This window comes from Geotrypetes seraphini, chromosome 13 (genome assembly GCF_902459505.1).
Source record: "Geotrypetes seraphini chromosome 13, aGeoSer1.1, whole genome shotgun sequence".
Lineage (NCBI taxonomy): Eukaryota > Metazoa > Chordata > Amphibia > Gymnophiona > Dermophiidae > Geotrypetes > Geotrypetes seraphini.
Window position 1 is genome coordinate 7,285,767 of NC_047096.1, and position 115,552 is coordinate 7,401,318.

At 42.5% G+C, this 115,552-nt stretch overlaps 2 protein-coding genes across 5 annotated transcripts; one reads left to right on the forward strand and one right to left on the reverse strand.

Annotated features, from left to right (window-relative positions):
- Positions 1-9,091: 9,091 nt before the first annotated feature.
- Positions 9,092-92,693, reverse strand: ST7L (suppression of tumorigenicity 7 like). Of its 4 annotated transcripts, none has more exons than XM_033917537.1 (15): positions 92,312-92,693; positions 75,760-75,842; positions 71,993-72,155; positions 64,605-64,662; positions 57,117-57,232; positions 54,580-54,658; positions 51,889-52,043; positions 48,838-48,935; positions 48,175-48,289; positions 46,870-46,942; positions 44,274-44,376; positions 34,351-34,501; positions 31,004-31,096; positions 29,006-29,145; positions 9,092-9,472 (listed from the first exon to the last, which is right to left on the reverse strand). In XM_033917537.1, exons 1-15 carry the CDS (start codon positions 92,394-92,396, stop codon positions 9,377-9,379), a joined length of 1,608 nt encoding a protein of 535 aa, XP_033773428.1. In that variant the 5' UTR covers positions 92,397-92,693; the 3' UTR covers positions 9,092-9,376. The 4 variants fall into 4 exon arrangements, with proteins under 4 accessions (XP_033773428.1, XP_033773429.1, XP_033773427.1 ...); XM_033917538.1 differs by lacking the exon at positions 92,312-92,693 and adding an exon at positions 80,994-81,036; XM_033917536.1 differs by lacking the exon at positions 92,312-92,693 and adding an exon at positions 80,562-80,834 and having other exon boundaries at positions 64,605-64,659.
- Positions 81,157-110,026, forward strand: CAPZA1 (capping actin protein of muscle Z-line subunit alpha 1). The gene is made up of 10 exons (XM_033917539.1): positions 81,157-81,283; positions 90,289-90,352; positions 93,556-93,607; positions 93,906-93,969; positions 94,982-95,188; positions 98,044-98,123; positions 100,003-100,081; positions 102,704-102,775; positions 106,470-106,532; positions 109,022-110,026. Exons 1-10 carry the CDS (start codon positions 81,182-81,184, stop codon positions 109,160-109,162), a joined length of 924 nt encoding a protein of 307 aa, XP_033773430.1. The 5' UTR covers positions 81,157-81,181; the 3' UTR covers positions 109,163-110,026.
- Positions 110,027-115,552: the final 5,526 nt, after the last annotated feature.

Here is a 115,552-nt window from a genome sequence, read left to right on the forward strand (position 1 = left end):
TACTCTTTGAAATTCCGCCTGGAATCTTGATACCCTTTGGGGTTCTAGAATCTTTTGTTACTCTTTGGGATTCTGGAATGTTGCTAGTCCTTGGGTTTTGGCCAGGTACTAGTGACCTGGATTGGCCACCATGAAAACAGGCTACTGGGCTTGATGGACCTTTGGTCTGACCCAGTAAGGCTATTCTTATGTTCGTCCCTATGTATTGTCCTATCATGTCATGACCTAAAATGTAGTGTTATGTTCTACATTACTATGCCCTGTTATGCTTTATTCATGTATGTAAACTTGTAACCTGTTCTGATCTCTTCTAGGACGATGGGATATAAATCCAAATAAATCAATAAATCAAATAAACATAAGTAGAAGTAAAACATGAATAAAGCAAGATGAGAATTTGAGAAGTTTGTCACAAAGACAAAAGGCTCCTTTTATCATGCCGAGCTAGCGGGGTTAACGCGTGCGACGTTTCATCACGCGTTAACCCCTGTGCTGGCCTAAAAACTATTGCCTGCTCAAGGGACGCGGTAGCGGCTAGCACGGCCGGTGGTTTAGCGTGGAGTATTACGCCCGTTAAACCGCTAGCGCGGTTTGATAGAAGGAGGCCAAAGAGTTAATAAAAATTTGTTTTCAAGTACATCAAAATGAAGAAGTTGGTGAGAGAGTTGACTGGACCAGTAGGGGGTGCTCACAGGAGACAGATTATAGCAAAAGAGCTCCTTTTACAAAGCTGCAGAAGAGCTTTCTAGCGTGGTCTGGTGAGGTAAATGCTCCGACGCTCTGCGGCTTTGTAACAGTCAGCGTAAATGAGTTCTTTGCTTTGGTTTGAGAATTAGGGAACAATTTCTGAAGTCAAAGGAATTTGAAGGCAACAGAACTTGACCAGCTTTATTTTAATGGGTGCAACTGTTATGTGTGCACAGCACACACACAAAAGCTGTGCCTATATACATATATGTATCCTGGGATGCACCAGGGAGGGACCTAAGGCTCTGACTGGCTCAGTGCATCCCAGGGTGCACCGGGACGGGGCCTAAAGCCCTGATTGGCTCAGGCACTTAAGGCCCCTCCCATAGGGGCACCAGTAAGGGGAAGGTCCGCCATTTTGAAGAGGCAGGTTTTTCAGCGGGAGGGAATGACATCCCTCCTGCCAGTCTTCTAAAAATGGTAGGAAGGTGGATTCGGGGGGAGATGGCCCACTACACCACCAGGCTTGTGTAGTGGGGGGGCTGTCAGGAGAGGGGTTTATAAGTGCAGCTCATGTGTGTGCTGTACACACAGGACAGCTTCACCCATAAAAAAGCAGTCCCTGCTCTCCCTGCTTGCGGGTTCAGGCAGGGAGAGCAGGAAGCTGCTTTTTTTTTTTTTTTGGGGGGGGGGGGGGAGAAAGACAGGCAGGAGGAGCTGTACTAGAGATTTTTCTTCTGAGCACAGCTCCCCCTTTACCAGCGATTTTCTGGACACATAGCATGCATGTAATTTGCATGTTATTGTGCTGAGAATCGCCAGTAAAACAAACATCGCTCCCACCATGGTTTTGGAGCTTAGAGAATCTGGCCCTGTGTGTTAAGACATTCAGCTCATTGTGTAGCAGAGGGGCAGACTGGATGGACCATTCGGGTCTTTATCTGCCGTCATCTACTATGTTACTATGTTACTATTCAGAAAGATTCCTTTGAGTTCTGAGGGCTGCTCTGGCTGCAGAACTGGAGAAAGGTACAGAGCAGGGCAAATCAAGACCGATAAAGAGAGAGAACAGCTGGTTTTATGGTTACAACAGGTTAGGGCTCTTCAGAGGAAACAACTGATAGCTGTGCTTTTGAGACATTATGAACCTATCAATTTGTTCAGCCCTATAAAACCTGCATACCATTGTATTTTTATGGCAGATTAGCGACTGAAATTCCTTTCAATTACAGAATTTAACAGTACATATTTTCAACAGAGTAGGGAAAAAAAAAGTATTCAGGGGGAGGTTGAAAACCTTTTACCTGTGCAAAAGCCAAATCTCTAGTTATATTTAACAAGATTAATCCTACCCCTGCACTGGTATTCACTTATCTAGACATCCATTTATAAGAAATTTGGGCTGGCTGAGAATAACTGAATAAACGCAACATCCAAGGACAGCATAAGCTTCACTTCAATTACTCAGTAAAAGACTGTACACATTTTTCTTATACAACTATTATAAATCAAGTGGTTACTCTAGTGTGCATCAAATCTGTGAATATTCAGCAGAAGTCCTTGAAGACCAAACTGGTTTTATGCATTCATAAGATAGGTCTGCAAGTATTTGACTTTTGTTGATCTACACCAGGGGTGCCCAATAGGTCGATCGCGATCGACCGGTAGATCGCAAAGGAAAAGTGAGCCATCCCGGGCTCCGTGATAGATTCACTTTGTCTTGGCGATCTACCGGGCTGATCAGCCTTCCTCTCCCCGAAGTCAATTCTGCTGTCGAAGAGGAAGTTCTGGCCAGCCAATCACTGCCTGGCTGGGCCGGAACTTCCTCTCCGACGGCAGAAATGACGTCGGGGAGAGGAATGCTGGTCAGCCGGAAGCAGGGAGAGCTTGGGGCGGTGGCTTTGGGGCCTGTTATTGGATGGAGGCAGTGGCTTGGGGGCCTGTTCCCCGATGGCAGCGGCAGTGGCTTGGGGGTGGGCAGGGAGAAAGAAAGAGGGCAGGCAGGGAGACAGAAGGGGTGACTAAAACTACATCAGGTGTACACCTGACTGGGCCTCCGCGTGTGCGGATCGCCGGACTCGATGGACCATGGGTCTGATCCGGAAATGGCAGTTATGGAGGCATGAAGAGAGAAAGAAAGAGCTGGGAGAGAGGAAGAAAAAGTTAGGGGAGGGAATGAGGTCTGGAGGAGAGGAAGCATACAGGCTGAAAGAAGGGAAGAAAGATTGGATGCACAGTCAGAAGAAGAAAGTGCAACCAGAGACTCATGAAATCACCAAACAAGGTAAGAAAAATGATTTTATTTTAAATTTAGTGATCAAAATGTGTCTGAATTTATATCTGCTGTCTATATTTTGCACTATGGCTCCCTTTTACTAAACCGCAATAGAGGTTTTTAGTGCAGGGAGCCTATGAGCGTCGAGAGCAGCGCTGGGCATTCAGCACAGCTCCCTGCACTAAAAACTGCTATCGTGGTTTAGTAAAAAGGGAGGGGGGTATTTGTCTATTTTTGTATGGTTGTTACTGAGGTGATAGTGCATAGAGTCATCTGCTTTGTCCTCTTTGAAAAAATCCTGGAATAGGAATGATAATTAACATTTTCTATGCGTACAGTGTGCTTTGTGTTTTTTTTTTTAATTTTATTGTTGGTAGATCATTTTGACTTGGTCATTTTAAAAGTAGCTCACAAGCCCAAAAAGTGTGGGCACCCCTGATCTACACTGCTTAGGATAAAATCTTGAAATACATTGTGGCCAAGATTGTAATTCCCCTGTAAGCAAATTATTTTCTGACGCACAAAAGGTTTGTACCAGGGAAGAGTCTCAAAACTTTAAGGAGCAGTATGGGTTTGAACACACAACCTCAAGGTGCTGAGGCTGTAGCTTTAACCACTGCACCACAAGCAGCTCAAGTGGTCACCATATGGTTATTTCACCATCTGAGACTGGTGAAATGCCATGAAAGGAGCTGTCTATCCATTAGCACTCCAGCAGCAGGAAGTACCCTATCGACTCCTTGGAGTTACCCTGAGAAAGGCAGCAGCACTGTGCAGGCCTCAGTACCAGAGCTGGAAAGGCAACTGGGAGAACTCAACCACAATTTCTTTCCATCCAAAAAGCTGTGCTGTTACTGTACTCTTGTCAGGGAAGACAGTGAAAGAAGCCAGCAGTCTGAATAATGCATGGGAGGAAGCCCTTCCATTACAACCCCACATGAACACTGGAACAAATTCAACTTTAAAAAGCATTACAACAGATCACTTACCACATGGGCCTCCAGTGGATGGTGAAGTTAAAGTGTGTGAGCATCATATCTATTAATCATCAGAGTGATTTTTATCATGCAAAGCAGGTTAAGAGTTTATTAGTATGTAGCAGAGGTTTTGGACCCAGTCCTCAAGACCAAACCCAGCCAGTCAGATTTTCAAGATATCCACAAAGATCATCTTGAAGCTGGTACATTGGATCATTTATTGGTTTTTTTTGTCCTCTAATACATAGCTTTTGGAAATCTATTTGGAGTCAAGTTAATAATTTACCTGAGAATCCGGTAGTGCTTTCATATGATGCAATATTATTTGGTACATCAATGAAGGCGAAGAGCCAAATATCCTCTAAAAACAATAAACTTTTTACTCATAATGACAGGAGTTGCCGTCCAACATATTACAAAAAAATTGGAAAACCTATAATAGATTAAGTTATAATTTCGGGTAGAATTTATTGTGCCATATTTTTAAAATGGAAAGAATATTAGCTATTCAGCAGAGACGTTATAAAAAGTTTAATCATGTTTGGGAGCCATTAACAAATTGTTGTAAAGATTTATTATAACTAATCATTTATCTCTTCCCCTTTTAATTATTGAAGTATAGGGTGGGAGGAGGGTGGGTTTAATTTTAAGGTATATGAAACTGGGATGTTTATATGGGGGGAGGGAGGAAGGAATTATTTTATGATTCAATATGTTTGATTAACAAGTTATATTAAAGTGTATATGATTGTATTATAAATCACTTGTTGAAAGTTTAAAAATGAATAAAGAATTAAAAAAAATATATATATCCACAAAGAATACATGAGAAATCTGCATAAACTACCTCCATTGTATGCAAATCTCTCATGCATATTTATTGCAGGTATCCTGAAAACCTGACAGGTTAAGGTCCTAAGGGCTGGGTTCAAAACCCGATAGGTTATTATGTATTTATTCACTCAATTTTCTATACCGTTCTCCCAGGGGTGCCTAGAACGGTTTACATTAATTTATTCAGTTATTCAAGCATTTTTTTCCATCATTCAAGGAATATTAGTCCATACCTGGAAGGTAAATAGGGCAGTGGTTTCACGACCTCTATTATATACAAGACTCTCATGAATATTCATTGTGAATATACTGAAAACTTGCCTGCGGTGCCTCCGGGACCAGGTTTGGAGGAAACCACTGACACAGGGAGTGGTGAAAGTAAAAACGCAACTGGGGGGGGGGGGGGGGCGGTGTGCACTAACCTTTCAAAGTTCTGTGCGCTTCCTAGAAGGGCAGAGATGATTAATGTTGTTTTATGGATAGAGAACTCATTTGCACTAGTCACTGGAAGGTCACTTTTCAAACCAGAAAACCCACACAAAAATGGTTCGTGAAAAAAATGCCACCCTCTAATGAGAAGACATTGCAGAAGACATTGAGGGATACGAGTGACATTGTATTCGCCAGGGTGTGCCTGGCTGGGCCTCCGCGTGTGCGGAACGCCGGACTAGATGGACCCCGGGTCTGATCCGGTGCAGGCATTTCTTATGTTCTTATGTAATAAAATCATGCAGGGAAAACAGGATGCGATTAAACCACAGAAGGAAAAGCATGCCCATGGGTTCCGAAATCCTTGTGCAGACTTTCAGGCATGTACCCTCCAAAGCAGACATGAGTCCAAGGGTATTTCAAATATCTGGAGCCAGCAGAATGTTGCAAAGACAAGAATGCAGATCCACAGGTCTTTTGCAAGCAGACAGAGCTTCAGGCAATCGTCTGTGAATCAGTTAAAATCTACCATCCCTGAATATGGTAATACTGTGAGTCCAGGTACCTGCTGCTTCAACGTGTTGTGTATCTCAGCTCAACCTCAAAGAAGATATCGAGGTGTCTCATTGGCTGTATGTCCAATAGCCGTAATGCCACTCCAAATATTAGATCGGCATTGTCTGTGCTTATCTCTAGTGGACAGTGATCACTAGAGCACCTGCTTAATGGGGTTTTTCAGGACAGAAAACTTCAGGGATCTTTTATTAAAATGCAGTAAATTTTTGCAGTTACCATGGTGTAATTACCCATAGTGCTCCGGGACAACTGCGAAGGCTCTGTATTAATTTGGTGGCATTCTTAGAAGCTGCCCATATACGGTAGTTAAAACAGACAAAATATTTTTGGTGCACCTTTACTGAACCATAGCTATCAGATGCATTTATCATCACCTAAGGAGATTGTGTTAAATGTGCATCTAAAAATATTTGTATCTCACTCTCCCAGATGTACAAAAGGTTTTCTTGCAAGTAAAAGTGGTTTTAACCAGTCTCTCTTACAAGGAAACTCTCCTGCCACTGCTCTAAAGGGCTCTTAGCTGCTACTGGCAGCCACCAAGAATCCTATGCTAATGAATTACAATGATCTCATTAGTATTCTAATGCACAGCTGGGAAATGCATTGTTGCCCATGAAAAGTTTAATGGGCTTTAACGACAGGGGCCCAGATGCACTAAACAGGATCAATAAGACCGCATGGATCCGCTCCGAATTTTGGCTGATTCTAAAAGAGCTATTGATGCACTAAAAAATTTGCATGCAAATGATTTGCACTTAAGTTTATCATAATCCCCGTCTCTCCCGTCCGATTGATTGGTGAGAACAACTCTCGCACATGCGCAGAACTGGCAGGGGAAGTCTCAAAGCACTCCTGCCGCTCAGCTGTTTGGGGAAGGAAACTTTTTTTTTCTTTTTAATGGGTACAGATCCTGTGTGTGTATTATACATGCACAATATCTGCCCCATAAAAAAAAAGAGTCCCCCTCCTATCTGCCTGACAAACAGGAGGGATGCCCACTCCCTCTTACTTTGCTGACTCCCTCCCCTCGCATGAGAAAAAATTGGCAGGAGGGATGCCCACTCCCTTTTGCCAATGGAGACCCCCCCCCCCCCGACAATTCCATCCCCTCCCCAAAGGCAGAAGGGATATCCACTCGCTCCTGCCACCGGATGCTCCCCCAAACCCACCCAGTACCTTTTTCACAAGTTGGGAGCAGGAAGGATGCAGTCGCACCTGCTCCAAAGGCCTGCCAGTCCAAAATGGCCCAAGGGGAGGGCCTTATGCATCTGAGCCAAACAATCCTGGGATACAAAGGGAGGCACCTAAAGCCGATTGGCTCTGTGCTCATTTAAAAAAAAAAAGGGGGCTGAACTATCGGTGACAGGTAAGCGACTGGTCTTGACCAGTTGCTTTTTTTGGATCGCTAAAATCCCTGAATTTTTTTTGTGCATAGCCAAGCAGTTAGTGCATCAATCGCTTGGCTAGTTTGCTTAGCTAATTTGTATGGGCGGATTGGAAAATGGGTGATCAAGGGAAAAATGCGGTGAGCCACTCTGTGCATCGGGTCAGCAAATGTGATTTGTCACTAAAGCAATTAAAACTGGTTTAGCGACGATCGCTGACTTTCGTGCATCTGAACTAGAGTCTGAGCTGTTGCATACTTCCTTTCCTGTCAGTGCCCGAGTGCTGATTGGCTCAGGCACTGACAGGAAAGTAAGACTGAAAGCAGACCCTGCCGTTTTTGGCCACATCAAAAAATATATATATCCCTGCCTTCCTCCCGATCCCACCATCCATGGCCCCAACCCAAAAAAGACCCTCTCCCCAGGAACTCTGAAACCCCACACACCGAAAAAAACCCTGATGGTCTGAGGGGGGGGGGGGTTCATACTACCCAGTTCAAAGGCTCTCCCCTGTACCTTTTAGTAGAAAAAAAAACGGCAGAAGGAACACCCACTCCCTCCTGCTGGCAGGCTCGTCTCTTCAAAATAGTGGGCTTTAGGCGTCTGAGCCAATAAGGGCCTTAGGCCCCATCTATTGCATCCCAGAATGCACCGGGAAGGGGAAGGCCTGCCATTTTGATGATGCAGGACTACCAGCAGGAGGAAGTAAACATTGCTTCTGCTGAGTCTTCTAAAAGAGGTATGGAGAAAGATTTTTTTTTTGGGGGGGGTGGCGACCCCTGAGGCAGAAGGAAGTGGACAGCCTTCCTGCCAATTCAATTTAAAGGTGGGGGAGTTTGTCAGGGGGGGGTCCTTGAGGCAGGACAGAGTGGGCATCCCTCCTGACCATTCAATTTAAAGGTGGAAGGCTGTTGGGCTGTTGGCACCCACTATATACACAGCACAAAGGTTGCGAGCAGCTTCTGCGGCCTTAGAACCTTGATTAAAAGCAAAAAGAAGGTGGTGTCGAAAATGCTCATTTCTTTCAACTTGACATTCCATTTTAACGATCTGAAAATTAACCAGTGCTGTGGAGTCGGAGTCGAGGAGTCGGAGGAAATTTCAGGTACCTGGAGTCGGAGTTGGAGTCAGAAGTACAAAAAACTGAGGAGTCGGAGTCAGAACATTTATCTACCGACTCCACAGCCCTGGTAGTGAGATAGCGTAAAAAAAGATGTACTGAAAACTGATGACATAATAAAGAGGGTGTGGAAAAAAAAGTACATCTTTTTTAACACTATCTCACTACATCATCTTACTTTACAATATCCTTTCATATACTCATACGTTTACACATTCTCATAGGACCCCAGAAGGCCACAGGAGGGGCCCTTAAACAACCTAGGCCATTCAGAGAGCCTTAGGCCCCTCCCTGGCACATCCCGGAGGGGAAGGCCCACCATTTTGAAAAGGCGGGCCTGCTAGCCGGAGGGAGTAGGCACTCCTCCATCCAGCCATCATAAACAAGGTAAGGGGGGTTCAGCAGAGGAAGGGGGAGATGTTGCTTGGCAGTAGGAGGGAGTGGGTTATCGCTCCTGTCAATTTTCAATTTGGGTTTATTGTATGCCGATCGCTATCACCAGCAATGGGCACATGCAAAGTCAGCAAACCTTCACTACTCTCTGCCAACCTCACTTGCATGTACGGTTTTTGGAGAATGACTCGCTACAATGACAGCTGCGACAGCGGCCCCTCTGAAGCAGCATGTTAACCGTTAGGATATGCTAATTTCTACATTACTCATCCTCAGCACCAGATCAACAATCACAGAAACTGCATGCAACTGTCCTACAATGGACATGTGGAAATATTGCAAGTACTTAAAAAATGCCATTTCAAAAGAATTCATTGCATGTCTGTCAAAAGAATGAAATTCTTAAAATTCTGAGAATAGCTTAACCTGATTTATTAACGTCTTACGGTTTAGCTGCTCTTAAAATAAACAGAGTAGCCTTGACTGGTACAATGCATCCCTCCTCTGTAACCCACAAAACATTCCTGTGTTTTGTTATGATGAAACAATAAGTAAGCTGTTCCTGGAAGCACCATCGGAGTACGAGAATGTATGAATGGATGAGGTTTTGCTTCGACTCCGATTACAGACTGTTCCATAAGTCCTATAAAGAACAGATTGAGCCAGGGTAAAGTGTGTAGGTCCTTAGCCCCTGGTCGGGTCAGATTTGAGCCAGTTGATGCCACAAGCCAGAAGACATAAAGCTCTCAATCTTTTCCACCACAAAGCCGAAGGGTGCAAAGAGTGTGCCGAAAAACTGAAAGGAAAAAAAAAAGAATCCAAAAGTGTATTTTCAAGCAGGGCATGTACACACACAGTAATCAAAGCCTGCAATTATTACAAGGAGCAGCAGTGACAAAAATAAAGCGACAAATTCTCCACCTCAGACTGGCACATAGAAGTCTTCACTTTTCAGCACAATAATTACTGTGAGGGGTGCGACACTTTGGAATGCTCTGCCAGGATCCTTGCGTTTGTGCTCAGCTAGATTGGGTTTTAAGAAACTGTTGAAGTCACAACTATTTGTCACTGCTTTTATATAATGCCATATAACTAAAGAATGAAGAAATGCTAGAAGATAGGATGGAAGGCTGTGATGATTTAGTGATTGAGGTGTAATTTTATTGTTGATGCTAGAGAATGACACGGTAGCTCTTACCCGCAGCTAGTCGCGGGTAACCTGCCGAAAGGGTGAGGGGGGGAAAAGTGCTCACTGCGGGTACGGGGACAAGGCCATCCACTGTCCCATGGAGCGGTGAATGGCCTTGTCCCCGCAGTTAAGGGAAGGAACGAGCATGGTCACCAATCGTGCATGGCCTCCTCCCTCCTTACCTGAATCTATCTCCCTCCCTCCCCCCTTACCTTCAGGGCACGTTTTGAGTAACTTTCACAAAGCCGTCGGAGCCTGCAAGCAGTAGCGTGCGTGTGTGGGCGGAAGCTTCTCCTTTGACGCAACTTTCGGTTTTGTAAGAAGAGAAGTTTCCTCCCACACATGCACGCTGTTTGCAGGATCTGATGGCTTTGTGAAAGTTACTCAAAATGCGCCATGCAAGGGGTGCTGAAGGGAGGTGAGGTGGTGAGAGGAAAGGGTGGTGGAGGAAAGGAACAGATGCTGAAAGGACATGGGGAAGACAGAGTGGGGAGAAGACGCTGCAGGGAATGGGGAAGAGAGAGTGGGGAGAAGGGAAGAAGACAGAGATGCCAGACTATGGGGGGAGCAGAGGGAAGAAGATGGGTGCCAGACCAATTTTGGGGGGGGGGGGGGGTGAAGGGAGAGGCACAGTAACAGAGCAAATGGAAGATGCAGAGAGAAGACAGACAGTGGATGGAAGGAATTGAATGAGAAGATGAGGGAAGCAGAAACCAGACAACAAATGTAGAAAAAAAAATTTCTATTTATTTATTTTTTGCTTTAGGATAAAGTAGTATATTAGTTGTGTTTATAAAAATTTATAAACAAAGTCCTGCCAGCTGAACATCTCTTTCTCTAGTTCAGTAGCCAGAACTTTGATTTATAAGGAAGGAATAAGCTAAATATTGCAGTACTGAGGCTTGTATGGATTCTGAGGGGATGGGGCGAGGACAGTGGTCGCAGGGACGGGGACAAATTTTTTCCCCGTGTCATTCTCTAGTTCAGGGGTAGGGAACTCCAGTCCTCGAGAGCCGTATTCCAGTCGGGTTTTCAGGATTTCCCCAATGAACATGCATGAGATCTATTTGCATGCATTGCTTTCAATGCATATTTATTGGGGAAATCCTGAAAACCCGACTGAAATACTCTGCTCTAGTTGATGCCTAGAAATGACATGTGGGATTAGGCTTTATCGATGAATATATATGTATTGCCAGATTTTTATGTATGTTTTATGTGGTATAGAAATTTTTAAATAAAGAAAGAACATTAATAATGCAAATAAATACATTTTACATATCCAGGATACTTATATTTCTCTGTTCTGATGCGTGTCCGATGTGCCTCTCTGGTTTACTTCTTTAAAGACCAGAAAGCAGGGGTTCTTTTTGGCTTCTTCTTTTTTTTGTAACTATTAGAGAGATTGCCTTTCTCCCTAGTTCCTTATGTGTCTGCATTCATTACTTCTTCAAAGAACATTTTTACACTCTATTACTTACTACATTGAAAATGGGAATAGGAAGGTCAGATGCATTTTACAAGCAAGACACCAATGATTCATATTTAGTCAAAAAAGGTGATCTAAAAATCTTATATACATTTCTAAATGCATAATTTAAGCAAACTTCAGCTATTTGAATCAAAATAAAATGTCACACCGCACTTTGCATATCTAACTGCCAAAACTCACTGGTGACCTCACTCTATTAAGCAAAAGTGACATCAGGGTGATGTCATGATGTACAATAACTGTGAAAATGGGGTTTACTTAAAAACAACTTATTGCTGAATTTCCAACAAAATATTGGACACGGGGAGTCCTTAACCTTCTGAAAATTACTGATGAAACTTGTTCAACGGAAAGGCCAGGGACTAACGTATGATCAACGCTGCAGTAAGAACAGCGCACACCTCTCTGCGCCCGAGTCTGCTGAAGGAGGACATTTTGAACAAATTCTGTAACAGAAATTAACCTCATCATTTACTTTGCTTGTCACTAATAATAACTATTATTTTTTTAAGTCCTAACTTTTTGCTAAATGTACACTGGACAATTTATGTTTTCTTTAATCTTTCGAGTCATATTTTACATGATATGTGACAACAGCATTAAGATGTGGAAACATCTATTGTAAACATTTCTGGGAGGTGGAGGGCAAGGGTAGCATTTGCCCCCACCCCTTGAATGCCATAACTATTCACTGCTGCCTACTACTGTGCATGCATATCGTACAAGCACAAGATCCATTATCCGAAATTCAGAAAACCAAAAAGTTCCAAAATCCGAAATTTGACGCAAACCAGTAGTCCATTTCCCCCAACAAGACACACGCAGGGGGCATGCTTTTCTCCTGGCCTCTGTGCAATTCAGGTCAGAGGGCTGGAAAGTGGCTAAGAGAACTGCCGATTCCACTCAGGGTGGCAGCGAGAAGCAGAAAAGGTTGGAGGGCTGACTTAACATTATCATTCCGGGGATTTTGAATAAAGGATCTTGTATCTGCATATGTAAACCACTGACTGTATTCATAGAAGTTTCGTGGAGACGTTAGGAAGTACTTCTTCACGGAGAGAGTGATCGAGCATTGGAACAAGCTTCCAGTGCAGGTGGTCGAGGCACGCAGCATCCCAGACTTCAAGAACAAATGGGATACCCATGTGGGATCCCTACGAGGTCATGCCAAGGGATAGGGTCACTAGGACTTGAATGAGCGGGTCAGTAGAGTGACAGTATAATTACAATTATACTTAAGAGGTCAGAAGACCTAAGAGGGTGGGTAAATAGTGTGGGCAGACTTGATGGGCTATATGGCCCTTATCTGCCGTCATTTTTCTATGTTTTCTAGAAAGGCAATATATCAATTTCTTGACACTTTATCGCTGCTATTCACCTCCACTGGAGCATTCTGTTGGGTAATGCAAAAAAAAAAAAAGGCTTTGCCTTCCTCTTGGAGAAATTATCCCCTACACTATAGTTTTTACTCAAAATTTGACTTAAATAGGTACACGATAACTCTTACAATATAAAATATGCAGGTTCCCACTATTCACCATTTATCTCCTTCTGTTTGGTCACAATCACTATTATGGAGCGATGTCAATCACGGTGCTGCTGTGCTGTTCGTCAGCTCTGTACCAGTAATCCTTTCTCCAGGAAATATATGTATTGAATTGACGCAGATTATTACTGCAGAATCAACTGAATCAAAGGAGAATCCGAGCCACATGAAGTCGTGATATTTTAACTGTGAAGGTGACAAGAATATGCGCCTTACCTTGATGCATGGGCTCTTGGTTTGACATATGAAATACTTACTTGGCTCTTTGGAAAAATGAGCCTAGTCAATAATTAAGAAAGAAAGTAAAACTCTACTCTTCAAAAAATACATAAAACCTATATAACAAGACCAATTCCTTCCCATACTCCACCACCTCCTCTCTTACCCCTTTCAAATCTAAAAGGTTTTAAACTACCCAACATATATCACCTCAAATTCCTGACAATTTCTTGGTAATTCATATGTAATCCCTATGACAATTTTCATGTAAAGCTACAATTCTTGTAACCTATGACAATTCTCATGTAAAAAGGCGAAAAAACAGTGTGACAAGGCAGTGGCTGCTGCCAGAAGGATGATGGACTGTATAAAGAGAGGCGTAGCCAGTAGAAGGAAGAAGGTGTTGATGCCCCTGTACAGGTCATTGGTGAGGCCTCACTTGGAGTATTGTGTTCAGTTTTGGAAACCGTATCTGGCGAAGGACATAAGGAGACTTGAAGCAGTCCAGAGGAGGGCGACGAAAATGCCAGAAGACGTATGAGGAGAGACTGGAAGCCCTGAATATGTATACCCTAGAGGAAAGGAGGGACAGGGGAGATATGATTCAGACGTTCAAATACTTGAAGGGTATTAACGTAGAACAAAATCTTTTTCAGGGAAAGGAAAATGGTAAAACCAGAGGACATAATTTGAGGTTGAGGGGTGGTAGATTCAAGAGCAATGTTAGGAAATTCTACTTTACGAAGAGGGTGGTGGATGCCTGGAATGTGCTCCCGAGAGAGGTGGTGGAGAGTAAAACGGTGACTGAGTTCAAAGATGCTTGGGATGAACTCAGAGGATCTAGAATCAGAAAATAATATTAAATATTGAACTAAGGCCAGTACTGGGCAGACTTGCTCGGTCTGTGTCTGTCCGTTTGGGGAGGATGGATTGGAGAGGGTTTCAGTGGCTGGGAGGGTGTAGATGGGCTGGAGTAGGTTTTGACGGAGATTTCGGCAGTTGGAACCCAAGCACAGTACCGGGTAAAGCTTTGGATTCTTACCCAGAAATGGCTAAGAAGAAAAAAATTAAAAAATTTAAATTGAATCAGGTTGGGCAGACTGGATGGACCATTCGGGTCTTTATCTGCTGTCATCTACTATGTAACCTCCTGGTAAATCTTATGTAATCTGCCTTGAACCACAAGGTAATGACGGAATAGAAATCACTAATGTAATGTAATTAAGCTTTCAGCTTGAAGACAAACAAGCTTTTATTGCACTCCTCCTTGAATCCAGCTAAGCTTCACAGGTAGTTCAACATTTTTAATTTACCTACGTTCTCCCCCACTCCCCCCCCCCCCATAAAAAAAATTGTCCTTTACATTTCAGGCTCAATGTTTTAGAGCAGTGTCTCGCAAACTTTCTCGAGCTGCGGCATACTAAATGTAATGACCGCAGCTCGAGGCATCTGGAAGTGTACGAACGTTGCCGTGATGATGTACGCGCACGCACAAAGGCCCTCCAGACAGGCCCTGAGGTGCCAGAATGGGGTGCCAGCAGGGAAGAGGGCTGGAGAGAAGGAGAGGCACGGCTGATTGTTTACAGGACGTGCCTCTCACCATGAGACGTGTCCTGTAGCCAATCAGCTGGCACCTGGGCCTCTCCTTCTCCCCAGAGTACCGCGTCACACATGAAATCTCAGGAGGCACACAGTTTGAGATACACTGTTTTAAGAGCCCTGGTTACGGCATAGAAAAGTGGAAGGCAGAGATGCGGATGCGATTTCACATTCATCCCCATAACAAGCCAAGGCAGCTTTACTCCGATTACAACCTGACATTGACATTAGATACGGAGGACGGAGCAAGTGCAGCTTACAGCCTGGTAAAATTAAGTCCCTCATCCTTGTTTGCAGTTGCGGCATATAATGCCTGCCAAAGTTAATTCGATACTGGTATACAACTGCACATATTCAAAGTCCTCAAATTGACTTTATGATAAACAAAATCCTGCAGTGTTTATAAAGACAGAGAGTTCAGCAGGGGGTAAAAATGATAATTCTCACTCTTGATTTAATAAGTGCAGTAGTAAAGGGCATGGATTTGTTTAACATGTGGTAGCCAAAATTAAACCAAAACACGCTTGTTCCCCCCAGAAAGGAAAATTACTATCACTTTCAGCTTCTTTTCTACAGTGTTAAATTCTTGACATCATCTTCAATTTGGCTACAGTTTAACCACACACTTCTCCTTAAAGCAGTCTGGGATTTGGGAAATATCTTGATGAAGGACCCCCCCCCAAAAAAAAAAAAAAAAAAAAAAAAAAGTTTTGGGGTGGTTCAGTCTTCAATATGAATCGCATTAAAATTGTAGTAGGTGAGAGTCCCTGAGGCAGGAAGTGCATTATCGAGCACTAGTGACTCATAGTGGTCAGACTGCATGCTTTTACAAGGAACCCTGGTGCATAGCCTCCTACCCTCACCTCCCTGGTGTCAGGTCAAAAGCACGCCGGGACAAAGGCGCACGCCGAAGAAAATGACTGTTTTAAAGGGCTCCGACAGGGGGGGTGGGGGAGACCCCCCCACACTTTAATTTATACAGATCGCGCCGTGTTGTGAGGGGTTTGGAGGGTTGTAACCCCCCCACATTTTACTGAAAACTTCACTTTTTCCCTAAAAAAACAGGGAAACAGTTAAGTTTCCAGTATAATGAGGGCGGTTACAACCCCCCAAAACGCCGCCATGATCTGTATTAAGTAAAGTGGGGGGGGGGGACTTCCCCAACAAAACCCCCCGTCGGAGCCCATAAAAACACTCTTTTTCTTCGGCGCGCGCTTCCGTCTTGTGCTCAGTTGTCGGCGCGCGCCTTTGTCTTCGGCGGTTTTGTCTATGAACCCACCTCCCTCCATCCTTGAGAGCTGGAATAAAGTTAGTAGGAGAGTAACAAACAGGAGATGACATGATGTGAAAGATTAGAGAAAATGGGCCTTTTTCTCCCTCAAACAGAGGAGATTGAGAGGGGACATGATTGAAACATTCAAGATAATGAAGGGAATAGACTTAGTAGATAAAGACAGTTTGTTCACCCTCTCCAAGGTAGAGAGAACGAGAGGGCACTCTCTAAAGTTAAAAGGGGACAGATTCTGTACAAACGTAAGGAAATTGTTCTTCACCCAGAGAGTGGTGGAGAGCTGGAACGCTCTTCCAGAGTCTGTCGTAGGGGAAAACACTCTCCGAGGATTCAAGACAAAGTTAGACAAGTTCCTGCTAAACCGGAACGTACGCAGGTAAGGCTAGACTCAGTCAGGGCACTGGTCTTTGACTTAAGGGCTGCCACAGGAGCGGACTGCTGGGCACGATGGACCACTGGTCTGGCCCAGCAGCGACGATTCTTATGTTCAATTCCTGACTAGCTATGAAAGAATGTTCATGACAATTTCCAGCCCTAGTTCCGAATTGCTTGGTTAAAAAGTATTCATGGCTAAAAGATGTATCTACCTGTAACTTTTCCAAGCACGTGATGGTCTGACAGGACCTACATGATTTTAGGGTACTAATCTTTCAAAGTGTTCCTCCTGCTCTCAGCCTATGCTTAGTGACACTCAAGCAATTCCACTAGATTTTTGTTTTGGATTCTGGATTTATCTCTAAGCTGTCAAATGTTTGATTGAATCAACATGAAAAGCATCCAAAATACTCATGAAGTCGGACCTGATGCTTTCGCGTTCACACAGTCTCTTTCTTCAGATTGACACTCTGCCTTTGGGCGGATTTTAGCACATCATATGAAGAGAGCAGTGTAATCCATTCTAATAAGCAGTTGAGCAAGCTCTAAAGGCCCTTACACTTTCTGATAGCACTGGAACAACAATTTGAAGGCTATTCTGTAAAACCAAATGCCCTCTGTGTTAGAATACGGTCTAGACAGCCATGAAAACATAGGAGCAGGAAGCATCAAAGGCAAAATACATCAAACGTCTTTAAGAAAGCATATATTGTCCTCTCTAGAAGGTGGAAAGAAGCAATACAGGTGACGAGACAATCAAGAGGCTTCATTCATCTGAAGAATCTGAGCATCAAAGACATGCTAGTCAGGATACTCACCATGAACAATCACTCTCCCCAAGCCCATAATAAAGTTCCTGTGTTTCTGCTTTGCTAGTCTACATTTATAAAGGTCCAGTGGTTAATTAAAGCCAGGAGTTTTGAGTAACAATGTGAATAAAAGCAGGATGAAGACCGAGTTGTTCGTAAGTCATATCAATTGTTCCATGCATCTACTTTCTGGGACCAACGCAGAGGACTTCCGTTTTCCTTTCTGCCATGACTTTTGCTTTTCACAAAACCCAAGGAGTCTTTCATTGAAGCCCTTCCCTCACCTGGGCACTTCCCCGCTCGGTATTCGCAGTTTCGTTAACCATGGTTTCGATTGTTCGCGGTTTTTCATTCTCTGGCTCCGCCCCCCAATTTACATCACAGGAAATCGCTGCTCCTGGCGTTGAACAGAGGAAATCGCTGCTCCCGGAGTAAATCAGGTTAGGTTATTTGCGGTTTTTAATCTTTTTTAGGGGTTTGTTACCAAAAATCCGTGAATAATATACGAATAGTTATTCACGGCTATGCTTTTCCCCTATCACCGCGAACGCAGAGGGGGAAGTGTAATTGAAATTTCCCAATGTTCCCCAGAGCTGTCCTCACTGCTCCCCACAATGAGCAACAAGCCAGTTCAACATCTCTTTTGCAATTTCCAAAACCTTTTCCATTCTGTCATATCTTTCACTGGATCTAAACTAAACTAAACCTTAGGTTTTTATACCGCGCCATCTCCATGGTCGTGGAGCTCGGCACGGTTTACAGGGATTGTAATAGGAAAGGAACTCCAGGGAAAGGGTTAGATGAAGATCGGAGGGAAGAAGAATGTTAGAGAACTAGGATGTCAGAGAGGAGGGAGAAGTTAGATTTTAGAGAAAAGCCAGGTTTTCAGATGTTTGTGGAAGGGTTGAAGAGCACTCAGGTTCCGAAGGGGTGAGGTTATTCCAGAGCTCGGTGAATCTGAAGAGGAGGGAAGTCCCCAGTTTTCCTGGGTGGGAAATGCCTTTTAGTGAGGGGAAGGATAGTTTTGATTTTTGGGTAGGTCTGGAGGTACTAAGATTTGAGGAATTCCAGGAAAGTGGAATTAATGGAGGAAGGATGCCGTGGAGGATCTTGAAGGTTAGGCTGATGCATTCGAAGTGGACTCTGGAAGTTATCGGAAGCCAGTGAAGCTTGGAAAGGAGTGGAGAGATGTGATGTACACACCTTTTCTTTAGCATTGCATGTTGGGAAGCAGGATACTGGGCTAGATGGACCATTGGTTGGCCCCAGTATGGACAGAGGGAGAGCAAGAGCCTCATATGTAGCAAGCAGGAAAGAAAAAGCAAGGTTCAAAAGGTTAAAAAAAACACACTTCTATTTATTAAGATTGTAAAAAATGACAAGGTCAGTATTTGCAGCTGCAGAAGCACAATTCAACACAGAGTTGACTGCGTCAGGAGTCCAATGTACTAAAACGTTATAGTCTATCAAGCATTGGAAGATGACGAGTGTGGTATTAATTACCCTGGGACCCCATGGTCCTCACTTTTTCTTTTGCTATTCCCAAAATGCACACGTGTTTACACTGTAGGCAGGCCTACATTTACGAATTGTATATCCCAATCCATTTTCCTAGGAATAATTAAGAAGGGGTTCACGAACAGATAGAAGGTTATTATGCTGCTGTACTGGGCTATGGTGCACCCTCACCTGGAGTACTGCATCCAGCATTGGTCACCGTACATGAAGGACACGGTACTACTCAAAAGGGTCCAGAGAAGAGCGACTAAAATGGTTAAGGGGCTGGAGGAGTTGCCGTACAGTGAGAGATTAGAGAAACTGGGCCTCTTCTCCCTTGAAAAGAGGAGACTGAGAGGGGACATGATCGAAACATTCAAGATAATGACTTAGTAGATAAGGACAGTTTGTTCACCCTCTCCAAGGTAGGGAGAACGAGAAGGCACTCTCTAAAGTTAAAAGGGGATAGATTCCGTACAAACGTAAGGAAGTTCTTCTTCACTCGGAGAGTGGTAGAAAACTGGAACGGTCTTCCGGAATCTGTCATAGGGGAAAACACCCTCCAAGGATTCAAGACAAAGTTGGACAAGTTCCTGCTAAACTGGGATGTACGCAGGTGAGGCTGGACTCATTTAGAGCACTGGTCTTTGACCTGGGGGCCGCCGCATGAGTGGACTGCTGGACACAATGGACCACTGGTCTGACCCAGCAGCGGCAATTCTTATGTTCTAATACTATGCCAGAGTTAGACGAAAATATTGCCTTGTGCTCCCACAATGAGCATATGGGTCCTACCTTGCCTTGACCCCAACTCCAGCTATATCATCATTGAAGAGTCACATCCTATCTAGCTGTACCCCAGATCAGGGCTCTCTCCTCCCAACACCGATGATTTAAAACTCAAAACACAGGCTGGTGAGGAAGGAGAGAGCAGCGTATTGTAACCTTAAAAGTCACATTAGATGAGGACAGTTCTCAAGAATGTCAAAAAAACTGCAACTAGTCAAAGTGAGGGAACAGGTGGATTATTCAGGAGAGTGTGCTATGCTGTTCAAAGGCAGGCGAGGGCAAAGTAAGTACAAAAAAATAATTACAGAATAGCCAATCCCCAAGTTCTGACTCATTTTGTTTAGCTTCCAATATGCCGGATCTGGAAAGAGACAATGTGCGAAAGCTTCTCAACTCTTGGACAATAAATTCCTAAGGAAGCAGAGTATCAAAGTGTGGGCAGGAATACCAGATGCATACCAGGCTGGGGATAGAGCTGATAAAAAGCATGCTTTAAATCATACTATCTGACACCTGTTTATTGAGTATAAACAGGATTTTTTTTTTAAACCTAAAAAAAGAAATTTAACACAGGGAAGGTAGTTGCTGAGCCTATAAGCCATCAAGTCTTGGGAAGGGCTATAGTATGGGTCATTTAATGTTTTTAGAAAGCGGCAAATGCTGTGGCTTAAAAACAAGCCCACCTTCAATATATATATTTTTTAAACTCTTTCAAGTTGCCTGCAAGTAGCAGCTCTCTGACTTCTGGCTCAAACCTAGTTTTTTGCATGCCTACTTTCTACACTTCCCCCTCCGTATTCACGAATTCTTTATCTACGGATTCGGTTATTTGTGATTTTTGACCAGAATTTTTTTTTTTTCATTTTTTGGGCAATTTTTAGCCCTGTAAGCCCCCCCCCTTAAACCTTACCTGGTGGTCTAGCAGATTTTCAGGCAGGAGCAATCTTTCCACGCTCCTGCCCCGTGCAGATCGCTCACAGGAAATCACTGCCTTGAGCTCCCGTAGCCTCTCGAGCGATCTGCACGGGGCAGGAGCATGGGAAGATCGCTCCTGCCTGAAAACCTGCTAGACCACCAGGTAAGACTTAAGGGGGGACTTACAGGGCTAAAAATAGCCAGGGGAAGTGGGGGGGATAAGGGCAGAACCGGCCTGAATATTATTTGCGGATTTTCCATAGTCGCAGGCAGGCTCTGCCCCTAACCCCCGCGAATACGGAGGGGGAAGTGTATATACTGGAAGCAGATGACAAAGCTCAGGATGACAGAGTTCACCAGGCATTTAGTGAATAACAACTTTGAATAAAGTGAATTTGCTTACCTGTAATGGGGGAAATGTCTACACACTGTAGACTTTTTGATGATTGGGGGAGGCTGAGAAGCTGGTAGTTAAGCAAAGGAATTTCACAGGACAGGCTGTCTTAATATTCTATCAAGATGACATGATGAATTTAAGCAATAGTGTTTGGTTAAGGTACAGATAAAAGACCAAGTAGCCGCTCTTTACTGATGCAAAATGGAGGCTGGTTAGAGAACGTGGTCTGACCTTGCAGCTGTTAGCTGAATGTTAAATGTACAGCGTTGTGAATGTCTTTCAGTGCTATTGAAATGATAAATAGTAGTAGTTAGATGCCAGTTCAGTCCAAGAACTAGATACCTTTGCTCCCTGGTGATAAAAGTTGTAGAAACAAATAAAGACCAAATGGCCCATCCAGAGCATCCACTATCTCCTCCTCTCCCTATTGGCTAAGGCTCTTAACATTTGCATCTCCTTTTCCTATAGGCTAAGGCTCTTTACACCTGCATTGTGAGGTCATAGAGCTTTATGGTTATAGAAATATGACGGCAGATAAAGGCCAAATGGCCCATCCAGAGCATCCACTATCTCCTCCTCTCCCTATTGGCCAAGGTTCTTAACATTTGCATCTCCTTTTCCTATAGGCTAAGGCTCTATACAACTGCATTGTGAGGTCATAGAGATTTATGGTTATAGAAACATGATGGTAGATAAAGGCCAAACGGCCCATCCAATCTTCCCATCCGCAGCATCCACTATCTCCTCCTCTCCCTATTGGTTAAGGCTCTTAACATTTGCATCTCCTTTTCCTATAGGCTAAGGCTCTATACAACTGCATTGTGAGGTCATAGAGCTGCCCATCCGCAGTAACCATTATCTCTTTCTCTCTCTGAGACATCCCATGTGCCTATCCCAGGCCCTTTTGAATTCAGACACAGTCTCTGTCTCCACCACCTTTTCCGGAGACTGTTCCATGCATCTACCACCCTTTCCATAAAAAAGTATCCTTAGATTACTCCGGAGCCTATCACCACTTAACTTCATCCTATGCCCCCTCATTGCAGAGCTTCCTTTCAAATGAAAGAGACTCAACTCATACGCATTTACATTACGTAGGTATTTAAACGACTCTATCATATCTCCCCTCTCCCGCCTTTCCTCCAAAGTATACAAATTGAGATCTTTTAATCTGTCCCCATACGCCTTATCAGGAAGACCACACACCATTTTAGTAGCCTTCCTCTGCCCCCCCAACATAGAGCCCAAAGCGGTCCAACCCCCTGCCCCTCCCCAGGCCTCTCCTAACTTCGCCACTGACAAGATCACAAGGCGTGTCAGGATGATATTGCATAAATCTGGAGATGAACAGATGCAAATCTTCTATCTGCCTTTCATGATAAACTGAAACTGCTGTCAGATGACAGTGTTAAAGAAATCTTTAATCCAGATTGTGAGACATGGAAATTGACTATTCTAGAACACCGAAAGGGCTCCTGGTTGTCGGCCATGCAGAAATGTGTACAGCAGGTATACTTAAGATGGAAAGACTTTTTGGCTGTAGATTATCAGACCACTGGTCTGACCCAGCAGCGGCAATTCTTATGTTCTCTGAAAGGCTATCTTCTTCCCCAATGGAATGCACTCCAGGATGGTGTATATAAAGGTTGAGGATCCCCTTGGACTCGTCAGTATCGGAGAAAACCCACTTCTATTTATCTACATCAGGGGTGTCAAAGTCCCTCCTTGAGGGCCGCAATCCAGTCGGGTTTGCAGGATTTCCCCAATGAATATGCACGAGATCTATTAGCATGCACTGCTTTCATTGTATGCTAATAGATCTCATGCATATTCATTGGGGAAATCCTGAAAACCCGACTGGATTGCGGCCCTCAAGGAGGGACTTTGACACTCTTGATCTACATGGAGAGATGTAGGTCCAGGAGCAGGTAGTATTGAGCAGGAAAAATAAGCATAAGACTCAGCATGTCATGCTGGCATAGGTCCACTATATTTTCACATTACCTGGGCATTTATTTTGGGAGGGGGGAGCAGCAGGAAACACAGCCATCTGCCCGACTCAACGTTTATGCTTATTATAAGTTTTAAACGTACTTCGGTGTACAAAATATATTTTTTAAAAAACAAGAAAAGAAAGGAACGCCATGTAAAATAGGAAAGAAAAAAAAAAAAGACAAGAAAAAAAGCACAATAGTAAAATAAAAACAATTAATTAAATCTAAATAAACTAAAAAGGCAAATCATTTTGTTTAAATAGTTGTCCAAAACTATAGGATCTCAATACACCAATCTTTCTCATAAGAATGCTAAACCAAAAAGATGCGTCTTCACCATTGATCTGAATTTTACAAAGGATAACTCTGAACGAATCAAAACTGGCAGAGAATTCCACAGGCGAGGAACTGCTGCAAAAAAAGGCAGCAAATCAAGAGCAGGCAGAGCCAGCTGGTGGGCAGTCGATGAACGTCGAGTACGAGAAGGCCAATTATATCTCTTGGGTGTATAGGGCAAAGGTGTCTTTGAGCAGAACCATAATTAGAGCAGCAGTGCATTCGGACGGATCCCTTTTTATTTCGGCAGTGCAGAGTGCAAGTGCAGAGCATGAATCAGATAGCAGTGATGCGCCCCCACTGTGGGGACGGGTTCCAGGAGGCTGCATTCCATGCTTTTCTTGTGGCTTGCAGTGCCAATTCACCTCCTTTTGTTGCACTGCTTGCAAATCTGTTTTATTTCATGTTTACTGTTTTATCCTGCTGGGCCAGGGAGTGGAGCTCTGTGGGGGAAGGAGCAGCCATGACGGTATTCCACCGGGGTCATTGCATTTATGCTATTTTATTAAACAGTTTTGTTTCTTTAATTTTTCAGGGACAGGGAACTAAAGCGAAAATGTTCGGACAAACAGAAAAGTTACTCTTGAGCTGGGGGAGATGCACGCCACCATCGCCGCTAGCGTGAATTCCCACACATGCCTGGGAGCTTCCCAAGGTTCCCTGAAAATAAAGAGAATGACTGTCTGTCAATAGAGAATGATTATTCAGTTAAGCAGGAACACATCCCGAACATCGTGCAGTGGCAAAGTATGCGAAAACTGATTTTAGGTCCGAAAAATGAGGGAAGGCACATACTACCAATTGTAACCTAAATTAGAAGCAGGCAACCTTCCCACTCCTCGATTTGCTAGAGGTGGCACACAGCTCAGGCTCCTCCTCTTCCCTGCTAATAGGCTCCAAAAGTGGGCTTATAAGAAGTCATAAATCATGGCGAATATAATGTTTAAATAAGGAAAATATTTTCTCTTGGAGTTGTATAACTTTGAATTTCAGTGCAAGTTGCCAAGCAGCAATTAAAAATTAGCTGATCTTTTATTCTTGAGGATCAAGTCAAGACGTTCAATTTACATGTTCCAATGCAATGCAGAAGGAGAGCTCTTTAGACGTGAGAGAGTTCTAGCACTAGCGAACCCCGTTTTCATGTTATGCTTGAAGGACAGACAGCTTCCCAAAGGTGAAAGAATTCTATCTTTTTTCAGAAGCTAACAGATTGCTTACAGAGCTAACAAAAGTGAAAATTCAGAAATACTGGAGGGCTTTTAGAGGAATTTGGGGTGGGAGAGCAATCAGAAGCAGTTCTTGGGATCTCGTACAGAAAGCTGCCATGAGCCTAAATGCATGGTTACCAAGGGGTTTTTACAAGCAAGTTCATGGCCACACAAAGCAGGAAAGGGTTAAGCATGGGTGCCAGCTTATGCAGAAGGCATGGCTGCACACCCCATTACAACGTATGATAACGAGCGCGTTGAAGAATTCCATGCAGTAAAGAGAAGGAAACACTGACTTTTGGCACGTGCAGAGCACAATAAAGTTTTTTTGCCATGTGCTGGGCAGAGTAGAAGGATTAGCAGACAGGATTTATACCAGTTTTTGAAATGTAACCACCAGTTTTGTCTTCATTTGCAATTAAAATATTATACAATGTACAATATTATATTAAAATGAAAAATAAAGAACTCCATGTAAAGAAGAAAAAAGCACAAACAAACATTCAAACACACTCAAAGTCCTTTCATGCAAAATTTAAAAAACAAACAAACAGATACTGATATAACTATTTCTCCAGACATAAACAAAAGCACCAATGACTTCCTCTGCAATGGTGGATCCTTGAAACCCCACCGGAGTGCAAAATTAAAAGGCCAGCTCAAAGAAATAGGTTTTCAATAAAACCTTACATTTCCTTAAGCTCCTTTCCCCACGAACAGTCTCAGGCAAATTATTCCACAACTAGTCTTTAAGCCCGTTACATTAACGGGCGCTAGAGCAGATGTCTGTCTGGGTTTTTTTCTTTGCCTCTCTCTCTCCTTGGATGCTGTCTGTCTGTCATTCATTCTGTCTGTGTCTCTTCCTGGCCCCCCTGCCTACCTGTATTTCTCTGTTGTACCATGCCTGTCTCTCCGTGGCCCCCTTCTGTCTCCCCCCTTCCCAGAACAAAGCATGATTGTTTTCTGCCCCCCAGCACACCCCTTTCCCTCTCCCCCTGTTGTGTCATGCCTGCGTGCTCCGTGGCCCCCTTCTGTTCCCCCCTGATGATTGCTGTCTGCCCCCCTCCCCCCAAAGCAGCCCCCTTTCCCTCTCTTCCTGGTCCCCTGTTATGCAATGCCTGCCTGCCTGCCCCATGGCCCCCTTCGGTTTCCACACCCCCTCCCATTCTTACCCTCCCTCCATTCCTTGAACTGGAGCTGCGGCTGCATCGTTCACCTCTCAGCCCAGATCTCCTCCTTCATGGCGGTGGGCGGGGCTGCAGGAAGACCGAGAGTGGCGGCAGCGGCAACCCCGACTCCTTCATCACCATGTCGGGAAGGTGGAGAACGGCCTGCGAGGTTTGCTACAGCGGCTGGCGAACCTCAGCAGGCCACTTTGAAGAGCAGCGGCAGCGGGAGGGAGGAGTCCCTGGGACACGCGCCTCCAGCTAGCGCAGGCGCCGTGAGGAGCGACACAGAAGCACACCTCACGCTACTAGGACTCACGAATGTTCAACAGCGCATGCGCGCGCGCTAGGGTTTTATTATTATAGATAGTGGGGCTATGTAGGTAAATACGGCATGACTAATTTCTGCAGATAGAGATCCTGTGCGCATGTCGGAAAAAATGGTGCGAGTACACTAACTCCTATTCTTCTGTGCATATCAGCCTTGCAAAAATTTTATGAGCAAGACGCATTTGTGAGGCTAATAGTTCTCAGCAGAAAAAGAGGCGCCGTGTGTCTGCACTTTCGTTTTTTTGGGGAGACGTTCACAAGAAGCTGCACTTAGCCAATCTTTTTGTGCGCAGACGACTAACCAGTTTCCCTGATTAACATGCAAGTTCTGCGCATTTTAAGTTTGCACATCATTAGGTTCCTGCAAGACATGGAATTAAGCCTTTCTGGACTTACCTCGGCTTAGCAAAGCGCACTTTTGCGGTACGTACTGGCCTCTAAAAATATTATTTGGAAGGTTCTGTATATTATAAATCCCAGGGACTGAACTGAGAAAAAAAACACACTCTTCTTTCTACTCCACTCGGCTTTCTTTTTCCTGCCAACTCAGCCTCCCCTTGTAGCCAGGCTCTTTGCCCCTCACCCAGTTTAATGTATAACCCACATGCCATTCTCCTAGTCTAAAGAGAACCCAGAAGACGTGAAATATAGTTTATGCTTTGGAAGCTCCGGTGTGCACACAGTAATTGACAGCAGAAAAAGACCCTCATGGTCCATTCAGTCAACAAGGTGGCCAGGGCTGTGCCCACCACTCAGTATGGGCCCCAGTCACTCATCTTCAAGTGCCCTAAAGGGGTCTTGTTTTTGGGAGCTTGAGCTTTTTTCCGGTGACTTGGTAGGGCAAAGGTCAACATAAACATCTGTGTAGAGCTGGCAGTAGCAGGCTAGCCTTTCCATCTGGAGTTCTGTACATGGAGTCAACGGGCAAATCCATGTCATCTAGGACAGCGTTTCTCAACTCAGTCCTGGAGAACCCCCCTTGCCAGTCAGGTTTTCAAAATATCCACAATGTATATGCATGAAAGACATTTGCATATAATGGAGGCCGTGTATGCAAATCAAGTTTATGCAAATTCAATCCTGAAAACCTGACTGGCAAGGGGGTACTCCAGGACCGAGTTGAGAAACACTGATCCAGGACCCGCTGAGCCCACTACACACATGGACTCATAATACTCTCTTACGAAAGCCCATGTAGCCTAGCCTAAGGTAACTGGGAATCACCTGGGAGCCTTGCATGGACACACCTGCAGTGAAGCATGTTCAGGAGACCAGCGGCTAGATCAGCTCTACCCTATGCTCTTGTAAGGCAAGGAGCCCACTTAAGATTCAACATGCAAAGCAGCATATCCTTGATTGAAACCACCAAGTAACAAAGTCTCCAGCCCAAGATTCTTCCCCATTAACATAACATTTAATCCACTTTATCTCTTTCTGGAAATCATACAATTCTGTTACCACAGTCCTCACAGAATCAATCAAGCAGATAGTTAAGAGTCCCGGTTACTCTGCAGTCAGCCAATTATGCGCTGCACAGAAATTTATCATTGGCATGTCCAAACTGCATTTTTCCACAAAAAGATTAGCAGCACCGAGAGGACAGGGGGGCCCACTTTCAGGCCTGCCACAGCTAGATTCACTGGCAAAAATAAAGGTCTATTTATATTCATGTATTTTGGGGACTGTTACCTGACTTCCTAAATATGTGTATTTTTATATTGCATTTTTCTTCTCTGGTTGACACAGAGGCTGGAAACTGAAAAGCCCTGGGTGGATTTCTCCTAAAGCCTATTCTCTCCAGATGACATGGCAGCTTGTGCAAGAAGGACGATGCAGACATCGTGATTATATCCCAAACACTGAACAATGCAAAACAGGTCTACAGTGAGCCATAACAGAAAACATCCAACATCAGTAACCAAATTATAGATGCTTCTTCCTAATACACCCGAATGTTACTTGCTTTGAGCTCCGTTTCTCAGATAAGCTGCCTTTACCCTTCTCCTCCACTGCCAATTCCAGACTTCATAACTTTCAACTAGCTGCCCCCTATGTCTGGAATAAATTACCCGAATTTGTCCGTCAAGCCCCTTCCCTTGGTTAAAAGCAGACTGAAAAGCCACCTTTTTGATATAGACGTCATTCCTTAACCTTATTTCTCTGCCCTCCAACCCAGCCAGCTGATTAACCGTTCCCCTTAACTGTATCCATGACATCCTGTTTATCTGTCTTGGCTGTTTAGAGCAGGGACTGTCTTCTTTGTAACTCTGTACAGCGCTGCGTGCGTCTGGTAGCGCTATAGAAATAATTCATAGTAGTAGTGTGAAGAGTTTCAGTCTTTAGGAAGCAGAGTTGAGGTTGTGATGTCATAATGCCTTATTCCACCAATAAGAGCCAGCCTAATCAGTGATGTCACAATGGCATGATTGTCCTGTACTCCCCTCTGCCCTCCAACCCACCTTTTTGATACAGACGTCAATCCTTAACCTTATTTCTCTGCCCTCCAACCCAGCCAGCTGATTAACCCTTCCCCTTAACTGTATCCATGACATCCTGTTTGTCTGTCTTGGCTGTTTGGATTGTAAGCTCTTTTGAGCAGGGACTGTCTTCTTTGTGACTCTGAACAGCGCTGCGTGCGTCTGGTAGCACTATAGAAATAATTCATAGTAGTAGTGTGAAGAGTTTCAGTCTTTGAGAAGTAGAGCTGAGATTGTGATATCATAATATGCCTCATTTCACCAATAAGAGCCAGCCTCATCAGTGATGTCACAATGGCATGATTGTCCCGTACTCCCCTCTTCCCTCCAACCCAGCCAGCAGATTAACCCTTCCCCTTAACTGTATCCATGGCATCCTGTTTGTCTGACTTGGCTGTTTGTATTGTAAGCTCTTTTGAGCAGGGACTGTTTTATTCTTCTTTGTGACTCTGTACAGCGCTGCGTGCTTCTGGTTGCGCCATAGAAGTAATTAATAGTAGTAATAGTAAATAGAAAAAAGTTGTGAGCTAAATCCCAAATCCATTTTGTTCCTTATAGTACAGCATGGATTTGAATTTATTTGGCTCAACGGGGTATAAAAACACAACAGTAATTGGCTATGACTTGATCCTGAAGCTCTTTGGCTTACATACTCGGCTGGTGCTCTGTATTCCGAGAGGCTCCTTGGGGCTATACTTACAGCTTTCACAAAGACGCCCATGAGTTCTGGGAACTGGTGTGTGAGGAGAGCCAGCATTGCTGTAAAGGAACACAACCCAGCCGTGAAGTGGATGAAAAATGGTAGTTCCTTCTTGGGGTATACTGAGACCTCATGGAATGCTGTAAAGAAAAAAAATCCCAAAACAGAAAGCTATTAACTTTTCATTCTTCATTAAGTAACTCAGTCTACAAGTAACAAGAGAAATGTGCAACCAAAGGAACAAATGTGCATTACCGGGGCAACCACTGAAGCTCCTTTTGAATAGCTGTCTAAGCCACCCCAAGTTTTTCTATGAACTTGCTATCATTTAATTTGTACACAGTACTTTTAAATTGGTTTGTTAGTTGGCATAAGAACAGCCAAACTGGGTCAGACCAATGGCCCCCTAGCCCATTTTCAACAGTGCCCAATCCAGGTCATAAGTACCTGGCAAAAACCAACATTCCAGGGCAAGCAGTGGCTTCCACCATGTCTGTCTCAAAAGCCAACTATGGACTTTTCCTCCAGGAATTTGTCCAAACCTTTTTTTAAACCCAGTCACGCTAACCTCTGGTTACCATATCCTTCCTCCATATGTGTTACGACTTTTGCCAGGACACAAATTTTCAAGGCAGTGGGCCCTTCCTTGTGAAATACCCTTCCCCCATGTTTGCATTCAGAACAATCTTTGGAGAAATTTAAAACTGGCCTGAAAGCTTTTCTTTTTAACGATGCTTTTCACTAACTGTTTCTTTTCTTTTCCAGAAAATCTACATGCTGGGGGGATGCCTCAGGGGCACGGCAGGCGAGTCTGCTCTGTAGTAACCGACTTTCCCCTTGTCACGTCTACAAATGTAGTTTCCATTTAAATTCTAATTTTTCTTTTTAATTCTATGCTATAATTATAAACCACTCTGAAAGGTTCCTCAAGGGTGGTATATCAAACATGGAACCCAAGCACAGTACCGGGTAGAGCTTTGGATTCTTGCCCAGATATAGCTAAGAAGAAAAAATTTAAATTGAATCAGGTTGGGCAGACTGGATGGACCGTTCGGGTCTTTATCTGCCATCATCACTATGTTAATAAAACTGGAACTTGGATTCTTTACTCTAATTTTCTTAACAGGAATTTCTGCCATCTCACCAGCTCCTTCCTCCCCACTTGCCATGCCAAAGGAGTTCAACTAACTTACTGGCACCTTTGGCATTAGTTATTAGGTAACATAAGCTGTCCCTCCCGGGCTCCAGCCCAACAAACTGGGGGGGAGAGAGAGAGATGGGGAGATTTAATGTAGCCATTTTAACCTCTTCTGATGTGACTGGTAAGATGAAAATAAAACCAAACTGCTTAAATCATTATACAATGGGACCCATCCCTCCCCCCTCCGACACAACACTGCACCTTTTTATCTGGTTTCTAATTTGCATCCCATCTAGAAACGAGGGATTTTTGAGATGCCCTAATACTTTTTCTTGCTTGCTCTAGTGGAGCTTATGTTAAAAGAGTTGATGCATTTCTGCTGTGTTAAGCCCCCTTCTTTCAATTCCAAACTCCTACCCCCCTGCTGAGCACCAATATCTGTCTTATCATTCCCTCTGTCATTTCCCCCACCTGAGCACCTTCCTGTTCAGTTTGTCTGTCTTGACTAGATTGTAAGCTCTTTGGAGCAGGGACGCTCTCTTCTATGTTTCGATGTACAGTGCTGCGTATGCCTATTAGCACTATAGAAATGAGTAGTAGAAGTAGGCATAGCTAATCTTCCCAAAGAAAGTCTTCCAGACTAAGGTACCTGGTGATGCCCCTATAGCAGCTGATTTAGAGACCGTATGGCCTTGAAAAATTATCAGGCTGGGGGGAGAGAGGGAGGTGAAGTTCCCTGGCAGACTACTGAAGATTTACCCTCTTTAAAAATCTTCCCCCTGTATTTTAGGAGTCCCTTTTCCCAAAAATGGGAAGAAGCAGGCGAGTGGCATTTTGACTTAAGAAAATGTGCTTACCAGGCAAAAGCTCTCTGTCTGCAGTCTCTGTACAACTGGGATAGGGGTAAAAGAGATGACCCTTCTCTAATGGATAGGGAATTATTCTGAATGCTAAAGTAAAAAAAAAAAAAGAGAGAGAGAGAAAAAGCTCAAATTAAACATTTCTATTTCATTCTTCCTACAATCAATCTGAAAGCCAAATAGGAATGCAATCTGCAGCTAAAAGAAAGGTTTTGCATTTGACAAAGATGGGTGAAGGCCACAGCACTCCATATGCAAACATCTTGTTTAAAGAGTAAAAATGCAGCTAAGTAGTCAGCATGCTGAATCCTAATCTAGTCCAGTAACGAGAAGAAAATAAGTGGTCTTTCAAGGGAGGTTGTCATCTGCTCCTTCCTCATTCCCACCAGCTGGCAGTCTCAAGAAAGCAAGTGAGGAAGGGACTGAACACATCAGCCTTAGAACCAACGAGATTTATTAAATACTGTACATTAAAACATATCACATGTATAAATATAAAAGTCCATTTTCTTTGCTGCTGGACCCCACACAGTCCATGTTTCGGCTTCAAATAAAAAGCCTTCCTCAGGGTTGAGGGTGTCAATCCAGTAGATGGTGCTGAAACATCTAAAAGAAATGCTCCGGGCTCCTATTGGAATGCACAAGAGCTAGGAGCAGCGCTTAAAAACAAGCCAGCAGCAGTGGTAAGGGAGTCCCCAGCACTATCGGCGGTAAGGAAAACCTCCTTTCCCTGACTGTCGGCGGCTGGGGAAATCCCTATGTGGGCGATAGGGGAAGCCCGGGCTTCCTCACTGCCTTCTACCGACTTGCGGTGCACGTGCAAAGGGGAACCCTGCTCACCGGCATCCGAAGCCGGCGAGGATTCTCACTTCGAGCACAGGCTCCATTGCAAAAACCGTTACAAGAAAAAAGATAAGTGCCGTTTAGCAATTAAAATCAATTTACCTCAATTGAAGGTTTCCCTTCAGACCGGCACTGCCTCAGGACTTTTTTTTTTGCAATGAAACTAACTTACAAGTGAACAGACCCCATTGGTTCTCAAAGCTATATGCCTTGCTGGTATCGGTGGCAAGGCTTACAGCTAAGGCACCTCTACGGTAAACATTTGGGAGAGGAATATGACCCGTCAAGTGTGGCACCCCCAAGGTTGGACGGACCCCTGAAAGAGTCCTCCAAGCTCAATCCGGCACCACAAATGGAGACAAGAAGGGCAATTTAGACAAAATCCAACAGCCCTACAGTAAACCAGGGAAGACTGCACAGGCTTATCACCTCCACCTGCTGGAGACTGAGCACAGATTGTAGTTGGGACTGCACAGCCAAAAGTTTGTGTCTCAGTCTCCACCTTCTGGTCATGGTGAGCTATTACCCATCAGTTTCTGTGCTGGTCTGGAGAGACGATAAAGAATAATGAGCAGCTTGAAAAGTATAGTTTGAATGCTGCCTTATGCTGTTGTTGAAAGTTATTTCGTGAGACTTTTTCTCCACCACATTTTCTTGCAAATACTGTTCTCCACAGGATTATTTGTTACTATCTTAATCAGTCTCCCACACACAGTAATTCCACACTCTGCCCACTCGAGTCTGTTTCTCAGACTCCAACAGCGACCATAGTACAATAGGATAATGTATTTTCACTTTAATGAGATCTAACTTTCTTCTCCCCATCAAGCTGACACCAACTCAGTGTTGTGTGCTTTTTAAATAATGAGGCTCCTTCCTCTTTTCTTCAGTATTTTGGTTTCCGGCCTTTATATGCGTTATAGCCATGCAGTTCCACTTCTCACCCAAACTGGTAGGTGGAAAAAGGTCTAATTTATTTTATTCATGAGTTTAACTTTACTTACCTTTCTCTAATTATTTTCAAACAATCAAGTGCGGTTGCTTGTTCGGTTTCAGCCACCCTCCACTTTTACCTTTCTTCCTTTGGCCTTGTGCTCATTATTTATTTATTTTAAATATGATAAAAAGTGCAAAATCTCAGCCTGGTTCCCTTATACTGCTCCTTTATGAGTGCCCCTGTTCTGGTGAAGCATTTGGCCGAGAATATTTTCTATAACCCTTTTGGACAGTGCCATTTCTATCTCTTACAGAACCATCATTTTGTGCTCCTCGAACCCAGGTTTCTCGATCCCATCAAAATTCTCTAAAAGTTCTGACACTATGATGGCTCTGGCTATCCATTATCTTGCCTGCAATTGGAAGGATAATTCTAATCTCAATTTTTACAAATGGTGGAATCACTCGTGTATAATTAGGAAATATGAAGAAATTAGTTTCAGTATGAAATGGACTCAGCTAGATGACTTAGGAACTTACTATAAAACTCTAGACTCTGTAACTTTTTTCTGTTCTAGATTCGTGTTTTAATTCTTTATTATTAATTTTTGAGTTATAATATGTTTTTCCCTTTATTTTGGATGATTGCATGGCTACATAGTATATTTTGTATTGCATTAGATATAATATTATATATGTTGGCTTCTGTTATATATGTATAAGATGTATGTTTATGAAAATGCTAATAAAATTTTATTTTAAAAAAAAAGTACAAGGATGGAGCTAATGGAAGATATTCCTTGCATTGAAGCAAATGGTAAAAGTCTCCAGGTCAGTGATGTAGCAGAAAAATCCCCATGCCTCCCCCCACCTGGTACTTTTTGGTCCTAACTTTAAAGTAATCTATAATAGTACAAGAGGATGTAAGCTGTTTGTTGCGTGAATCCCACCCCAGGCATTAGTTTAGGGCCATACTGGAGAAGCCAGGGAGGAATATAGCCTGTCTTCACCAGCATCAGAATCAGACTCGTGGGTATCTGAGTGGGGGAGGGAGGGAGCACAGAGAGAGTGAGTGTGTGTGTGTGTGCTGTGAACAGGGAGGGACTGAGGGGAAAGATATGGTGGTTCGAGAGAGAACACAAGTGTTGGGCTGTGTGTGGGCTGAGGCTGTGATGGGAAACGTGTTCAGGGAAGACTGGGAGAGGTGACAAAGCAGAAATAAGAGGAGTTCACGGGCTCTTCTGGTAAAACTCTACCATATGTCAGCTAATTTGTATTTAAATTTATGACAAAGAAAAAGCAATGTAGTTTGTGTTTCAGTTCTGCTAAATTGCACAGACAAAAGGAAACACAACATGAGACCTGATGAAGGAAACGCGAGTCTCAAGAGACAATTGAGCAATATATTAAGTTAATTCAGTAAAAAGGTCCATTTTCATTTGGTTCAGGAAAAGTAAACATTTTAAATAAAATATTCAAACAAAAGTTCAAGGAACTGAAAAATAAGTAGCACTAACAGGCAGAGCATTTTCATAAGATGAATTTCTATAAAGGAAAGTACTTACTGCCTTCCCAGGTACAATATAAAAGATTCAGGGCTCCTTCCACTCTCTTCCAGTGCTGCAAATGGAAGAAGGCATAGGCCACTGCCTCACTGTCCCCACGCTTCAGGATGTGCTCTGGCGGAAGGATCAAACTTTTCATTTCTAGTAAATACTGCACAAAGAAGATGGGAATTAAAAAGAAGAGAAAATTAAGAAACATATACAGTAGAATCTCAGTTAACCGGGTCTAGGTTACCTGGAACTCTCACCCAGCCGGCAGTCCTGAGCCACAAACCCCGATGAACTACAAGCAGCAGTAATCCTGAGCCATGAACCCCACCCAAAATACCAGCGCAGCAGCATCCTGAGCTGCAAATCCCCCCTCCCTCCCTCAAGCCCCCAAGCAGCTGAGAGTTGAACCCCCCATCCGCCCCCAAAGCACCAGCGCGGCAGCGGTCATGAGCCATAAAGCTCTCCTCCCGTCCTCAAGCTCCTTAGTGGCAGAAGCAGGCGGCAATCCAGAGCCAAGAATCCCATCGCTCCCTCCCTCTCTCCCTTCCTTACCCGAAGCGCAGCCTGTCGGAAGGAGGCAGAGCTCAGAACAGGCTGCTCACGGCCAACCCCGGCAGGACCTTCCTACTGATGCATCACCTCCGACGCATCAGAAGAAAGGCCTTGCCAGGGCTGGCCGCGAGCAGCCTGTTTTGAGACTGCCTCCTGCTGACTGGCTACGTTTCGGGTAAGGAAGGGAGAGAAGGAGGGAGCAAAGAGGTTCGAAGCTCAGGACACCGCCTGCTTCTGCCACTTTGGGGCTTGAGGGAGGGTTTTACGGCCCAGGACCACTGCCATGCTGGTGCTTCGGGGCGGGAGGGGGGGAGTGGAAATTGAGACTGTGTTAGACAAGGTTTTTAACACACTCTCAATTAACCAGAAAAGCAGTTATCCAGTATCCACCAATCCCTGTGGGTGCCAGATAGCTGAGATTCTACTATATAAGGGGTACATTTCTAACTGTTTCATACAATCACGGTGTATAGCTATGAAAAGTTTACAGTCAGATCCAATTTAAAACCTCTGAAACCATTAACTTGCCCAAGCAGCTGGGATAAGTATGCTGGGAAGAGCTGGATTTAACGTATTTCGGCTTTCAACATGCACAAGAACTCCATCCACGCAGGCAATATATAGTTTGGAAAGACTTCAATGAGCACCTCCCAAAAAACCTCCTCTAAATTAACTAATTATTATCAGATCCTACATAAAATGAAATGTTGAACAGAAAGCAAAAGCAGAGAAATGGTACATGAGTGCCATATTCCCACTAGCAGCTCCATTACCACCACTACGGAGTGAAACAGATTCCCATCAGGAGAGATCTAGGCCTTTTCTCCATCTGGTTAGGACAGGAAAGGGTGAAGACACATCTAAAGCAAGATAAGGGAAAAATCTTTTGATTTTACTTACTAATTTTCTTTCCTCAAGTCCTATTAGGCCAGTCCAGAATGAAGAAATGAGTTATACCCCCCATCCAGCAGACGGAGAAGGAAAATAAAGACTTGTAAGACCTGCCCTATATAAAGGTACTATGCAGCCATTTATGTTTTGATATCTCCAATAAAGCACATGGAGGAAAACATCTCAAACACTCGTCTTAAAAGTTAAAAAAGGTAGGAGGGGACCTAGGGTGCAAACATAATAGAACCACTTATCCGAGAGACCCCCCCCAAAACAGCCACTCTCCTTTTACAAACATGCGCACAAGCTCTCTTAAACAAACAAACAAAAACCCGAAGGCAGCACTCTGGACTGATCCAGTTGGATAGATCAAAATTTTCATCTCCTAGACCAGGGGTAGACAATTCCGGTCCTCGAGAGCCGGAGCCGGGTCAGGTTTTCAGGATATCCACAATAAATATGCATGAGATAGATTTGCATCTCAAGGAGGCAGTCATGCAAATCCATCTCATACATACTCATTGTGGTTATCCTGGAAACCTGACCTGGCTCTCGAGGACCGGAACTGCCTACCCCTGTGACCTAGACCAATCCAGAAGTGGGACGTTAACAAAGCACACCTTCTGAACTGCTCTGCCTCCCACTCCAGAGGCTAACACATCCCATCTATAGTGCTTAGAGAAGGAATCTTAATGAAGACTAAGTGACAGCCCTATAAATCTCTTCAAGAGATATCATAGAAAGCACCTCCACCTACGAAGTTGCCAGGCATCTATACCAGCGGTCTCAAACTCAAACCCTTTACAGGGCCACATTTCAGATTTGTAGGTACTTAGAGGGCTGTAGAAAAAATATTTAAGGGTCCTTTTAGTAAAGCGTGCAATAAATGCTAACGCATCCATATTCATGGTTTCCCTATTTGCGAATTCGATTATTCACGATTTTTTTTTTCTTCTATTTGCAGGCTGCCCGATCCTCCGTGGACCTTACCTGGTGATCTAGCGGTGACGCAAGGCAGGAGCGATCTTTCTATGCGCCTGCCCCGTGCACAGCCGTCATCAAAATGGCTGCCGTGAGTTCCCGTTGTAGTCTCGAGACTCATGGCAGCCATTTTGATGACGGCTGTGCACGGGGCAGGAGCATAGGAAGTTCGCTCCTGCCCTGCGTTACCGCTAGACCACCAGGTAAGATCCGGGGATGCAGGAAGGAGGCGGGTCAGAGCCGGCCCAAAAACTTATTCGCGATTTGTCCCTATTCGCGGGACGGCTCTGCACCTAAACCCCGCGAATACGGAGGGAGAGCTGTACAGTGCTGCCAACGTAAGCGCACAGTGGCAAGTTCATGAACTTAATTGTCAGACCTCGCATGTGATAAGTAAGTAAAATGAAATTTAAAAAATTAGGGGAAGGATCTGGACTCCTCCAGGTATCACCTGAGAAAGGAGCTGGCTCTGCAGTGCCCTGGATGTCCTCAAACCAACCTGGCTCAACTGAGTGACTAGTTCTCCAACTGGGCTTGTCGCCATCTGATGGACACGGAATACCGAAGAGCAAATAGTTGAATGCCCTATATAGCGCAGGACTCAAGTTTTTGCCCTCTTGTCTCCATCAGCTGGCTGAGAGGCATAACCCACTCATTTCTTCTGGACTGACTGGGAGAACAAAAGGGAATATTTTATGTTCGGGAATGGCAAGGGGGCCTGCCTAAATTGCTCCCCAATCAGCTGTGATGTTTCCCATTACAAAGGAAAGATCCTTCTTTTCTTGTACTCTTTAGAACAGTAGCATCGCAAAATGGTTCATTCTTATGATTTAACTCAATAAAACAGAAGATAAACATACCCCCCCATCACTACAACTCTCATTTACAAGGCTAAAATCTAAAACACTTTTTTGCCAATAATCATTAGGTGTCAGAAATTGGAATTTATTTTCCCCCTTAAATAAATCTAACCTCCCCCCCCAAAAAAAAACAACCCTTCCCAAACCGTTCCTCAAAAAGTCCTCCAACCTTCTCTGCGGTAAAGTTCAGAAACATCCCCCTCTCCCACCCCAAATCCTACCTGTAACATTGACTTCAGAATATATTACAATAATATGTCCCATTCAATACCCTCTCTAATCTGTTTTTTTTTTTATTTCACTTTTTTTTTTTTTTTAATTCTTTATTCATTTTCAAATCAAAAAAACAAGTGCACAAAAATACACCATACAATTAATTCCAATATAGCACTATAACATCTAACACATAAAATCTAATAGTGTAATAACCCCACCCACCCACCCTTCATCACATTTTCAACTAAAATAAAATATACACGTTATATACCATAATATAACATATCTTGCAAAATTATCCCCCAACTCCACCCTCCCCCTCGAGTGTGCTAAATACAGTTAAGAAAGAAAAGAAAAGGAAAAGAAAAGAACTGATGACTATTCATCGCAATACTTTGCCAATGGCCCCCATATCTTTACAAAGTCTCTTTTTGTATCGCTATTGCTCTTTCCATCTTATAAATATGGCATAATGAATACCACCAAAATGTGTGATTAAGATTCTTGTAATTTTTCCAATTATTGTAATATGTTGAATGGCAACCCCTGTCGTGACTAATAAAAGTTTGTTATTATGACGATATTTGACTTTTCTTCCTCATAGCCATTCCGAATAAAACAGTATCATAGGAAAGCGCAATATTGTTTTCCAACAAAGAGTTTACTTGAGACCAGATTTAGGATGTTCCATTTCACTTTTAGTTTAGCGCGTGCTCTGCTTCCTTCCTGCCTCCCAAAGCACAGGAACAAAACCATTTGCAGGTTTTATTTTAGCAGATGTCACAATCTGCGAGATTATTTATTAATTCAGTTTAGGGACTTAACTTTTCCCATTCAGATTCTTCAAGGAATGCAGCCGAGGCTATGCCCCGAGTCTAGTAAAGACACATTTGCTGCCTGGCTGAGTTCTAAGCTCAGTACTTAAAGCCTGCACACTGAAGGATAATATGCTCACTAATCCTTTTTAATCTTCCCTTGCGGTATTCGATTAGCTCTTTTTTAAAACACAGCAGAGATCACCCACACATGAATCCGCTGTGGGAAAATGGTCTCCAATATCTGACCTCTGAGATGACTTCAGCTATTCGGCAGCTGAAAATGAGAGTTTAGACCAGCAGGGAAGAAGGACCTTCCTTACAGGTGAATTAGGAACGGCTCAGTTAAGAACCTGCATGGACTTTGACAGTGAAAGTACCTCTGTGAACGGAGGACCTTAAAGTTGGTTGCTTAATCATCATGTATATGGCTCAAAATATTGCTTTTGTTCATAATTTACCCACTCGCTCGCTGAAGACAGCAAAGGAATACACGGCCCAAGATGTGTTTTACTTTGATTCAAAATCCTTGGATTTTCACTGTCAAATCATGTCAGCACAAGGACACAAAAATCAGTAAAACGCAGAATCTTGAGCGCACTACAGCACAGGAACCAAGGGCAAACAAGGTCATTTCAATAGGTAAGCCGAGATTACTGGCATTCCTGGTCTATCTCATGCACATAAAATTCATTTCCAGAAAAAAAAACCAAAACCAAAAAAAACACAACCCACAGAGTGAAGAAAACACTCTCTGTAGCCCTTTCAGGACCAAGGGACATATTTGTCCCATAACTTTAAAATCCTATAAATTTTGATTGGGATAGTCTACAGTTCTAAATTTGATATGTACGGATTCCATATGATACTACCTTTATGTAAACAAACTGGTTCCGACATTCATTCATTAGCGTCGTTGCTAGATTGACGAGAAGATTCACTTGCCACACTGTCCATAAGCCAGAAGTGTGATTTTTTTAAATAAAAATAATGATATTTCACAAAAAAAATCAATTTTTTGGCATCTGCAAGCCCTTTTTACCATAAAAATGTCGTCAAAACCACAAAAATTGGCCTACGATCCTTATGGTCCTGAAAGGGTTAAAAACATTCAAAGGACATTTCCAATTAGTTTTTCTGGAATTAGTTGGATAAATTTTGATGACTGAAATTTCAACCTCTGCTAAGCAGATACATTTTGTCCAGAGAACCTGTTGCCCAGATATAATTTATCTGGCAAAGGCAGCACTGCCGGTGGTTTTCCTCTGGCTAGCCAAAAGCAACGTGTAGCTCCAGGAAGCTCAGGCTGAAGCAGGCATTTGCCAAACCACATCCCAGGTCAGGCCTCCTAATAAAGATTACTCTTCACACCGATTCCTGCTTTCTCTTTGTGTCGTGTCCTCAGATTAATTGGACAACTCTGTCTGGTCAACTTTAGATTGGATATTCAGCTAACATCAGCACAAATTTAACCAAAGTTATGCAGTTAGCTCTACAAGGACATGGCTGGCTACATACGAGCTTCAATGATTTGAAAAGCAATTTCTTCCTACACAGCGGTAAACGCATAACTAAAACCTCGAACTGCCCAGTGCTTCTCCAACTTACAAGCCTACTTTGTATGCAATGTTCATGTAACGCAGAATAGAAATTTCTCAGCAGCGGAGCCCTCAAGAATAAGCAAATATTCAGCCAGCCGGGGAGGGAGGGGGGGTCAACATCTTAATGAACAATGAGCTCTCCTTGAAACTGGAGCACAGAGGTCTCCTTTAAAGGTATCAAATAATAACAGTCATTTTGCAATCTTCTTAACCCCACCCAAAGCCAAGAGCTAAACAAAATCTGTCTGCAACATATGACATTCAGATGCCCTGCTTTTGATCGGTCATGCAGGAAGGCAGAAATTCTTCCCAGCAAATAGCAATTGACACTTGACAGGCAGGAAGGGTGCCCGACAGACAAACAGACTAGAGAGTTGCACGGGGACAGAAATCCCACCTATCCCCGTCAGGATCCTCTCCGTCCCCACCCATCCCCGCCAGGATCCTCTCCATCCCCACCCGTCCCCGCCAGGATCCTCTCCATCCCCACCCATCCCCGTAAGGAATTGCCTCCATCCCCGCCCGTCCCCATAAAAAGCAACAATTACTTCTGACAGGATCATCAATTCCACAGTTTCTTTTGTGTTTGCGCTGCTGTTTTCCTTGTGGAATCTCTTTGGTGGAACCCTTTTTTTTGTTTTCTGTTTAGGTAATTAACTTATAAACCCCCCCCTTTTACTAAGGCTGACGTGTCCATTATATTATATGGGCGAACCCTGCTTCCAAAGCCTTCCATCCCCGTGGGAGTCCCGTTGGCTAGAGGGGGATCCCCGTGGGAGTCCTGTGGGCCAGAGGGGGTCCCCATGGGAGTCCTATGGGTTAGGGGGGATTCCTGCAGGACCCGTGGGATTCCCACGATCCCCGTTCCCGTGCAGACCTCTAAAACAGACCACGTTCTGTTATTGTCTTGCTTGAGGCTGCTCAATCTCAAAGAATATGAAAGGTAACTCACCAGTCCTCCAAATTTTTTTGGGGGGGACTCTGAGCTGGACTGGGGTAGCAACACATTCCTCCCCCATGTGTTTATGTTTATTCAAATTTGATATACCGCTGAATCTTACTCAGAGTTCTCAGCGGTTCACATAAACCCTAAGGGCTTCTTTTACTAAGGTGCGCTAGTGTTTTTAGTGCATGCACGAAATTACCGTGCGCTAAGCCGCGCGGTACGCTTCAAGAACGCCGCCAGCTCAATGCTGGCGTTAAGGTCTAACGCACGCGGCAATTTAGCGCGCGCTATTCCACGCATTAAGGCCCCAACACACCTTAGCAAACGGAGCCCTAAATATGTGAGTTAAGGAAAGCACATAGAAAAGAAAAAAAATAAAATAATACAACAAATTCCAAATTAAAAATTTTACATATACATTTGCTGGCGAGGATGCCAAAGCCCTGCCAGCCCCCCAAAAAAATGCAGTGCCTGAGCTGCTCCCCGTCTCTTGGTGCTGTTTCTGTAATGCAGACGTCATCAATGTGCCTCCAGCCGCCAAATCCAGGACTCCCTCCGCAGGGGAGAGAAGTTCCAGCATTGGAGGCAGACAGCGGACGTCTGCGTTAATTAAGCAACACAGGGAGGCAGGGCACAGCTCGAGTACTGCCAGGTTTTGGCGTCCCTGGCAGCTGTCTGACGGGGTGCCACAGGTTTGGGGAAGGCACCCCTCCCCATGGCTACACCACCGCAACCCACCAATATTTTATTAGAGCAATCTTGGAAGCCAGCATTAATATTTCACAAAGAAATGTTCATATTTTCTTGGTTTGTTTGGTGTTAGAATGGAATTTCAAATCTGTAGCTAGTGGTTGGGCTGGCATAAACAGCACTGATGTTTTTTTCACAAGAAAATTCAATTTTGCATAAAATCTAATCTAATCTAATCCTTAGGTTTATATACCGCATCATCTTCACGTTCGTAGAGCTCGACGCGGTTTACAGTAGGAGAAATAGGAAGGAACTACAACAGAGGGTTAGAGGTAGAAGTGTGAAGAAAATTTAGAGGACTTGGGATGATTTCCTTTTTGCATAAAATTTCCACATTTCCAATGTTGCATTAAATGGTTCCTTTTTACCCCCCCCCCCAATTAAACACTATATATAAATGCATATTTTATTGCATGATGTCACTCTATTTTCTCAAATCATCTTTACACAGATCAATCTAACCAAGCGCAAGAAATTTGTGTTTTCAGGCAACGTCAAGAAGTTTGCTCTAGTGCATGTCATCAAGTGAGATCAGGAGATGGAAAACCAGGAAATTGGCCTGCAGATAGAAACAATTTTACCAGATTCTTTATAACCACATGCTTAAGCACTTCACCTTCAAGCAAAAATGTTGCATACTTGAAACCTACAGATCTTGCAAATGCCCTTGAGAAAATCCAGTAATTCTACTCCTACAGATGGCATTCAGGTCTACAGTACTTTTAGATCATTATTCATCCCACATAATCACGAGAAACTCAGACACAATCAATATTAACCGAATATCTACAAGGGCAACTCAGAGCATAAAGATTTATTTGATCTTGCTCCTATGCACCTCTAATAGGTTCCAGCTTCACCAGACTGCAAGGCCGTGCCTCTGTGTCCAACCTTTTTAAAGTGAAACAAGAAAAAAGCCAGGATTTCTACCACTCCCTCAGTTAAACAAATCCACTCTGGCAATTTAGTCCCAGAGTAACATGCCTTTGACTAATCTGTACAAAAATTAGCTTGAGAAACAGAACACACACAGTTTCTGTTTTGACGAAACAGGATGCTCAGGGAAGAGAATCTGGCACTCACTGTGATGTTTGATTCATAGACATTCATAAGGATTTGTGCAGGACAACTGGGGGAGGGAGTGAAAGGCCAACACATTTTGAGTTCTGACAGGTCAAAAATCAGTATAGCATGAGTTGGCAAAATATATTCTTCAACAGGCAGGAGGGGCCAGCACAGATGCTCATTAAATGCCATCTGCTCTACTCACCGACCTAATGACACCTGAAGACATATTGGTCTTTCTTTTTGGCTGTAGAAGCCCTTACAACTGACTATATTTACACCTCCTAGAGCAGGGGTGTCAAAGTTCCTCCTCGAGGGCCGCAATCCAGTCAGGCTTTTAGGATTTCCCCAATGAATATGCAAGAGATCTATTTGCATGCACTGCTTTCATTGTATGCTAATAGATCTCATGCATATTCATTGGGGAAATCCTGAAAACCCAACTGGATTGCGGCCCTCGCGGGGGGACTTTGACACCCCTGTCTTAGAGGCTTGCATAAGTCCAGGCAAGGATCCTACCGTTTCAAATGGGAGCCATTTTAACCCTTCTAAAAAAAATAAAAATTGAACAAAATGTTGATGCTTGTGGACCAGCTAAGGAAAGAATCCGCCAGAAAGCCTTGAACATGCGCAGATGCTCAAGGCCCAGCCCAGGCAAAAGGCGGGATCTTTCCTTAACTGGCACCGGCACGCAGCAGATGGGGTAAGGAGCTTGTTTGGGTGGGTGGGCGGGAGGATGCCGCTTCCAGCAAAGGGGTGCGATGCCAGTTCTTGGGGGGCGTTCGCGGGGGTGTGATGCCGGTTCGAACGTGGCAGGGGGGTGCTCATTTATCGGGACAGTGCTCATTTTGCGAGTTAAGGTTTGCGGGAATGTTTTGCTCGTCTTGCAAAACACTCGCAAACCGCATTACTCGCAAACCGAGGTTTGACTTTATATCCCCTGGAAAACACAAAAGGCTATGCAAAACACTATTTTGATAAATGCTGATTTCCTGCCCTGTGGTGTGGGTTAAATACGCAAAACACAATAGATTGTAGAAGGCAGAAAAATAAAAAATGTTAAAAACCATCAGTAAATGAGAAAGGGACTTGAATGCCAACTTTTTGCACTTATACAACCACACTCAAAGCGATTTACATAGATGCACGTACTTATTTTGTAACCGAGACAGATCAGGTGAGTTGTCCTGAGATTTAATCCCATAGAGGCAGCAGCTGTACCACACAGAAAAGCACCTTTTTTTGAAATTTTTACCTTTGGAACGTGAGGATTGAATTCCACAGCCCTGTGAATGGCCTCCACAGCATTCATTTCAGCCGGACTCAGCCCTCGCTTTGAGGCTGTTTCTGGGGAGAACCTACCAATAAAAACAAATTAATAGAACTGAAGCATGCCGTAGATATGTGCAAAAAGCACTCAAAAGAAGGAATGTTAACAGTAGTTGATATGTATATGTATAATCCTTCACTAAATAATATACAATCACTGTCAAAAATCACATGAACCACAGGGTCCATATCGATCTGGTATCTGAGAAGTCATTTGGATGGATGAAAAAGTAGAGCTTACTATTCTAAGTGATATATAGGCAGTCCCCGGGTTAAGAACGAGTTCCATTTTTTTAAATCTTTTTTTTTTTTTTAATCATTCTTAAGTTGAATTTGTATGTAACTCAGAAACCTGTACAGTACACGGTCTATAAAAACAAACATTAAAGAATCAGTCCTCAAAATAAAGTACTGTAGTTTAAATAGAAAAAAAAAGATAAGAGGTTTACACTTACTTCGTTCTTCATCCATCCTGTTCCCTCTCCACCACCACATCCATCATTTCTCCCTCTTATTTCTCTCTTCCCCATGCATCTGTACCTCACGCCTCTTCCACGTCGAATATTTCTCTCTCCCTCCCTATGCCCAACAATTCACCTCTTTCTTCATTTCTCCGTGTACACATTCTCTCTTTCCCTCTCAGACACCCATGCCAAACAACTCTCCCTTTCTATTCTCTTCCCACCTCAGCATCTCTTTCCCTCACTCCCATCCTATGTCCCAAGTTCATGCTCCCCTCCTTCTTTCCATTCTGTGTCCCAAGTTCATGCTCCCTCCCTCCATTCCATCCTTTGTCCAAAGTTTGTGCTCCCTCCCTTCTTTCTGTGTCCCAACGTGACCCTGTTCTCCTTTCCTGTGCCAACATGCCCCCCTCTTCCTCCCTTCCATGTCCCAATGCGACTCTCGTCGTCCTTCCCTCCCTGTTCTGCATCCTAAATTCATGCCTCCCTTCCTCTCTCCTGTGGGTGTCTACCTTCTCTGGCCGTTTCCCTCCTTCCAGCTACACTTCTCTTCGTAAAGCCACATCCGTGGTTCCGACGTCAGAGGGAAGGCTTCCAGGTCAGCCACAGGATGAGACTGACATCTTAAGTTGCTATGGATCAAGGAATTATAGCGCCAGTACAGTAGTATCTTTTACGTATAACTTAGCTGTTACTACCACAGGTTTCCTTGTAAAGACACAATAGGATGCCCATGAGGAGAAATAACCCCTTTATGAACTATGTATGAGCAAAGTAGAAGGGACAGAGATGAGCAGAGCACTGGGGTGGGGAGGGAGAAATGAGAGAGGAAAGACAATGAGGAGCCACAGAGCGACTACACTTGTAGGTCAGTACAAGGAGTTTGAACTGTAAGGAGTCAATAAAGTGGCTTGAGGAGAGAGCTAGTGTAGCATAGCAACATTGGTGGAATATAATAAAGCGTGCAGTAGATTTCTGAACTGATTGAAGGGGGCGAAAGATGGTTTATTGGAAGGTGGTGATGAAGAACTTAGGAGGGCACTCGGAAAGAAAGGATCAGATATTGGCAATGTTGTAGAGCAATGGTTCCCAACCCTCTCCTGGAGGACCACCAGGCCAGTTGGGTTTTCAGGATAGCCCTAATGAATATGCATGAGAGAGATCTGCATATAACGGAGGTGCCAGGCATGCAAATCTGCTCTATGCATATTCATTAATGCTATCCTGAAAACCCGACTGGCCTGGTGGTCCTCCAGAACAGGGTTGGGAACCACTAGAGAATGGAACGACAGGTTTTAGTGGTCTGCTGGATTTGTGAAGAAAAGGTAAGAGATGAATCAAAGATTGCCCCAAGGTTGTGAGTCGACAGAAATAGAGAACAGGGGAGGCACGTTTAAGGGAAAGGTAAGGGGCTCGGTCTTGGCCATGTTTAATTTTAGATAGTGGTGAGACATCCAGGTAGTGATATCAGACAGGCAGGCTGAGACCCGGGCCTGAGCGTCTGTCGAGATTTCAGGTGTAGAGAGAGAGAGAGAGAGAAAGATCTGTGAGTCATCGGCATAGAGGTGATACTGAAAGCCATAGGAGATTAGGGTACCAAGGGAAAAAATGTGGATGGAAAAAAGAAGTACTCATTAATTTATTTGAAAGGAAGCGGAGACATGATAGAGACTTTTAAAATACTAAAAGGATTTGACAAAATAGAGCAAGAAACATCGTTATTCACATTGTCAAATGTGACTCGGACAAGAGGTCATGGACTGAAACTGAGGGACACCAGTCCCAGGACAAATATTAGGAAGTTCTGTTTCACACAACGAGTGGTGGACGCTTGGAACGCTCTCCCTGAGGAGGTCGTGATGGAGACCAGCATTCTGGGATTCAAGAGCAAGTTGGATGCACACCTTCTTGCAAATCACATTGGGGAATACAAGTAAACAAGGTTTCTCAGCAGGGAACACCTGGCTTGGCCTCCGCGGGTGCGGGTCGCCGGACTGGATGGACCTAGAGTCTGATCCGGCGAAGCCATTTCTTTTGTTCTATGTTCTTATGTTTACTAACCTGTCTGAAACGGCTCTTGCTTTCAGCAGTGCTGCTGTATAACATATTGCGGCCGATTTTGGAAGACTAATATCTGCAACACAAAATACAATGACAACAGCGTTGGATTCTAAGTGACATCTGCTACACCTCCTTTTAGGGTCATGACAGGTTTCAGTTCTTCCTTTTTTGGGGGAAGGCCGTACGCCTATGAAGAGACAATGTCCACTCTAGGGGCCTCCTGCCACCAATGCTTAGGTATTTTCCTTGCATTGACCCAATATTTGAATTTTTTCAAAGATGGCAAAATATGTGAAACTGAGGTCACAAAGATCTTCCTCTTCTTGAGCTGGAACCCTGAAGAAGGGGCCTATGTGATCTCAAAAGCTTACATATAACACTGTATTTGGCTAAATCTGAAGTTCTCTGCCTGCAAGGAATCCAGTTTTCTCCAGGATCTAACTGGTCACCAGCTCAATGAACCGCAGAATGGCAGATTAAAGCATTTATCTGCTTTCTATCCTATAACCAGCAAGAAATTTCCAGATGTTCTCCAAATGGGTTAATTTTGTGCATAGCATGACAGGAATGCAAATGACTTTTACATTAGGAAGCAAATTTTCAAAAATGTATTAAATGTCTCCATTGCTAGTAATATGATTGAAAATGGTCATAGAATACTGAATAGGTGGTATTATAAATTATTTATAAGCAATTCAGAATATAAGTCAGGAACTATATACAGTGCTGTGGGGCTATAATGTACTTGAAGGGACCTGGCAAAACAGTCCGTTATATCCAGAGTTCCCGTTTTAAATCTAATGTTATAGAATGATGCTTCGTAGCAGACTTCTCAGCCATTTTGAAAACTATTAATGGCCTGGTGATGAACAGCCACTTAGACCAATCAGTGGATATCACCGGCACGCCACGCGCCTTGTAGGCGGAGCCTGCACGTCCGTTATAGCCGAACAAAACTACAGCTACAAGCGGCTCTGGGGACCAAATTGTTGTTCGTTATATGCGAGTCCACTACATGCGGTGCTTTTCTGCATGTTTGTAAAGGCGCATGGCCGGGACCAGCGGACCTCGTCCGCTATAGACGATATTCCGTTATAAGCGAGTTCATTATAACGAGATTATACTGTATATGGTGGACATGCCCCAAGATACTGATTTTGGCGCTGAAACCGAAACTCAGTCAGTCTCTAATCTGCTTTAGCTCAACTTGTTAAGATTCAAAATGCTAACATCAGATTTGCCATCTACAGCAGCTTACAGGAGACATAAAATATTTTCCTTTTCATGATTATCCTAATGACTTACCATCATATTTGGCTAGAATGGTTTGTACGTCGGCATATGCCTGTAACTGCAGCAGCGCTTCCAGTAAGTTTTCATGGATATTCAGCATGCTTAGAAGAGGGAACTCTTTCATGATCTGAAAAGGCACAATTTCATCACTGGTTATAGGAATCTAGGGAGAAGTAAACGTATGCATGGATTTGAAGCTCGTCTCATTGCAACGCTTGAAAGTGATTTTGGGCTCAGACTTCCATCATTTGTTATATTATGGTGTAAGAGAGAGACCATATCAGTTCAACCAGTACAGTATAGTTTTTAAAAAGTTAAAAAACACTCTGACGGGCACGAAGGGCCAGCGCATGAACAGACCATCTACAGTCAAGGAAGATGGTCTGCGCATGCTCAAGGATCGATATCCAGTGATCTGTGCAGTCTGAAGGGGGGGGGGGGGGGCAACGATCGCCTCCATTTGCATGCAGGACTTTAGTGAATTTGTCGGCCTGCATGCAATTGGACACAGATCGGACACGGATCTCAGGTTAGTGAATCTAACCCTATATGTACTTATATTGCAAGGCATTACTTGTTTATCAAGTTAAAATTTAATAAAATGTTTTGCAAAACACTTGCAAACCAAGTTCCTTGCAATTCAAGGTTTGACTGTAGTACAAAAAAATTACTTACATCTCTCATTAGCTTTGTTGCCTCTCGAATTTTTCCTAGTCTTCTTGCACACATGGCGAGTCTTCTTTTAATATAGAGCATCACATTTGTGTCTCTTCCTGAAATGAATAATACAGGAGACAGCCAATCAGTTGGTTCTGCTATATGCTTTAAAAGTGATTTCTGCTTCTCACATTAGTTTTGCTTCTGGGAAGCCTAAAGTCATGGTGTAACTTCTAATAATCTCTAAAAAAAAAGTAAAGTAAAGTAAAGTGTATGTGTGTGTGTGGGGGGGGGGGGGGCGGGAGCGCTCCAATAACATGGAATAGCAAAAGAATAAATCCAAAGGAAATGCATTTGCCACAGATTAAAAATACCCATATAGCTTGCTATGCTCCAGTCTGGCAAGTACAAGCTGCACCTGGATGCAGCAGGCCCTCTGATTTTAACCCATCTGAACTACATTTGTTTTAGAAGTATTATTTTGTTATCCCGGATCTTCACAGAGACATAGATTTCATTATAAATTTCTGTGATGCTAAAAAAAAAAAATGCCTTGATTATCTATGAGAGATCCATTCTCTGGAGACACAGTTGGCCTTAAAATTGCACTTAAAACTAAACTTTACAGAAATTTATAGCTAAAAGCGTCTGCTGCACAGAACACAGCATATACTGCAGGTACCAAGGTCCCTACACTGTAGAGAACTTACTCACTCACAATAAGAGCAGGGAGGTTAAGTGAGCCAATTTAGCTACTAGCAAGTGTGGCATCTATGCCTTTTTCTTTTTTGGACATGTCTAGGGAAGTAATTTTTAAGCCTAGAGCAGAGGTCTCCAAAGTACGGCCTACGGGCCACATCCAGTCCGCGATATGATTTTATCCGGCTGTGGAATTGTGCAGAAATGTGCCAATTGGACTAATTTTCCCCAATGAGAATCCGCAAAAAACCCAAACAAACTACGTTGGTGTTGATAGATTTCAAATGCATTAATTAAAATTGTGTTCAAAATATACTGATATTCCATATTATGTTAATATTATTCACAACTTTAATACTGAATCAGAATTGTATACTTCGCATTATTTCTCGTACTTGTTCTGTCTCGATCAACATTGTCAATTTGCGATATTGTAGGTAGTGACTAATCTTTAAATTGAATCTAGAAGTTCGTTACGGTTAATTATCCATAAGAATATTTGCAATACTCGATTTGTAATTGCATAAATTTATATTTAAAGGTGCCTATTCACTTATTCATCTCCTATTTTGGGGCAACATATCTTTGCAAACAAACTTTTTCCCAAATGAAATATATCAAGTTTCAAGTTTAAGTTTATTAGTGTATTTGATTAATCGCCTATTAAAATTACTAAGCGATGTACAAAATCAATAAGGAGCAATAAAAAGAAACTAACAATATACATAGTGGTTACATATTATACATACATGAGTCGGGAGGAAAAAAGGTTAAAAGTTACAAATGGTTTTATTATAATTTGTGATGAAAATAGGAGAATTTGCTGGCAGTGTTCGTCGTCATTAGTATACGATAATTTAATCTCACATACTCTGTAATTAGTTTTTAAAATTTTCTGCTTTCAATAAAACTCATTATCTAGAGTTATTTATCTTTTTTTTTCACTACGGCCAGCTGAAAAGTGATGGACGCATCCAATGTGGCCCTCATGGCGAAAAGTCTAGAGAAATATTCTCAAACTTTACCTCACCACTCATTAGCAAGAGACCAGACCCCCATTAAACCTTTCTACTAAATACAAAAAAAGAAAAAATGGGGTTCCAATCAAATGTTAGAAGACACAACACTGAATAGGGCGCAGTGAATTCAACAACGCTTGAGTCAAGTACAGACAGTGTCAGAAAGAGGAAGGGGTTGTAGAGCTTACTGAGTGGTTAAGCCTCTTTTTTAAAAAATCTGCTGTTACCTTCTATATAAGTAATAAATGAAAATAAGGTCTCTCTCATTGCGCTAAAACATTTTTGACAGGCTTTCAAATGCAGAGGCTTTTTCAGGTCGATTTATGAGCAAAAGCTAAGAAAATCAAAATCTATACAGTGTTACATGAAAAGCATTCCACTGACAGTCTCAGAAGAGAGGTAGCAGTGGCAGGGAGAGAGAGGTGGATGGATAATCAGAAGGTCACCAATACAATTTTATGGTTTGAGATGCGATAGGAAACCCAGGATCCTTGCTAAGCCCTATCCGGTGGGTGTCAAAAGAATTCAGAGAGGTAGTCTAGAGGTTAGTGTAGCTGTCTAAGAGCCTGGGGATCTGGGTTCAAAACCAAGGTAAAGTCAACTTGCAGGGGAGGGAGCCATCAAGGTTTGGGAAAAGCATATCTAGGTCCATCAGTCAAATTGAACCTGGAAACCACAGCTTTCAAAAGTGAGGTAAGCTGATTTTTGTGGTGTACGAGTGGATCGATTTTTTGCTGCATCAAGATTTACAAAGACGATGAAGTGACAGGGATAATACCTTTAAAACCAATAGGAGGAAATATTTTTTCACTCTGAGAAGAGTTAAGCTTTGGAATGCATTGTCAGATGTGGTAAAAGAGCATCTAATGTAGTTGGTTTTAAAAAAAGGTTTGGAAAGGTTCCTGGAGGAAAAGTCCATTGTCTGCTATTGAGACAGACATGGGGGAAGCCACTGCTTACCCTGGATCGGTGGCATGAAATGCTGCTACTATTTGGGTTTTTGCCAGGTACCTGTGACTTGGATTGGCCTCCGTGAAAATGGGATACTGGGCTAGATGGACCACTGGTCTGACCCAGTAAGGCTCTTCTTATGTTCTTATCATTTTCTAACTCTCTATTGGGTCCTTTTGCAAAGCTGTACTGCTGAGTAGCAAAGACGAAATGCTGAGCTGCCCATTCTCTTCCTATGGGCATCTTGGCAGCCTAGCTTTGTAAAAGCCGGCCTAAAGCAAAGAACAAGTTAATATACATGAAATGCTTCAGGTTCCCTTACGCTTAAAGAAAGCCAAGGGCACACCCATCTCTGCAAACAGTTCTGTACTAAAACACCTGGCTATGGAGAGCAGCTTACTATGTTGCGCTTCCTGCTGCGGGCTCTGGTGCTGCAGCTGTTGAGATCTTTTATAAGCCGTTTCGCCCGCTTTCAATGCCCGCTTCAGCAACTTCTCCGCTTCAGATATGGTCATTGCCTCTTCCTCTGCCAGCAGAATGCACGCCGTCGGGCAACTGCAGTTGAAACCAGTACAGAAGGTATCTAAGATCAAAGAAAACCTGGTTCAAGGGAGGGGTGGGGGCTCATATCCATTCTTTGCCACTACACTAAGCCCTACATCTGACACACCCAAAAGTACTGAGTAGCAATTCAACCCCCCTCCTCAAATTTGTTAGCGATCTCAGCTTTAGGACGTAAAGCAAAAATACACTTCTCCCTCCGTATTCGCAGTTTCAGCATTCGCGGTTTTGATTATTTGCGGTTTTTAGCTTGCTGGCTCCCCCCCCCCCCCCCCCCATTACATCACTTTGCATAGAGAAATCGCTGATTCCAAGCGTTTACAGAGAAAATCGCCGATTCCCGGCACTTTCTTCACCGTGTTTTGCCTCTCCTTCAGGAACAGGCCAGGTCTCCCCACCATGTTATTCGAAGTTTCACCATATTCACGATGGTTTTTCATAGAAAACAGCGAATAATCTAGCAGGTTATTACCAGTAATTGGAAAGATTAAAATAGACTTAGCTATACATTTTGGTGGAATTCATTGTGTCATATTTATAAAATGGAAAGATCAATTGCCATACAAAAAGGGAATTATAATAATTTTAAAATGATTTGGGGGCCATTAACAAATTATTGCAATGAATAGACATCGTTTTCCTAATGAAAGTACATTTACATGTAGGGGGAGGGGGGAGGGTAAATAGTTCTTTTAAAGGTTTGATTAATAGATTGAAATATAATAGATAAATGATATTTTGAATTCAAGTACTTGTGGGAAGGGTGGTTGGGGGGGGAATAAATTCATGTATGTAAAATCAGAATTGTATGAATATCAAGTGATTTGATGTAGTATTGTGCACTTGTTGTAAGATGAAAAATGAATAAAGAATTTAAAAAAAAAAAAAAAAAACAGTGAATAACATATGAAAAAGTTATTTGCGGGTCTGTTAATCCCCCATCGCAGCGAATACGGAGGGAGAAGTATACTTGTATTCCCCGATGCCTTAAAAGCAGGTAACTCTTTCGCCATACTCATTCCAAAGCAAAGATCAGATCATCGTTTTGTTAATATAAATCACTGAACTCAGGATAGACAACTATCAGATGCAGCTCGAGCACATCAGAACGTGGGACAACCTAGTCCTTACACTGTTAATTTGTTATCAGCACTTCCTAAGCCCAGTGTTAACAGCCAAATGCTATACCATTCGTAAGATGTTAATCGGGTTCTGATATTCTACTTCCCACTGTGGTGCACTTTAGTGACCCACAAGCATAAATCATCGAAAGAGGCAGCTATCGAATCAGGGACTGCACCCCACATCTTATTTTGTATGCATTTTGTAACCGGCTTATTCATTTTAAAGCCAAAAATAAGTGCAACGTATTATACAGACATTTTACATTTTAACAGCACTTAAATTCAATCAAAATTATGTTCTATGACAAATACATATATAATCCCCCCCCGTTCTACATATCCAAAAATTGCACTCAAATCAAAAGTATCTTCCCACCCACCCAACAGTCATTCCTTACAGAATTTTGTCAATGGCTCCCAAATATCCATAAACTTTCTATAATGTCCCTGCTGTATAGCAATCATACGTTCCATTTTAAACGTGTGGCATAGAGATTCCCACCAGAAAGTATAATTTAACCAATCTCAAAAAATAAATCTTATGACAGGATGGGTTTAGATTAAAGGCTTGGTCCAAGAAGAAAGCTGTTTAAGAGCGGCACCTACAGGTTGGTTCAAGGAATAACACCGCTCAGGATCTGAAGGAAATTTCAAAGCATCCACCCACTTGCCACTGGAAAGTTGCCGCAGTAGGACATTGGAAGAGAGAGGGTGAGAATATGGACTCAAGAGCAATATTTATGGTGGCAGATGATGTGTCCATAGTCACCATATTGTGAATAAGGTTAGAACTGAATAAAGGAGAGTCATATGAGTGTATACTGCAGCTCATGCAGGGACAGTCAAAGTCAATTGCTTCAGTTAAAATGTGTGCGCGGGCAAATTAAAACATGTGACAATAACAGATGCAAATGAGAGGTAGAGAATGACACGGTGACTGTTACCCGCAGCTAGCAACGGGTAACCCTCTGAAACAGGGCTAAAAAAAAACCTGGTTGCTGCGGGTACGGGGACAAGGCCATTCACCGCCTTGTCCTAGGATAATTGCTTTGGCTAAAAAATTGGAGTTAAAATATTTTTTTTCTTTAGCTTATTCATGCAGTTTTGATAACTACATTTACTAAGTTAACCAGAACAAATTGAGATAGATACTTTTTGTTTTTAGGTGATTTTCCAAGGCAAGGGGAGATAAAGTGATGTCTCAGGTGTTCAAATCCTGCCCTAAATCACAGGTCATTCTTTTTCCTTTAATCTTTAATGCCCCAAGGTCAAGCACTATATACACACCTCCCTTCCCCCTTCTATACAGTGCATTGGGCACTATAAAATGTGGGTGGTAGTGGTGAGGGGGTGTATGTTGCATTCAGTAGAAGGTGGCATTTATTTAAAGCTCAGCCAACACTTACTCATTCTGTAACTCCAAAGCATGATAGGCTGCTTTAATTCTGGCTGGAGGGCTTCTTTCACGCCAGACCTTCTGCATAACTAAGGTGGGGGCAGAAAACAAATTTAATTAAGCCTAATTGTTCTCAAGCTGTACAAAACAAACAAGTAACCAGTAATTATGAAGGCAAACCATAAACCTTTTACAGGTTGGTACAGTCGGCCCTCTGTATCCACGGGTTTGGGATCCGCAGATTCAACCAATTGCAGACCTGACTACGGCTCTTTGTATCTGTACTTTGGCATCAGACCTGACTACGGCTTTCTGTATCAGGTCCCCTGCCCACGGTGTACCTTGGCATCATGTCTTCGGCCCTGCTGGACCCATGGAGCAACAGCTGTACTCAAAGGTTGCGGCCTGTGCTGGGCTTCTCCCTTTGACCCGGTCCACTTAGGAAGAGGCGTCAGAAGGGGCAAGAGAGAGTGAGAGAGAGGGCAAGAGAGAGTGAGAGAGAGAGGGCAAGAGAGAGTGAGAGAGAGAGGGCAAGAGAGAGAGAGAGGGAGAGAGAGGGCAAGAGAGAGTGAGAGAGAGGGCAATAGAGAGAGAGAGAGAGGGCAAGAGAGGGTGAGAGAGAGGGCAAGAGAGAGAGAGGGCGAGTGAGAGAGAGGGCAAGAGAGAGAAAGGACGAGAGAGAGAGAGAAAAAGAAGGCGAGAGAGAGAGAAAGAGAAGGCAAGAGAGAGAGAAAGAGAGGGCAAGAGAGAGTGAGAGAGAGGGCAAGAGAGAGAGAGAGGGCAAGAGAGAGAGAGCAGGCAAGAGAGAGAGAGAGCAGGCAAGAGAGAGAGAGAGTGAGGGCAAGAGAGAGAGAGAGAGTGAGGGCAAGAGAGAGAGAGAGCAGGCAAGAGAGAGAGAGAGTGAGGGCAAGAGAGAGAGAGGGCGCAAGAGAGAGAGAAAGAGAGAGGGCACGAGAGAGTGAGAGAGAGGGCAAGAGAGAGGGCAATAGAGAGAGAGAGAGGGCGAGTGAGAGAGAGAGGGCGAGTGAGAGAGAGGGCAAGAGAGAGAAAGGACGAGAGAGAGAGAAAGAGAGGGCAAGAGAGAGAAAGGACGAGAGAGAGAGAAAGAGAGGGCAAGAGAGAGTGAGAGAGCAGGCAAGAGAGAGAGAGTGAGGGCAAGAGAGAGAGAGAGTGAGGGTAAGAGAGAGAGAGGGCGCAAGAGAGAGAGAAAGAGAGAGGGCAAGAAAGAGAGCTAGAGAGAGAGAGAGTGAGTGAGAGAAAGAGAGACCCGATGCAGGCCATAGCCTTTGAGTTCAGCTGCTGCTGGTGCCCAACACAGCCGAAGACATGATGCTAATGTACACCAGGTGTGGGGCACCTGATACAGAGAAATGCCAGACCATGCAGTGCAGTGTGGGGAGAGGGGAACCAAGAGACTCGAACAGCCACAGATTTTGGTATCTGCGAGGGGGGGGAGGGGGGTCCTGAAACCATTGTCCAGCGGATCCGGAGGGCCGACTGGACTGGTAGACAGTATTTCTTTCAAAAGCCAGTCACTGAGGCTGAAAATAATCCAGATTTTCAGTGCTGGTATCTGGATATTGTGGTTAGTGCAGAAATTATCCAAAACAGTGGCAATATTCAGTGCCTCTAGCTGGATAACTTAGGTCAGCCTTTTTGCTGATATATGATTTTTTTCCAGATACCAGCACTGAATATTGCCGACGCTGCCCCTGTTCTGCCCATTATCAACCCGCCTCTATCTGTAATGATATTCAGCCAGACTGTCCTGAGTATCGTCCTAACTTAACTAGTTAAAAGGATTAAGTGCCTCTGAATATTGGGCTGTTAGGCTTTTGTTTTCATTACTCAAACTGCACTGAGCAATTGCATTCCTAACACTTCTCAATGCTTTCTAAAATAAGAAACACAAGGATTGATTGATTGAGTTGGTTAGTTTTATATCCCGTCCATCCCAAGGAGCTCAGAATGGGTTACAAGGTCAACATACATAATGCACAGACAAACAGATTATGAATTTACATGTGTTCAGTAAAGTTACATATACAAAGTCAAGTTTGGTCATTTTAAGTGAGCCCCATCTTCAGTTAACAGAGTGGATCTAGTTCAGCATACATTAGAGTCCAAATGCACCCACTATCAAAATACTAGGAGTGGTCCTAGACCAAAAGATGACCATAGAAAACCAAATCGCTGCAGTGGACCGAAAAGGCTTTACAGCATTCTGGAAACTACGATCGAGCCGCTGCCCTACGATTGACCCCCTTCCCTTCCCAATCCTACGCCAAGCTTTGATCCTCAGCCTGCTAGACTACTGCAACCTCGCTTACATCTCATGCCCCAAGAAGCACGTCAACAAACTCCAGACGATTCAGCATACGGCGGTGCGCCTTATCTTTGGCCTAAGAAAAACAGACCACTTCACAGCCCTTATATGATATAATACTCTAACAGAAACCAGTCCTGACCAAGTTGAGAACTCGGAGGCCCACAAAAATTGGCTGGAATAAATCTCCTTCCCCCACCAAAACCTGCAGCAACCGATACCTGCATCTGAGGGTCGAAGGCAATCTGTATCACAGGTGAAAAAGGTCTGATGGTCCTGCGCAGATAAATTCATGTCATAGTATGTCAGTGGTTCCTTCCCAGTCACCCAAGTATACCTGTGTCAAAACATACATCAGCACATGAACAAATTAGAATATTGGAGGAGTAATTATACATGCAGAAAAATGTCCCAAGCAAATGTATTTGAACTAGAGAATGACACGGGGAAAAAATATGTCCCCTTCACCGCCCCGTCCCTGACATCCCCTTCACCTCCCTGTCCCCGTCCCCGCAGCATCCACCCTTCCCTCTCGTCACCTCAACGCCCTTCAGTGGCCTGAGAATCTCCCTCCCTCCCCCTTACCTACGCGGCGCTTTACTAAAGAAACTTATTGAAGCCGGCGAAGCCTGCCTGCAGTCACGTGTGTGTGGGTGGAAGTTGCGTCAGAGGAGAAGTTTCCGTCCACACACGCGCGACTGCAGGCAGGCAGGCTTCAGTAAGTTTCTTTAGTAAAGAGCTACAAAGGTAAAGGGGAAGGAGGGAGGGAGATAGATTTGTTGGCCGGAGGAGGGAGGTGCCCGCCCGCCTTTCCTCCCTTAACTGCGGGGACAAGGCCATTCACCGCTCCACGGGGCGATGGATGGCCTTTGTCCCCGTGCCCGCAATGAGCACTTTTCCCCCCCCACCGTTTCGGTGTGCTACCCGCGGCTAGCCGTGAGTAACTGCCACCGTGTCATTCTCTAATTTGAATTTATATTCAAATGGCCTTTAAATACAAGTTTATCTGACCTGAGCAAAGCAGTTTCTGGAAGTGGAGTTTGAACTTACATAGAAAATATACTGTGAAATTTCACCATATCCTAAACAGTTGAAAATGGGTGCAGTTATTTTTTATGAAGTAAAATCAGAGAGAAAGAATGCTTTTATTCCCCCTTTGTAAACTGGTGCAATTTATGTATATATCTACTGATAAATTGAGCAGTCTGCTCTAAAATTAACCTCCTGGCGCTTCAAACCAGCAGGCTGCTTTTTGCAGTGTCATTTATGCTGTAATGCCAATGGAAGTCATAAAGTCACAACATTTAAAATTTAAAAAAAGAGCAAGAAGCCATTCCAGGTCATGGTTCACCTGGCCATTACAATAAGTCTCCAGTACACGAGTACTTTGAACTGACATGTTATAATTTAAGAAAGACCTAGTCTAATAATCCAGATTACAACAAAATTATAGACTCTAAACTATGCCTCTGATCTCACTTGTCTCTCAGTGTACTTAGGTGAAACTATCTTAATAGCTAAAAAAATATCCCAGAGGTTTAAAGCTGTTTTCTTCAGAATTAGCAAGGATGCCTCTTTTCTGGGCTGTGTTGCTTGGCTCGTCCTTTTTGTACAAATAGTTGTATACTTTGACGTTTGTTCTTGGCATAAAAGGCGTGTGCCTCATACTTTACCCCCTCCCTTAAAATAAAAATCTCTCCCTTCCTGGAGCTTGCTCTTTGGCGTTCATACTACAGAGCTTTTTTCCAAGTCTCGATGCCCACAGAAGGTTAGGACATGGTAGTGTAACAAGTGCCAGCTCTTCACAGATTTAGAGTGCTTCATAAACATCATCATGCCTTTTTGCATTTTTCACATTCTGTTGTCTAAAGAAAAAGCAAATGCATTAAAGGAGGAGTTTGTTTTATTGATCATTGGCAAATGAGCTTCAACATAGGGAAATGCAAGGTCATGCATGTAGGGAAAAAGAACCCGATGTTCACTTACAAAATGGGGGGATCACCGCTAGGGGTGAGTAACCTTGAAAGAGACCTGGGAGTGATGGTAGACACATCATTGAAAGCGAAGGCAAACAAAATGTTGGGCATCATTAAGAAGGGTATCATGTCCAGGACGAAGGAAGTCATCCTGCCACTGTACCGTGCAATGGTGCGCCCGCTCCTGGAGTACTGCGTCCAGTACTGGTCGCCGTACCTCAAGAAGGACATGGCGGTACTCGAGAGAGTCCAGAGAAGAGCAACTAAGCTAATAAAGGGTATGGAGGACCTCTCGTATACTGACAGACTGAAGAAGCTGGGGCTTTTCTCCTTGGAAAAGCGGAGACTTAGAGGGGACATGATAGAAACCTTCAAGATCATGAAGGGCATAGAAAGAGTAGACAGGGACAGATTTTTTAAATTACGGGGAACCACAAGTACAAGGGGGCACTCAGAGAAATTGAAAGGGGGAAGGTTTAGAACAAACGCCAGGAAGTTCTTTTTCACCCAAAGGGTGGTGGAAACATGGAACGCGCTACCAGAGGATGTGATAAGCAGGAGCACGCTGCAGGGCTTCAAAGAAGGTTTGGATAGGTACCTGGAGGACAAAGGGATTGAGGGGTACATATAGGAGTAGAGGTAGGAAATAGGGATAGGATTAGATTAGAGGCAGTTACATAATTAGTCAGGGACACTGTTCAGGCAATAGGCCTGATGGGCCACCGCGGGAGCAGACCGCTGGGCAAGATGGACCTCTGGTCTGCCTCAGTGGAGGGAACTTCTTATGTTTTTATGATCTACATTACATTACATTCGTGATTTCAATTCCGACATTACCTTACATAACATTTGTCAAACCTTATATGGGAAAGAAGAATAAGAAACCAAAAAGTCTTTTGCCACAGAAAACCCAAACTAACTATGTTTTTAGACACTGCTTTAACAAGGCCCTTAATCTTTTCCTATTGTAATAAATTTAACGTTACGCTGGTTCCAATCGTAATTATTTTAGCAAAGTTTTGAATTATTCACTGTTATCATTTACGGCTACTGTAAACATAAGGTAAATAAGTCATAAATCTGTAAATTCAAATATTTTGTGTTCCTGGCTCTTTATCAGTCCATACAGACGGTTTATCCACGATGGCAATGACATTTTTGGAATGTCCCGTCATCCAGAACACACGATAGGAAAAGGTTAAATCAGAGACCACCTGTATCATCTGACTCAATTACCCCTGGATGAGGAATCAGACTGTTTCTACCATACGAACTATCCCCCTTCTTTTATTAACATGTAACACGGGTTTTAGCACTGGCAGCGGCGGTAAGTGCTCCGACGCTCATAGGAGTTCTTTTTTTTTCCAATTCTTTATTCATTTTTCCATCTTCCACCAAGTATACAATATTACATAAATTGAATCATATACATCACTTGAAATTCTTTCTAATATCTAAATACATAAATTTACCCTCTCCCCCACCCTCCCTTTTCACAGATATTATAATCTAAATTCAATATACATATGCTATATTCACAAATATTGATTAAACCTATATTATAACTATATACCCCCTCCCATAATTATAATTATACTTTCAATGTAAAAAGGTGTCTAATCATTACAATAAGTTATCAATGGCCCCCAAATCTTCTTAAAATTATTATAATTCCCTTTTTGTATAGCAATTATTATTTCCATCTTATATATTTGGCATAATGAATTCCACCAGAAGGTGAATTAAGTCTATGAGCGTCAGATCAGTTACCGTCGCGGACGGCGTTAAAACCCGGGCTAAGCGTCAGTAAAGGAGGAGGTAAATGTGGTACAGATTGGGGGATGGCCATAAAAAATTTCAGTGTGTTTTAATATCCTTTGGAACAGTCAAATACACTGTGAAACAACAGTTTGGCAACACCAACCTCCTCCCCCTTTTGCAAAACTATAGCGCAGTTTTTAGCAACGGCCGTGGTGGTGACAACTTCGACGCTCATAGGAATTCTATGAGTGTCAGAGCTGCTACCACCGTGACCAGCACTAAAAACGCTAGCACGGTTTTGTAAAAGGGGGGGGGGAGCAAGTTAGTGGTTAGGGAAACAGCTAAAAGAAATCACAGGAAGGCTTGGGATTACTTTAAAATAACTACATAAGAACATAAACATTGCCAGTGTTCTGATTCCAACAATGGCTGATCCAGGTCACAAATACCTGCAATATCCCAAAAGAGTAAAACAGATTTAATGTTGCTTAGCCTAGAAATAAGCAGTGGATTTTCCCAAGTCCAGTATAATAATGGCTTATGGACTTTTCTTTTACAAAATTATCCAGACCTTTTTTAAACCCTGCTAAGCTAACTGCTTTCACTACATTCTCTAGCAACACATTCCACAGTTTAAATAAACTTTGAATGAAAAAATATTTTCTCTGGGGTTTTTGTGGGGTTTTTTGTTTTTTTTTTAAATCTACTACTTAGTAGCTTCATTGCATGCTTTTTGGTCCTAATATTTTAGGAAATAACTCAGTATTTAATAGACCTCTGTCATATCTCCCTGAACCCTACTAGCCCAGAGGTCTCTATTGAGACTGGGAAAAACATCAAGTGCTCAACAAATCTAAGATTACTGCACAAACAACTTGCATGAAAGAATGACAAGAAGAAAGCCAGTGCTGAAGAAACAAAGCCAAAATCTATCTATCTATCTAGTTGTCCCCAAAGAGCTCAGAATGGGTTACAGGTTTCACATACAGAATTTGCGCACAACTTTACAATACAAGTTTTTATCCTAGGGTCTAATATTGATATACATAATATACTGTTTATTGGTTACAATTTGCTATCGTTATTCTTACGGTGCAAAGTTTTCAGTACAAGTTTTATCCTACATTTGACACACAGAAAGTTAGTGTATAATACAAGTTATCCTTTTGTGACACATACTGGTTCTGGTACCAATCGTGGCCCGACAAATGCGTGCAGGACAATCGCGCCCCCGTTAATCGTGTGCATCGACAAGTGCGTGCAGGACAATGGCACCCTTGATACTATTTTGTCTTTTTGAGGGTTACAAAGTAACTATACTTAAAATATTCACTTGGTATCTAGTGTTCAGGTAAGGTTTAGATGAGGATTAAAATCTTTATTTAAACCTTACCCTAACACTAGCGCAATTGATGGGCCGCCATTGTCGTGCGCTCATTTGTTGGTGTACCGGTACCAATATACATCTCTTTGTCAAGGGCAGGGGTTTAGGTTTGTTATTATTGCTTTTCTAAAGCTGAAGAGTGCTTCAAGGGATCTGATTGGGCGGTGGGGGGGGAGGGCAGTTGATTTATTTAAATAAATAAATAAATACATTTTATTTAGACATAATAATACAGAACATGCAGGTTTCTGCATCATTCGGCTGGCCTACAGCAGTCAAAGAAGATAAGATGAAAATTCTCCATGTGGAAGCTCCCAGCGCAGAAGGAATGACCAAAAAGAGTTGTCATTGTAAGAAAAACATGTCAAGATTTACTTTGGAATGATGTTAAATGCCGATGAACAATGTTTTCTTATTTTTATTAATAACTGGCTGCGAGAGCCTTGTCATATGTTTGTTTGACAGAGAGGAAGAAACAAAACTGAGGAGACCACTGTGCACATGAAGGGCTGAGCTCCAAGAGAGCAGTTTTACCCCGGTGCCTGACTCAACTCCTGTTTGTCAAAGGAAAATTGTTCTTTCCAGGGCTGTTGAGTTGGAAGCAAGTTTGAGTCGTCAGTAAAAACATACAGACCTCAGCTTCAAAATAAGAACACACACGGTATGGTAAATTAATCATTTTATACATACGTCATTTAAAGATAGAAGCATCTTTGTTCTGAATCTAAAGTACTGGTAAATACGGGCTGAGCTCGGCGAATCGATCATAGGCCCCTCGGGGGGAAAAAACCAAAACAAGGAGACGACGAGGAGTTTGGCAGAGAGGTCGGACAGACGGGCGGACCTGTCTGGGTGACCTCGGTGAGTCCCCTCACCCTGCGTGATCATCCCGGGCCCAGCGCCTCCCAGTGGGACTCTCTCTCGCGTCTTCTAAGGAGCTTGCTGCCAGCTCCCGTTCCGGTTTTGAGATGGCTGACTTGTGGGAGTGGAGATAGCCCTCTTGATTCGGGACCTTTGCCCTGGATGTACTCGTGTGCACATTAGAGGTGAGGAGCTAGCATCAGAGTCGACAGTAGAAATATAGAGGCTTGATGGACATTCGGTTTGCCTCAGAATGGCAAGTCTTAAGAAGTCAAAAGTTTGGTATACCAATTCCTTAGCCCTAGTTCTTTCACTTTGAAAATGTAGATCAATGATACAAACTTCGGCTTTAAAAAAAAAAAACCCAAAAAACAGCAGTTCAAAATGCATTCAACAACACAATATGAAACTTACAAGAACAGGAAGATTTTTCAAGGTACTGTAAAGTGGTAAAAACAAATAAACAGGAGGGACTTTTGAAACCTTCAGAATACCAATTTTCTTTGAAATGAATGATAAAATGAGAACTGTAGGGGAATACAGGCAGTCCCCAGGTTAAGAACGAATTCCATGTTTTAAAATGGTTTTAAGCTGAATTTGTATGTAAAGAAACAGTCCTCAAAATAAAGTACTGTAGTTTAAATAGAAAGAAAAGATAGGAGGTTTATACTTTTGTTCTCAATCTGTTCCACTGTTCTCTCTCCACCACCACTACATCCAAAATTTCTCCCTCTCATCTCTCTATTCCCTATGCATCTGTACATCACGCTTCTCCCACCACATCCAATATTTCTCTCTCCTTCCCTATGCCCAACAATTCACCTCTTTCTTCATTTCTCCATGCACACCATCTCTGTTTCCCTCTCAAGACACCCATGCCCAACAATTCTCCTTTTCTATTCCCTCCCCACCACAGCATCTCTTTCCCTCATGATCTCCATTCTTCCAGCTTATGTCCCAAGTTCATGCTCTCCTCCCTCCTTCCATTCTGTGACCCAAGTTCATGCTCCCTCCCTCCTTTCTTTCTTTGTCCGAAGTTTGTGCTCCCTCCCTTCCGTGTCCCAATGCAACCCTGCTTCTCCCTTTCTGTCCCAACATGACCCTCCTCCGCCCTTCCATGTTGCAATGCACCGCTCGTCATCCTTCCCTCCGTTCTGCATCCCAAATTCATGCCTCCCTCCTGCGGGTGTCTACCTCCTTTTACCGATTCCCCCCTTCCAGCTGCACTTTTCTTCGCAAAGCTGTGGCCACGGTTCCTACATGCAGCCAACCCGGAAGTTTTCCCTCAAACGTCAGAGAGAAGGCTTCCGAGTCAGCTGTGGCTGGCGTGCAGGAGCCGCTGCTCGTGGCTTTGTGAAGAGAAGTTGCGGCTGGGAGGAGGCAGCTGGCCAGCAGAGGTAAACCCCGGCGGGAGGGCGGCACCAATTTGGTATGCAGAACGGAGGGAAGGACAACAAAGAGTGCGTTGGGACACAGAAGGCAGGAGGAGGGTCACGTTTGGAAAGGAAGGGAGGAAGAGGGGGCGCGTTGGCACAGGAAGGAAGAAGCAGCAGCCTGGTTTGTAAGTACAAGTCTGACATAAGTACAAGTCTGACGTAAGTCAGACGTTCTTAACCCGAGGACTGACTGTATTGTAGCTGTGTAAATTGCAACAGAAAATAAGAGATTAACAAACTGAATTTTAAAAAAACAACTGTTCAGATGTATGTAACAGCAGTACACATCACCTGTTATATTCTGCTCCTCGGAAGAGACTGAGAGGGTTTCGCCACACCTTGCACTCTGCTAAAAGAGAATGCAAACATTATTTTCCAATGCACAACTGGAACACACTAACTGAACTGATGCTGGGACTACCTATTATTTTGTTAAAGACCTGGATCTGAACTGTTTCTTAGCTGCGTCACATGAGCTCCAGTTTCATGAGAGCTTGGGACAGTTTGCGAAAGTGAGTGCTACCTGCAATGGTAGAGACATGACCCCCCCCCCTCCAAACTAAAGAGAAAATTATGATCTACATGGTACCCTTTCCAAAGCAAGGTAGATATTATATAATCCCAATTATCTATGAGGGAAATGCAACTCCCAAAGCACATTAGGATCAGAGTTAACATCTGCAATGAAATTGCTTAATATATATAATCATATATTTCATATATATAATCATGTCCGTCTACATTACAGGAGTCTCCCAGAACTGAAAAACTTAACTGTAGATATTGTTAGTGTTATTGGAGGAATCTGTCACATATCACAGATTAAGTCCCTTCTCTCAAGACAAGGCTCTGAATCAATCAATAAAATTGATTGTATATGCACTATTATGCTTTTATCCCAAATTCCTCCTGCCACAACCTGCACATGGAAATCAAAACTGAAATGAACTGTACTGCATTACATTCCTGAAAAAGCAAAATTACTAATATTAGACTAGTTTGCCATAAGAAAAAACTTGATTTTACCCGTTAATTTTCTTTCCTCGAGTCCTACCAGACTAGTTCAGATGACTGGGTTATGCCTCTCTTCCATTACATGAAGACAGAGAGCACAGACTTTGTAATCCCTTCCTTAAAAAAAGGGTACTGTGCAGCCAGCATCTCTGTAACAAAATAAATTTAGACCTTTCCTAACTATACTATCCAAAGCAAACCCAGCTTAACCTTAGAAACAGGCTGGAACTCTAGGTTATCTGGTAAGACTCAAAGACAGGTGGGACCTTAATGTTTCCTTCTTTATCATCAGATCAGATCAGTCCAGATAAACAGGGATGTAACAGAGCAGCCCCTATACAAATCACATGGTGAAGTTTCCAAGTTTATTAAAATTTTGATTAAACGCCAATCAAGAATTCTAAGCGTTTTACAAGTTCTATTAAAAGGAGGGAGACATAATTTGACAGATTTCGACTGAACAAACATTTGACTAACAGAAACGGGTAGGAAAGGTGAGAGAACTACAAATTTAAAGAAAAGAATACAAAAAAGGAGACCACAATAGGAAGGGGAGGCAGTTAGAATTATCAAAGAAATCTGACCATATTTAAGATCTATTTTTGAGTCATATGAATCCGGGAAAAGCTAAGTCTTTAAAATTTCCCTTAAATTTGGCTAAATTTTTCTCCTCCCTAATATACAGGAGTTCCATCCACAACATAGGAGCAGTAACTGTGAAGGAAGTAGCCTGACGTGAGCCGATAATTTTCCATGATGGTATATGGAGAAGGATCTTAAGACTCGTGTAGGTTCATGCGGGATAAGGAGTTTATGAATAAAGGCCGGTTCTTTAGTGGGATTGGTAGCCAATGAGCGGATTTTAGCAGTGGAGTGACACAATCCAATTTTTTCTTCTTTGCAATCATTTTTATGGCCGTATTTTGTATCAACTGTAAGCGGCAGATATCTTTTTGACAGATACCCTTGTACAGTCTAGGCACATCTGCCCCAAAAGCGGTGTCCTTCCTGATGAGGATATGCAAGTACCTATAAAAACTTATGAGAACCACTGCTGCTCAAGAAGTTGCCTTAATTCTGTTCTACCCCTACACACGTCCTGTGTATATAGATCAAAAGATTATTTTCATGTACTACGTTCAACTTAGATGCAGTTTCACCTTTCTTCCCCTCTTCGAGAAGGTTTTAAAAATCTTCCCACCCTCCAAAGACACTGGTGTCCGCATGACATTGTGCTGTTTGGGGCCTAACCAGAAAGCTGGCCTGAACAAAGGCTGCTGGGCCAATTTTCTGGCTAAACCCTAAACATCACAGTATCATGCCGACAACTGTTCACTTTTAGGTTCCTCAACAATGTCTTCCTCTGGGCATGCTAGAGCAAGTTTTCTCTCTCCACTTTAGGCGATAAGACCATCTGATTTATATTAAAAGCTAAAATCACCTAACGGCACCATCTGACCTGAAACTTTTGCCTCAGTAAAAAGTAGAATGGGTTCCCACAGATAGGAACCTGGAATGCAAGCAAATAGCCCCCAGGAATCTCGCCTCGAGAGTCACGTTTTTCTAGACTGCCCACATGGCTCAGTATAAATGAAGAGCTGAGCACATGGAGCCCCACTCGCTGAACATTTGGGAGAATTACAGGAGCCCATGGACACCATTTATTATATATCCCGTCCTCCCCAATGAGTTCAGAACGGTTTACAAGGTTGACATACATAATACATAGACAAACAGATTATAAATTGACATGTGTTCAGTAACTTTAGATATACAGAGTCAAGATTAGCATACAATTTGGTCATTTTAAGTTACATACGGTTATTTCCATCTTCAGTTAACAAACAGTGGATCTAGCTCAGCGTACTTTAGAGCCAAATGCAGATGGTGCATGATGGTCTCAGCTGCTTACCAAATTGCTCAGAATATGGTCAATCTTTTCCTCTTCTGGAGAGTTTGGCCCTGATTCTATAAAGGGCACCAATGTCCCACCTAACATTAAGCGGGACTTAGGTGTCCAAACTAAGTGGTTAATGAGCCATTTAAGGGTCTTAATGAGCGATAATTGGCACGTGGACGTCACTTTGTAGGCGCCTGCACAATTTAATGGACGCCCATTAGGAAAACTCACGCCTAAGGGAAAACGCGTGGAATGGGCGTGGTTTCAATATGGGCATCTTTTGATTCATTTACATCCATCTCATGCCTACATCAACTGACAATGGCGCTGATTAGAGAACCTGGGCCTTAGTGCAGCTTATTACCACATGCTAACCATCGCTCTGAACGGGCCGCTTTGCGGCCTTCCCCGCCGGGGCCTTCCCTCTGCAGCAAAGGGAAGGCCCTGAAGCAGCCCGTTCAGAGCACTGCCGCTGTTTTTGGATGCCTCGGAGTTATGTCAGTCTCACGGTGGGAGGGTCGGTGGGGTTCTGCTGCACAGGGGGATGGGAGGGATAGAAAATGCCGCAGAGAGAAGGCCTGTTCAGAGAGCTGCCGCTATTTTTGGATGCCTCAGAGTTATGTCAGTCTCACGGTGGGAGGGTCGGTGGGGTTCTGCTGCACAGGGGGATGGGAGGGAGGGATAGAAAAATTCCGAAGAGGGAAGGTCTGTTCAGAGCGCTGCCGCTGTTTTTGGATGCCTCAGAGGTATGTCAGTCTCATGATGGGAGGATTGGTGGGGTTCTGCTGCACAGGTGGATGGGAGGGATAGAAAGATGCTGCACAAGGGGATAGGTAAGAGGGGAGGAAAGATGCTGCACATGGTGGGGAGGGGGGAAGAAAGGAAAGAGGAAGAATTGGTGTGGAGGAGAGGAAGGGAGAGATGATTGTTGTACATTAAAAAAAAGACATCCCCCGAAAATAATCATAATGCATTTTTGGGGGCAAAAATTAATATAAGACCCTGTCTTATTTTCGGGGAAACACAGTAGCTTGGATCTAACAGCTTTTTGGAATCTTCCATGTAAGCAATTCTATTGCAAGATTTTATATATCACCCAATAACCAAAGTTTAAGAGCTGTTGACGTTCAAAGGAAATATTAGCTTAAAAATAAGCTTTACAAATAATCACAAAATAAAACAATCCAAAATAATAAACACAATAAAATTATTTCTTCCACTCTCCTTGTGACTTTTGCATTAGATTATGACAGGACCAGATAGTAAAATTCTATTTTACACATCATGTTAGTATATTTTGTTCACTTACAGTTCAGGTTTTCCTACTCAGAACCATCGTAGTCAGTTTTTGCTGATGAGGCTCAGGGTCTTGGCCCTAAGAGCCTTATTCTTTTTGAACTTTTCTTGCAAATGTGTCATAAAATATCAATTTCAAATATATATTATTTCCAGCCCCCTCAGTTGACTTTATTCCTGAGTAACAAAATAGTCTCAGCTGGGCAGGAACCCATGTCTGCTGCAGTGGAATTATAGCTGATGGATTAGCTCCCAACTGGATTGTCAGGCTGATATATTTCTTCAAGTTGTTTTCTTTGACCTGAATAATTACAGGCTTAGGGATAATTTCCTTGGCTTGCTGGGGTTTTTTTCTCTGTAGAAGTTTGGGGAGTTTTTTTAATGCTTGGATTGTAATCTAAAAATTTCAATAAATATAAAAATTTAAAAAGACAAACATTGCAAAAACCTTTGTTACTCAGAGATGAGATTTAATAAGGGTGAAAATAAATTCCAAAAGGGAGCCAGAACTGCCATCTGAACCAGCCCCTAAATGAGTAGGCTCCTTTCACATTGGAGCCTCAGATCCCCTGCTACCACAGCCTCTTAAACCAATGTGGTTCCCTTAGGACAGGGGTTTCAAAGTCCCTCCTTGAGGGCCGCAATCCAGTCGGGTTTTCAGGATTTCCCCAATGAATATGCATGAGATCTATTTGCATGCACTGCTTTCAATGCATATTTATTAGGGAAATCATGAAAACCCGACTGGATTGCGACCCTCAAGGAGGGAATTTGAAACCCCTGTCCTAAGGGAACCACATTGATTTAAGAGGCTGTGGTAGCAGGGGATCTGAGGCTCCAATGTGAAAGGAGCCTACTCATTTAGGGGCTTAGGATGGGAAGTCAATCAATGCATGTGAAACATAGAACATAGAAACATAGAAAGATGACGGCAGAAAAGGGCTACAGCCCATCAAGTCTGCCCACTCTACTGACCCACCCCATTAAGTCTGGGTGCTGATGACTTGGTTCCTTAGCTCGACCCTCGTAGTGATCCCACGTGGATGTCCCATTTATTCTTAAAGTTGAGCACGCTGGTGGCCTTGATCACCTGCACCGGGAGTTTGTTCCAGTGATCCACCACCCTTTCTGTGAAGAAGTACTTCCTGGTGTCACCATTAAAGTTCCCTCCTCTGAGTTTGAGTGCGTGCCCCCTTGTGACCGAGGGTCCTTTGGGAAAGAAGATGTCGTCTTCCACCTCAACACGTCCTGTGACATATTTAAATGTGATGACCTTTCCTTCTCCAGAAGAAATTCAAAGCGGCCACGTGGCTGCCTGCACATACCACTGCTTCCAGCTTATCTCACAGTGGCTCAAATTTACCTCCATCTTCTGCCTCTCAGCTGCTTCTTTTCTCTCATTACCTTTTATTTTGAGCTGCTAAAGACAAAAGTACTCCAGTCACGGTACGTGGGCGTGCCATGCCACTGGGGCTTGTGTGCATCTGTGAAGCTGAAAGCTATGTCGTCGGTAGTTCCACTACCAGCAGGGCCTCACAAGGCGGACAGGTTTCAGCGGAGATGACAGACTGACGATATACCACCCATCTGGGCAGCAACAGATGGGCCGTGTTGGAGGCGGAGGACTGCGTTTGATGCGACAACGGTGTCCACATCGAAAGCATACTGTGCAGAAGAAAGGCCCGGCAACCTACTTCTGTATTCCTTATACTTTCCAACCGTATCTGCCTCAGTGTTTGTGTGCAGGTGAAGAAGGGGGTTCCTGGAAAACCCAGCCAGGGTCTCTTACACCCATTCATCCAGAAAGTTTTCTTTGAAATCAGGAAAGCGAGAGAAGTTGAAGAATGAAAGTGAACTATTTGGAGAACATTTTGGAGAAACTTTTTCATTTATGAGGCACAATTGGAGTTTATTTGGCTAGAGAACGTTTTGCCGAACCAAAGAGCTGCATTTTCAGGATTATATTTTCCGGGTTTACTCATTTCAAACAGCACTGAGCACATGTGAATAATTTAGCAGCTTTTAACAGTTTAAGTTTTTTATTGATTTTTTTTCATTTAACAACAAGTGTCATAAATTTTCATACAATTATCTTAATAATACACTTGATATTTCTATAATGTATTTTATACATAACATTTCTTATCTTATATTTCTTATGATTTTATATATCATATAACTGTAATTATTTTTCTTATAAAGTTATACAACATATACAGTATATTGTAATGATTTTATCAATTATTTTTTAAATTATTAACCTTTTTCCCCTCCCTTTATTACATTGTTTTCATGTAAGAATACCATCTATTAATAATATTTTATTTATAATTTATAATAAAGAGTATAAATCCCCCTCCCATATCCCCTCCCTCCCTTTCTTCTTTAACTATTTTAACAGCTTTTAATAGGACATTGATTGTGAAGTGATGGAACAACAAGTTGCCTGTTTAGGTCAGTGAATATTGGCACTTGATATTCTGAGCACATTTTAAAATGTAATTTTTTTTCAATGATTAAGTTTTGGCACAATCATGAATAAATTGTTTATTACTGCTGTTAGATTACAGGTGGTTTATATATAGCCCCATTTTAATGTTTATCTAGATTTGGATAACAGGAGTAAAATTATCATAAGATACTCGCTGTTGTAGCCTGCTGACATTTATCATATGTTTGGGGTTTTTTTTAATTCTTTATTCAGTTTTAACTCTTGCAACAAGTGTACAAAATTCAATCAGATAATTCGTACAAATCACTTGACATTCTAACAATGATTGTCAAATGCATATAAAAAAGACCCCTCCCCCACCCATCCCATTCATCAGGAATAAACCCATTAAATCACCTTCCCATCCCCACATTTAATATAGTCCTATGTAATAAAACTATTATAATTTCCTTGCTGTATAGCAAGCACTCTCTCCATTTTATAAATATGACAAACTGAATTCTACCAAAAGGTATAATTAAGTTTAGTATAGTCCTTCCAATTTCCAGTAATATGTTGAATGGCATCAAAAGTTTATTGCTATTTGCTGAAATTTGACTCTTGAATCTCATAGACGTTCCAAATAAAATAGTATCATAGGATAGGGCAACATGATTTTCTAACATTTAATTAATTTGGGACCAAATTAACTTCCAAAAGGCATTGACAAAGGGACAGAAGTTTGTTACATGACTGTTTTACTGTGCTATTTTAACATGTATATTTATGATATTGTATCATGTTATTGCTACTACCACCGTAGGAATTAATTTTCTTATCTCCAGCCTAGGTTCACTTCACCGATAATATCTGATGCTTACATTTGGTCATTATACTGTTGTTACATTGTACACACCTTGGGTCATACACACAGGCATTCAGCTCATCAAAAATCTCTGCCACAAATGACCCGTCTGTTCAAGTGCCAGCACTAGCAACAGGACTTGAGCTTGGCCTTTAAGGCCATGCATGTATCACCTGATAAATTCTGACTGCTGGGCTCAGTGTTCCCACCGTTGAGGGCAAATCCTGGCGCAGGAGAACTGCTTTCGGCCACTCCAATCAGGGGCCTCAGGTGGCTTACAGACATTTGCTCAATGAAAGATGTGCCAAACCTCCTGAAGTACCACCATTCAAATATCTGGAAAAGGAGATAACATGCCATCATAAAGTGTAAATATATATTATAAAGTGTATATATCTATAATAATAAAACGTTAAGCACGCATGCACACTCTCACCGCGTGTTCCCTGAGATCTGATCTGTCGGGATGTGCCGGCAAGAGTGTGCATGCGCGCTTACTACATATCTGAAGGTGCGCTAGAGACGCAACAGGCGCGTTCGGCGGCGGGACATTTAAAGACAGCCACAGAGGGGGAAAGTAAAAATGTACCATAGTTGTCAGAGGGTGCGGGGCAGCGGTCCGGGAGCGACAGAAAAGGAGAAGAGAGAGTTGGTGTCACTCGGAGACGGCCGCCGCAGCCCCTGTCACCGCCTAGCCCTCCCGGCTACTCACACACACCCTCTGAAGGGCTGGGGCACAAAGAGCGGCTCCTGCCCCCCCTCCCCGGGACGAACCGAGAAACGGAGCCAGCCCGGCCTCCACGACAGACCTGAGGAGCCCAGCAACTTTCCGCCCCGGCTCTTGCGCTGACCCCGCCGCCTGGGACCCGAGTCCTTTGCCGCTGCCCTACTTCCCTTCCCACGGTCCCGACTACGAACCTGGCGATTCCAGCAGCGTGTGCAGCAGTCTTCACACGCTGCTTCGGGCCCTTCTACTGCCCTGATTTGCTCTGCCGCGTCTCTGATGTCATCAGGGACGTGCCAGAGTAAATCATGGCAGAAGGACCCGAAGCAGCGTGTGAAGACTGCTGCACACGCTGCTGGAATCGCCAGGCACGTAGTCGGGACCGCGGGAAGGGAAGGGGGGGCGATAAGGGACTAAGGGAGCTGGACAGACTGCGGGAAGGGAAAGGGGGGGTAGAGGAAACGCTACTGCTGCTGCACAGGGAAGTGTTGTGAGGGGGAGGGAAATGGAGGGGGAGGGAATGCTGCTTTGGCTGCTGCACAGGGAAGTGGTGGGAGAGAAATGCTGCTGCATAGGAGGCAGGGAGAGAGACAGATAGATAGAAAGACAGATAGAAAGACAGACAGACGGACAGTGGGAGGAAGGGAGACAGAAAGAAAAGAAGAAAGACACAAGGGCAGAGAGATACACAGAAAGACAGACAGACAAAGGGGGCCAGGGACAGAGACAGACAGCAAGAAAGACAGCGAGAGGGAGAGAGAGACAGAAATAAAGACAGACAAACATATATTCTAGCATCTGTTAATGTAACGGGCTAAAATACTAGTATATATTATAAAGTGTAAATATATATTATAAAGTATATACACGTACATACAAAACAGGCCCAAACATCAAACATAAATGGAAATTAGGTTAATTCTTTCAAGATTTCAAAAAAGATGTGGTAGCATTGAACACATCAAATTACATTTTTCTTAGCCAGCACAAACTATGAAATCTATATATAAATCTTAAAAAAAAAATTCACTGATCAGGTCACCCAAATCAGTTACCAGCTGCTTGTATCTCTTAACTCTTAGTCACTTAGTAACTCTTAGTAACCATTTCTGTTTTATCATTCCAACCATAAGTAATTCCCTAATTTTTTATTTCTTCTGTTTGATTAAGAACATAAGAATTGCCGCTGCTGGGTCAGACCAGTGGTCCATCATGCCCAGCAGTCTGCTCACGTGGCGGCCTTTGGTCAAAGACCAGCGCCCTGAGACTAGCCCTACCTGCGTACATTCTGGTTCAGCAGGAACTGGTCTAACTTTGTCTTGAATCCCTGGAGGGTGTTTTCCCCTATGACAGACTCCGGAAGAGCGTTCCAGTTTTCTAACACTCTCTGGGTGAAGAAGAACTTCCTTACTTTGGTACAGAATCTGTAAACTCTCGAACAGGGATTGTCGCTTATATGCCTACATCTAATAGTGCTATAGAGATGATTATTAGTAGTAATAATGTTAGTTAAACTTAAGAGGTGCTTCCTAGGGGCAAGAATTTTATCGATTTAAACTATCATTGAACTTTGGGGAGGGGGGTGTTTGCCATAGAGAAATCTTTACCACTAACTTTTCATATGGCAATAATGAAAGTAAGACCGCATAGTTTGATTAAATTATTCCCAAAAACTCTGTGGGTTAGCGGGGCTATACAGAACTCATTTTTGGTCAATAAATGCTTTTTTTTTTACCCATGTTGTGCCTATGGGGAAAATATACGTGAGGTACCCAAGTTTAAATCTGATTGTCTTTGAAACTAGACTAAAGTTGCAGATTCAAAACATTAAGAATGCTTAAATCGACCAGTCACATATTAGAATTTCTGTAACTTTTTTTTATTTTCACACATAAAAGGATAGTTTGTTTGCCCTATTACAAATTGTTTGCTCTGGCAGAATTCATTAAAACCTTTTTGTTTTGTTTCTGATGACTTTAATCATAGTTTCCCATATTACCCTGCCTCTGGCTTGCACCACCTCAAGCAGCACAACTAGTTAAGGTGAATCCCAAAATCCAATAATTTGGTTAATTGTACATCCTATCCTCTCCAGCGAGCTCAGAAGGGTTACAAGGTTTGACATACATAATGTATAGACAAACAGTTTATGAATTTACATGGATTCATATTAGATATACAGAGAGTTTAGTTTAGATATACAGAGAGTCACGTTTGGCATACAATTTGGTCATTTTAAGTTAGCATACGGTTATTTCCATCTTCAGTAAACGAAGAGTGGATCTAGCACAGTGTACTTTAGAACCCAAATGCATATAGGTAACTTCTGGCTAAATTCTTAGTGGCAACAATTAGGATGGCAGATGTGATACGGACAATGAGTCGTGAGAAGGATAAGAGTCCATCAAAGGGAAGAAGACATAACATCCAGGGACAATCAACCAAGTCTCTTCCATGAAGAAGCCCTTTTTTTTTAAAGACAAAATATTATTTTATTTTCTTTCCCTACTTGCTTATGAATTATCTTTAATCTTATTTATTGTTATGCCTTTTTTCTTAGTTTAATACCATTTCTGTCATTTTAAATTTAGCCAGAATTCTATTGTTTAACGGTCTCACCTTATGCATTTACTCTTTAATCTTCTCTCTTCTATCTACCAAATAATTTAATTCGATGCTGTCTTGTTAAAATGTATATTTCTATTCCCTCTTCTATATTTATTTTTAATTTATTTATTAATCTCCAAGTACTTTAGTTAGATTGTGAGCCTTCGGGACAGAAAGGGAATTTTTTTAAGTACCTTTATTATTTTCTTATTTTTAATTTTAATGTATATTTTCTGTAAACCGCTTAGAACTTAACGAATGTAGTGGTATATAAGAAATAAATTACATTACATTACATCTTTATTACAGATGGGTGCATGATGGACTCAGCTGCTTACCAAATTGCTCAGAATACGGTCAATCTTTTCCTCTTCTGGAGAGTTTCCGTCTAATTACTTTGCTAGCAAATTTTCATTGATAGCAAAGAAATCCCACATGTAGTCAGGACATTAAAAAAAGAGCCTTTGTAAGTCAACTATTTCTGTCGCAGGATCAATTCACCAGCTGGTCTACGGAAAGGAAAAGTGCTTCTACCGAATCCTCATTCCTGCACGAAATGTGATCCACCCAGAACGCCATGTAGTAAGGGAAAGAGAAGAGACTACTTACCAATATAAGACCAGAGATGAGAGATGAGGTCCCAGTAAGTGCAACAAAGAATTTGGGTGTTAATGTGTTCAAAAACAGAGTCACTACAACAAGGAAAACAAGAAAGTCAAAAGGTAGTTCTGATGAAAATAAACATCGCTATCATACATAATACACAGCAGGGAGCCAATTTTTAAACAATCTGGGCAACTTGCATGAATCTCAGTTAACATTATATGTATTTTAGGAGGATGTCTTTATGCTTGCTTAATTAAAGTAAAACCACAGACATTGCAGCTTTTATAAACTATGATTTATTCTTTATGTTAAATTTGTTAAGCTCCTCGTGTTTCATTTCTTATATATTTTTGTTTGGACTTTTTTTTTTATTGCAAACTACTTTGATACTGGTCTGTTCAACAGTGGTATTAAGTCTATTAAATACTTAAATCCGCATGCGCTTTTGACTTTTGACAGCAAATTGAATTTTCATAATCACATCAGTAATATTGTTAAAACTACCTTCTATAGATTACGTAAAATTCGATCAATTTCAAAATTTCTATGTCCAAAATCATTAAATATTCTTATTAACTCTTTGGTGATTTCTAAAATAGACTATTGTAATGCACTCTTTAAGGGTATATCATTGAATGAAATTAAACATCTTCTGTTTCCATTAAACTTATAACCAAATCTAGAAAGTTTGATCATGTTACACCTCTTTTAAAAAATGCACACTGGCTTCCAGTTATTCATCGGATAACATATAAACTTTGCTTGCTCACCTTTAAATCTCTTTTCAATAAAACTCCAGCATTTATATATAAATGCTTAATTCCATATAATCCAAATAGAGCTCTTAGATCAAATGAGCAAAATTTATTAGCTATTCCTTCGCTTAAGATTATCAATACAAGATGGCAGTTTATTTTTTCGGTAACCGCTCCACAGACTTGGAACGCCCTTCCAATTTATTTACGAAAGGAGCAGGATCTGGGAAAATTCAAAAGTAATCTAAAAACATTTATTTTTAAAGATGCCTTTGGTATTTAATTGATTTTACTGTATTATTATGCTTTTATTTGTTTCCCTCGTGTATTTTTCCTTTTTTGTTCTGCTTTTCTATATTGAATTGTATTTCACATCCCCTTTTTACCTTATGTTATGAATATGATGAGCTAATCTTTAACCCTATGATGTTATTGTTTAAAGTTTGTATTGTATTGTTTCCCATTGAATGTATTTTAAATTGTTCATCGCTTAGAACTATGATTAAGCGATTAATCAAAAGAACCATTAAACTTGAAACTTGAACTTGACTTGAAACACAAAGGCCCATATTCTATAAATGGCACCAGTAAGTCCAAAACACCGTTTAAAAACAGACTTAAGAGAAATTCCAAGTTGCCTAGCAGCACCTAAAAAAATGGCACTGGAATCACACCTCCAGAGACACCTACTGGCGCCGGAAGTGGCATTAGGTACCGATAGGCGCCTCCGGGGGCACGATTCTTGTCAAAGGTAGGCCTTGAAAACCTTGGCCTACATTTCTGGTGCCTACCTTTGCCGGTGGTGCGATTCTCTAAACGGTGTGATTGACACATAAGTGGCAGCTGCCGATAACGGCGCCGTTTTCAGAAACCGGCCCCAAAAGCCCTTTCCATTGGCAATTAAACAGAGATGTTCACGAGTCACGGAGACCTCATATGGCAAACTGTAAAGCATAAAGGGCCAGATTCGGTAAACGGTGCTCAAAGACAGGTATTGGGAAAAATCCGGGTTGTGTGCCCTTTACAGAACGGTGCTCAATGAGAATTCCTGTGCCCAAGTTTGGGTGCGAGGACTTACATCTGCTGAAACAATGCATATCCTCGTGCGCAAGCTGGACACACAACCCAGGTATTCTATAACACTGCATTTAAATTTTGGGAACACCCCTGACCCACTCATGTGCATCCCATGGCCACATCTCCTTTTGGATTACACACAAGGCAATTTAGGCATGCAGTTTTAGAATAGCATTTGAGCAGATCAGCATGAAAACCCAAATTAATGTCAATAATTTATTGGCATCTCTATTACTTTTATTTCTATTAATTTCTATAAAGTGGACTAACACAGCTACCACACCATTTCACTCACTAAAACAGTGATGTTTATGGAATCCAGTAGATTACAGGACCCGAGGCAATATGGATTTACTAAACGCAGGTCTTGCTGGACAAATCTGATCAATTTCTTTGACTGGGTGACCAGAGAATTGGATAGGTGTGTGCTAGATGTCGTGTATTTAGATTTTAGCAAAGCCTTCGACACTGTTCCTCACAGGCGTCAAAAACCGAGTGCTCTCGGTATGGGCACCAAAGTGATAGACTGGGTCAGGAACTGTTTGAGTGGAAGATGACAGAGAGTAGTGGTCAATGGAAATCACTCTGAGGAAAGGGATGTTACCAGTCATATAACTCAAGGTTCGGTTCTTCAGTCTGTTCTTTTTAACATTTTTGTGATATTGCTAAGGCTTTTGGGTAAGATTTCCCTCTTTGTGGATGATATGACAATCTGCACTAGGCACCCCTGATGCTGTGAATGATACGAGGAAGGACTTAGCAAAGCTTGAAGAATGGTCTGAAATTTGGCAGATAAGATTCAATACTAAGAAATGTAAGGTTATGCATTTGGGCAATAAAAATTCAAGGGAACGGTACAGTTTAGGGGGTGAAAAGCTTTTGTGCACAAAAGAGGAGCGGGACGGGATGCACATGGTATGTCATGATCTTAAGGTGGCTAAACATGTTGAAAAGGTGACAGCAAAAGCTAGAAGGGTGCACGGAGAGAGGTACGGCCAGTAGGAAAAAGGAGGTATTCATGCCCATATATAAGACTCCATTTAGATATAAACAGGATGGAGTCAGTCCAGTAAGGCTACTAAAACAGTCAGTGGTCTTCTTCATAAGGCACATGGGGACAGACTTAAAGATCTCAATATGTATACTTCAGAGTAAAGGCAAGAGAGAGGTACGACAGAGATGTTTAAATACGTAGGAGGCATAAATGCTCATGAGTTGATTTTCTTTCAATTGAAAGGAAGCTCCGGAATGAGAGGACATAAGATGAAATTAAGTGGTAACAGGCTCAGGAATAATCTAAGGAAATACCTTTTTACAGAGAGCATGGTAGATGCTGGGATAGTCTCCTGGTAGAGGTGGTGGAGACAAAGACTGTGTCTAAATTCAAGAAAACGCGGGAGAGGCATGTGGGATCTCTTAGGGAGAGGAGGATATAGTGGATGCTGCAAATAGGTAGATTGGATGGGCCATTTGGCCTGTATCTGCCATCATTACATTACATTAGTTATTTCTATTCCGCCAATACCTTGCGGTTCAAGGCGGATTACATAAGTTTTCAGAAATTACATAAAAGTTTACAGGATTAGCATAAGAGATGTCGTAAAAGTTACATATGAATTACCAGAGAGTTGTCAAGATCTTAAGGTGGTAAGTGTTGGGTAAATAGAGGCATTTAGCATTAGTTGGGGGCATATTAGAGTATATTAAGGGTATAGAGTGTTTCTATGTTTAAGCTTATACTTGCTGTATGCCATAGTGCCCGGATAAAGTGGCAGCCCCGTGTAACTTGGACCACGGCATCCTGAAGGGCAGACTGGACAGACCACACAGGTCTTTATCTGCAGTCATTTACTATGTTACTAATTTCTTCAAATGGATCTGCATAGGTTGGGGGAAATGCTCATTTCTTCAAAAAGAGAGTGAGACAGAGAGACTGCTCTCACTAGAGCAGGGGTGTCAAAGTCCCTCTTCGAGGCCACAATCCAGTCGGGTTTTCAGGATTTCCCCAATTAATATGCATGAGATCTATTAGCATACAATGAAAGCAGTGCATGCAAATAGATCTCATGTATATTCATGAGGAGGGACTTTGACACCCCTGCACTAGAGGTACTTATACTGGGCCCAATATTTAGCTGATGGTGTTCCGTGTTTTGCTGACCGCCAACTCTGTTGTTCCTGGAAATTCAACACCCATGTCCCGGGTGCCAGCGCTGAATTTCTGAATTTCCAGAACCAGTTAAAGGTGACAGTCAGCACTTTAACCAGCTGCGGGGTTACCACAGGAAGATAGGACTGACTTGTATGCAGACCTTCTTTGCCATTAACCTGGCTTGTCAAGTGCAGAATAACTGACCAAGTGTCAACTCTGACCCTGTAAGGACCCTCCCCCAACAGCAGCTTCCAGTTCAGCGTTAACCAGTTATTGTCAGAGGCACCAATCAGTTATCAGGGGTGTCAAAGTCCCTCCTCCAGGGCCGCAATCCAGTCGGGTTTTCAGGATTTTCCCAATGAATATGCATGAGATTTATGTGCATGCACTGCTTTCAATGCATATTCATTGGGGAAATCCTGAAAACCCGACTGGATTGCGGCCCTCGAGGAGGGACTTTGACACCCTGTCCTAGAGTATTTGTCTTTTAGGGGCTGAGTTGGACCTATAAGGGATCTCAGTCCCTCCTTGAGGGTCGCAATCCAGTCAGGTTTTCAGGATTTCCCTAATGAATATGCATGAGATCTATGTGCATGCACTGCTTTCAATGCATATTCATTGGGGAAATCCTGAAAACCAGACTGTATTGCGGCCCTCCAGGAGGGACTTTGAGACCCCTGAGTTAAATGAAGCTGAAACACCCCTCCTCTTCCTCTTCTTTATGTAGTGGTTGGGTCCAGCACGTGCAAAGCCCACCATGCAGCCCAGGGAGAGCTTTGCATAGAAAGCTGAAGGGGGGAGCTTAAGCCCCGCCCTCTTACCCGCCACAACGTTCTCACACAGCCTCAAAGGCTCCCTCAGCGCGTAGAGCAGGACGAGGAGCAGCAGCAGCCAGAGCGCCCACAGCCAGGGCGCGGAGCGGCTGCAAATGCCGCGCAGCGGCCGCAAGAGCTGAGCGGCGCCCGCCGGCCGCCCGTCGAGGCTCCCGCCGGCCGAGGCACTCGAGTCGCTATCGCTGCTGCTGCTAGCGCCGGTACCGCTACCGCTGTCCGCCATGTTGACGCAGGGCATTCTGGGAAGGGGGCGGGGATAAGCGGCTTTGGGGCGCCGGTGGGCGGAGCCTGCGCGCCCAGTTCCGGAAAGAGCGCACTGATGTAGTGCTTCTCAGAGTTAACCTTGTTATTTTCTTATTGGATTTTTCAGCACGTCAGAACCCTCTTCCTAGGGCACATTGATTAATTTATAATCCATACCTAGAGTGACCATTGGGCTCCAGAAAAAAGGGGACGGACTGAGACATCCGGGTTTTACTTCCATTGAAAGCAATGGAAGTAAGGAGAATAAGAAAAAGAAGCGGCGCCGCGTCACTTCCGGAATGGGCGGCGCCTCTTCCCCACCTCCCTCCCGCTGGCTTCTCGGGCGGCGCCTCGTCACTTCCGGAATGGGCGGCGCCTCTTCCCCACCTCCCTCCCGCTGGCTTCTCGGGCGGCGAAAGGCAGCCAAGATGGCGGACACGGAGGATCGAGTTTCCGAAGAGGAGAAGGTAAGGCGCCCGTTTACCCTCGCCTTCCGGCCCCGGAGCATTCCGAGGCCTCCGGGTGAGCGGCTGACGGGCTTTTCCGACCCCCCCCCCCGGCAGAACCGGGGCAGACGCTTGCGGTGGGCGGGGGTTTCCCTGGTCCTCCCGGGTGGGCCCGGCCCACCCAAATGTTCAGTGCCTCTAGTTCCGCAGGCCCGAACTAGTTTCCTTCTTATGATTTATTTTATTTCTGGGGGGGAGACTTTGAAGAAACCGCAAATTAATTCCGCATTGTATTGTGTTCATTGTACCCGAAATGAGCTCTCGCTTTAAGAATGATTATTTTTTTAATAGTCCTACATTGCTAATAAAACTTAAGAGGCTCCTAAATGTCCTGCCTGTCTAAATTACATTGTAAGCTCTTCAGAGCAGGGGGCCATCTAGAGCATGTTTAAATGTACAGCGCTGTCAACATGATAAAAACAGTAGACCAGGGGTGTCAAAATCCCTCCTGGAGGGCTGCAATCCAGTCGGGTTTTCAGGATTTCCTCAATGATTATGCATGAGATCTATTTGCATGCACTGTTTTCATTGTATGCTAATAAATCTCATGCATATTCATTGGGGAAATCCTGAAAACCCGACTGGATTGCGGCCCTCCAGGAGGGACTTGGGACACCCCTGCAGTAGACCAAGAGGCTGTGGTGTGTAGATGAGAACTTCCTTCTGAGAAGATTGCTGGACTGCAGCGATTTGAGGGGTTTGAGAGCTGCCTCCGAGGGTGGTCAACTGACATAGTAAATGACGGCAGATAAAGACCGAGTGGTCCATCCAGTCTGCCCAACCTGCTCCATAAATTAATTATTTAGTTTAAATGGTTCTTTTTCGTAGATATTTCTGGGCAGAAACCCAGAGCCCGGGCCAGTAGTGTGCTTAGGTTCCATCTACTGGAGTCTCCATCAAAGCTCCACTCCAGCCCATCTTAACCATCCCACCCATGGAAACCCTCCCCAGCCCAGCCTCCACAGCCATCAAAGCTCCACTCCAGCCCATCTTAACCATCCCACCCATGGAAACCCTCCCCAGCCCAGCCTCCACAGCCGCCGTGCAAGCCTGCCCAGTACTGGCCTTAGTTCCTTCAACTAGTACTTGAGGGCTTTGTCGTGGAAATGTGCTGCATTTTATCGCTACCTATTCCAGGGGTTTTGTTAGAATGGATTACAGTTTGTTCTGAGATTTGTTAATTCGAAAACACCATGCTTTTCTTTCTTGTTAAAACAGCAACTTAGTCTTAAAAGGCTTTTAGGCATATTTTGAGTTGACTGTGGTAATGTAATTGGAAGAATCGTATATAAGACAAACAGTGGTTCTCAACCCACCCAGTCGTGTTTTTCAGGATATCCACAGACTGTGTATAAGTGAAATTTGCATGCACTGCCTGTACTGTATGTAAATCTTTCTGGTATACATTCATTGTGGGTATCCTGAAAACCTGACTGGCTAGGTGTGTCCCAAGGAATGGGTAGGGAACCTCTGGTATATGCTAAGGCAAGACCTAAAAGCATAAAACTTGAGGTTTACTGTTTTAGCAAAGTAAACATAGGGGACAGAGGAGGGGGGAGCTGTCTATAATTACAGAATTATTGACTTTTATTTTGCTTGTCATAGATCTAGATTTGTAGCCCCAAATCTGGTTGGTAGTGTGTGATAGTATTTACTCTCCTATTGCGCCTAAGGGCAGAAGCTTCTTAATATAACATGATTTGTTCTAGTATCTAGCACATTCTTAAAAGTGATTTTCCTACTACACTCAGTTTCGAGACAACAGGTTTCTCACTGCGTAGAAAAACACCTGTGTGTGGGAGTTCTTATTTGATGGAAGCTACTTTTTGATAAGTAGACTGCAAAGCACATAATGGAGGGCCCTCACTGAGGGTTTAACGTAAAAGAAAGTTATTAGCTTTACAAATATATACAGGATGCATCCTATATATAGATGCCATTTTTTACCATTTATTTTTATGCTCTATACGTCCTAGTGAAATTTTATGAAGATGTACTGTAACAGTCAAAACAGATTGTTTTCTTTGTGGTAGGGCTCCATTCTTTGACATAATAATAATAATAACTTTATTCTTATATACCGCCAACAATCTTGCGACTTCTAGGCGGTTTACAATAAAGAGAAACTGTACATACAGCGAATTACAGAGTATAGCAGTGTACATCTGATAATGGGAATGCCTGTACAGAAAATGGTCATAATATGGTTTAGGTTTCAACTGATAAGCTGCATTAGCCATTCTTCTACATTTTGGACATTTAATACAAAATTCAGTTGAATCCAGCAACAAGTTGTGCTCAGGACTTGGTGTCCACATGTTTATGGAAGTTCTGTGAGATGGCAGTCTTAACCGAGACTGTACATGCTTTACTAATGGGCTAATCTGGCTGTCTACACAACAGCAGCTATTACAGTAGTGGGTAAAACTCAAGTTTCAAGTTTTATTTGAGTTTGATGAATCGCTTATTTAGTTTTACTAAGCGAGGTACAAAATTGAAAAATATATAAACATATTTAGACATACAATTTAAAATAATGGGTTAGACAAATAGACTTACAGACCGACTAATACATGAGGTAAGAGGGAACAGAACTACAATTCAGTGTTTTAAAGTACAGAGGAAAACCATGTATGGAGAAAACAATAGGTGACCAATAAGAAATATATTTCACAGTATAAGTAACAACAAAATCTAAATGTAAGGATAGGAAACTTTTACGATCCCTGTCTGTTTGTGTATCTCTCAAGAGTAAAGTTCTGTGGTGGGGGGGGGGGAGTTGTGTTGTATGCGTTTCTGCTGGGCATATGCAGTGGCTGATGGGGTGGGATTAGTTTGGGGTGTGTGATAGTTGAGTTTTTAGGGTGGTGGGGATAACTTTTGGGGATGGAGGCGGTTTGCAGGGTGTTGGAAGTTTTGGTTGAGGATCAGGTGCATGGGGGGTCATTGAGAGACAGTTTGAAAGGATGTGTTTCATCCTGTTCCAACTTCTGTAGCATAGAAACATATATTGTTTATAGAAATGCTGGGGTCTCTGAATAAATTGCTAACTTCCAATGCAAACTTAAGATGGGCATGGTAGACTCAAAATTAATTCTGACACATGTAAGGCATCATCATTGTAGAACACAACCTCTGACTTGAGTACATAATCCACAGGCAATTTAGTAAAACTGAGCCACTACTAAAGAAATTATAAATTTGAGATTTTCTAAAAATGAGCCCTGTGCAAGACTGGAAGGAATCATTTCTGAAAACCTCTGCATGTAAGGCTACTTCCTGGTCTATGTGAAGAAATCATCTAATATTACCATTTTGGGTCATTGTGCTCATCTCCGTCAGAAGAAACCAACTTCCTCTTTGTTAAGCAGCAATGCCTCTTAATATTCTGCAGAAAGAGAAAAGGTTTCGTAGAGAATAGAAAAGCTATAAATTTCAAGCAAAAAGGGCTCACGGAAAGGAAAGCTGCCCTTTCAGCCAAGGCCCTGGCTCTACAGCAGACTGGCTACCATTTAGAATCCATCCAAAAAGCCTCATCTGTTGGCATGCCCCAGTGCGAAGAAGGGGACAGGAGATAAGTGGGCTGTTGTCTATTTTGGGAGACTAGTTATTTGCAACCAGAACAAAAACCAAACAGGGGATATTAGCGGTTTCCAGCATGGATTAGTAATTAATTTTCACTAATTCCTTGACTTTCAGCTTTACCCATCCAGATGAAATATGGTTTCAAGGAGCATTTTAAGGACTCCTTTTATCAAGCCGCGCTAGCGGGGTTAACATGCTCGACGTTTCATCACGCTGGCCAAAAACTACCGCCTAGTGGTAGCGCTAGCGCGGCCGGCGGTTTAACATGCGCTATTATGCACGTTAAACGGCTTGATAAAAGGAGTAGAGAGTTGCACGGGGACAGAAATCCCACCCGTCCCCGCCAGGATCCTTTCTGTCCTCACCTGTCCCCGTCAGGATCCTCTCCGTCCCCACCCATCCCCGCAAGGAATTACCTCCATCCCCACCCGTCCCCATAAAAAGCAGCAATTACTTCTGACAGGATCATCAATTCCACAGTTTCTTTTGCTGTTTTCCTTGTGGAATCTCTTTGGTGGAACCCTTTTTTTGTTTTCTGTTCAGGTAATTAACTTATAGACCTCCTTTTTCTACTAAGGCTGACGTTATATTATATGGCTGACGATGATATTATATGGACGAACCCTGCTTCCAAAGCCTTCCATCCCTGTGGGCCAGATGGGGGTCCCCATGTGAGTCCTGTGGGTTAGGGGGGATTCCCGCGGGATTCTCGCGATCCCCGTTCCCATGCAGACCTCTAAAAAGGAGCCCTAAATCTTTATGCATCCATCTTGTGCCTAAATACCAAATGTACAGCAATTGCGTCTCCACCACAGCAAAATGGTACTGTACATCAGTGCCGATATTTTTAATTTTATATATTTACAAATTCAATAAAGATAATTAAATCCTTGAATATGAAAATCTTTCAAATTTCAAATAGTTTCTTTCAAAGCAAGAAAATTTTTATACTCGATATAGGGAACACCTAAAAGAAAGGACAAGAAACGTGACAAATTTTATTCTTTCCAACCCAATGGAAGTTTGAAAAAGTATAGAAAAGGTGTTAAAAATGTACAACTATTCATCTGTCTGGGGGCAAAATAACTGAAAACTTAACAAGCAGGATGAATTGTGTGGTGGGGAGTGTGTGGTCTCGGCACCTTTTGGGTTGTGGGTTCAAATCCTGCACTGCTGCTCAAGACCCCTGGGAAAGTCACTTAATCAAAAAAAAACCTTTTGTACAGGAATGAGAAAAAAACCAATCAATTTCTAGGTCCACTAAATTTCTCAAAATCGTTTCAAGGACTTGTCATAAGCACAAATTCACCAAATATTTTTTGCATCAATGATATTATTATAAGCTTGTATGTAATGTAATGTAAAGGGGAGTCACTAAATCCTCCATTGCCCCAGGTACCTTAGATTATTTGAGATGAGCCCACTGGGGGGAGAGAGAAAAAAAACTTAGGCTATTAGTGGTATATAAATGTAGGAAAAAAAATCAGGGAAAATAAAAACAGTCTGACAATGGGCCAGGTTAGATTGGGGGGGTTCCAGAGAAACATGCATAGAAGGCCCTGGTGTCTTAAATTGATCATTTAAAAGTGGGGTGGAGGAGGGGGATTGCGATATAGTAGTGGGCAGGATATGCAGACATGTCACTTTGGCTTGCCCCCCTCCATAATTAGATGGGCCCCTTGTTGCCATCCAGATTTTTCTGTCTAGAGATGGCACTGGTTTGCAGCCTTTTGTGAGAGGGAGGGGTGACAATGAATATTCTGGTTTAAAATCATTTCATAATTAAGCTTCATTATCTCCCCACCCCTTGTACTAAACCGCGATAGGAACTCTTGAGTGTCAGAGCATTCAGCACAGCTCCATGCGCTAATAACCGCTATCGTGGTTTAGCAAAAAGGGGGTTATGTAAATATGATTTAGGAAATAAAGTGTGTTCTCACGCACTGATGTGTGTTTGAAGCTCTGAAGCCAGGATGAAGAAGCATGATACCGTGATGCCAGTCAAATGCACACTGCTTGGTCTGTCATTTTTCAGTGCACACTGCATGTCTGCAGTGCTTACAAAGCAAGCTAATACAAGTGGAAAGCAATCGGTAAAATATCTCTAACTTTGACCTTTTCAGTCTCTAGTTTGAAGTTAGCTTGTTATGTGTGGGGATATGTTAAAATTCCTAGGCAAAGCATTTCCACATGTCACTGCAGCTAGCTTTTACTGACTAGTGGTATGGTTTATGCTTACTCCAGCAATATAAGTTACTAAGTAAAGCAGATACGTAATTAAGATAGACTTTCAGGCCCCTGTGGCAGACATTTAGAGCCAGTCGGACAGAGAAAGTTGCATATTGGACTGATTCTAAGTATGTTTTGTGGTAATTTTATGGCCTCCACAATAAACTGCAGCATTTTGTTGATCTCTTATTTATTTTATTTATTTCAGTATTTATATACTACTTATAACCTAAGTGGTTTACATTTAGGTACTCAAACATTTGTCCCTATCTGCTCCAGTAGGCTCTCATGCTATCTAATGTACCTGGGACAATGGAAGATTATATAAGTCGAGACCCCCCTTTCCCCCAAAAAAGGAGGAAAAAATGGTTGACTCGAATATAAGTCGGGCGGCTCTACAACCAGCACCCTTCCATCATACCCTCCCCTGTCAGGCTCTGCGCCCAGCCCCCTTCCTTCCCCCCTCCCCTGTCAGGCTCTGCACCCAGCATCCTTCCCTCTCTCCTCTGTCAGGCATTGCACCAGCCCCCTTCTTTCCCCCCTCCCCTGTCAGGCATTGCACCAGCCCCCTTCCTTCCTTTCCCCCTCCCCTGTCAGGCATTGCACTAGCCCCCTTTCCCCCAAAAAAGGAGGGAAAATGGATGACTCGAATATAAGTCGGGCGGCTTATATTCAAGTGTCCTGCCCCGTCAGGCTCTGCAACCAGCACCCTTCCATCCTCCCCTCCCCTGTCAAGCTCTGCGCCCAGCCCCCTTCCTCCCCCCCTCCCCTGTCAGGCTCTGCACCCAGCATCCTTCCCTCTCTCCTCTGTCAGGCATTGCACCAGCCCCCTTCTTTCCCCCCTCCCCTGTCAGGCATTGCACCAGCCCCCTTCCTTCCTTTCCCCCTCCTCTGTCAGGCATTGCACCAGCCCCCTTTCTTCCTTCCTTCCCCCCTCCCCTGTCAGACTCTGCACCCTTCCTTCCTTTCCCCGTCACACTCTGCACCCTCCCTCCCAGGCTCTGCCCCCGCCTCCCTCCCTGTCCTAGCCTCACACAGTACCTCATCTTGGTGATCCACGGTGGAGGTGCAGTGGGCAGGAGCGAACTTTCCAAGTTCCTGCCCTGCTGCTAACCAGATGCCGCGAGTTCCTTCGGTTGCTGAGCGACACGAGCAGAAGCGCGATTTGGTTCTGCTGCTTGGTACTGAGAGGCATCCTTACTGGCTCCCACAAATTCTTACTTGCTAATATCTTTTCTAGTAGATTGGTGTGTCTTTTTCTGGAGCCCCACCCTGTCAGTTATCTTCTGCACCTGCCTAATGTCTCATTCAGAAAGTTTGAGTCCAAACTGAAATTTGGACGACGGTCAGTCCTTAGGGGTATGAAGAATATTCTATTGCTATAACACTGGGATAATATTTGAGCTCCATAAATGTTTGGTATAATTATATTGATGTTTTGATTGTTCAATGGCAATGTTGTTTTTTTGGAGGGGGAGGTTAATTTTCTTTTATTAAAGTTTCCATTTTCATGATCACAAAAATCATACATATTAAACAGTTACAAACTGAGAAAAGAATCAAAAACAATACAATAAGAAAATAGGAATTTTTTCCCCCTTTATACTGTTAGGTAGTTCACAATATAAGCTTTAAAATAAATCGGAATTTAGTAAATTATTAGGTAAACAGACAATATCACCTAGGTCTTTATATTACCAGCCTTCTTCTTTACCCAAAACAAATCCTGACAATTGTGAAGACTCAAAGAATACATATCTAGTTCCCCGAAAATTTACAAGGAAATCTAAGCGCAAATGTTGCTCCCAATTTTAGAACCTGAGGATGCAAAATCAAAAATTGTTTCCTCTTTTTGACGGGGGGTCACTCTAGTTACATCTGGGTACATTCTGATCTTATAATTCATAAACTTTTTATCTTTAAATTTGAAGAATATTTTCAACAACCACTTCCAACGCAGGAGCCTATCGTTCATATGCTGTTTTCTTCTTTCCAACTGGGAGATAGTAAACCCTTGACACAGGTGGATAAGAAGTTTATGGAATATTCAAAACCGCTGTAAGATATCTTTTGAACATATCAAGTGCTAAAACTGTGATCAGTTTAGGAAAATTGATTAGTCTCAAATTATGCCGTCTTGACTCGTTCGCCAGCATCTCCAGTTTAAAGTTAATATTCCCATTATCCTTCATTAAGAGCTGATTTTGAACAAAATATCCAGTTTTTTTCCTTGCTCCGCAGATTCAGTTTCTAATTTCCCAACTCTTTGGTGTAATTGTACTGTCTCAGAAAGTACTCCTGAGCAATAAGTTGTTAAACTTTGTATCCGAGTCCCCAATGAGGACTGCAATTCAGAAATAGCTTTCCATATTGAATTCAGGTCTATAACTGGGGGATTTTTAAAGGGAGCTATCGCAAAAGGTTTAATTTTCACAGTAACTGTAGATTCTGATGTTAAAGATAGATTTTGCAAGCCCACTGTCTACTCCGGGTCTTCGATTTCCGTTGCACCATCAAAATTCTCAAGCACTCCGACAGCGTACCATCGAACTCCTTCAGGACGCCATCATGGTTAAACTCCCCCCAGTGGCAATGTTTAACATGTTACAATTTCAGAGCATAACAGAATTGTAGTTTGGGGTGTTTTGCTGTACCCCTCCTTCGCATGTGTTTCTTTATAGGGATATCACCTGCTTTGGTACAAACTGAAGGGGCAGCAGAGCCCTCTGGTGAAGGAGGAGGGATTTAAAAGTTGGAATGGATTCCTTCTGCATGACTCGTGAGCATGGGGCGATTACTTTCTGTCCAGAATAACACACCTATCTACTAGAAAATATAGTAGCAAAGTAAGAACTTAATAATCTCTTATTAGGACACTTGGGAATTAGCTCCTTTGTTTAATATGAGCCATGGATTCATCTTGTTCCTACATTAGTTAACCAGTTCTTGGAAAGAAAACAAAAACAGATGGTCCATTCCAGAGTGGAATACTCTGAAGTAATTGACATGGGAAGTGTGAAACTTTTTTTTCATCAGATATCAAAACTGAGCATATGGTGGATTGAGCACATAAGTAAATTGTCCCTTCTTTTAAATGAGCAATGTGCATTTAGTAAGCTTAATTTACTAATCCAGACCTGCTTTAATTTTAGGTTCGTATAGCTGCAAAGTTTATCATCCATTCCCCTCCTGGAGAATTCAATGAAGTATTCAATGGTGAGTAAGTGAAGAGAGAGTAAAAACACCCCATTTATAGGGCTAGACTCTTTCACAAAAAAAGCACAAACACACACAGACTTGTACTGCTTTTCATATAATGGTGTGTTGCAAGCCAGCTCTGCTAGTTACCAAGCATTATTGCCGATGTGTAGTGTTTCCGAATTAATGCAACTTAGTTCGTTAAACTTGTATCACAGCATTTGTTAAATAATGGCCACAAAGCATGTAAAGCAAAATGAATATAGCAGACTGATAAGGGAGGCGTGAGTAATTAGTGTGATATGTTCCCAGAAAACGAGATGGTGTTGGATTGAGCATGTAAATGAAAAGGGAGGACTTGGGGACCCATCGGCTATTTTTGATATCTTTGGAGTGAATGATCAGGAGAGCAAAATTCATTAGGAGGGGTAGCTCTTGAGTTTGTGACTGAGGGAATGTGGGAGATGGGGAGGGGGATGTGCAAAGTGCCATGAAGTTAATACACCCCTCCCTCCATATTCGGAGGGGTTAGGTGCAAAGCCATACAGCATTTTAAGAAGCTTTTTTTTTGTAAATAATTTTTATTAGCGAGTGCAACACAGAGTGTACAGAAATCCAACATTACAAGGACACAAGGCCCACAAAAGGTACAAAACTGAGTGTTAAATCAAACTGGCAATATACAGAAAAGAAATAAAGGAACGGAATATCGCCATACACTTCAGTCACAATCTGCAAATATCTTAAGCTTTTTAAAAAAAAATACCATGTATACTCGAATATAAACCGAGGTATCCCTTTTCCCTCCAAAAAGGAGGAAAAAAAGTTGACTCAAATATACGTAAATAGAGGTTAGAAATTTGGGTTATCATGAAATCTATAAAGACTATTTATCCTCCCTTCCCATCAGCTATCTTGTGAGTCACTAAACATAATACAAATATCTGTGATGCATATATCCCAAAGCTAACATATTCCCAACAAGGCCCCTACATAGGAAAATACAACTACAAGCAACTACAAACTTAAATAAATGTAGACAAAAATCAAACTTAAACCTCAAGATTGGTAAGATATGCAGTTCAAACACTCTACAGTACAAATTTACAGTAAAACTGCATTTTCTGTTCATGAAATTTTAAAATATTTTTTCTACTTTGTCTTATCTGGCCATTTTATTCATGTTTTATCCCAGTTTCTGCTTTCTTCTATCTTAGACTGCAGACCCTGGAAAGAAAATTATCTACTTCTTCTCTCTTCCTGTCTTCACTTCCTCTCTACATCCAACTCTGACTTAACCTTTTCCTTTCAGTTTTCCTCCATTTATTTTTCTTCATCTCTATGGGCTTCTATTTTAAGCTTCTATTCAGTTTTTTTTTTTTGCTAACTCTTCCTTCTCTCCCCCCTTCCAGCATCTTCTCTTCCCTCCCTTATTTTCACTCTTCTAACCAATATCTTCTATCTTGCCCCCCCTCCATCCAGCATATCCTCTCCCCTCTTTCCTCCCAACACCTTATCTCTCTTTCTCTCTCCCTCCACCTCCTGTAGTATTTAGGGCTTTAAAATAATTATGCAATTAGCTTGGAGCTTTGTGGCTCACTCCTTAATGTCCAGGGAAAAAAGCACTAATTACAGAAACCAAGGCACAAACCTTTTGGTTGTTATTGCAAACAGATCAGGAGAGACAAATTGGTAAATACAGGTTTTATTACCAAAATATGAGATGCATAGAAAAATATATCACATGCATAAAACACTACTGATTATATATAAATACTGTTACATAAACAATTGGTAAAATACATGTGTACCCTCAGCACAAGAACTAAATATTGCATACAATATAACTAAGATCTCCTAAAGAGATAAGCAGCTATGATCCACGTATGGCTAAATCATCAAAGAAGTCCTGCAATCTTTTCTCGCACATGCACAAAACTAAAGTTTTAGTGAACTGTAGAAGGAATTCCTGCTTACCATTGGATTCCCAGGAAGTGCAAACCACCAGGTGACCGGAATCTCTCTTCCAGGGCAATGAGCCAGAGGCAGACCCCAGTTCCATGGACAGTTGTAGAATTTCAGCATGGGGGAGTTTTGCGATAGAATTGGCCCGAGCCCTCAGCTCATATCAGTCTTAAGTAATTCAAAGAGAAAGCTTGCAAGTCTCTACGAAGACAGGTGTTCTCTCTTCTAAGGACCAGCACAAGGGAACTCTTCTCTGTAGTCTTAGGTCGTGTGTAGCACACACAGTCACTTCAGCACCAACCGTTTTGGTTTTTCCTTCCTTTGTCCTCCTCTTTAAGGTGTCTTCTCCCTTCTTCCTGGGCATTTTCAGAGACCATCAATGCCCGACTGGCAGGGGTAACATTTGGGTCACATAGCTCCTGCCATTGGAATGTAACACAAATCATCCAATAGATAGACCTAAGGTGCCAGATATCACAGTTCTACAGATTCCGTCCTTTCCCACACATTCCATTAGGGAAAACAAGGGATCTTAGGGTCTGTGTTGATACAAGGTGACCTTGACTAACATACACAGCTTGCAGAAATTCCAAAGTGTTTTAAGAGTGAGAGAAAATGGTGCTTGTGCTAACTCAGGCCCAGAAATAGCCCTACACTCCATCCAAAATCTTTCCCCATCACCTTTTATCATTTGCTTCTTCCAACACTACCTACGTGGAGCTCTGGGGAATGGAGTTCTGGGGCAGGTCCGACATGCAGGCAGGCAGCTGATTCTTCCTGGTGGTGGTCCTTCATGTTGTTTGCCGGCTGCCGGGAGAGTGAGGAGTTGGCGGCGCATCCGGATTGCGAGCAGCCCTGCCACCGGTCCTGGTCCCACTAAACTGTCTGGCAATAATGAAGCCAGACACCGCTTTCACCTGTTCTCTTTCACATATTTATGAGTTCCCTGATTCCCGCTTCACAATAAAAACATGATATAATATGATAACTTTATCATTTGTGTTTAAGATAGATATGATTATCTTTGTTCTGGATCTAATGTCAATATAAATTTATATTTACTAGTACTTTAGATCCAGGACAAAATAAAACCTAATATCGTTTGGCGTTGTAATTTAAGTTGGACAGTAGTAAAAAGAGTTGGCGTTGAAGGTTGTGTAAAGCCCTGGCATTACATTGTTTGTTTTAGACTTTTAATCAGTCAGAAAGGGAATAAAAGGTAACTAGTGCATTAACTTTCTTTTCTCCCTTACCAGATGTTCGATTACTGCTCAACAATGACAACCTTCTCAGGGAAGGAGCAGCCCAGTGAGTACATTAGATGTGAATAATGAAATGTGCATAACTTCCCTACAGCTTCCACTCCTCAAACTAGGAGAATGGATTATGTTTGTTAGCCAGATACTAGAACAGGCATTAAATTTTCATTCTTAGGTGGATATTCCTGAGGCGTTAGTATCTGCTACTCACCTTCCCAAGTTTGCGCTCAAGGCGAATCGGGTACAATATATACAGTAGTTATGTCCCCTAAAGCGCCTACTCTACAAATGTGAACCAGGAGAATGGTTTCCTGGTTCTAATTATGTTTATCATTTTGCTTACACAGTGCATTTGCCCAGTACAACATGGATCAATTCACGCCAGCTAAAATTGAGGGGTACGAGGATCAGGTAAGATGGTGCCCTTTGAGATATGGTGATGCCATGGGGAGAAAAAGACCATAACCAATGTGGTGCTTAGTTGATGCTCTGTAGAACTTTTCATATATACAGGGCCAAAATGGAGCTGCTTGTGAGCTGCATGTTTTAAAGCCTGTGCTGATAAGTCACCCCCACCCCTTCTCCAAAGTTTGAGACATTCTTCAAGAAACCAGTGGGCTATATTTTTTGCCAATAGAACTTGGCATTCATTGTTATGCCATGAATAGTTCTGTATTTGTAATAAAGGAATGTGAATGTAGCTAGGTTTAGATGTATTCTGAAACTAAAGGGTTTTAGACAAAGGATCACTTAGAGGTCATGGACCTGATGGGCCGCCGCGGGAGCAGACTGCTGGCCAACTTCTTATGTTCTTATGTCTAGTTTGCCCCTTCTGCAGAGTGAATGGTGCGCTTGCCATACAACATTGTGAGTGCTGACACCCTTAAAGTACTCATACCTGCTCCCTTTTCTCCATGCTCTCTGCATTGAGTATCACCTCTAAGTCCACCACACACATACTTACTAGTAATTAATCACAGAAGTGTTAAGAGACAAGAATGAAAAGAAAATAGTGGGGGAAGCGGCTCCTGGGAGGAGTGGCCTAGTGGTTAGAGCTGCTGTCTCAAGCACCCTGAGGTTGTGAGTTCAATCCCAGCCCTGCTCCCTGTGACTCTGGGCAGGTCACCTAACCCCCATTACCACAGCTGTCACAGTTAGATTGTGAGTCTGCCAGGACAGATTGCGAAAATACTTGAGTGTCTGATTATTATTCAACGTACTGTATTGTAAACTGCTTTGGGTGAATCGTAACTTGTTAACTATATATTATGTATGTTTAACCCGTAACCTGTTCTAAGCTCTTTGGGGAAAGCGGGATAGAAAACAAAGAAATAAAATGAAAAACCAGTTAAATCCCAATAGATAAATGTCTACTTAAATGTGTTGTTTCTGAGACAGGCTGTATTTTTATTCTCTTTTTAAGGTGTTAATTACAGAACATGGGGATTTAGGTAATGGCAGATTTTTAGACCCCAGGAACAGACTGTCCTTCAGGTTTGATCACTTACGGAGGGAAGCCAGTGACCCGCAGCCTGATGAAGTGGAACCTGGTTTAAAGTCTTGGAGAGATTCCTGTGACAACTTGCTGAGGGCTTACGTGAAAGATCATTACACCAATGGCGTCTGCACTGTTAAGTATTGCTTTTAAAGAATGAATGTGTGCAAGCCAGTGTAGGTAGAGTTTGGTAGGAGAAAGTGTTTCTTCTGCTTTACATGGGCTCTGCAGTCTTTAGACAACCAGCATCCTCCTGCCATAAAAATAGCTTGTTTTAGCAACATACAAAGTTAAGATGGATTAAAAAAAAAAAATATGGTTATACCAGTGTCTCACAAACTTTATCAAGCCATGGCACACTAAATGTAGTGGCCACAGCTCGAGGCATCCGGAAGAGCGTGGACGTCGACGTGATGATGTCATGTTCATGCGTGATGTCATCACGTCGACATCCGTGCATGTGCAAAGGCCCTCCAGATGGGCCTTGAGTCTCCAGTGGGGGGTGCCGGAAGAGATGGCACATTGAGAGGTGCTGGTACCGACTGATTGCCGCAAGAAGCACGTCCTTTAGACCAGTGTTTCTCAACTTGGTCTTGGAGAACCCCCCTTGCCAGTCAGGTTTTCAGGATATCCACAACGGAGGCAGTGTATGCAAATCAAGTTTATGCATATTCATTGAAAACCTGTCTGGCAAGGGGGTACTCCAGGACCAAGTTGAGAAACACTGCTTTAGACAGTTGGCCTGCACCGGCGTCTCGCGGCACACAGTTTGCAATAAACTGGTTTATACAGTGGAGAATTTTCTTGGATCTTTCACAGCACCTCCACGATTGTAATCTTTCCTACTTCTACTTCCTCATACCACATCCAGATTACTGCGGTCGAATGACCAACACTTATTAGTCATTCCCTCTCTCAAAATTATCAATACACGGCGGCAATCCATTTTTTCCGTTACAGCTCCACAAACATGGAATTCCCTTCCAATTTACTTAAGAGAGGAAAAAAACTTGGAAAGATTTAAGAGCAAACTTAAGGGTTTTCTTTTTAAAGATGCATTCAATTAATAAATGAATTGCTTATACTCTTTTGTACTCTTTTATCCTCAAAAATGTTTTGGTTTTTCTTTCCCTTCCCTATCGTATTTAACCTTAATTGTTTTTCTTTATAATCGGATTGTATTTCTTTCTATCCTCTCCTCATGTTTTAATATGTTTGTATAAGTTGGTTTTTTATCGTGTTTAGTAGATTTAGTCTTTTTGTTAGCTGTGTCTGTTTCCCCTAACTCTGTAATTTTAACTATTTTTACATCGCCTAGAATTTAGAATAGGCGATTAATCAAATTTAATAATAAACTTGAAACTTAAAACTTGATAAACTTCTTATCAAAGACGTAGAGAGAGCCTTATTTTTGATAATTTAAGGTTAACAATTTAAGTGCATTCTTTTACATACTGCTAAGTGCTTCACTCTTGGAAAGTATAAAACCCTAAAATCTAGCGTGGTAAGTGTGTTCCTAGTACTGAATCTTTGCACCAGCCAGGTGCAAAATGATTATCTGAGGTGAAGTGCAGCGCTTCATATCAGAATACCCAAGGTCTCTGGTAGTAGCTCAGTTGGGTTCCCAGACCTCCTGTGACTTTGCTGATACAGTACCCTATGGTCCCAGTAGATACTCTCAGCTTCTAAATGTTGAGAGGTAAGAGTGAGGCTCACTTGCTGCTGCCTTCCAACATGTACAAGTGGTTGGAGAATCACTTGGACCACTGTACTATTGTGGGGTCAGAGGTGGGATCCACAGAACAACCAGGGACTTTTTTTTTGTGGCAATAGGAGGAAATTGGTGTGTGTTTTGAGGTGGGGTTCGGAGTCAACAGGCCGCTGTTTCTTTAATCGCTCTCATCCTTTCAGTGCATGAGCCAGACCCAACCAACATGCTAAAACGATTACAAACAGTCCAAAATACAGCGCTTAGACTGATTTACTCGCTGAAAAAATATGACCACATCACCACCGCTTTCCAAGACTCACACTGGCTCCCAGTACAAGCACGCATACAATACAAATTCTACTGCACCCTATTCAAAGCCCTAAATGGAAACGGACCAAGCTATCTGAGCAACTACCTAATCAGGAAAAACTCATGCACATTTCACCCCCCCCCCCCAAATCAAAGGTATACAAAGCAAAAAAATATACGACGGACTATTAGCCACCAACGCAACGAAACTAGACCACCACCTTTCCAATCTGCTGTCTTGACGCCCAACTACAAAACATTCAAGAAAGAACTTAAAACTTTTCTATTCAAGAAATTTGTCAAATGACCTAACTAAACCTGATCGACCCTCCACAGATCCCGACGCATACTACATCTATTAACCATGTATTCTCCCTGGGAATGCCCAGGCCAACTCTTGTTGTAAACCGCCTAGAACTGAAAGGTATTGGCGGGATAGAAGACACCAATGTAATGTTTTAACTCTCTGCAGCAAATGTTGGTTTTTCTGACTAGGTCAGTAGCTAAATAAAACTGCATCAGGACTGTTTAAACTCCCCAATACAATTTTTTTTTTTTTTTTTTTTTTAGCCGAACTATGTGTTTTTTCCCTTCCATTTCTTTTCCCTACCATCACTTTCCTGTATGTCCAGTTAAAGTCTAAATGTTCACAATCTCCTTTTTTTTTTTCTTCTTAATTATTTTATATATTGTATTAACTTTATTTTTCATCTTATTTTAACTTGTAAACCAGCTAGATACTTGTTGATAGTCGGTATAGTAAAATTTAATAAACTTGAAACTTAGCACAGGGTTCTAATGCAACACTTCCTACTTGGTGCTAAAACTAAGCTAGGCTTACAGACAAATTCATTCATGCAGAATATAAAATATTATTGAACCTATTAGATGGACATTGTGTGTAATAATGTGTGGTAAGGATGAGTCCGTTTTGTCTTTGATAATTTTCCTTTCTTTGTGGGGAAAACAGGTTTATGGCAAAACTATAGACGGACAGCAAACAATAATTGCCTGTATCGAGAGCCACCAGTTTCAGCCAAAAAATTTTTGGTAAGGATACTCAAGAATTCTGTTTGAGTATAAAGGAAGGGGGGGTTTGGGTTTTGATATACCACTTGGACAAGGTATATTAAGGGCTTCTTTTACTGCATGGTACGCTTCTAGAATAACGCCAGCTCAATGCTGGCGTTAAGGTCTAGCGCACGCTAAGGTCCTAACGCACCTTAGTAAAAGGAGCCCTAAGTGGTTCATAGTCAGGTACTCAAGCATTTTCCCTGTCTGTCCTGTTGGGCTCATAGTCTATCTAATGTACCTGGGGCAGTGACTACTTACCCAGGGTTTGAACCCACAACGTCAGGTTGCTGAGGCTGTAGCTCTAACAACTACGCCACCTGCCACTCTCTCCTCGGAGTAGCCTCCTTCATTGCTGGCACAAGTTTGCTGTGGGTTAGTTTTGGGTTTTTAAAAATGTTTTTAATGGGGACAGATATTGTGTGTGACACGTATAACATCCTTGCCCATTTAAAAAAAAACCTGCAATTCAGCACTTTTGTTTTTTTATTGTGCTACCGGCACCTCCAGACCTGTCGGAGATTTCAGAACATTAAAAAAAAAAAAACGGCGCTTCATTTTGTGCATCTTGTGGGCATAATCGGAGTGCTCATTTTAATATCGATGCGCTTGTAATTTATTTACATATGATGATCGGAGTGCTCATTTTAATATCGATGCGCTTGTAATTTATTTACATATGATGATCGGAGTGCTCATTTTAATATCGATGCGCTTGTAATTTATTTACATATGATGATCGGAGTGCTCATTTTAATATCGATGCGCTTGTAATTTATTTACATATGATGATCGGAGTGCTCATTTTAATATCGATGCGCTTGTAATTTATTTACATATGATGATCGGAGTGCTCATTTTAATATCGATGCGCTTGTAATTTATTTACATATGATGATCGGAGTGCTCATTTTAATATCGATGCGCTTGTAATTTATTTACATATGATGATCGGAGTGCTCATTTTAATATCGATGCGCTTGTAATTTATTTACATATGATGATCGGAGTGCTCATTTTAATATCGATGCGCTTGTAATTTATTTACATATGATGATCGGAGTGCTCATTTTAATATCGATGCGCTTGTAATTTATTTACATATGATGATCGGAGTGCTCATTTTAATATCGATGAGCTTGTAATTTATTTACATATGATGATCGGAGTGCTCATTTTAATATCGATGAGCTTGTAATTTATTTACATATGATGATCGGAGTGCTCATTTTAATATCGATGAGCTTGTAATTTATTTACATATGATGATCGGAGTGCTCATTTTAATATCGATGAGCTTGTAATTTATTTACATATGATGATCGGAGTGCTCATTTTAATATCGATGAGCTTGTAATTTATTTACATATGATGATCAGAGGCTGCTACAAACCATGTAAAAAGACCTCGATAGATGCAATATTTTGTCATGAAGCCTGATAAAACTGGTTTAGCAATGATTGCTAAAGGCACGGTGAGTTTTGTGCTTCCGGCCCTTAGTTCTGATTTCTTAGAGCATTCCATGAAAAAATCCAAGGTAAGTCCCCTGTGTGCAGTGAGAGAAACTCCACTGGATAACCCTACTGAATAAACATGAAATTAGCTGTCTTTACATAGTAGTGAAGGGACGGTTGAAACAAATTGTTTTCATACATCCAGTCTAAAACATATCTAAGTTTTCGGTAGGTATTTCCCCCAGCAAGTTGCATATTTTATAGAGAGAAGCATGCTATTCTTCTGTTCTGATCGTGTATCGTTGTCAGACCACTTAATACAAAATCTCTCACCTGGTTCTTTCCTTTTCTGCTATTGGAAAGTCTTTGCTAAGATTGGATTTTATGATTTGAACTGTGTTTAGGAATGGCCGTTGGAGATCAGAGTGGAAGTTTACTGTCTCGCAGCCTACAGCTCAGCTGATTGGGGTGCTCAAGATTCAGGTTGGTAATGTCATCTCATATTCTTAATATATTGCCCATCAATCAATATCTAAAGCGGTTTACAGTCCTAAAAACCTGCTTTAACAATATTAACAAGCGGCATATAAATGACAGAACAGTTATATAGATAACTGAGCAGGTTTACAAGCTCCTTTTGGATATTGGATCCCAAGTCTATTGGCGGTTAACACGATGAGAACTGTCTGTAAGTGGAGGGGCTATGGGATTTTGGGAACCTAAGATAATGAAATATTTAGTTACAGGAATGAGAAGGCGATGGTGCTTATAAGTGGTATTAGATTTCTCGAAATTGTAGAGGGTGGTGGGTAAGGTTGGGATCCCTTTGTTGTCGATGATTGATACACATGCAGAAGTTTGAATTGTGGGAGTCGGAGGGACTAATTGTAATGGGTCTGTCGCTGGTTGATATGTGGTGGTTATAGTTTGCTTGGTGTGGCTATTCCTATGATGGAAAGTGGATTGGGTGGTCCTATGAGAGTCTGGTACACAACTTGACTATTCAAGTATTAGAAGTGTTACAAGTGTAAATCACTTAGATCATGCTAGAAAGAATTTAAGTCAGGTGTGTGTAAAGCTCTGTGACAGCATGTCGGCTCTTAAAAGAAGTATATGAGACTTCAAGCAGTGGGAAGGAGGAAGAGAAAAACAGTTGTCCAGTTTTCAAAGCTGCTTCTGTTTTAGCTGCCACGACACCATTATGAATCGCAGAAAAATTAGGGTGCTACAGGACTGTTGTTTATCAGACCCGTAATCAGGTATCGCAGAGATACAGATGAGTATTTGGAGCAAGAGCAGTGCCAAAAAAGGAAATATGTTTAATAATCTAACTAATACTAGTGCTTTACCAATAACTAACATCCTTTTCCCCTCCACTATTTAATTCCCATAGAACAAAGGTTGGTTGAGCCTATCCAAAGATTACTGGTTGCAGATATAGATCTTTTGGGGATAGGACTCTTGCATTTCAAGCAAGTAAGCAGAAGTCCTGGTTGGGCAGTCATATTAGTGGAGCCATGCTGTCTTATGGCACACTTCGAAAAGAAATTAAGGCTGAACTGTTTGATAAATTCATTTCTTAATTGAAGCCTTAGGGATAACAAAAATTTTACATTGTGTATACATAGGAAACATGTTGTATTTTTAACTATTTGTACTTCGCTGATTGTCCAGCTCTCTTCTGTGCAAACCACCTAGAAATCGTTTGATTGTGGCGGTATAGAAGAATAAATTGATGTTATGTTATGTAAGAACATAAGAATTGCCGCTGCTGGGTCAGACCAGTGGTCCATCATGCCCATCAGTCCACTAGCGCTCAGGGAGTCCTCGTATGTCTTTTCTGTTCATCATGTAAAAATCATGCCATTCCATTCCTGAACGTGTGGGTAGTCAATCCCTTCTCGTGAGAATTCTTTTGCTCCACCACCTATCCTGGGCTGTCCTCCAATTCCTCAGTTGTTCAAGCAAGATGATGGGAGCCAGTCTTTTTTGCTCGTGTTTATTTTTGAATTACAGGCAGTCCCTGGTTTAAGAATGCCCGATTTTAACGTCAAATTCGTACTTACGAACCGGGGTCCTGCCTCTCCCTGTGCCAACACGACCCTCCTCCTCCCTTCCGTGTCCCAATGCGTCCCTAGTCGTCTTTCCCTCCATTCTACGTACCAAATTTGTGCCTCCCATGGAGGTTTACCTCCTCTATCCGGCTCTCTCCTCCTAGTCACACTTCTCTTCACAAAGCTGCAGGCACTGGTTCCTGCACATGGCTTGCGGCTTTACAAAGAGAAGTGTGACTGGGAGGAGGGAGCCGGCCAGAGGAGGTAAACCCCCCCGTGTGCCCCGTGGGCACAAATTTGGGATCCAGAACAAAAGGAAAGACGACGAGGGGCACATTGGAACACAGAAGGGAGAAGGAGGGTTACGTTTGGACAGGAAGGGAGGGAGAAGTGGATCATGTAGCTGATGCTCTGTATGACCTTTCAAGGTCGTGAGCAAAATGTCTGCTTATTCCATTTCCATCCACAGGTTGTTATGGATCAGCAATGGGTGGGGGATTCTTCCTCTAAGATGACCTTAAGTAAATTACCATTTAAGAGACATTTTACTCTTTGGGAAAGGTCTGGATGATTTTATGGCCAGCGTACAGGATTGCAAGCCAAAGTCTTTACTGGACAACCCAGAAGGATGGGAGGTGAAGCGAAGGCATGCTAATGAAGCTCCCTTCAAGGATTCTCATGTGAAGGGATTGACTACCCACACGTTCAGGAATGGAGTGTCTGTCTACTAGAAAGCAGATTATCAAGGTAAGAACCTAATCTTTCCATTCCCTGAGGGCAGAATTACTACTATTTTTAAATAAGATATTGAGCAATTTTATATTGCACAAACACAACTTCAGAACAAAGCAAATTAATGGCATTGAAAGAAACGGGGCAGGATTTTAATACGCTAAATCTGTTGGTCTCTTGAACGTTAGATTATTTCCCTTGCTGTAACTTTGCAGTCAAGTAAGGCTTAAGTAAAATTTGAACTGCAAGAATTCCTGAAACCATTTTGTCATGTAAGTTAACAATTGATCTTAAGGTCTTCTGACAAATTTTGTTCTAGGTTCATTACTATGAGGATGGTAATGTCCAACTGGTTAGCCACAAAGACGTTCAGGAGTCCATAACAATTTCTGTGAGTATAAACATACAGGTTCCTGTGCTATCTGGTATAAAGTGCTGAAATTGACATGTTTTAAACAGTTCTTATGCACTCAGGTTAACCTACCTACATCTATATAAACAGTCTCCTAAAATCCAAAGTAGCATTTTAAAATTACAGATAAAGCCAAGTGGGCTGAGTGTCTTTAATTTGTTTCTGTTTTGCATATACATGTTAATTCCAAAACTTCACATTCAAACTCTTGACAGAATATCAATTTCTATTGGTATTGCCATGGGATATCAGACTGCCTCTAGAACCTTCTAATTCCTCAGGGGATCAATTCCTCATGCATCCCAATCTGGCATACCTATTTTGGTTAACTTTTTAAATTCTCTTTTTTATGTATATCTTTCTTTTGTTGTTTTTATACTTTTTATATTTTTTCAATTTCTTAATTTCTTAATTTCATAATTTATCCATCGTATAGCCCGTTACATTAATGGGTGCTAGAATATATGTGTGTGTGTCTGTCTTTATTTCTTTCTCTCTCTCTCAGCCACTTTCTGTCTTTCTTTTTCCTTGGCTGTCCACCACCACCCCTTGACTGCTCCCCCTGACCATTCTCCCTTCCTTTTACCTCCCCTGTGTCCACCACCACCCCTTCACTGCTCCCCTTATCCAGCAGCAGTTCTTCTCCCTTTGTTTTTCCTCCCCCCTGTCCATCATCACCTCTTTCCTGCTCCCCCTGTCCAGCAATAGGCCCCCCTTCCTTTTTCTTCCCCCCTGTCGATCAGCACCTCTTCCCCTGTCCAGCAGCACCTCTTTCCTGTTCCCCCTGTCCAGCATTAGGCCTCCCTTCCTTTTTCTTCTCCCTGTCCATCAGCACCTCTTTCCTGCTCCCCCTGTCCAGCAGTAGGCCTCCCTTCCTTTTTCTTCCCCCCCCACCCCCAGGTCCATCAGCACCCCTTTCCTGCTCTCCCTGTCCAGCAGTACGCCTCCCTTCCTTTTCCTGCCCCCCCTGTCCATCAGCACCTCTTCCCCTATCCAGCAACACCCATTACCTCCTTTCGCGTCTGCCCTCCGCCGACAGCCGCCTCAAGCCGCCACGGCCTGCAGGTGCCGACAGCCGCCTCGCCTCGAAGCCCTCCTCCCGGCAGCTGCTGCCAGCACCGCTCTGCGAAGCCCTCCTCCTGTCAGCCGCCACTTCACACCGCCTTTCATGCGCCTTAGCACGCATGCGCACTCTGCCAACCACAGCCCGACAGATCAGGGAACATGGGGTAAGAGTGCGCATGCACGCTTAGCATTTTATTATATAGGATTATGAAATTAAATGGATAAATTATTTAAATTAATAAATTATTAAGAAATCAAAAAAAGATAAAAAGTATAAAAACAACAAAAGAAAGATATACATAAAAAAGAGAATTAAAAAAGATAACCAAAATAGGTATGCCAGATTGGGATGTGAAGTTTTGGAATTAATTGGATATAATAGAAATTTAAGTTTGACAAGATGGTTCAGTTGCATATACCTGGACAGCAGATCTGGTTTGTAAAGGGCTTGCAGGAGTTGTTCTGGGGATCATTGGTCCTGACCTTACCTATGCTGAAATGTCACTTCTAAACAATATAAGAAAGAGATCCTCCCATCTAAAATCAAACAGATTGCATCTGTCATTTCTATTCTGTACCTTCTATAATGATGAGGTACAATATGTATATAATGCAAACCCTAAACCAAAAGTAACCTTACATGTCAGTCTCATAAGCTGTTTTGGGTGTTCTATGAAAAATACTTTTTCCCTACTGGGATAGAAACTGGTTTCACTTATGTTTTGCTGGCTAAAGCAAGCTGTCTATTTCTGAAAAACCAACTGCTAGGCACAGATAAAACTGTGCTTCCCACACCATCAGACAACTTTTTGTCCCACAGATGAGGTTGATGGACAAAGACTAAAAGGGTGAAACCACAGAGCAAAGCTCCCTGGAGATGCCTTGTACGAGCGAAGAAAATTTGGGACATTAGAGGGCAGTCTCTGCACAGTCTTTCAGGTGCCTCTGACACCGTGAATCCACAATACATCTGAATACACAATGCACTGAAACTGGTCTAGAGAGACGGCCATGGGGGGAGTGGCCAAGATGGCGATGTGAGAAAGCCGCAAAAGGGTCAGGCGTTTTGCAGTCTAATTTACTTTTTCCTATTACCACTTAAGCCATATACAAAGAGAGAAGGGGGTGATTAAGAATGTATTCATGCTGGCCCTTTCGTTGACCCCCGTGCAGCAAACCGTTGACCGCTTTTTTGCGGTTTTGCCTTTGGTCTCACCCGGAGAAGTTGACCCTGCTCAGAGGAGAGGCGCTGGAGAGCCATCTCCTCTTTGGGGCTAGAAATATCTCTCTCGCCTCCGGCACGCATAAGTCCTCCGTATCCAGCAACTGCCGGGGCCCTGGAGAAGGAGGCACGCAATCCCGGAAGTGGAGACACAGGGTCTCCCAGTGAGGGCAGAGGGACTGAGGAATCGGAACAAGGGACTGGGACTACAACCTTTCCTGATGGAGGTTTCTTTGAGTAATATCTGGCAACTTCGTCAATGTTTGAAGAGTATGTTATCGATATCAACTGAGGAGGTAACCTATAACTCTTAAATTAGATAATCTAACTAAGACTTGAATCGGTAAAAAAGATTTCACTGACTGCGTTAAGCAAACACAGGAAGATATTCAGCATTTACAACAATTTAAGGTAGCAATGATAAAAGATAATGCTTTAATACATAGAAAATTGGAACAAATGGAAAACTTTGACGACTAAACCTTCGATGTTTGAATTTTCCATCAACCCCAGGAATACTGTCTATAGATCTTTCCAAACGGTATTTGACTGAGAATTTAAAGATTTCCTCCAGTAAATAAAATCAATTACCTGCCAAGTAAAAAAAATTCCTCAAAGCGATCCTGAAAAGGCAAATGGGAGAAGGTAGACAGATAGTTTGAGAATGTTTCTGCGCTTTTGGAACAAATTATAACTGAAACTACTGAGAGAACTACGCATTTGTATTTGAGCAGGTCTGGAATATGGTTTTAAGATTGCATTTCAAAAAGTCTCAATGTTTGTTTGGAGGTCAAAGAATTTGGGTTTATCCCGATGTTTCAAGATCCACACAAGAACGAAGAAAAAAGTTTCTTTCGTTAAGACAAGAAACCATTAAACTGAGAGCTACCTTCCTTCTGGCTTATCCTTGTAAATGCTTGGTCTGGTATTTGGGAACCAAAAATACTTTCTTTTCTCCAGACCATTTGAAGGAATTTCTGGAAGTTACAAAGATCATCAAAGAATGACTTTAGGATGTAGAAATTAACAAAATGATTCACATTATTGCCTTTTCTCTGTGATGTCTGAATGTTTGCAAGTTATGTTTTGTCCACTCCCTCTTAATTGCGGTCTAAGGAAAGGCTAAAGATATTTTTTTTCTTTTTCATTAGCTATATTTTCCTTAAATGTATTGGTCCGTTTCATGTACCAAGATTGTCTCTTGTGAATTGTATTTGAAAACTCAATAAATAATAAAAAAATAATGATGCACTAAAAAATGGTTCTAACTTGATATAAACTAGACTTAGCGAAATGTTACTCTTAACTGGTTAATACGTTATTCTCCAACTAGCTTGAATGTTATTAAAACATTTTTATTTTTCTCCTCCCCTTTTTTTCTTTCAGAATGACGTTCAGACTGCCAAGGAATTTATTAAAATCATTGAGAATGCAGAAAACCAATACCAGGTGGGGTTTGAAATCATTTTTCCATACTTGGCGTTTAGAATTGGCTTTGGAATAGGCATAAAACACTCCTGTGATGCTTGAGAAAGTGTCCGATATATTTACCCACTCTGGTATTTTCCAGCAGGCACAGAGCCCAGGACGGAAACCATATATTGTGTTCAACAAAATTTTAGGTGTTTTATTATTTTTGGTTTTTTGACAGCTGGCAAGTGGCCAGTCTTGATGCCCCCAAACCTCTCCCAGCTCTGACCAGAGTACAAACTCAGATTGGGTGTCCCACTAGTACAGGGAGATACGAGGAGACTGATCCCAGTAACCTGATTCAGGGCAGCTGAGATATGCACTCAAACCTCACATCGACTCTTCTCCCGGCTGGCTTAGTCTCTTCACACCATCTCATGCACATACTTGAAGTTATCTTTTCCATCTCACACCACCAACTGTGTGAGACTGCCCAAATCCTTGGTACTCCTTTTCCTCTTTCCCCCTGCCAAAAAGATATCTTTGACCAATAGTGTCTTTGTTGTCAGGCAGTTTTTCCAAACATACCAAAGTGTCCTGCATCATTTGTCCAAGGCCCAATGTCGTCATAAATTGTTCTAGAGATAAGATTACAGGGCTCTGATGACCACCGGTCCATTCTGGATCCTTCGTATCTCACATTCCTCAGGCAATGGGGTCCCCTTGGCTAACAGACAAGCAGAAGTGAAAATGATTTTTAGCCTCACTAGGTCCAAGGCCTAAAAATGGTATCCAAGATGGTAGCAGGCATAGCCCTACAATAGATGAGGCTCAACAAGCATAAAGAACGGGGGGAGGAGAGGGTGTAATTGAAGGAAACATTTCTGTTCCAAAAGGATGGTGAATGCAAGCAGCAGCTCCCAGTGGAAGTAGTGAAGACAAGGCCAGTATCTGAAATCAAGAAAGCATAAGACAGAAATAGGATTGTTTTTATGGATGGGTAGACATGGTGAGGCTGTATAGCAGGGCTGGCCAAGTTCGGTCCTCGAGATCTACTGGCAGGCCAAGTTTTCAGGATGTCGACAATGAATAAGCATGAGAGAGATTTGCCTTCACTGTCTTCTTGGTATGCAAATCTCTCTCATGCATATTCATTGCAGATATCCTGAAAACCTGGCCTGCCAGCAGATCTCGAGGACCGGACTTGCTGTATGGTATCTCTACCATCAGGTTCTGAGTATTTTGATTTCCTTTTGCTTAAGGGTTAATGCATATGATATATAACCAAAGCAGTGTACATATTGCATACTCTGTGAGCCCTCTAGGTATGAGGAAGTGCAAAGGTTTTGTTGTTGTTTTTGCTGTTGCACCTGGAGGGTTAAGTGACTTGCCCAAGGTCACAAGGAGATACAGTTGAACTTAAACCTTCTACTACTATTTATCACTTCTATCGTGCTGAAAGATGTCCACAGCGCAGTACATTGAAACATGCAATAAATGGCCCCTACTCCATGAGTATTACTTGACAACAAAAATTGTCATGCTGCTTCTCAGTAGTAAGGGTAGGTATTTAGTATGAGAACATAAGAATATGCCTTCTCGGCTACTACTTTTGAGAACCAAAATGGCCTTCTTTTCCTCTTGCTTTTACTTATTTTTCTTACAAAATGATTTGTTGTCCTTACAATAGCTCCTTTCAGTTTTGCCCACTGCTTTCCTACTTCTTCCAGATGTTCCCATCCAGACAATTCCTTGACCTAATCTCCCATCTGAACACTTTTTTTTTTAAGTTTAGAACCTTAACTTTCGAATGAGCCCTCTCTACACCTGTCTTAATATTAAACCACACCATGCAGTGATCACTGGATGCCAAATAATCACCCATTATAACATCAGAAACACATAATTAACTTATTTATTCAATACTTGTTGGAATATTCATATCTTCTCTATCTCTACCTCTGTCTTTATATTTTTATCTTTACTTTTCATAAATTGTTTCCTTAGGTACTTTAGCTAGATTATGAGCCTTCGGGACAGTAAGGGAACTTCCAAGTACCTATCTTTATTTATTTTATTTATTGTATCTTTAATGTATCTTTTTTTGTAAACCGCTTTGAACCTCACGGTATAGCGGTATATAAGAATTAAATTAAATAAGAATAGCCTTACTGGGTCAGACCAGTGGTCCATCTAACCATCTTCACGGAGGCCAAGCCAAGTCGCAAGTACCTGGCAAAAATCCAAATAATAGCAGCACTCTGTCTCAAATTTACTAATAGATATGTTTTCATATTATTCCAGGATGGTGGTGTTCCTGACATTTAAGGCCAATAATTCTCATCTTCATCTGTTTAGTATAAACTATACATATTGATCATAGAACTTTTTTAACATAAAAATTTAGGACAAATAGAAATTTCAGCAAAGAGTGAGGTGTTGGTTTTTTTTTTTGGTTTTTTTTTACATGATTGCTCCATGTCTAATTTTTAAATAACTTTTTTCTTATTTTAATATCTCCCTCACAGACTGCAATCAGCGAGAATTATCAAACCATGTCGGATACAACATTCAAAGCCTTGCGTCGACAGTTGCCAGTTACGCGAACCAAGATAGACTGGAACAAGATTCTCAGCTATAAGATTGGCAAAGAAATGCAGAATGCTTAAAAATGGAAGCTTTTTTTTTTTTTTTTTTTTTTTAAAAGATTTATATATGAAAAAAAAAAAATACGGAAAATCCACAACAGACTTAATATATGGTCTGACATTTCTTATATGCTTTTTGTAGATAAAGTCTATAAGAAATGCCCTTTGTTAGGGTTTGCAATGCTATTGAACATTCTGACCTCAGGAGGCCCTGTGGGACTGTTTGCACCGTTTCATTCTGCGCTCTTATCATTTTAATCAGTTACTTTGAACGGTTAATTTTTATTCTAACAGTTGTCACTGCAGTAACGGGAAAATGTTAACGATGGATGGAAGCCCACTCTCCAAATGTAAACTGATGCACAGATCAAGAGCGTTCTCCCTCCCCCCCACGCCCCATCGGTAATTCATACTTCTTCCCTGCTTCCTTTCCATAACTAAAGTCTCTTCCCACATTTCTAAATCGCTGTAAATGCTCAAAGCTGCACAATTAGAGAAGAGCTGGTACATTCAGCAGACCACCAGTCCATATCTGGATGAACCGAGCTGTGATTTTATTTTTTATATTATGAATGGGAACTAGTGCAAAATGAAAAGGGTGAATTATGATATTTGCAAGAATTCTGTTTAACAAACTTTTTTTTAATCTGAAGACTTGAACAAATGTATGCGCTTCCAAATTGATTGTCCCTTATTTTTTTTCTGATTTCTACAAAAGGTCATAGACATCTCTTTGCTTTCCTCTCCTCGCTGAAACAGCCATGGAAAGTTATGATGCTAGTGAGAAATGGGTGTGTGCAAAGACAGGCTTTGCGGTGTGGTTTATGCTGAAAGAGCAAAGACATGTATAAAATCTTAATAAAAAAAATTTGCACAAATGGTGAAGAATATTTTTTGTATCTGTTCTGATGCATTCAGGGGCTGTGTTGGGCTTTTCAGGGTGTGTGTTTTAAATATTACTACACCATTATGGCTCACTTAAACATTACCTGATAAATTTGCTGTATCTGTTTTCCTGTCTGGAAAAAGCAAAATCAGTCTGTTTTCTTTTCACCTTATTGTATTGTTGATTGAGCAAATAGTGTTAGAGGTCTTTGAGTGAATAGCAGTTTGAAATGAAAACATAAGTCACACTCGCACACCCCTTGGCTTTTGTACAAATCTCTCTTAAAAAACCATAAAAGCTCTTTGGGATGCTAGCATTGACCTGGTATGATTTCTGTTATGTCTTCCTGTGACATTCCTTTGTGGTCAGATAGGTGGCCTTATGAACAAAATCCTCTGCTTGTAGCCTAGCTTGCATTGAGAGACACTAACCAGTGACTTAAGCATACCATGTGGTGAGTTGACATCATAATGCTCTTCTGGAATTCACCAGCTTATGCACCCTGATCTCTCGGTCTCTCTCTCTCCCTCTCCTCCAAACAGGAAATGTTCTAAACCCCAGCCTTTTGTTTTCTGCATATTTCATATGTTAGTATGGACAACTTTGTCGATGCCGGACGTCTTAATTTATTTCTCCCCGAAGGCCAACAGTCTCCCAAGATCTTAGGCAGTGGGTTGACCATGCTTATCAGGAATATAGATTAGTAATGTCCAGCCTGTCGAATTTTGACCTGGCAGTCTGCTTCAGGAGAAATACGCAGTCTAAAGATAGCAACACCTACTGTACTTTCAGTGCATGTCTTGGGTTTGGGTCTGGGTTATTAGAGTAGATGGATCCTCTACCTCCATCACAGGAACCTCCAGGAAGCTACAGTCTTCTTGTTCCAGACAAGTGAGTTTGTTTTGGTTTTTTTAAGAAGTAGGTGATGCAGAATAATCAGGGTTGACCTTTTTGTAACATTTATATTCTGCCTTTTATGAATGTGCAAAGGCCTCACAAATGCTCTGGCTGCCTCCCTTGCCCTATGGGTCCACGAAAATGAGGACTTCATTTAAAACCCACTACTTCTCCTGTGGCTGTCTCTAAAAGAATTTCTCTTACCTAATAGATCTGGGGCTATTACCACTTCTGCTCAAATAATCTGAATTTCCTGCTATTCATCATGTTTCTATTATTTTGCATCTGCAACAAAGATCATATTTTCTTATGTGGCTTGGGTCATTGCATGGCTGTTTGGTTAATTTATTATTTAATTTGGAGTAGTCCAATAGCTCCATTTCCTTTCCACCTCCTTATCCTTTCAAAAGCATTCTGCTGGTTCCTGGGTCCTCTACAGAGCTTGCTGTGGTGTCCTGAGCCATTGGCATCCTCCACCACCCATAATCTAGTATCTCTCTCTCCACCCGCCACCCCAATGATAAAAGTGCCTCCCTTTCTCTCGCAAAACCCTTCCTCCTGCTGGACCAGTTGAGGCAACTGCCCCTTTTCAGGTTTATATCTATTGCAAATTGTACATTAGGGGATGAGGAGGCTGTTCTACACGTGGACAGTGAATTTGGTAATTTAATGGAATGGGAGAACACCTGACAAGATACAACCGATCTCGTTCAGAGACAGGAAAAAGGTAGGACATGAGCTGAGGTTGTAGTGTCTCTGATAAACCTAGAAGTAACATCAGGAAATGCTTTTTTGGGGGTGAGGATGGATGCTAGGAACACCCTCCCGGTGGAGACAAACAGAGTGACTGAATTCACAAATGCATGAGATAAACAGGATCCCTGTGTGGAAAGGAAAATGAAGTGACGGGGCATAAACGTGTATAAGCTTAGCAAGAAGGACCATCGGGTACAATACTGGCTGTCTTGGACCCAACTGGAAGGACCAGAGTAGCTGAATGTAAACTGCTTAAGCTATAAGCAGTGTATAAATTCTTAAATATACATTATCCTGGCCCTCCTACTTGGTGGCATGCTTTGAGTTTGCTTTTCCAACAGGTTTCACTAGAAGTGTTGGCCGTTTTATTGTGCCTTTTGTTAAGAGTCAACCAGCCATTGGGGATTATAGAGAAGTTACTTTCCTTAGTCAAACTGGAAAACCGGAGAGGGAAATATCATCTTTTCTATTACCTCTTCTTCCCTAAAGTGATTTTAGATGCTGACTGAAACCTTGGGTGGCAAATTTTTGCCTGTTCAGAGCGAGGCTCTGCTGGGCCTGTATTTTTTAAATAGGTTTGTAATTTGCATATTCTTGGTTAGGTCCAACTTCTTGAGGAGTTATCGGCTATGAACTGTTTTTGCTTATAGCAGACTACAAATAAAATGTTATGTATGGGGGGACATCCAAATTGGGGTGTGATCCTGAGATAATACATGCAAATCAGTTAATGAGCAATGATTGGATAACCAGCAATTATTGACATTGACCCCACTTAGGATTTGTTTGCTCATGTGGCTGTGTACTGTTCTGAAATGCTTTGTGCCTAAATCCCATAGTAGGGTCATGTCGGCCATTCTGAAAAGTTGTGTATGCCCCAGAATAATGAGTTGAGGTGTTCAGTGCAGGCATCGGCATTTACACCAGATGTAGCAGGAACATTGGCTCCCTCTCTCTGCCAGAATTGCATAGAAATGACTAACCTTCGGTTTTTCTGTCGCATCTCCCTTCAGGTCCTTTATCTCTCTGTAGACTCATTGTCCTCTATGTACCTTCATGTCCTCCTTCTCAACAAATAGTAATGTCCTCTGCCTCCCACCACTATCAGAAATCTGCTTGTCCTCTTCTTGATACTCAGTTTTCCAGTATATAGGCCCCAAGCTCTGGGCATTTATGACGCATTTTGGAAAGAAATCAAGGCTGCATTGTTTGACAGATTTATCTCTTAAACAAGTCATACTAAATTTAATAATTCTATACTGACTCTCCTTGAGAAATATGTTGTACTTTTACTGTTTGTATTTTGTAAATCGTTGATTGTCCAGTTTCTCTTCAGTGTAAACCGCCTAGAAGTCACATGATTCTGGCGGTATAGAAGAATAATGTTATAATAATAACTTTATTCTTCTATACCGCCATAGTCGAGAGACTTCTAGGCGGTTTACATTTGAAGAAGGCTGGACAATCGGCGAATTACAGGAGGCAAGAATGAGGGTTACATAAGAAATAGAAAGAGGATATTAAATTGCATCGTGAAAGATAGGGGATATATCCTTGAGAGTGGAGAGGCTTCTGTTATGCTATGGAATGATCTCCCACCATAGATTAGGAACTATCCCACGCTGGCTGAATTTTAAAAAGATATCCAAACATTCAGACAAATGTTTGGAGACTAAGATATTCATTGTTGTGGCTACTGTTTTGTTGTTTTAATGTATATGTTTTTTGTTTAATTTGACCATGTATATTTTATTTTTATTCATTCATTTTTCTATACCGTTCTCCCCAGGGAGCTCAGAATGGTTTACATCAGTGGTCTCAAACTTACGGTCCGGGGGCCACATGCGGCCCGCCAGGTATATTTTAAGGCCCTCGGTATGTTTATCATAATCACAAATGCAAAATGAAAGAGTTTCGTGATCATATGTCTTCTTTAGCTATAAATGACAATATTATTATTAAGACTTAGCCAAAAGGAAAGATTTATAAACTATAAAGAGTTTTACCTCATGCAAAATTGTCATTTCTTTAATAAGACATTAACTTTTTTTTCTGAGGCCCTCCAAGTACCTCCAAATTCACAATGGGCCCTTTAAAGAGTTTGAGACCACTGGTTTACATGGATTTATTCAGGTACTCGAGCATTTTTCCCAGTCTGTCCCAGGGGGCTCACATTTTATCCGCATTTGGGGCAATGGGGGGATTAAGTGACTTGCCCAGGGTCTCAAGGAGGCATTGTAGCTTTAACCCCTGTGCCACACTCTCCTCCACATTCTATGTTAACTGCTGTCCTGCCTTTGCGGCTACCAGTGGTACATTAAATTCAAGATGTATGCTAAGGGTGATTTTTTTTTTTTTTTTTTTTTTAATTTCAGATGAGTTTTCTAGAACTAAGATCCCTTAGATAGAGCCTTCTTTCTATGGGGATGAAGCAATCCCTGCTGCTGCAGTAGGAAACAAGCAACAGCGTACTTGGCTAGTTTGAAAAGAACAATGGCTATTCTTAGCTTCTCTTCTGCCTTGATGCAGTATGTAGATACTGTCACTGGTTCCCCATTATGCACCCGTTATCCCCGTGTTCACAGTGCTAGGCTACAACTGTGTCTCGCCAACTGTAAAGCTGCGGCCGGGGCTCGAGTGTGTGGCTGTTGATGTGATGACATCACTTGCATGTATGAAGTCATCACATCGACATGCACAAAGGCCCTCCAGACAGTGCTCCGAGTGGCCAGTGGGGGGTGCTGGAAGGCAAGAGGTGAGGAAAGGTGCTGGCTGCCTGCCCATAAGCTGTGCCGCACTGCTGAGTCAGACCAGTGGTCCATCATGCCCAGCAGTCCGCTCACGCGGCGGCCCTCTGGTCTAAGACCAGCACCCTAACTGAGACTAGCACTACCAGCGCACGTTCTTGTTCAGCAGAAACTTGTCTAACTTTGTCTTGAATTCTTGGAGGGTGTTTTCCCTTATGACAGACTCCGGAAGAGCGTTCCAGCTTTCTACCACTCTCTGGGTGAAGAAGAACTTCCTTACGTTTGTACGGAATCTATCCCCTTTCAATTTTAGAGAGTGTCCTCTCGTTCTCCCTACCTTGGAGAGGGTGAACAACCTGTCTTTATCTACTAAGTCTATTCCCTTCAGTACCTTGAATGTTTCGATCATGTTTCATCTCAAGCTCCTCTGTTTGAGGTTAGATTTTGAGCCCACCGGGACAGAGAGGGAAAAATGCTTGAGTACCTGATTGTAAAACCGCTTAGATAACCTTGATAGGCGGTATATAAAATCCTAATAAACTTGAAACTAGAAGAGGCCCAGTTTCTCTAATCTTTCGCTGTATGGCAACTCCTCCAGCCCCTTAACCATCTTAGTCACTCTTCTTTGGACCCTTTCGAGTAGTACCGTGTCCTTCTTCAGGTACAGCGACCAGTGCTGGATACAGTACTCCAGGTGAGGGCGTACCATGGCCCGGTACAGCGGCATGATAACCTTCTCCGATCTGTTCGTGATCCCCTTCTTTATCATTCCTAGCATTCTGTTTGCCCTTTTTGCTGCCGCCGCACATGGCTTCATTGACTTGTTGATCAGAACTCCCAAGTCCCTTTCCTGGGAGGTCTCTCCAAGTACCGCCCCGGACATCCTGTATTCGTGCATGAGATTTTTGTTACCGACATGCATCCACTTAGGCACTCAGTGTCTCCTCCCCCCTCCTCAGCATTTTGCGGTACACAGTTTGTGATACACTGGGCTACACCATTAAAAGCTAGCAAGAGTCATGGACTTGATAAACCACCTTACTGCAGGTATAATCAAAGTGGTTTACACATGCAGGTACTTTTCCAGTCCCTACTGGGCTTCTGCTGCCCCAGGTATATAACTTA

What these genes read in the sequence shown, in the direction of transcription:
- ST7L (XM_033917535.1), bottom strand. Translation starts at nt 80,811, where the DNA reads ATGCCCTGCGTCAACATGGCGGACAGCGGTAGCGGTACCGGCGCTAGC. An exon ending in GCTTTGGAGTTACAGAATGA is followed by an intron (nt 52,044 to 54,579) that starts GTAAGTGTTGGC and finishes TTTCAACTGCAG; the next exon opens with TTGCCCGACGGCGTGCATTC. An exon ending in CATTCTAGCCAAATATGATG is followed by an intron (nt 46,943 to 48,174) that starts GTAAGTCATTAG and finishes TTTGTGTTGCAG; the next exon opens with ATATTAGTCTTCCAAAATCG.
- CAPZA1 (XM_033917539.1), top strand. Translation starts at nt 81,182, where the DNA reads ATGGGCGGCGCCTCTTCCCCACCTCCCTCCCGCTGGCTTCTCGGGCGG. An exon ending in TTGGGGTGCTCAAGATTCAG is followed by an intron (nt 100,082 to 102,703) that starts GTTGGTAATGTC and finishes ATTTTGTTCTAG; the next exon opens with GTTCATTACTATGAGGATGG. An exon ending in AGGAGTCCATAACAATTTCT is followed by an intron (nt 102,776 to 106,469) that starts GTGAGTATAAAC and finishes TTTTTCTTTCAG; the next exon opens with AATGACGTTCAGACTGCCAA.